This window comes from Lithobates pipiens, unplaced genomic scaffold (genome assembly GCF_037356315.1).
Source record: "Lithobates pipiens isolate NorthernLeopardFrog02 unplaced genomic scaffold, aLitPip1_a1.2 Scaffold_16, whole genome shotgun sequence".
NCBI lineage: Eukaryota > Metazoa > Chordata > Amphibia > Anura > Ranidae > Lithobates > Lithobates pipiens.
Window position 1 is genome coordinate 629891732 of NW_027507748.1, and position 144179 is coordinate 630035910.

Sequence of the window (144179 nt, forward strand, 5' to 3'; positions counted from 1 at the left end):
AAAAATAAATTTAGTTGCACATATTTAGAAAGTATTCTAATGCCGCGTACACACGGTCGACTCTTTCTGACGGCACATGTCGGAGCATGTTGTCGGAAATTCCGACCGTGTGTAGGCTTCATCAGACAGTTTCCATTGGAATTTCCGTCGCACAAAATTTGAGATCTGGTTCTCAAATTTTCCCTCAACAAAATCTGTTTGCGTAAATTCAGATCATCTGTACACAATTCTGATGCACAAAGTGCCATGCATGCTCAGAATAAATCACGAGACGGAAGCGCTCAGTTTGGTAACACTAGCATTCGTAATGGACATAGCACATTTGTCACGCTGTAAATTTTGAAATCTTTTAATACAGCGCATTCTCTTCTTCTTTATAATGCTAGAAGAATTAAGTTGTTTTGCTGCTCATATTCACACAGAGTTCTCATAAGCTTTTTTCTTTGTAATTTCTCGTGATCTCATGAATAATATTAATTTTTTTTTATTTCAAATAATTTTTATTGGAATTTTATAGAAAAAAATATACAGATTACAGTCAGTACAAGCTTTGACATATTGTTACACATGGAGATATATATCTGTAACCATCAAATAACGATTTATTATCAAAATAGTGTCGTCTCCCATGTACTGAACAGATACACGTAGAGGGCTTGGATGATATGGGGGGCCCACCCCCCGGGTGGACTCAGGCGAACTCCCTAGGAGATCACATCCCCCCGAGTGGGTACTCCCCCGCTTTGATTCATTCTGCTAGGTATAAAGTGAAACAGAAGAGCTTACTTTAGCAAAGTGTACTTTGAAAATTGCTGATGTCTCACTAACCGACTGCAATTTATCATTAAACAATTTGACTGTATAATAAAGTACCAAATTTAATAACAACTCAAAACTTGTAACATGGAAGTCAGTCTTAGCACAAGTAAGCGTTACATATTCCCTCATTCGCTCCCAGTTAAGGCGGGCTGTCCCCTTTTGCTGTATACCGAGTACCACTGATGCCATGGGGCCCATAACTCGTTTGTTTCTTCATACTTCCCCTGTATGGAAGAATGCAGAATTTCGTACTTGCTATGCGTGTGGACAGTAGTCATAACTTCTAAAAAGGATGGGGCTGCGGTATCTCGCCAGTGCCTAAGGATTATTAATCTGGTAGCTAACAGCACATGTGAAACTACTGTTCTATGTGTAGTATGAAATTTGTCCAGGTCTAGCGAGAGTATCGTCGTCTCTGGATCCAATTTCCCTTGCGTTCCTGTAATGTTGTAGATAGCACGCTCCACTTGTTTCCACAGTAGGCCTATTTTAGGACAGTGCCAGAGGACATGGCTCAGAGATCCATATCCCCCGCAACTTCTCCAGCACTCAGACGATGTTGTGTGATAAATTTTCGAGAGATGGCTCGGGGTTAAGTACCATCTAAGTGTAATTTTCTGTTGCATTTCTCGCAGATTGGTGCTTTTAGTGGACATGTGCGTCATTTTAAAAGCCCTCTCCCATTGCTCTATCAGGAAAACCTTTCCCAGTTAATTTTCCCATGCCTCCATATTTTGCGATTTCTCGCACAGGTCCCCCTTGAGTTATTTTGCTTATCTGTAAAAAAGCGATGCAGTTTAGGGGGAAGTAAAAACATTAAGTTAGTGTCTTTCTTGAGGAGCTGTGAGAGCTGTAAGTATCTGTAGTACTCCTGTTCCGGCAGTTTGTATTCCTGGCAAAGCTAGGAAAATGGCTTAATACTTGCGTCTACTATTATGTCATCTAAGTGTTGGATACCTCGGTTTGCCCATGTTTTCATGTTTATGTCTGGTATCAGGTATCTGATTGCCGATATGGGTAATTTTAGGGGTGAAAGAATGCCCGACCCTCTACAATGTTTTTTAAAGTATAGCCAATCCCTCAGGGCGGCCAAGATAGTAGGTGACATTTTGACATCCAGAAAAGAATGTGAGTGTGCTGTAAGTAAAAAATCTCTCAACGTGCCCGATGATAGTTGTGTCTCTTCAATATCCGACCATAGTTTCCTCTGGTCGGGATTAGGGATAATCCAATGTCTAAGTTGGGCCAAGATTGCTGCAAAATAGTAGTCTTGGATATGGACGTGGCCTACCCCTCCCGCTCTCTTATGCTTGATCATCCTACCAAAGGCGCACCTAACCTTTTTCCCCTGCCATACAAACCTGTTCAATACAGATTGTATTGCGTGGAAATACGAGTTGGGTAATGGTATAGGTAGCGTTTGAAAGACATACAATATTTGAGGTAAAATATGCATTTTAAAAGCCGCTAGTTTTCCCAACCACGATAGTTCTGTCGTGGATATGGCTTTCAGTTTCCCCTCCAGTTTATTTAGCATTGGAATGTAGTTGGCTGCTACCAGATCCTCCGTTTTGGAAGTGAGAGTTATACCTAAATACTTAATCCCTTCCTGGCACCATATATACGGGAACCTCTGTTCCAATTTGCTCTTGGAGTGGTTCGGGACTCCTAAATTAAGTATGTAAGATTTGCTTGCATTGATTTTGTAGTATGATATGTCATTAAAGTCTTGTAGGGCTTGTTGAACCAATTCTAAAGAGACTTCAACATCAGTGAGCATCAGAATAATATCGTCTGCAAACAAACTGATGGTGTGTTCCCTCCCCCCAATGCGTACGCCATGACTATGTGGATGCGATCTCAAATAGATAGCGAGAGGTTCCATCAATAGGTTAAAGATCAGGGGTGATAAAGGGCACCCCTGCCTTGTCCCATTAGTAATCTGAAACGGCTTAGAGAGAGCTCCTGCCACAAGTACCCGAGCTGACGGTTTGGAGTATAGGGCCATTATGGCGGAGTAGATTGTACCGCTAAAACCAAACCCCTGCAGCACCTGAGACAAAAATTGCCAATGTATTCTATCGAACGCCTTCTCTGCATCCAAAGCTAGGAGCAGAGAAGGCGTTCCACTCTTATTGACTGCATGAATCACATTGATTAGGCGCCTAGTAGCATCGGAGGACTGCCTCCCTTTAGTAAATCCCGATTGATCCACGTCGATCAATTCAGGCAGGATATGCATTAATCTTGTAGCCATAAGCTTAGCATAGATTTTAACATCATTATTCAACAACGATATTGGACGAAAATTCTGCGGTGAGTCCGGGCTTTTACCCGGTTTTGGCAATGCAACTATAGTGGCTGTCAACATTTCCTGAAGGAACGAAGAGGAGGCAGCAGCAGAACCAAACACTTCCACCATATGTGGGATCAATATATCTTGAAAGGATTTATAGTATTCCCCAGGGAAGCCACCCGGGCCCGGGGACTTGTTTAAAGGCAGCTCCCTTATTAACTGGCCAATTTCCCCGCCTGTGATGGGGCTATTCAGCATGTGTAGGTGGTCCTCTGTAAGCTTGGGGAGGCTGAGTGTTCATAGGAAGTCGGATATAGTGGCAGTAGACGGTTGCGTAATATTAGAATCGTCTTTGAGGTTATATAAGGAGCCATAGTAGCTACTGAACGCATCTGCTATGTCTTGTGGGTGTTGTAGTTTAGCCTGTGTCTCATGATGTATTACATGTTGAATGTGGGTCTTGTGTCTGTATCCCTTAATTTTATTAGCTAGCAGTTTCCCCGCTCTGTTTCCACTAGTGTAGTAAGTCAATTTCATTTTTCTGGAGGCTTTCTCAAAGTCCTCCAGGAGGCATATTCTCAATTCTGTTCTGAGCAGTGTGAGTTGATCTGTCAAGGCTTGGGTCGTGTGCCGCATGTTTTGGGTCTCTAGAGATTTTATTGTTTCTATAATAGTCGAGGTCCGCTGCTGCCTCTCCCTCTTAGCCCTGGCCCCTTGCTGGATCAGTACTCCCCTGGCGAACGCCTTGTGGGCATTCCAGAGAATAAAAGGATCTGATACTGAGCCTAGATTAGTATTAAAGAATTCAGATAATCTTCCCTGAACATATTCTTTGGTCGGACCATGGCGGAGGAGTCAGGGATTTGCTCGCCAAATAAAAGCGTTTTTCCTGTTCATAGGGTTCCCCACTTGCAATTCCACCGGAGCATGGTCCGACCAAGTTATGTCATGGATCTGCGCTGATTTACATTGAAACAATAATTGCTTGTCAATCAAAAACAAATCGATCCTACTATATGTTTTGTGACTATGGGAAAAGAATGAGAAGTCCCTTGCGTTGGCATTCAAGCATCTCCATGCATCAGAGAGGGAATGCTTGCGCAAAAACGGGAGGAGAGAAGGCTGAGGCCTTTTGGGGTGTGAAGAAGAGTCTAGCTTGTGGTCTGGAGCCATATTAAAGTCCCCGCACATCAGCAAGGAGCCTTGAAGTACTTGATGAATTTTCTTCATCATTTTGTTCAGGAACTTGGATTGACCTGCATTAGGGGCGTAGATATTCGCCAGCGTGAAGAGGGAAGAGTTAATTTCACAGACCATAATTAAAAATCTGCCCTGAGGATCCTCTTCAATTTTGTGTAGTTTAAATGCAACAGTGTCTCTGACCGCCACCATCACCCCTCTCTTCTTTTGGTCCGCACTGGCGAAGAAGGTATGGGGAAACTTGGGATGAGTGCATTTTGGAGGTGCAGTGCTCTGAAAATGAGTCTTTTGCATGCACAAGATGTCACAGTTCCTTTGGAGGGCCTCTTTCCAAACCGACTTGCGTTTGGCGGGGTGATTAAAGCCTTTGGCGTTTATTGATAGAAAATTAACCGCCATGGAAGGTGTAGATGGAGAGAGTGCTTACCAAGTGGGAGTGTTGCTCACTTACGATTGTAGCGGTCCACCAACCTGGGCTTCGCAGGGGTTTCTTAGGTCGATGCACGAAGGGTTCCGGTTTGCTTAGTAAGGAAGCTTGCCTCGCATCTGGGAGGGAAGAGACGACTGACCATCCAAATAGAAAAAGACAAGTGCCACCAACCGTGTAAACAAAAAACTTGGAGTAATAAAAAGGTCATACACAACAAAAGTGTGAAAAAGTGTGACATGATGCCACTCAAGTAGTAACTTGGGGGGAAAGTTATATCCAACTTAACGGAGTGGTACAATGCCTCCTGAGCGGGTGAGGTTTGGAAAATCCCTATTCCCAATCAAGTATGCTTGCGGGCGTTTTTATGGTTGACAGTGCACCATTCTGCATCCTGCTCATCGCAGGGACTGCCATGTCGGAGAGGTTTCTGGGTTTCTGCAATGATCCCCCATGAGCTCAACAGGGCCATGCCCTTGGGGATGGAGTCCATCACATATTCCTTGCCCTCTTTGGAAACTATCAATTTTGTGGGGAAACCCCACCTGTAGCTTATCTTCTGATTCCTGAGTGCTTTCGTTAAAGTTGCCATGTTTCTGCGTTTTTGCAGCATGTAGTCAGATAGATCCGCATAAAATTGCAGATGAGAGTATTCGGGAGGAATCTTGTCCTTCTGCCTAGTGGCGGACATGAGTCTTTCCTTCGTGTGGAAAAAATGTAGGCGGAGGATGACATCTCTGGGAATGTTCTCAGAGAGATAGCTGGGTTTCGGGAGTCTATGGATTCTATCCACTGTGAAGTCAAGCTCCTGCAGGTCTGGCAGAATGGCCGTGAAAAGCTGTACTGCATATTCCCTTAGCTCCTGTTGTTGGACCGACTCAGGGACCCCTCTGATCTTCACGTTATTCCTCCTAGACCTATCTTCAATGTCCGCCATTTTAGCTCTGATATCTTCTATCTCATCATCTTTTGCTTCATTAGCGTCAACCAGCTCATTAATAGTGGTAGCATATTCCCCCATTCTGTGTTCAATATGGGTCACCTTGGCAGTTACAGACTGAAGATCTTTTTGTGCATGCATGCCACCATATCTGAGTGCAGTGAGCCCCTTAATGATACTAGCATCTCCTTCAGCATAGTGTCCATGACTGGCTGGCCGTTAGTGGGAAATGTGTCTATGGAGTCTGGCAACTCCCTAGTGTCATCCCCTGAGTCTAAGAGGGAGCTCACCTCATGGTTGCCATCCGCGTCATCCGGCTTGAATCGCGCCTTCTCCGGGCTCCCTGAGGACGGTGTGGCAGGTGGGGACCTTGGATCGCCCAGAGGGCTGCTCCTTTTTTGCTTCCCATGCTGCGTGCCGCGGCTGGAGGCTGCCGTGGACGGCGTGGATGTATGGCCGGCGCCATCTTGCTTCCCTTCATAGGAGAAGTACTCCGCGAGCCTCGCTGGCCCTCCCGGCCTTCGTTTCTTCCCCGGCATGTCAGCGGAGTGATCACTGACTGTCAGGGGTCTGGATCGCTGCTGTGGTCGCCCTATAGAGCGATTGGGATGGGTGCTTTTAGCTGCTTCTTCCCCACTGGGTGAGGAGCTCCTTTACTGCACGTCCATCTTGGACTCCGGCTAGCTCCGCCCCCCCCAATATTAAATTTTTTTTTCCATCAGAGCTCCATAATACTTTTTTTTTTTAATCAAGATCTGCATTTTTTTTCTAGTGCTCTCTATATTATTTCTTGTTCTGTGTGTCAAGTTACCACAACACCATTATTATCTTGTATTTTTTAACCTCAAGGAGGTTGGTTGGTGTCCCTTGTTAATTTGACATTGTATTTTAGAAATGTATCTGCCTACTCACAAACAAACTGTCCTTTTTGAAGTAAAACACATAGGCAAGTATTTGTGAAAATTAATATCCAATATTATGGGTCATAACAAAATAAAGAGCAAGGCAACGGTGCTGAAACTGGTGAAGCCTTTTACCACAGGGCACACATAAATTATTTTACAGTCAAAATTGGTGGCCTGAGGAGTCCATATAATAGTGAGCACAATCCGGTCCAGGACTACAAGAGATCAGGAACAGCAGCAGATGACATCTATGTAAGCAGGCTGTGGTCATACCACAGCCTGCATCTTTTGCCAGACCAGACTGAACCCAGGTCATCACTCTCTTGTCTTCCTTACATGCTTCCTTCCAGGCTGTGGCTCTGGTGTTGGAGTTGTGGCAGGAGGTGGAGGAGGAGGACCTGGAGGAGGAGGAGGAGGACCATAGTTCAACTCACAAATGTGACTTTGGTTTGTGAGTTCACCCCTCAACCCCTTATAGTTAGTGGGAGGGTTTCTGAGGGCCACAGTAGCCTTCAGATATAGGCCAATTGCTGCCTCCCTCAGGTTATTCCTCTTCCTGACACTTTTTTGTGGAAGGCCGAGGGGAGTGGCCTGGAATTCGGGCAGGCTACGGGGCCCGGCCACCTCCTGGCTGCCACTTTCCATGGCCTCCTCCTGGCTGAGGCTTTTCTGTCTATGAAAATGGTACATAGTTTTAGTTTTGGTTCATCAACCACACACAATTTTCAGCTCATGACTGTTGCAAATTGAATGTTAATAAATAGAAAGACTATCATTCTGACCCCAGCATTTTTAATTCTTGCCACAATCATTTGTGGCCACTACTGTCTACTGATATGTAAAACACTTTGGGAAATCAGAAATTAGTTATCAAAACTAACATATATTTAACATCATTCATTTGACAACCAGAAATATTTTGAAGAATGCCATACCTGACTCAAGCTGCCATACCACATGTGGCTGCCTGGAAGGCCCAGGTTGGTCATCGGAGGCCTCATCTGGGGGGAAGGAAACCTTGAAGGAAGACTGGAGAGTGCTGGCCTGGGTTCAGTCTGGCCTTACAGAAAATTTGTGGGCACTGATTGGCATATTTTGGGCATATTTTTTCACATGTAGATGGCCACGGGGGATGTACCTGGTGGGTCTAGTGTAGTGTGGGTCAAAGCAGACCCCCCCCTGTTAGTAGAGCAGCCGACTGGCTTTTCCTCACTCGCGTCAGATGCTAGTGGAGGAGAGCCGATCGGCTCTTCCTGTTTACATTGTGATCAGCCGTGATTGGACACGCCTGATTACATGGTAAAGAGCCTCCACCAGAGGCTCTTTACAGAGATCGGTGTAGCGGTGTGTCAGACTGACACACCGCTCCACCTATCGCCGTGATGCGCGCCCCCACAGGAACGTGGCAGCTGTTATCCTGAAGGACGTCATATGACGCCCAGTTAGGATAACTGAACCACCGCTCGGCCATCATTCTGCTATAGGCAGGGCGGCAAGTAGTTAAACAAAAAATGCTATTTCTAATTAATCTGACCAAAAAATTGTGTTATATATCAAAGATGTTGGTTTGTTCAAAGACCCTTTTTCTAAACGCACATGTCAATGTGCTTTGAGTAAAACGTTTTCTACTCAACAATGTGTGGCTGCTGCTTTCAATGATCAAAAGCAGTTTTTGGAGTAAAAGATGGTGTTTACAGTGACAATGGGGGCTATTTACTAAAGGCAAATCCACTTTGCACTACAAGTGCAGTTTCATGTGCACTTTTAAGTGCACTTGGAGTGTAAAGTGGATTTTCCTTTAGTAAATAATACCCATAGTGCTTTCTAATTTGCCACAATCATGCCATTTTGATGACTCCACAAAATGAATTCAGGGTGCTTAAAATTATGAATATTTTTTGAGAAATGCATTAGTGTACATGCATTAACAACAAAAACAAGATGTGTGTAGCAGACCCACAACATAATAATAGTTCACTGAAGAAGAGATTGTCACCTCACGTATCAAATAAATTACATTTGCACTATTGAAGAAAATGTCCAAAAAGAAAAGCCCATTGGAGAACCTAGGAGACAGCTAAAAGAAACCCAGGCAGTAAATCAAAGGAAATCTTCTTTCAGTTTAAGTACAAAAATTTAGGATAAAATGTTTCTTAAACAGTTTCTGGCATATCAATGGCCCCCCCACCCGCAAAGTACTCTACATACTTCTGTCTTACTTCATGGGCGCTTTGGGGGGCAAGCCAGGATGGTCAGCTTCAAGCGCCATTCTTGTTGGCCGAACTTAATAGTTGTGTAGAATGCAGCATGCAAGGATTATATGGTTAGGTTTATATTCCACCATGATGATTGGCATAAGGAATAGGCGTAACCGGCTGGCATTATCCCAAAAGCGATCTTTTTGCTCTGGCCAGATGGTAATTATAAACCCTCTGGTCCTGGGTGAGGATCCTCATGGCTTCAAAATGGTCGGCTGGTCAGAATGAACTAACAGAAAGCAGTGAAAAACAGAAAGTTCGGAGCTGAAAATCAGATACGAGCGGACAAGAGTGCACTGAAAATCAAATACGTAATAGAAATATGAACCCACAAGCACAAACTGAAGAGCAGTAACGATCGTAAAAGCAGGAGGCTGAAAAGAGCAAATTGTCTGTCACAAAACTTCTACTAACACGAGATTAGCAGAAGAAGCCGTCATACGTGTTGTGCGTCCCCGTGTTCTTGACGTTCGGAAATTCTGACATCTTTGTGTGACCGTGTGTATGCAAGACAGGTTTGAGCCAATATCCGTCCGAAAAAAAAACATGGGATTTTGTTGTTGGAATGTCCGATCGTGTGTACGTGCAATAACACTAACTGACAGATTATTATTTCTTTATTAGCCACAATTACTCAACATATAAGAATATTTCAGGGGCTGAGGCTTTTGAAGACGTATGGAAAACAGTTTCCTTGCCTGTGTGACCTATTTCTAGTAAATTCCTCTACCACAAACCAATTTCTTAATTTTAACATTCAAAATCGCCACATCAAATGTTTATGGGAAAAAATGTTTTAGAGAATCCATTTCACATTTTTTCTAATAAAACAGCAGGGTGGCTTTCAGTTTTTTTTTTTTTAAGAAATACCAACATTACAGTGGAGACTATGTGCTGATGTCTAGTCTACAGATAATTTATCATAAATTGTCTTTCATTATATTATGTGGATTTATAGGAAGGAAGGAGAAGAAAGAAAGGATGGGGAGTAGATCAGGAAGGAAGGAAAGAAAATAGACTTTCTCGAAAAGTTTCACAAACAAGAACTATTTGAATCTGTTGCATGCAAACTATCTCCAAAAGTGCCACAAGGGTTACATGAATTTGACACTAGAATCCCTAACACAACAATACCACCTGAAATGTGTTGTAAAAGCTACATCAAATCTTTTTATTTTCTTAGGAGGGTCTAATGGTAAATGTGTTGCAGATATTGCTGATATTTGCTTGACACCTAATAAACCATCTATTACATGGTTACAATGGAAATCGCCCTGAAGCTATCCAGCTTGGGAGTTATAGGTCTAGTCCTCATAAACTCATCAGTGCTAAAATGTATTTCTGAACCTGTGGATTGTATTTTTAGAACCACCACCCACGAGAGTCGATTATTTATAAAAACTTTTTTTGAGGGCAGAATGTTTAAAGCAAAACTAGAGCTAGTGTTTAATTAAACAGATGGAACACAAAGAAAAAGCACATGTAAATAATTTGTTGTAGGTTTTAAAATGTATTTTTATGACTAGCAGACTTTCTTCACTCAACAAGAAGACTGCTCTACAGAATTGTTTGCCTTTAATTAACCACTTTTAATTGTACCACTTAAATATGGCACTCATTATGAATTATTTACAAATATTTCTATTTGAAGCGACTGTAAAGACTGAAGTCTTTTAAAACCCTGAGAGTATGGGAAAATGAAAATGAACAAAGGAATGACATAAACTTTCCGAGCTATTCTTTGACTTCCTTCCTGAGGAGAACATCACTTTTAACCGATTCTTGACCGGTTCACGCCGATATATGTCGGCAGAATGGCATGGGTGTGCAAAACCACATACCTGTACGTCGCTCGTGCCTGCGGCAATCAGATTTGTTGCAGAAACGATCAGTCTTCAGGTCCAGGGTGATGATTTCTGGCCAATGAAATGCCTCCTCTGCCTGTGTAATGTAAACACAGGCAGAGGAAGTGATGTCGCCTCCCATCCTGCAATTCTTTTTGGTTCCAGAGCGTGGAGAGAGGATGTCAAAAAGTGAGTTGCACCAACACTACACTAACACAGTGTACGTAAGCACACATTTTGACCCCCGATCGCCCCCCCCCCCCCAGTTAACCCCTTTACTCCCTGTCACTATGTCACCAAGTGCAGTTTTCAGATTTTTCACTGATCACTGCATTGGAGTCACTTGTGACACTAACCAGCTTTATGGCAGTTAGTAGTAGGCCCAGGTAGGTCTAGGTACCCCCTAAAACCCCTGATAAAAATGTAACCCCTTGATCACCCCCTGTCACCAGTGATCACCGTGTTAGTGTCACAGGTAACGCTGGCTAGTTAGTTCATTTTTTATAGCGTCAGGGTAGCCGCCGTATATTACCTAATAAACGTTTAACCCCCTGATCAACCGGCAGGGGACATCAGTTAGGTTTTATCTTCAGTTAGGATCAGCGTCAGCCCCTGGCAGCATCAGATTACTGCCAGTAGCGCTAACATCCACACACCCACCATACACCTCCCTTATAAGTATAGTGTCTGAATGGATCAATATCTTTGATCTGATCAGATCTATACTAGCATCCCTAGTAGTTTAGGGTTTCCAAAAATGCAGCGTTAGTGGGGTCAGCCCAGATACCTGCTAGCACCTGTGTTTAGCCCCTCCACCAAGCCCAGTCCACCCAAGTGCAGTATCAATCGATCACTGTCACTTACAAAACACAACACACAGGCCTGATCCCTGCGAATGCTACGTTTTTTTGGTAGCGATTGAAGCAGGCTCTGACAATCAGGTGCTCTTTTGCCTGTGAGTCGCACTAGTTGTTCCAGTAAATTTAGAGGCCACAGCATTGCATGATCGCACAATTACCAGTTAAAGCCAACGCAGTGCCAAATTGTAAAAAGTGCTCTGTTCAGGAAGGGGGTAAAATCTTAAAGGGCTGAAGTGGTTAAAGGATAAGTTCGCCTTTGTTCACCTTTTCTTTATTTTTCTAAATTCCAGCTCCCCTATGTACCAATATATCATTAAAGTGCTTATTTTACAACAATAAAACAGCTTTCCATTTAATCTACAAATGCTTACCTCACTCTCTTTATAGATGTTTAAACACACTGCTCGATTACTTCTGCCTTACTTCCTGGACAAACTTTAGGTCATGACACAGGAAAGAGTTGATCAGCTCAGTGTGGATGATGCAGGGTGTGTGCTAATGAGGTCAGCTGGTCAACTCCTTCCTGTCTCATGACCTAAAGTCTGTCCAGGAAGTAAGGTAGAAGTAATCGAGCAGTGTGTTTAACCACTTAAGAACCGGAAGGATATACCCCCTTAATGACCAGGCCATTTTTTGCGATAGGGCACTGAGTCACTGACAATTGCACGGTCATGCGATGTTCTACCAAAACAAAATGTATGTCCTTTTTTCTCCACAAATAGAGCTTTCTTTTGGTGATATTTGATCACATATGTGTTTTTTTTTGCGCTATAAACAAAAAAAGGCAATTTTGAAAAACATTTTCTTTTTTTACGTTTTGCTATAATAAATATGCCCTAAACATTTTTTTTTTATCATTTCTTCATCAGTTTAGGTTGATATGTATTCTTCTACATATTTTTGGTAATAAAAAAAAAATCGCAATAGGCATATATTGATTGGTTTGCGCAAAAGTTATAGTGTCTATAAAATAGGGGAATAGATTTATGGCATTTCTATTATTATTATTTTTTTTACTATTAATTGCGGTGATCAGCGATTTTTAGTGGGACTGCCCACTAGAGGTCTTAAATCGGCTGACGTACCATGACGGTGATTTGCCCAGGAGAGCCAACCAGTCGCAGTATAACTGCGACGGCTGGTCTTTAAGTGTTTAAACATCCATAAAGACAGTGAGGTAAGCATGTGAAGATTAAATGCAAAGCTGTTTTATTATGCAAAAGAAGTACATTAATGCTATATTGGTACAGGAAGGAAGCTGGAATTTAGAAAAGAAAAAAGGAGTACAAAGGTGAACCAAACCTTTAACTTAAAGCGGGAGTCCACCGGGACTCCGCGTTTTTTTTTTTTTTTTTAAAAGCCAGCAGCTACAAATACTGCAGCTGCTGACTTTTAAATAGTGACACTTACCTGTCCAGCGCGCCCGCGATGTCGGCACCCGAAGCTGATCGCTCGCTCGTCTGTCGGGTCCTGCCGCCGCCATCTTGGGTATGGGAATCAGGAAATGGAGCCTTTCGGCTTCATTTCCCGGTTCCCTACTGCGCATGCGCGAGCCGCGCGGCGCAATCCAGACGGTCCCCGCTGCCTCTGGGAGCTGTGTGTTTCCCAGCAGGCAGCGGGGCACTTGCTGAAGGGGGCGGGCGCTTGCGGAAAGGGGCGTAACGTACGCCCCTTTCCGCAGAGAGCTAGCCAGGAAGTGGGTGCAGTTAACTGGATTATCCAGGTAACTGCACCCCCCTCCCCCCTGAAAGGTGCCGATTGTGGCGCCGGAGGGGGGGGGGATTCCGATGAGCGGAGGTCCATTTTAGGGTGGACCTCCGCTTTAACCTCTCTGTACTGCACACTGGCAGCAACTACAGGCATAGCGATATACTTGTATATTGCTGGCTTCCTCCAGGGTCACCCCCCCCCCCCCCAACCAATTCATGGCTGAGACATGCTGGTTGGCTGTGTTCAATCACAACTCACAGCTCTGTGTTGACAAATAACACAGGATTCTAGCACATAATAAACACATTACACTTGTTAGGTACACACTTAACCACCTTGATTACCCTGAGGTATTAACCCCTTCCCAGCCAGTGTTATTAATACAGTGACAGTGTATAGTATTAGCACTGGCGATGTCAGTATCAATTAGTCAGTTTCCACCCAGTGTCAGTTTGTGTCAGATTGTCCACTGCACTATCACAGTTCCACTGTAAGTCACTGATCACCGCCATTACTAGTAGGAATGAGTTTGGTGTTTGAGTCAAACACCGGCTGTTCGCCTGTTCGATGAATCCAGAACTTTGTGGGCCATTTGCGCCATATTCGTGTGGCGCCCATGGTCCACAATGCACTGCGCCAGCCAGCATTGCTGGCTCATGATTGGTCAAGCATGCACTGTGACCCTACATGCTTGGCCAATCACAGCACCAGCAGAGAGGAGAGCCATAATTGGCCACAGGCAGGATGCCTGTGGCCAATTGTAGCTCTGAGGGGTTTAGTACATGCCCCACACTATGTTGCAGGGGAAGAGTACGATAGGCAGGGACAGTTTTTTTGTTGCTTGGGAACCTAGCGCTTGTTCAGTGGGTGTTGTGTGCCTCCTGCACATTATACACCTGAAGCTACCCTTTTTTACTGGTGTTCTGTTTCTGTAATACAGGCATCCGCAGAAGTTAGAGTGGGTGTTGTGTGCCTCCTGCACAGTATACACCTGAAGATACCCCTTATTGCTGGTGTTCTCTTTCTGTAATATAGGCATCTGCAGCAGTTAAAGTGGGTGTTGTGTATCTCCTGCAGAGTATACACCTGAAGCTACCCCTTACTGCTGGTGTTGTTCTGTTTCTGTAATACAGGCATCTGCCTCAGTTAAAGTGGGTGTTGTGTGCCTCCTGCACAGTATACACCTGAAGCAACCCCTTATTGCTGGTGTTGTTCTGTTTCTGTAATACAGGCATCTGCAGCATTTACAGTGGGTATAGTGTGCCTCCTGCACAGTATACACCTGAAGCTTCACCTTATTGCTGATGTTGTTCTGTTTCTGTAACACAGGCAGGCAGCTGCAATAATTAAAGTCAGTGTACTGTGTCATCTGCTCAGTGTGCATCTAAAGCTACCCCAATTGCTGGTTTTCCCATCTCCCTGCATGCTATTACTATGCCTGGAAGGCCAACAAGGAGAGGCAGACAGTCATGAGCCAATAAAAGAGGGCAAGCAAGCTCTATGTCTAAAGACAACAGTGCTGGTCGTGGACGCGATGCATCTTCATCAGCACGTGGCCATGTGACACACTTGTCCTTATTTTCAGCAGCTGGACGTGTTGAGCCGCATCATGCCAAAGACTTGGTAGAGTGGATGACCAAGCCCTCCTCATCCTGCTCATCCTCTCACCCAGGCTCAGGGTACTAGCAAAGCAGCTGGCAATGCTTCCTCTTACCTCATCTCAATGTCATCAGTCACTCCTTCCCTAGATCCACCATGTCCTCCTGAGGAGTCCCCCGAACTGTTTGAGCACAGTGTTGGGTACATGCTCCAGGTGGATGCCCAGCATTTTGAAGGCTCTGATGATGATACCCAGCTAGAGGAAGGCAGTAGCGTGCACACAGAGAGAGGGGATGCTCAAGAAGGACAGCAATCTGGCAGTCATGTTCCATCAGCTGCAGCATAATGCCAGGTTTGCTCCAGTGATGAAGAGGGAGGAGATGATGAGATCACTGACTCCATGTGGGTGCCTGATAGGAGAGAGGAGGAGGAGGAGGAGGGGGCACATCTCCAATGAGGCAGGATGCCCTCCGGGGGCCAGCTTAAGGGCAGCACACCAACTGAATCACACCGCAGAGCTCCACCTGTGCCTCTGCGCGTTATTCCAAAAGTTCTTTGGTGATGGCCTTTTTTGAGACTAGTACATCAGATCGCACCATTGCTATTTCAAACATATGTCTCAAACGTATCTCGCGTGGCCAAAACATCAGCTGCTGGGGCACCACATGCCAGACATATGTTGACCAGACATATGTTGACCTGCCATGCAGCTCGTTGGCAAGCGTACCTTAAAGACCCACACCAAAGAACAAAGCGGACCTCTCCTTGCTCCTCATCAGCTGGGATCTCCAACCCCGCTAGACCTTCAGTCCTCTCTGAAACCTGCACTGAGAGGAATGAAGGTGTAGAATTGGGTGTGTCACAGCCAAGTACTTGCAGGCACTTTGCTAGCAGTACACCGACGTCCGATAGTAGCAGGCAAATTTCCCTGCCCAGCTGCTGGACCGTCAAAAGAAGTTAACTCCCAGCCATCCACATGCCCAGCGATTGAATGCTAGCTTGGCTAAATTGCTAGCACTTCAACTGCTGCCTTTTCAGTTGGTAGATTCAGCCCCTTTCCGTGAGTTTGTGCAATGTGCGGTTCCTCAGTGGCAGGTTCCCAAATGCCACTTTGTCTCATGGAAGGCGATTCTGGCTCTCTACTGGCATGTGGAAGGCAATGTCCATGCCTTGCTGGACAGGCGATCAGCGGTAAGGTGCATATTACCGTTGACTCCAGCAGGCATGGACAGGGACATTACCTATCTTTCACCGCCCATTGAGTCACTCTTCTGACAGCTGGGAAGGATGCAGGACAAGGTGCAATAGTGTTGGAAGTTGTTCCACCACCACGCCTCCAAAATGCTACTACTGGTTGTGACACACCTCTCTCCTCCACCCCTCCTCTTCTTCTTCCTCCATGGCCTCTTCCAGTGCTTTGTCCTCCAGCGGTGCTCCATAGGCGTTAAAGGGGCTACACAAGTACGCAGGCAAAAGATGCCATGTCGTGCTTGCGCTGGTTTGTTTGGGGGGCAGGAGCCAAACTGGGGCAGATATTTTGTCAGCTCTGCAGGGGCAGGTTGAGAGGTGGTTGACGCCATGCCAGCTTAAGCCAGGAATGGTGGTTTGCGACAATGGCACCAACCTCCTCTCTGCCCTCCGACAGGGACAACTGACCCATGTGCCCTGTGTGGCTCACGTCCTTAACCTGGTGGTGCAGTGGCTCTTGGGCAGGCACCTGGGCTTACAGGATGTTCTGAGGCAGGCCAGGAAAGTCTGTGTGCATTTCTGCTGATCATATAATGCCAGTGCTCAGCTGGCTGAGCTCCAAAAGGAGTTGAACCTGCCCAAGAACCGCCTTATATGTGATATGGCCACAGGTGGAACTCACGTTGGCCATGCTGCAGCAGCTGCACATGCAGCAGAGGGCCATCAATGAGTACCTGTGCAACTATGGCACCAGAATAGGGTCAAGGGAGCTTGTTTTTTTTTACCACGCCAGTGGGGCATGAACAGGGATGCATGCACTGTCCTGTCACCATTTGAGGAGGCCACGAGGATGGTGAACAGTGACAGTGCATGCATCAGTGGCTACCGCTTCTGGTTTTGTTTATGCTGGTTCAAGTGGAACATCGGGACATATTGTGCATAACCCTGTACAGAAACCCAGGTTGGGGGATAAACCACGTGCATGTTAGATCTCCTTAAAAAGAGATCTAGCCAGCTGGTAAGCGTCAGTGAAATGCCTGGTGAACAGCTTTACAAATAGAAAGGAAAGCTTTTATAAACTCTTTTGTGTTTTCTACAATTACTGAAATTGCTAAACCACTTTCTGTTGTCTTAAAGATGTGCACAGTTGAGGGGGCGTGGCTTGGCCGCTGACTGGAATGGCCGCATAGTCTCAGAGCTCCTCACATCCACCGAGCAACAAGTAGCATCCAGCGCCATCAGCCTCACCGATTGGTCCTGCGGAGAGACAGAGCTCACCCCGCATCACCGGGAACATGACCCGTGGCAGATCCGCCGCCCACGGAGCACGAAAACTCACGGAGTTTTACATGAAGCCCGCCAGCGTGCAGGCCCAAGATGGCGCCGAACGAGACGGACTCCCAGCTCTTCAGGTGACTCCCGCGGCCTTGGCGGCCCTCGCACTCACGGAGGACCCCCCTCTCTGATATGGAGGAATCTGGGGTACAGCAGCGCCCGCCAAACATGTCACCGGCTGATAGAGGTAAGAAATTAGCGATGTCTCCAGCACATTCCACCCTCTAAGCCTCCCCTAGTGAAGAGACAACATGGCGCTGACACTTGTAGTTCCACAGCAGCACCAGGAGACCCTTGCTCCTCTCTAGCAGCTTACAACACACTGACAGCCCTGCTTCTGAGCAAACCCTGAAGGCCATGCTACTTTCTTTGCAAGCAGATATGCAGAAGGAACTTAGATCATCTATTAACCATTTATTAGACAGAGTTGATGACATGGAAGATCGCATTGATCACATTGAACACCACCTCTCTGCAGCTACCAGTTCCCATAATACTATGGTTGACATTCAGGATGAACACTCTGCTGCCATTCACCAGCTGCTTCTTAAAGTCGCAGACCTTGAAGACCGCTCAAGGCGGAATAATATTAAAATCCGAGGAGTGCCAGAAAATGTGTCACCTCCTGACATAATCCCATACCTGCATCAACTATTTCGTAAGATTGTGCCTACCTTAACACCGCAGGATCTCCTCATCGATAGAGCGCATAGGATCCACAAACCGCAGCACCTGCCCGACTCCATACCCAGAGATATTCTGGCTAGGATACACTTCTTTAATTCTAAGGAACTGATCATGAGAGCCGCAAGAACCATGCGCAACCTCCCTGATCCCTTTACTAAAATTCAGCTGTATAGCGATATCTCGGCCGCCACCTCACAGGCGCGCAGACCTTTTTTACAGATTACTGCGATACTCATTGAGCACAAAATCGCATACAAATGAGGATTCCCCACTAAGTTTTTGGTAAGCTACCAGCAACAACAGGTCGCCTTCCTGACTCCCAAAGACGGGTTCAAACAGTTGCATAACTGGGGCATCTTGCCCAACATACCCCCGGCGCCACCACTAAATGCTAGATCCACCAGGATCCCTACTAAATGGGCTACTAAAGTTAAATCATAACTCTCAGAGGACATTGGGGTAACCCCTCTGGTCGCCCTCTTTATTAGCTGGTTTTCTGTAAACGAGTGAAGTGTGGATGACAGCCTCATTTCCCTCGAACCCTCCACGCCAACCTGCCATTGTGTGCTAGGCACACGGCATCCTTTTTGTTTTTCTTTTTTTTTATGGATGTTATTTTTTGACTGTCTGTAGTTCCTACAGGTACCGTTAATTGAGTTACTTACGCCTCTATATCACCCGGTTAGCGATATAGAGGCGTGAGCACAGTCTTGTTGTTGTATTGACTTCTTGTTATTTTTTGTGACAACTGCTAGTGTCTGTTAAAGTTTACGACTGCGTTTATGCATACAGTCTAACTAACTACCACTCGCCTCGTCATAAGGTTCGCTCATCCTCAGTACCATATTGACAACTGCACTTAGTATAGCATGTCCCTTACTATCACTTCCCTTAACGTTAAAGGATTGAACAGTCCTTTTAAGCGATCCCTCTTATGGAGGGATACATACTTCCCGATCAGACATTTTATGTATCCAGGAGACCCACCTGTCCTCCCAGAACCCCCCCCCCCCCAATGTACCAATAAACGGTACCTACATATCTTTCACTCCCGCACAAACAAAAAAGTCAGAGGTGTATTGATAGCAGTGCGATCTACTGTCGCACTCACAGTATCCAACGTAGAACAAGACCCTGATGGTAGATTCCTGATACTAGCTGCAAGTTTCAATAATAAGCCCTTGGTAATTGTCAACATATACGCTCCTAATTCGCATCAAAAGCCCTTTCTTAAATCCATTCTGGCCAAAGATGTGCACAGTTTTATGATTATGTTCTAACCATACGACTTCTAGGCCTTCCAGGACACTGAGGTCCTACTTAATGTCTTCTGCAGTAAAACAAGGAGAAGGGAGGAGTTCCTTGATTTTTATAAATTATTTTGGATACAAGTAGGAAGGCCTAAGCTGGCTATAGTTGGGTATCTTTTATTTCGTTCAGCCTGCAGCCTGAAAAAAAAAAACTGATTACTTAATCCACACAAGCGAACAAGGAATCCTCCCTTCAGGACATTGTATGCTAAAGGTGGGACATGCCGCTGTCAGGATACACTGATTAACAGTTGCAACAAATTTGCTGCAGTCACTGATTTTTTCAACAGAAGTCGATCAAACGTTCAGCTTCTGTCAAGCAGAGATGGCCAGCCACACACTGATTATCCATCTATGGCATGCTTCAGAATCTCTGTCAAGCTTTATAGCTATCTGTGTCCCTGCTGGGAGAATTGCCCTCTTTATTTTTCCTGGTGATCAAAGTAATATGAAATCTTAAATTTTAGAGTTGTCACCAAAACAAGAAGTGAGGGAAAATCTCCAAATAGAAACATATGTTCTGATGACAACTGTCTATGAAGGGAATTCCGCTCATTTTATATTTCCTGTTGAATACCAACACTGGCCTAGCCTGCTCATAGAAAAATTTTGTTAATGTTTGCTTTATACAAAGGCACTTATTTGAAAACATGTTTAATTCATTTTTTCGTTTTACTATAGTCTTTTTTTACACTTTTTTTCAGTTTAACCTCTCTGGCAGTTTTCCAGAGTGTGGTTCGGGGTTAAATTTCAGTACCATTAGTGGTAACACCGAGCCATACTTGGGATTGTATCTAAGGATCCTGGTGCAGTGTACTTACCTTGTCCCCAGGATCCTGTTATGTCCCCCCGTTGTGTCTGTCCTCCAGCCCGATGCCTCTGTATGCCATCGCGACGCATGGGGCAGAGCCCAACGGCAAATAAAAAAAAATTTGAAAATTCATAAGACATACAGTACACTGTAATCTTACAGATTAAATTACTGTATGAAATCATTTCACTTCCCTTTTGTCCCTAGTGGTTTGTCCAGTGCCCTGCATGCAGTTTTATATTACATACACTGTACTCTTCTTTCTGCCTGGAAACTGAAGATTGTCCATAGCAACTGAAAAGTGTCCCTTTATGTCAAAAGGAGTTTTAGACCAGCTAGAAAACAGTGATAGTAAATAAGAACAATTGCAGAATTGAGCAAGAGTGAATCGTGGGGAAATTAATTTGATTATTAATATATTATTATTTTTTAAAATTTATGATTTTTTTTGTTCATAACTTTATCATACTGGGGATATCTACTAGACTCTTATTTGGACAGATTTAAGTGTGTTATTGCTAAGAATTACAGGCCTACAATATAAAACGCCAAATTTCTACGCAAAACAATTGTACCGTTTTGAGACGCAAAAATCTGACATAATCATACCGCCAGGGTGGTTACCGATAGAATGACAACACACAACATTAATATCAAAGTGCAGCATATGAGGAAAAGGTTTAGCAAAAAAAAAAAAACTCAAATTGGTAAACTTGTTTATGAGGAATTATGGTTAATGAGGAATTATGGTTATGATGAATTATGGTTAATTTAGCAACATATATTTATTCCATTTTTACATTTTTAAGTATACACACAAGGCCAAAATTAACAAAAGTTCAAGGAGAGAGCAGAAGATGGAGTAGTATTCCAAGCTTACAAAACTCAAACAGTGAATTAACACACCTGACCATATAACATCCCAGTATGCCTTTTAAGGTTTTTATTCATCCAGATCATGGTATAGCTAATAGCAGTTAATAATATTCAATTAAACTTGTTCTGTAATGTTGAAGGCATTTCACTGCTCATCCAAATTGCTAATTTCAGTGTTGGGAACATATACCCAGTATCTATACCAATGTAATTGTTCAAGAAATGACTGGAGGTATGAAAATTGTGAAACATCATGTTCTAACTAACATAACCCTGTCACCATGTTGTGATGAAGTTTGTGACAGGTCTTATGCCCCAAACACATGATCAGATTTTCCGACAACAAATGTTGGATGTGAGCGTGTTGGCTGAAAGTCCAACCGTGTGTATGCTCCATCGAACATTTGTTGTCAGACTTTCCGCCAACAAATGTTGGCTAGCAGGTTCTCAAATTTTCTGCCAACAAAACTTTGTTGTGGGAATTTCCAATCGTGTGTACACAAGTCCAACGAACAAAAGTTCACACATGCTCGGAATCAAGCAGAAAGAGCCACACTGGCTATTGAACTTCCTTTTTCTCGGCTTGTCGTACGTCTTGTACGTCACTACGTTCCCACATTTGTAATTGTTGGTCAACACTTGAGTGACCGTGTGTATGCAAGACAAGTTGGAGCCAACAACCTTTGAACAAAATTCCACGGTTGTGTTGTCGGAAAGTCTGATCGTGTGTACAGGGTATGAGTCCACCTCCTGGCAAAATCCCCTGCCCCACCCCCCTCCGTTCCTATAGTTACAATCTTGTTTTAAACATAGGCTTAAATATAAATAAATATCCTTGTCATATCTATTAGATATATATTCTAATAGACATGGAATATCTATTACTTGACACATTACTTGTCCTTATGCCTAACCTTGTAGCTAGGGATGAACTAAACTTCCGGGCTTATTGATTGGCAGATTAGCATATTGATTGGCAAGTAACCCACAATGTAACCCACAATGTGACAATGTGATCTTGATATTCTCATTGTTCATTTTGTTGGACTAATAAGTAAAATATTGTTAAAAAAGAGGGATTGAAAGTTGGAAATTGTCATAGGGGTCATGTACCAAAGCAAAATAAAAACAAAAAAAAAACATACAATGGGGAAAGGGCCTTTTCATGTGATAGTGTTTTAAAGCCACATGGCCAGCCTCTGAGTTAACATACTCTGACAATGCATATTTGGCTGAATCTATCCGTTCCTAGGTACTAAAAGATTAATCCAGTGCACAGTGAATGATATAAAGCATTGCTACCCAAAACTTACTGGATCAGGTTTATGTGGTCATGCGTACCCTGCCACTGACAGAGTGAGAAACATAGATATGTTTTCCTATATGTAGAGAGAAGGGATAGCCTTCTTGGAAAAGTAAAAGTGGCTGGGTACCTGACTGGGGCAGTGCAGACCATGAAACAGCAGAATGGACTGTCTCCAGCACTCTATGGGAGAAGTTGCAGCATCAGCAGCACTGCTAAGCTAACCTCTGCTAAGCTGGCATTAAGATTTTAGGTGTGCTTCAATGACATTTGTTTACTACAATAGGAACTAGGGAAGGGAAATCTAACATGTCTAATGCCGCGTACACACGATCAAACAAGCGGGTGGAAAAGTCCGGCAAACTCAAGTCCGCCAAACAATCCCTCCGTGTGTAGCCTCCGTCATACTTTTTTGACCCGAAAGTACAGCGGACTTAGAATGTAATTTTACACTCCAATCTTCCCGCCGGACTCGCATTTCGGTGGACAATCCGGCCGTGTGTATGCCAGTCCGCCATACTTTTGAAATGAGCTGACTTTTCCCGCCCAGAGAAAAGTCCGCTCATTTCGAGCGGGTCTCCAGGTAGGCGGGGCCCGCTAAGGACATGTCGCTGGCCCCGTCGCCTGGTATGGACTTAAAGGGGAACCCCAACGCCGAAAAAAATCAGCGTGGGGCCCCCCCCCAAAGTCCACAACAGACCCTTGTCCGAGCACGCTACCCGGCCGGCCAGGAAAGGAGGGGCGAGCGAGCGCCCCCCCTCCTGAGCCGTACCAGGCCGCATGCCCTCAACATGGGGGGGTGCCTTGGGGAAGGGGGGGCCGCGCGCCCCCCCACCCCAAAGCACCTTGTCCCCATGTTGATGAGGACAAGGGCCTCTTCCCGACAACCCTGGCCGTTGGTTGTCGGGGTCTGCGGGCGGGGGGCCCCCGGATACCGGCCCCCCACCCTATGTGAATGAGTATGGGGTACAATGTACCCCTACCCATTCACCTGTAAAATAAAGTACAAAAAAAACACAACACACAAGATAAAATAATTTATTGCACAGCTCCGGGGGTCTTCCGTCTTCGGGGGTCTTCTCGCCGGACTCCTCCGCTATCTTCTTGTAGCTCTTTTACTAGCGGAGGAGACGGCATTCTTCTTCCGACTTCGGGGGTCTTGTCCCCGTCTTCGGTTCTTCTGCCGGGCCACCGCGCCTTCTTATAGCTCTTTTACAGGCGGTGGCCCGGTCTTCTGATGCAGCCGCCGCCGCCGCCTTCCGTTCTTCTTCTTCTTCTTCTCCTGGAGATGTTGACTCGACGTTCTCTCCGGCCGCAATGCCAGGGACGCGCTGCGCTGCCACTTATATAGGGACAAGGGGCAGTGTCACATGGGTTGATGTCACATGGGTTGGTGTCACATGGTGACCCCGCCCCCTTACGATGTCACAGTCCCGGAGGATGCTGGGACTCTCGCCATGTGACATCAACCCATGTGACCAACCCATGCGACACCGCCCCTTGTCCCTATATAAGTCGCCGCGCAGCGCGCCCCTGGCATTGCGGCCGGAGAGAGCGTCGAGTCAACATCTCCAGGAGAAGAAGAAGAAGAAGAACGGAAGGCGGTGGCGGCAGCGACAGAAGACCGGGCCACCGCCTGTAAAAGAGCTATAAGAAGGCGCGGTGGCCCGGCAGAAGAACCGAAGAGGGGGACAAGACCCCCGAAGTCGGAAGAAGAGGCCGCGGCGACGAAGAAGAATGCTGGGCTCCTCCGCTAGTAAAAGAGCTACAAGAAGATAGCGGAGGAGTCCGGCGAGAAGACCCCCGAAGACGGAAGACCCCCGGAGCTGTGCAATAAATTATTTTATCTTGTGTGTTGTGATTTTTTTGTACTTTATTTTACAGGTGAATGGGTAGGGGTACATTGTACCCCATACTCATTCACATAGGGTGGGGGGCCGGTATCCGGGGGCCCCCTTATTAAAGGGGGCTCCCGGATTCCGATAAGCCCCCCGCCCGCAGACTCCGACAACCAACGGCCAGGGTCGTTGGGAAGAGGTCCTTGTCCTCATCAACATGGGGACAAGGTGCTTTGGGGTGGGGGGCCGCGCGGCCCCCCCTTCCCCAAGGCACCCCCCCATGTTGAGGGCACGTGGCCTGGTATGGCTCAGGAGGGGGGGGCGCTCGCTCGCCCCTCCTTTCCTGGCCGGCCGGGTAGCGTGCTCGGACAAGGGTCTGTTGTGGACTTTGGGGGGACCCCCACGCCGATTTTTTTCAGCGTTGCGTTCCCCTTTAAGTCCATACCAGGCTGCAGGACCAGAGACGTCTCCTTCGCGGGCCCCGCCTACCTGGAGACGTGCTCGAAATGAGCGGACTTTCCTCCGCGTGTGTGGGTGAGTCCGTTCATTTCAAAAGTAGGGTGGATAGTACAGCGGACTTAGTACGCCGTATTAGTCCGTTGAAAAAGTGCCGTGTGTGGGCAAGACCGCCAGACTAAGTACATCGGACAGATGGCTACGTGTGTACGCGGCTTTAGTTAGGTGATGCTCAACGTCCCTGTATTTATGAACCATGTGCTGCATCATGTTAGTAGCAAAGTACCGGTAGGTGTTAGACTTTCCACAATACATGTGATTCTGGAAGAGGCTGCAGATCACAATGCTATTGTCAACAACAGACCTAATAAAAAAGGGCCACACTTCTGAGGTGGGTGGACTGGCACAGGGGATATCAGCAGCCTTTGTTTTTGGGGCAGTGCTGCCAGAAGAATTTGGATGGCTATCACTAAAATGCAAAAATTGGAGATCTGCGCCAATCCCAAGGTTGCAGTGAATTCAATTATCAATGCTACCTGCATATACCACATATTCACAATATCAACTGTAAAACATGTTTTATGTTAATATTTCTTTATTAATTTATTGTTTTGTTTTTTTTTGATGATCGTATGCACCCCAAAACAGGTCGACAAATCTGAGCACATTGATAATAATAAATACTGTTGATCCTCAATTTTGGATAAAGTGAAATTTGGATTGAAATTCACAAATCTGGATGGCAAACTTCAAATTCAAATTTCAATGTTATCATTGGTGGTTCAAATTTGCTAAAGGCTTCTACCAGAAAGGGGTCAAAGGCTGCTGCAAAGCCTGTTTCTGCTCTTTATTATTTCCTGAACACCCGTAGCTTGACTGCCAGTGCCACCAAGTCTCACTTTTTTATCTTAATATTCCATGTAAAATTTTAAAGGAAGTGATTCAGGTTGTTTTTTTGGCCCCATAAAATTATCAGGCAGGGCTGCCAGGAGCTTATCAAACCATTCTGCACAAATCTGAATCATCTGTTACTCTATAATGCACACTTTTTTAGGATTAGTAGTAATGCTAGATTGATATCTGATCTTGATATCAAAGTTTTTAGTTGAACCATAGAGCACACAGGGATAAAATTCACAGAGAAACTGCCTAACAGAGAAACTAAATTAGAAGCCAACTGATCATATCTCAGTGTTATACTAAACTTCTGGAGGAGCTGGGGCCTCGTCTAAAATTTAGAACTACAGCACAGAGTGGCTGCTGAGCTTTTGATGAGTTCACCTCCTTCCTATTAGGGACTCTTTGTTGAAATGTCATCATGACAATCCGAACACAGAGGCATGTAGTGTCAGATGACTGCAAGCCAGACCCTTCTGAAATGGATGCATTCAAAGAGTAAGACCTGCAACTTCTATTTCTTTACTGTATCATCTGTTATTAGTTACCGTAAGTAAAAATGTATTTTGCATTCTTTATGTGTGTGTATGATCATTCACTGGTACTATGTTGAGAAACGTAAAGGCTATCTGCACCTTTAACTACACGTTGCACCCATATACAGGGTGTAACATGTTGCTAAGTACACTAACCCTCACCCTCTGAGCCCCCCTCTCCCCCTCAGTGCAGCTGTGTGGGACTCTGTGAATAAATAAACTACAAGTCCTGTCTCCACTGCAGCAGACAAAATTGTAGTCCTCAATGGGCTATGAGTGCATACTCATAGTCCATTGACTTCCTGCAGCTCAGTAACTGGAAGCCTATACAGAGTTATGGGCAGAGAGCTGTAGGAAGTGTCTGCAGGAGCCTGCACCCACAATCCACTGACTGCAGATGCAATATCAGGCTGCAGTTTAAAAAAATGCACATTTTTTTGCTTGTAAAGACATGTGCATTTAATATTTCTTTCTTAAAGGTGAACCTACCTTTTGAATCACACACTGTATATATAGAGCCTCTGCCATCATCTGTCCAGCTACCTCCTATTCTGGCCAGCTTTAGGCAAACCCTGAAAACTATTTTTTTCAGGGAAGCCTATCCTGGCTCCAACTAATAACTGAACTTTCACTCTTCCATCAGCTCATCCCCCACAGTTATTTATTTTTGTACCACTATTAGATTGTAAGCTGTTATAAGGAGGGCCCTCTTAACCCTCTGTTATTTAATTATATTGTAAGTGTATGCCCTTATATTGTAAAGTGCTGAGCAGAGTGTAAAGAGCTGTACAAGAGCAGAAATAAGTTGCCACACCCAGAAGAGGATATAATTATGGCGTGCATGGAGAGAGAAAGCAGTGTTTGCCAAATGACAAAAAAGGCCTGGCTATGCATTGCCTCTGTTATATGTTATATTGGGAGTAAACCATTCTTTTTCCATTTATTAACCGCTTGCCATCATGTGACAGCCAGGCAGCGCTGCTCTTGTTCAGGCGTCATATGACGTCCGTCCATTTAAACAGGGCACGCGTGCAATCGTGTGCGCGCAGACCTGTACCTTTGGTGGCGGTGTGTCATGGAGGCACTGCTCACCACTGAGGGGGGTGAACAGCAATAGGGAGAAAAGAAGAACCATCGCTTCAAAGTAGTCCTCCAGGGCTGAAGCTCTGTCTCCTGTTGATGAGCCCCAGGTGCTGGCCGTTACACACACTGTGAGCAAGCAAGCAGAACAAAACTCAGGATAGCTGGAAAAAAACTTGAAATTGAACAGCAATTGGGTATGGCGGGTTTACCATGTGATTGGCTGGCCACAGATGGTACTGCCCCACTTTGCACGGCATATGTGTGTGATCACGAGCTTGCTGTGTGTGCACGTCAGTGGCGGCGTGTTCCCGTGAACACTACTCGTCACCGACGCTGGTAAAGCAGCCATTGGCTGGCAGCTCTTTACCATGTGATCAACTGTGATCCTTTCACAGCTGATCACTAAATGTAAACATAGAGTGGTAACAAGATGTTACCGGGTTCTCCTCATCACACACCGATCGTGTGTGAGAAGGAGATTGCGGTAACATCTCGTTACCGCTTGCAGTGTACAAAAACAAACACTGATTGCCTCCCCAATAAAGCGGACCTGTCATCACCCATCAAAGTACCTGTCACCAGCCATCAAAGTACCTGTCACAGTTCATCTGAGTACCTGTCACAGTCCATCTGAGCACCCGTCACATCCATCTGAGTACCAGAGTACCTGTCACAGTCCATCTGAGTACCTGAGTACCTGTCATAGTTCATCTGAGTACCCGAGTACCTGAGTACCTCTCACAGTCCATCTGAGTAACTGAGTGCCTGTCGCAGTCCTTATGAGTATCGAGTACCTGTCACAGTTCATATGAGTATCGAGTACCTGATTACCTGTCACCACCCTTCAGATTACCCGAATACCAGTCACCATCCCATCAGAGTACCCAAATACCTATCTGCAGCCCATCAGAGTACCCGAGTACCTGTCACCAGCCCATCAGAGTACCTGAGAATCTGTCACCAGCCCATCAGAGTAACCAAGTACCTGTCACCAGCCCATCAGAGAACCTGAGTACTTGTCTGAAGCTCATCAAGTTATCCTAGTACAGGGATATGCAATTAGCGGCCCTCCAGCTGTTGCAGAACTACAAGTCCCATGAGGCATAGAAAGACTCTGATAGCCACAAGCATGACACCCAGAGGCCAAGGTATGATGGGACTTGTAGTTTTTCAACAGCTGGAGGTCCTCTAATTGCATATCCCTGCCCTAGTACCTGTCTTCAGCCCATCAGAGTACCCGAATACCTATCTGCAGCCCATCAGAGTACCCGAGTACCTGTCTGCAGCCCATGCCTCATAGAATATACATTGGGTTTTTTGCTTTCCAAAATGGGGTCATTTTGTGAGTAATTCCACTGTCCTGGTGCTCCATGGCCTTCGCAAAAGTAGGAATGAAATGAGATGTGTAATTTATGCTCCTAGAATGCCTGAAGATACTACTTCAATGTTTGGCCTCTGTATGTGGCCAGGCTGTGTAAAAGTCTCACACATGTGGTATCGCCATACTCGGGAAGAGTAGCAGAATTTATTTTGGGGTGTAATTTGTTGTATGCATATGCTGTGTGTGAGAAATAACCTGATAATATCACAATTTTGTAAAATAAAATTAAAAAAATCTTAATTTTGCAAAGAATTGTGGGACAAAAATTACAACAAAAAAAAAACTCACCGTGCTACTTACTTAATACCTTGGAATGTCTACTTTCTAAAAAGGGGTAATTTAGGGGTATTTGTCTTGATGACTTGCTAGTGTCTCTAGAAATGACATACACCTGATGTACTGAAGGCCTGATCAGATGTGATCAATTTTCAGTGATAGGCTCCATAGATTGTAGACTCTATAACGTTCACAAAGACCAAATAATATACACTAATTTGGGTTATTTTTACCAAAGCTATGTAGCAGTATAAATTTTGGCCAAAATTTCTGAAGAAAAATTACTAATTCGCTAAATTTTATGACAGAAACAAAGAACAGGGCATTTTTTTCACAACATTTACAGTCTTTTTTTATTTATAGCACAAAAAATAAAAAACCCACTTGTGATTAAATACCACCAAAAGAAAGCTCTATTTGTGTAAAATAAAGGACGCAAATTTCATATGGGTAAAGTGTTGCATGACTGAGTAATTGTCATTCAAAATGTGAGAGCGCTGAAAGCTGAACATTGGTCTGGGCAGGAAGGGGGTGTAAGTATTGAGGTCGTTAAATAGAAAGAAAAACACTCACACTTTGGTGTAATTCAACCACATTTTATTGAGTATTTGTTTAAGAAACAGAGGTATACAGGCACACCCAATAGCTTTTTAAAATTTCTTTAAATAGAAACTAATATTCTAAAACAAATCTTTAGAAATGTGAAAGAAAACATTTTCTGTAAACTTTTCTTAAAGGAATGTAGTAGGAAAAAGTTAACAACCACAGGCTCTGGTGTTCACCAACATTTAAAAAAAAAAAAAAAATAGCTAGTGGTGCTTATATTACAAATCCTACAAAACTTATCCAGAAAGGCAGCTTTAAAAATTCTGCCAAAAAGCATATGCTTTGTTTTTCACACTCTAAACCCAAATTTAATTTAAATTAGTTTCAGTTTAAAGAAAAAAGACACAAGAATGTAAAGTAATCACTTCTTCCCTAGCATCCTTAGTTGCATTGCAACAACTGAGATAACATTTAAAAAACAAAAAATAAAAATAAGCAAATGACTCTATCATTTTCTGAGTTACAAAAATTGGCATAATTTACAAATAAACCCATTGAGTTAGTACCAGAAATAAGCACTGAAGGTCTTGGTAAAAAAAAAAAAAAATGAAAGCACCACATTATGTAAAGTGTTTTAAACACAGAATCCCTGAAGAAAATGGTTTGTTTGAACTCTAAGAAAACAGAGATTCAAGATTTGTGTAAGAAATGGTGGCTGTTCATGAAGTGGTATAGCTTTGTCTAGATTTTATTTTCAAAAATTTGTATATAGCACAAGTTCACAACTGATTGTAGGTAATTGTAGAGGGTGGTATATTAGGAACTATTCATTATCTTTATACATTCAGGTTTTTTTTTGGTTCATGCTCAAAAAATACTCAACCCTTGAAAAATAATGTTATACAAATATATTTGTGCAAGATGACAGACAATCCAAATGATCATTATTCCAATGTAGTATACTCCTTGACTTGTTCACACGCTGATCTTCTATAATTCTGATATCATGAATCGGTTCTCATGAATTTATGACTTGTGACTTCTTCTCTGCTTTCTTCTCACTACTGGACCTGTTAAAGATTAACAAATAAAATAATTTCACAGTCAAATCTGCGACCACAGTCATACACATTACCAGTGTTAAAACCTATTGAAATAGTTATTAGTACACAAGAATTGGATCTGATTTACTAATGTGGGAACCAAGTATAGTGGGCCTGTTTTCATTACATCACTGATAAACACATCGCATTTGTACATCAGACTACCATTTCTAAGAATTTATGAACATTTTTGAAGGTTTCTTATCAACCAGTCAGTTTGCTGCTTTCGTGATGTAAATGGTATTTTATGTCTGTTTCTGCATTTCATCCGCTGGTGGACCATTGGAATAGTTCAGTATTTTTTGGAAGCTTGGTTAAAATTTTGTAAGCAATATAAATTTAGCAGAGGTGCATATTGTAATTCACACAATCAGTTCAATAGCCATTTGCTTTAAAGTAAACATGTGGCCAGGCTATTTTCACATACTTATCAGACAGTAAATCTTATAAACCAGTTCTCACTGATCTCTATAGTTACAGTCACTGTGGAGTAAGCAATCCTTAAAAATTACAAAAGGGACTCATCATGTTGCAGCAGATTTCTGAGCAGCCTACATCACCTTCTTTTTATTTACCTTGGAAGGTTGGTAGACTGGCCCCTGCTGCCAGATAAATCAAAGGAAGGTGAGTTGAGATTTCATTGTCTCCAATGTAAAATTTGAGGATTCATTTATCCCAGCTACAGAGATCAGTGAGGACTTGATTTAAAGAGGTAGTAAAGCCTCTTAAAAAAAATACACCCTGCAAAGCAAAGGCATAATGAGCTAGTATGCATAGCATACTAGCTCATTATGAATTACTTACCTGAGATTGAAGCCCCGGCATCGGCCCTCATTCGCCTCCTCTGACACCGACATTTATCCCGGAGTGACTTCCGGGTATCTGTGGCTGGCTGGAGCCGCGATGACATCACTCCCGCACATGCATGCTGGGGCTGCCACTAACAGCATGCTTGCCATTAGAAACAGCACGCTCAGTGCGGCTGCGCCCGCTGTCTACGGAGAATGCGCCGTAGACATCGGTGCTGCTATTCCTGCAAATATCTCCTAAACCTTTTAGGTTTGGGAGATATTTCTTGCACCTACAGGTAAGCCTTAATCTAGGCTTACCTGTAGGTTAAAGTAGTTGTAATGAGATTACAACCACTTTAAAGTTCCCTAACTGCAATGAAGTATAGATCAATATTTGAATGCCCATAACCTGGCCACATGTTCAGTTTTCAGTCTTTAAGTCTAGGTTCACACCTGTGTGAGTGGTTTCTGCTGCAGGTTTGCACTTGTTCCTGCAGCCGCAACCACCCACTCAAACAAATGCGCTGAATGCATGTGGGTGCCATTAATCCAAATGACACGTTGCACGCTATGGAAATCACACCCACACTGGCAACTGCACTGCACTTCTGGTTCCCATGTGGACTGTGATTTCTAAAATGGTGCAGGGACCTTTTCTCTGCATTTGAATATGTGTAAACCTAGCCTTTAACTCTCCTTAGAGGGGTGTGCAGACTTTGACAAATGTCAATGGCTGTCATCAATTCCCTTTTCATCTTTATAATGAACAAAGCTACCTGTAAGATCCAGTGTATACAGAGGAGGGTCTGACAATCAGTAAACACAAAATTCAACTGTATGCAACTTGACCACACATCTTAGCGATACTTTTCCTTTGAAAAAGCTTTGTCTGCTTTTAATTGGTTTCTGTAATTTTGAAAATGTTGGCTATTCATAACTGGATCAGATAAAACAATATTTAAATAAATATTAGCAAGAAAATACTGGCATGCTGTTAGGGCAAAAGCAAAAGCATAGCATTAGTGAAGCTCTACCTTATGCTGCAAGGCCATGTGAGTGCAAATTAGCCTAAAACACAAAAGCAAAAGAGTTCAGTGGTTTAATTTTCCAGTATCAGTGTAAGATCACCTTTTGGTTTTGAGTCATAAACAATTATTCTTACATGTTAATTCTTAGTTAAATTAATTTAAGCACAACCATTGTTATGAAAGAGGCCAGCAATATATTTCATTTTAATACAGTTAATATTTAGCTCTTATCTTCACCCCCAGTAGGACCTACGCATGTTCCACATTCTTTAATATGCATTTCTTCTTCTGTATCATGTGTTAATTATTAAAGTGAATGTATTATATATCACTTATTAAAGTTACATTCAAATATCTGCTTTTGTCAAGAGGGTAAAACAGATTTTTACACTAAATGTTTCTAATTGGTTTAACATTTTTCCATGCATGCGATACACATGGAGTAAATAAGCTTTCATAAAGGTGGACAAATTAAATGTTTCCTATTATCCAACTACTGCATTTACAGTATCTTCCAATGTGCAAAGTTCCCATCTAACTTGAACCTTAAACATATGGTTGATATTTTGGTAAGTAGCATGTGAACCCCCTGGCGGGTCATCTATAGGATAATTGTTGTTTATCCCAAAACTTGTACGGTAGGTGTTATTATGCTCCCTGTGCGCAAACATGTACTTATGCAAAGGAATACAATCATGTGCTTGAATTCAACCTACAATGCATTTTTACATAATGCCACTTTAAATAATAAATTAATTTTAAGTGTGGCTAAACTCTTATTCTCACTATAGTTTGTGATGGTTGGTGTAATGTTAAATAACATGTTGCATTTATCAATGATATGCAGCATCCCAAACTGAGAAACTGGAAATAAGCTTTTGGTAGTTTGACTACAGTAAATTGATGGACATTAACATCTCACTGGTTGCTTCATATTACAGGATATCAGGATATTGTAGCTTTTAAAACATTATTATTGAACAAAGCCTACATTGGTTTTCAAGTAATATTAAAATTCAGTGCACACTTAGTATTTTTTTCTGTTAATTTGTCATAAATACTGAGCCGTTTAGCCACCCAAGTCACAGTCCAAGGACGTGAAATATTACAGGACCCAAGAACATACAATTATACGGATTAAACAACTCTCAAGGTTTCAGGAACTGATGACTAATAGGAATGACTTTATTGACCAAGTCATTTAAATATTCCAGTGTATCTTTCCAAGTGGGCAGCACTTCAGAATGAATGTTATTTTCCTTTTCAAAAGTGAGTCTCACATCATTATTCTTAATAGCTGCCTTCTGTTATCTCACTTTGCTGCATCCTGAATTATTAAATTGTATATTCATTCTTTTTCTTTGCACATTTTTTTAAAGACACATGATCAATAACAAAATGTGCCCAGTTGCTGTTGAGTATTTCATGTCAAGATACTTTTTTACTTTGCAAGAATTTACTAATATATAAGAGGAATACTGCACATTACTTTTTTTTCTGTAAGGATCTTGGCATTGAGGCAGATTTTCTAAAACGGATGCACTCAGAATCTGGTGCAGCTGTGCATGGTAACCAATAGGCTTCAAATTTCAGCCCTCTACAGGTTTAGTAAATAACCTCCATTGAGTCCTCCAATATCTGTTTAACTGAATACACAGAAAGTAAGAGTAATGCCACTATTTCACCATTAGTGTATGTTGTTACCCCATGCTAAAAATGAATGTCCAAGGCAGTTATCCACTGTGATGAGCCTGGGAGCAGTCACAATTTATTAGCATTATCTATGCCACATAATATCAGTAAGGTAAGGATAAGGTAACCATTTAAGAGATCTCCCTGCCTGTTGGTGCACATTGTTGCTTATTACTAGCAGTCAGAAAACTTTAGCAGCTACTAGTAATATCACATGTTTGCCATTAGTAGATCAAATGTCAATTTCAGTCAAGTTCGGTCAAGACTGTTTTATCCTGGTGCAACAAACCAGGTTGGTAGAGAAGCTCAACAGACTTCCATGATCCAATCATGTGCAAAGCAAAAATACTATTTTTTTTCCTTGCATGTAATTGGGTATTCTTTGCAATGTCAAGCTCTACTGCATTTACCAAGCTCTGGGGCAAGTGCCCTTGTAGAGTATAATTGCACTTGGGAAGTGCACAGTCTATTTGCCTTTTGTAAATCAACGCCTCAGCCCACACTAGTGGTCTCCAAACTGCGGCCCTTTGCTTGCATTTATCCAACCCTTGGGGCATTCTTTACCTTGCCACCCATTGATGGAACTTTATTTTTCCCACTGATCTAAGTGATGGAATGCTATTCCTCATACTAATACCAAGGATAGGACACAATTCCATCCACTGACATTAGTTACAGGGAACGATTCCTTCCACAATAATGATGGGATACAATTAATAATTTTTTTTTCCCCCTGACCATCAACCCAGAGACATTTTTCACTCCCACTGACACTGAAGCATTTTCTAATCCCACTGGTGTCAGCCTGGCAACCCCCCCCCCCCCCCCCCCCATATTCTGAAGGACAGTAAACTGGTCCTTTGTTTAGAAATCTTAGAGACCTGGTCGACACCATCAGTTCTAGATCTGGTTTAAGCAGCCTGCCCATATATTTAGGAATAATAGCAGTTCTTAACAGCTTTGGAAGGTATCTCTTCTGAATCACTGGGGTTTATTTGCTAAAGACAAACTGTTCACTCTTCAAGGGAAAAACAGACAACTCTCTGCTGACTTCCATCTCTCAGTCATGTGCAAGAAAAAATCTTTATTTTACTTTTCTGTTGATACTTTTCATGATTGGGTATTTTTTGCAAAGTGTATTTCTATTTATTCGTTAACCTCAGATAGAATTCCTCTGCAAAGTGTGCAGCCAGATTACCATTTAGTAAATCAACTCCAATGCTACCAGTGTACTTCATGACACATAAAATCCCACCTTGCATTGGCCGTTCAGTGAGGTGTGGAACTATTGTTTATGTAGAAAATATAGTCAGCTTGCATTTCTAAAGCTCAGCCATCCCTTCATGATTTTGTTATATATATATAATATTTAAGCAGGTATTACCCCCAAGCAAATCTTTACTTATTTAAGCTATATCAGATCTCTTGTGAAACATTTTAAACATGTTTTGGCTTGATTTCTGCTGGCAATGATATACTGTTCATGCTGTCAGTGTTATTAATATGACTGATTAGAGCTTTGCAGATTATAATGACAACAATCATGTTAAAATGCTCAGATTTAGAAAAGCAGTAGTGTCAAGTTTCAGACAGCTCTTTACTACAAATAAGCTTCCTAAAACATTTACTGGCCTAAACATAATTAAAACGCTGTATTCTACATGCACATATGTTATGTATTTTGCATTAGCCATATACTTATACTTTAAAAACCCTTAGGCTTCATGTACATGGGACGTTTTTACAACTCCTGAATGATTTAACTTGACCGATAGTAACCCACATTTAAAACGTCCGTTTTGCCGTGTTTATATACCGCGTTTTGCCACGTTTGCATTTAGAAGCGTTTACAATAGCCAAAAATGAAAAACACCTGTAAACAAAACACGGCTAAAAGTGAGTTACCACGTTTAGCCATGCTTGGAAGCATTTAGCACTTGAAATGCTTCTAAACTCAGCTTCTGAACCCATTTTTTTGCATCCCAAAAAATGCTTCTAAACCCAACTGCTTAGAAATGAATGTAAACGACCCTGTGTACATATACTGATAAGATAACATAGAAGAGAGTTTAGGAGCAGTTGAAAATGCCCAACTGCTCGTAAACGTCCGTTTAGCAGCAGCAGTGTACATGAGGCCTTACATTAACAACAGAGTGACAGTTAAAATTAGAAAATGTTTAAATTACATAAATAGAAAGGATGGTACTGAACTGAGGAGGAGAGAGTTGGTTCTCACAGTTCATGGTATAATATGTATTTGTGTAGCTCTTTGTATCAGAAAGCATTGTGCACGCTGAAATATTTTGTTTCTGAATTTCGATTTTGTCCGAAAAATACATTTATTAAGTTACTCCAAAAATTCATTTTTATTTCTTTTGTTTTCGTAAAAAAATGCATTTGTAGGATATTCTGAATAAAATAAGGTTGAATCTGTCAATTGAAGGCTTATGGTGTCTGTCCGATGTTCTAAGAAAGTTAGACTAAGCAGCTAAACTGTATGATGCCGCAATAGTACATTTCCATTCGAATGGGATTTAACACAGTAAAGACAATAAACTGTAACAAATCAAAATGTAAAATACCTTGTATCCTTCTGACAGTCTGTACTTTTCTAACCTGAGGTTCTGGGTAAAAGAAGAAGAAAATAAATAATAAGATAACTGCACTTAGTGGAATTGCTGATTAATTTCCCACTTTAAATATTACAACCTTTTTATAAACTCACATTTCTTTACAATTCTTGACATAAAATATTTTCCAATGCCAGAAGTTTGCATATAACAATTTTCTTCATGTATGTGCACTTACACAAACTGTTTCTGCACTATAATCCTGGTCATTTAAAGATATATACAATTAACCACTACTAAAGAAAAACTATTATAATACATATATTCATGGTCAAGGTTAAAATTATATATAAAAGATGACGTAAGGATCTGAATTACATTTTCTATCCTGGGTATGTAGGAAAAGCCACCAAATTAACACAGACAATATAGGAGAGATTTACTAAAACTGGTGCACACAGAAACTGGTGCAGCTCTGCATAGCAGCCAATCAGCTTCCAGGTTTTATTGTCAGAGCTTAATTGAGCAAGCTGCAGTTAGAAGCTGATTGGTTATTATAAACAGCTGCACCCAATTCTGTGTGCACCCATTTTAGTTAATCTCCCTATATGTCACATACGAGAAGCTCATTAGCTGCAGCAATAATGAAGAGCAGTTGTAGCTTAAGGTTGTGATACCTGCTGCTAACTGCATGAAGTACAAAAAGTAGGAGAAGCCCAATCCGAGCTTAAATTATTCTGATTATTTCCATAGAAATGATAAATATAGTCAAAGTACACATTTTTAATGGGTGCTAAATTATATTAATCTAACATATTTAGATGCTAACTTCATATTAGCATTTAGTTTATGTATTGTTGTCAAGGGTTTTTAAAAAAACATTCAGTTGTATATATCAAGCTTTATGCTTTTAAAGTTTACATCTGATATGCTTAATTCAAGCACGTCCAATCACCCAATACATACAATGTATCCAAAGGCATGTTTAAAAATCTATCTTACTAGAAGGGCAATCTATCACACTAGAAGGGTAATGTACGCTCAGTGCTTCATTCCTACCTAGTCAATCATAAAAATGTTTTATGAGTCAACCACAGCAGCACTATACATACACTATATGTTCATCAAATGATTGCTGTGATTAAAGCAAGATTTTACCTTACCTTTCAACCTCTGTATATGTTCAATTGGTGGCAGGCGTTAGGGCACACTATGCTGTTCTCATTACTCATAATGCCACTTTTAAACTATATTTACCACGAGTGGATTGTAAGAAAATTATATACAGGATTGTGTGGCTTTAAATAGACATTTCAAGACAGTCTGCATTGGTGTGATGAAATCATGGAAATTAAAACTGTATATAGAACTCAGGAGAAGACTATGAGAAAATCAATCTCCTATAAAAAAAATAAACAAATAGCCCTAAGGAAACCCTGAGGAGACGGAAAGGGTGAGGCTGGAGTTCTAATTCCAATATTCTATGTTTTTTGTGCATAATAGAAACCTGTTGTGGAGTATTTGCCCCTTGTAGCTTACACCTTACACATTTATAGTTCAGCTTTAAAGGGCCCATAGACTTTAGACTGTGGCTGAGTATGAGCAAACAATGGAAGAAATATCCCCTCCCCCCCCCCCCCACAATGAATATATATGCATACATATTATATTAGTATGCATGTCACAGCTAGACAAATAGCAAGTTTTGGGCCATAAAATACAATGCAAGCATTTTTATCCCAATAGAAAATTGAGAGTGTCTACCATGGATTGCCATACCCTACAGTTAACCTAACTGTGAGCCGTTTATGCCATTGATGACTGTATTACATCTATGAGCACCTTTACAAACAAGATCATGTTTATTAAGTACAGTTGGATATTACAATTATATAACATTATGTTAGCACATAAATATGCACCAATTTTCAACTGTTAAGAATCATCTTGTGTTAGATACCAAACGAGCTAAGTTAAAAAGGATTATGCACCAATTTTCAACTGTTATGAATTATCTTGTGTTAGATACCAAAACGAGCTAAGTTAAAAAGGATTATGTTGAATCAACATTGGCTAAGGTCTACCAAACGCATGCCATAAAGAGGGCTAGGGGAGGAATGAATCTTTGTTTTTTTAATTCTTTTAAATTTTTTGTATTTCTTCCAAATATCTCATAATTATGTTTTTCACTTATGAAACAAAAAGATGACACAAACAAATGTTCATTGTCCCCTTGTGTTAGTTGTTTTTTAAAGACTAAATTGTATCACAAATGAGCTTCCAAGTAAATTTGATTTTTTCACTCCTAAAATTGTTCCAATTGTTGTGATTATCTGTGTAGAACCTATAAATAAAATATACAACTTTAGTCTTCAAAAAGAAGTGATTGCACCAGATAGCTTACCATCACCAGCATAACCTGTGTTATGTGTTTTTAGTTTCCCAGTTTCACTTACTAACCTCCCTGGAGAAGCTTTTTCAGTTCTTCATCATCAAGTAATTGTGTATCACCTTCAATGAACTTGGATACCTTGGTGACTTCTGATAGGATACATGTTTATGTCATCAATGTTCAGGAATGTATGTATGAATCAGAGGGTTGCCATAACCCATACAGCAGTATTAAATGCATACAGGGCTCAGAGAAAATGAATTAAATATCCTATTATTCTTGACTTCAAATATTCCTAATTTGTTTATTAATAGATAAATGGAGAATGTAAACTCAGACATATAGGAATGGTATTCCTGGAGAAATAGGCATGGAAGAATTCTACACATGGAAGGGAATATCTGAACAAAAAAATAGATTTAAACATAACACCAATTGTACTATGGTAAACCCCTTATGTTCTGTACTTACTGAATGAGTTACTAAATATTTACCAGAACAGCAACCTTAGGGTCAAACAACCAAATTATTACTCTGATGGGATAATGTAGCAGATCTTTTGTTATTTACTCACAGAGATTCTGAAAAAGGTGAATTAACTTTTTTTTTAAAGTCTCTGTGTAGCCTATTGTACCAATCACTGCAAACAACAAATCATTGGCCATATAAGGTGTCTCTTTTAAACACCATATCTCTTTTGAAACATCTGTTTTGAATTATTTGAGCCTATAAAGTCCCACTTTTATACAAGTTTGCTAATATTTCAATAAAAAAAAATGTTAATTAAAATTTTTCTTAAGATATAGCTGATTCCATCACAGCACATCTTACTGGATCTGTCTGTTTCTGGTGGCTAAACTTTTGATTGAAATAAGCAGACAAATGCATTCACTTTTAACCCTAACAGCAAATTGGTGGTACTATTCTAGTTTACTTACTGTAATACTACTATTAAAGCACAATTTAAACCCAAACCTCTTTTTAAAAACTAGATAGTGTGAGGCAGGATTAGAACTTCATGTTGGGCTAATCTTCTCTTACTTTCTGTCTTGATGATACCATGTTACACATCACATAAAGAGAGACACTGGAATGCATGGGGGTCTCTTCCCTAATGGAGACACAGTCAGTAATAAAAACCTGATGAGATTTCAAAGTAAGCAATAAAATAGTATTTTATTGCTGGTCGCATCTCTTTTGGGGAGATTTCAGGTGACAAGGGGGAGAAGTAATGGGATATCAATCCTTGGATGACACTCAGAAATATTACCTATATAGGATCTGTATACTTTTCCCACTCTATTTAAGACCAGAAAATGTTTTGGCTGGACTTTAAAGCGCTCCTCTAATAACACTATAGCCATTGAATTATTTGCACATTCCTAACAAACAACAAAACAGTTTTAAACAAGCCATCCCTGGCCTTTCTAGTTGCCCATAATGTTAGGTTAATCCTTCTCAAATATCCTCAAAGATCACAACAAGGTCTTTGAAGCTGGGTTAAAGTCACTTTCTAACAACTTAAAAACATTGTTCAGTGCCTGTGTGGTGATATTTGAAAATGTATTTCTTCATAATACCTATAAACACAAAGGCAAATCAGAGTTTGTTTTGATCTGCATTTACTGCTTTTCAGAATATGTAAATACTTTAGTATGTGTAGTCTGAGCACAGGTTCAATTTAATGATCAATCAACCTCTTAGTTTGTAAAATATCCAGAATGTTTACTAAATGCATATTTTTCTAAATAGCTAAATTGCATTTTTTTTATTTATAAGATCATAAAAATATATACAAACCTTCCTCTAGCCTCCTTTTAAGTTCATCATCACTAATATCACCTCCAATACCAGTGGAGACACGAGTGTATTTTATTTCAGGACCTGTAAACAAATGAACCAGCAAACTCTTAATATAGTCCTGTGTAACCATACTTTTACCAAAAGTAGATGATAAAATAGGTAGAAATGTCATTTTGGGGAATGTTTTCCTTTCTTTAAGGCAGAAGGAAGTATATCGCTCACCATTTATCTTGATGGTATACGCTTTCTTAGCCTGAAAATGTGAATTTTGTATATACTAGAATGCTTTTTATACTGAGCTTGAAGAGATCATCAGAAGAGATGATTGGAGAACAGAATTATGAAAGACCCATTGTTTTTACTTTACCTCCTCCGATCACTTTAGTTATTTGAGTTTCGCCTTCCTTTACCAGTTTAAAACTTGGCTCACCTTCAATCACTCTAGTGATCTTAGAAATTGTGGGTTCTAACAAAGTTGATTGTAAAAAGGAAAAACAAGAGAACTGAAATGTTTAACATATTAATTTGGTTAAATATATTTGTTCATTTAAAACAGAAAAAGACTGGAAATAATAATTTTTTCAATTTATTCATTTTCTGTTGGCATATATTTTAGTCGCTTAGGCAGCTGTGACATTAAAGTAGTTGTAAACCCTTACATATAGATACAGTATAGCCAGCAAAGCGATAAATAAAGCAATACATAAGTTGTACCTGTATATCTGCAACCCTCTTTTCTCTAAATGTATTTAAAGTCCACAATTTACATAGCTTTTGTGAGCTTCCAGAGGCAGGGGATGGGGATCTCCTGTCACACACATGCACTGCATAGAGAGGAAAGCTGAGTGTAATCAGAGACCTGAGTGGAGGGAATGGACATACCCCCTTCTACACAAGCTCATAGGGAAACATGCATAGCTGAGGCTAATAATCATAAGCTGCGTGCTGGTGCTCATCTTCTTGCCCCCTCAATCTCCTGGAGTCAGCACAGCCTGTCATAAGCATAAGCAGATAGCAGAAGAGCGAGACTGCAGAAATCACAATCCATGCTTTGGATTAAGGCAAGTAGACAGTATAGAAGCAAAAGCTTTTTTTTCATTTTTCATGTTAGAGGTTTACAACCAGTTTAGGAATACACAACTGCAATTTTTTTTAACTATTTCAATAATTTACTCTTGTTTGTACAAATAAGGAGAAGCAAAGATCCTGCAGATTTCCACTTTACCTTCAACAAACACTTTAGTCAGTTCTATTTTTTCCTTTCATTACCACCTTCAATCACCCTAGTGGTGTTAGTAATGGTGCAAACTGATATGTAAAATGATATTATTCCTTAGATTGCACATATTAAAATGTGCCTTCTAGCTATTACTAAAGATTATTATTTAAGATTGAAATATTTTTGTGTGAGAAAAAAAATGTACACACTAGCTTAGTATGTAGAAGTAAAGGAAGGCAGAATAGATTTTCTCTCTTTTTACTTTACCTCCTTAAATCAATTTTGTCAAATAAGTCTTACCCTCCTTAACCAGTTTAAATTCTATCTCACCTTCAATCACTCTAGTGATCTTAGTCATGATGGGTTCTCATTTAATTTTGAAACAAAAAGTTAAATAATCAAACATTTAAGTAACTTCCTTACTGCTTGACCGAATGACATGTATTAGCATTTAGATTGAGATAAATGTCAATGTTAGTCAATTGCAAAATCAGTTTAATATATAAAAAATAACAATGCTAGCATTGCTTTAGGGTTGCAAATTTGACTTGCCTCAATTCCTTCAGCCACCATTGACCATTGCATGCAAATGAAGCAGATCATTTATTTTCTATTAATCAAATGTATAAGCAACCACACACTAACACACATCTTGAACACAATTTTTTTTCAACAAAAACAAAGTCTAATTATTTCAAGAATTATCAAAAATATTAAGTAAAGTATCTATTGCCTAAGATGATTTGTATCTTGTATCATGCAACTGTAGAAGGCAGGTGAGAAAAAAAAAAAATAAGTTCTATAAACAGTTACAGTGCTGATTTTGTATGTTTGCCCACTGACAAAGAAATGATCAGTCTATAACTTTAAAGGCAGGTTTATTTTACTAGTGAGAGACAGAATAACAACAAAAAATACAGAAAAATGCATTTCAAAAAAGTTATATGTTTATTTGCATTTTAAGGAGTGAAATAAGTATTTGACCCTGAGCAAAACATTACTTAGTTCTTGGTGGAAAAACCCTTGTTGACTATCACAGAGGTCAGACGTTTCTTTTAGTTGGCCTCCAGGTTTTCACGCATCTCAGGAGGGATTTTGTCCCACTCATCTTTGCAGATTCTCTCTAAGGTTTTGAGTCTGATGTTTGGTAACTCTAACCTTCAGCTCCCTCCACATATTTTCTATGGGTTTAAGGTCTGGAGACTGGCTAGGCCACTCCATGACCTTAATGTGCTTCTTCTTGAGCCACTCCTCTGTTGCCTTGGTCATGTCTTTTGGGTCATTGTAATACCCATCCATGACCCATTTTCAATGCCCTGGCTGAGGAAAGGAGCTTCTCACCCAAGATTTAAAGGTACATGGCCACGTCCACTGACCTCTTAGCAGTAAAACACCCCCAAAGGCATAATGTTTCCACCAACATGTTTGGCGGTGGGGATGGTGTTCTTTGGGTCATGAGCAGCATTCCTCCTCCTCCAAACAATGCCGAGTTGAGTTGATGCCAAACAGCTCAATTTTGGTCTCATCCGACCACAACATTTTCACCCAGTTCTCATTTGAATCATTCATTACCAAACTTCAGATGGGCCTTAATGGGCTTTCTTGAGCAGGGGGACCTTGCGGGCACTGCAGGATTTCAGTCCTTCATGGTGTAGTGTGCTGCCAATTCTTTTCTTGGTGACTATGGTCCCAGCTACCTTGAGGTCATTGATAAGATTCTCCTGTGTAGTTCTGGGCTCGTTCCTCACCATTCTCATGATCAGTGAAACTCCACAAGGTGAGATTTTGCTTTGAGCCCCAGACCAAGGGAGATTGATAGTTATTTTGTGTTTCTTCCAATTGCAAATAATTGCACCAACTGTTATCACCCTCTCACCAAGCTGCTTGGCGATGATCTTGTAGCCTATTCCAGCCTTGTGTAGGTCTACAATCTTGTCCCTTACACCCTTGGACAGCTCTTTGGTCTTGGCCATGGTGGAGAGATTGGGATCTGATTGATTGCTTCTGTGGACAGGTGTCTTTTATAAAAGGTAACAAGCGGAAATTAGGAGAACTCCCTTTAAGAGAGTGCTCCTAATCTCAGCTTGTTACCTGTATAGAAGACACTTGGGACCCAGAAATCTTACTGAATGATAGGGGATCAAATATGTATATATATTTATTTATATTATATATATTACATTATATATTTATGTATAACTTTATTTTTAAATGTGTTTTACGAGATATTTTTGTTGTTATTCTGTCTCTCACTGTTAAAATAAACCTACTATTAAAATTATAGACTGATCATTTCTTTCTCAGTGGGCAAACATACAACATCAGCAGAGGATCAAATACTTTTTTCTCTCACTGTATATCATGCCAGCCTCTCCATTTGTCATCTATATATTCAGTGAGTAAATAATATTACTAGATTTGTTTGAGAAGTGCTTAAGAATGGAGCTTAATGATCATGTATGCTGGTGGCAGAGCCTCTGCAGGGTTATGCTACAAATGTATTAAAGCATTTCAAGAACAGACCTTCATTGCAATACAGATTCTAACTTTTAATGTTTATATTGTGCATAAGAAAGTTAAAGGGAAAAATGGATGAAATAGGAAGAACATGTGTGTTATATGCAGCAATGGGAAAATGTATTATTACCACCTTGAATGACTTTGGTTATTTTAGTCTCTCCTTCCTTTATCAAGCTGAATTCTGGTTCACCTTCTACAACGTGGGTGACTCTGGTGATAGAGGGTTCTGGAAAGATGGTTATAAAAAATAAGAAAATGCAATTGGATAGCTGGATGAAGGAGTAAATGAGTCCTTGACGAGATGAAGATTTTAATGATGGTGTGATGATAATGAAGGGATGACGATTTCAATGACTAAACAACTTGATGAATGGATGAAGATGATTGAATTCACAATTTTTTTCTCTACTTTAAAGGTAAGCTTATGGAAGAAGTTACCTTTAAATCACTTCCTTACTGGCACACCACTATGAAATGCTATTATATATCTCCTTAGTGGTGAAGGTAACTTACCTCCCTGGATAACTTTAGTAATTCTGGTTTCTCCTCCTGGGATTACTCTGACTTCAGGCTTTCCTTCAATAACCTTTGTAATTCTAGTAATGGTTGACTCTAAAATAACAAACATTAAAATAAGAAGCATTATTACATATACTTTTTCATGCAGTTTTGGTGAAAATACCCTCCGAGTAAAATTAGTGGAAATATGTGTTTACCTATAATAAATGCAGGAATAATCATGAAGCAAAGCTATTCAAAAGTTGACCATACGTTTATCAAATTTTGTATGGTTCCTGATGAGCTGGGCAAAGTTTGCTTTGCAGATGGTCCTATTAACACCCTACTTACTGACATCCTTTGATTTCAAAATGGAAGTGGCTGCATCCAATCAGATGTAACCACTGTTTGGGTGCTCTGACAACCACCAGTCCTGGCTGTCAAAATATACAGTAATAGACACAATGGGTCCATCTGAACTACATAGCATGGATGGAGGAATCTGTTAGTGGTTCTATGTGTATATGGCCAACCTTGTTGCCTCAGAGGACTCTATACTAGAAGATTCTAACCTCATTTATTGTCCTCAATCTCCATGTTTTGGTATGTATAGAAATAAGATAGCAGTGATGCAAATCCAAAACCTTAACCTAATTACTAAACATGGAAGAAGGATCATCTGCAATCTTTTATTTTATTTTATTTTTTTAGAAAAACGAATTCTTCCATAGCCTGTGTCTCCTACTGTACGTTCCTTCCTTCATTTTTGTGCTGCAGCTTCTGTAAAACAGGTATGAAATACTTCCAGGAGTGTTTGATACCTTTGTTCCTTGCCCCATTCTATGATTCCATCTTCCAACTCCTACATCATTGAAGAATATTTTAGCGACATAGAAAAAGTCAGAGAAAAGATCTACAAAAAACAATGGCCTACACAGGGGTTTGACACTTCCAAAAGTTTTGAATGCTATAGTCTTGCAGAAGTGGAGGAAATGTAGGAGACAGGGGCCATTGATAAGGAGAGTAAAAATATTCTTCTATTGTAGTTTTTGTTTTAATCTACAAGGTTTACTTTAATGATGATGTAATTTCTATTCTTTGAATAGGATGCAGAAATATGCTGGATAAATCTGCGATAGTATCTTGAATATTGGACTTAAAACTGCAATGGTAGATGTTCTAGATGTAATTTTTAACACCTTTGGCACGAGATCATTAAAGTCAATATCTGAAATATTTTCTTGGCTTACAGCTAGTTGGACTGTAATCCATTCAGTATGTCACCCCTTTTGACCAATGAATCAATTTTGAAAGAAAAAAAAATTAGTCTGATTGACGGAACAATGAAAGCTAGCAAAAATAAGGTCTACAACAGATTAAATTTCACCTAGCTTTTTTTTTTGTTCCATCTTTAATATCTCAGCCTTGTTGGCAGAAAATTGAGAAGTTGATAAAAGGTTAAAAATAGTTATAGTTAATCAGGGATAAGGGTAAATCGTAATATTTTTGTTAAAAAATAGCCATAGATGCTTATACAAAAACATACAGTACTGTATGTCTGCATTTTATGTTGTTCTTTTAGAAAATAAATTTTGTAGTTCAAGGATTATGGATTGAAGTACATGAATGCATTACCTTTATTCCACTTATTCCACATTTGTGTCAATAGAACATTTATTTTAATTAACGTACAAAGTAAAATGTTATTAGTACCATTTAACATGTGGTCATTCTGTGACTTTAAGAGCAAAAACATCCCACGTGAAGCATGTGAAAGCAGAAAGAACAGAGCAGTGAATATTGGTGGATGCTCCAGCAGCAGCTTTTGAAAACAGACAGATGCAAAGAGAAGACCTAGAGGTTCAATTCAATAAAGAAACTTCCATACATAGAAGTGCCTATTATCGGTGAAACATGCATTGTAATAGGTAGTGAACAGGTTAGATTTAAAAACATTTGGGCTCTTTGCACTATATCACATGCAAAAATACTTGTGAATAATTCTTCACAGTAAACAGCAAATTATAGTTCACATTTGGGAAACCAGCAGGCAAAAGAATGATAGTGGTGATAGCAAACAGGACATTTTGAATGTGGTTGTGAGACTGCCTGGCCAACAAGCATTGTGTTTCAAAAACCAAGTGGAAAAACATTTTCACAGAATACCTGAGCCTCCATCCACAAAGAATTCTTGATCCACATCCCCATCTGATGATTTTGTAAAGTAATATATTAAGCCTTATGTTATAACTGATTGCTGGGTTTAGCATAGATTTCGACAACCCCTTTTCACCAGACACAGAAGACCAGTTAAAGAACCTCCACTGGATTGCCCATAGTCATGAATGTAGTCTAACATGTGCTATGAACTTCGAGGCTGTTAAGTGTAAGGACTTACAATGGCATCACTTTATTTCGTATTAGATTAACACATTATTTTTATATTGAGGCTGGTATTATATGGGTTATGGAGGTTTCAATTGTGCAAATATGCAAAATTCTGAGAGTCAGAGTTTACCAATGATGTTCAGAGGTTTTGTTGACCCTTCCTATTCTTAGATGGATTTCTTGGAGTTGGAGAAGCAGAAGGTCACAGCAACCAACCAATACATCAACCCAATCTCAACTTATAATACTAACAGTGTTAACTACATTACAAATAGAAAAAAACAACTGAACTATATTAATGCCTAACATCAGCAATTTTTTTTTAGTTTTAGGGTGGGGAAGAGTTAGAAAATTCTGACAAATGTTTTCAGATTTCTGAATTCATTTAGGAATTTTTCACTCCCATCCTGTGATGCCCATAACAAAATGGTGGGTGCAGGTGTGGTTATCATCAATACAGGATGCCAGGGAATCAACGCCTTCAGATATTATAATGCCTTTCCACTGCACTAAGAATGTTTTTTTGTGTGACTCCATTGGATAGGATTTCAATCAATAACTTTTCTGTCAGGAAATGAGCAGAGTGAAAATGATGTCTATAAAAACCTGACAGAAGCTCTAACCTTTACCTGCTAATTTCAAAACTAAAAAAAAAACATTATTGGATAGAGTGGGTACATATTTCTATAGATAACATGATGTAGATTCCTCTTACTCAAAATATGTTGTAGACATTATTACCTACAGCTCTTCTAGTTAGTTCTTCTACATCATACAGAAACAAAGCTTTTGCATAATTTTGTAGATACTGATATTCTTCCAGATAGCTAATTTAATCTGTTTCTTTCTTGGAATGGGGGAGAGACTATGCTACCTAGGAGTATTTACTACTGAATACAATATTCTTTTTATTAAAGTGTATGTATAAATGCATAGCATGTATAAATATTTAAAATGCTGTATACGTATTGTATTATCTTCTATCTCTTTTCCATAAAATATGAGGCAGAAAAGGATATTAACAAATTTTTCCATGCTGATATGGTCTGAGGTTACTTATAGTCTTACAGCAAATATAAAACTTAGATGAAGTACAAACCACATTGAGCTCGATTTACTAAAAGTGGAAAGTGCAAAATCTGGTGCAGCTATATATGGTAGCTAATCAGCATCCAACATAAAACTTGTTCAATTAAGCTTTGACCAAAAAATAAACTAGAAGTTTACTGATTTCTATGCAGAGCTGCACCATATTTTGCACTCTCCAGTTTTAGTAAATAAACCCCTGTAACCTGTGCTGTTACCAATAGGATTTCAATATACTACAGATTATACTTTGCACTTTGTTAGGTGAATAGATTTTCATTGCATTTTTTTTTAATATAATAGATAGATTGCTTTATAGACATTGTATAAAAAATATTGTTAAATAGCATGAACACTATTAAAAGGACAGAATTCAGTATACTAGTCTGTGATTTTATTACATACCTCCTGGGATAACTCTGCGAATTGTCTCTGTCCGTCCTCCACTGACCTGGGGCTCTGTTACAAAGAAACAATAGAAACAGTTAAAAAGAAAAAACTTTGGTCAGATTGCTCAGTTCCATTTCTCTGATTGATATAGTTCATGCATACACAATATACATCATGAATGAATTGAAAAAAATTATAAAATGTTGCAGGTCTACAGTTTGGATCATGCTATATATAGAACACTAATTAAATGATATATCCCATTTGACATTCTCTTTTTTTTTTAGAGAGGAATACCAAGCAATCATATAAAATTACAGGCATACCCCACTTTTAAGTACAAAATGAGGTTTATTTACTAAAGCTGGAAAGTGCAAAATCAGGCTCAGCCCGGAGAGAAAACAACAAGCTTCTAATCTCAGCTTGTTCAATTAAGCTTTGGTAATAAAACCTGAAAGCTCATTAGTTTCTATGCAGAAGTGAGCCTGATTTTGCACTTTCCAGCTTTAGTAAATAAACCCCATTGCGTACTTAAAAGCGGGGTATGCCTGTACTAATTTAGTTCACGTATGTAGTATTTTTTAAAGCTACCTTCAAACCTGTGCATACCAAGCAATACACTATGCATTAACATGTGTTGCGTTATAAACAGGCCATTCATTTTAAAAAGGGTGCCAAAGAAACACATAAGAAAGAGGACGTGACTCTTCTTCAAAAGTGCAATGTATGCTAGTCTATTAACATGCTTTGCAGCAGGCTGCAATTGCATTCGTACTTTGGAGTTTAATTTGAAAATGATTGTTTAGTGCTTCTATGTATTTTTAGTGTTCATCTTCAAGTCTGTTCTGTCTGAATAGCATGAATGGTGCTGAAACGCACCAATGCATAAATGATGTGGCTTCAGACATTTCCAAAAGGCAAGATGGTATTCTAGCCTGTAAACCACAAAACCATTTTTAATTTTAAAACCAGTTGCTGTATTTTTCAGATATCTGTATTTATAATAAGTTATTCTTAAAAATAAAGCTTGCAGTTGAACGGCCTGTTCTGTAAGAGGATGGTAGGAGAGGAACAGACTTAATGGTCCGCATTCACCATTGTAGTGATGTTCACCAGTACTTCTAACAACAGACAAGGGGAGGGGAAGTGTCTATAAAATCTCAGATTCAGGAAAGTATTTTCATCTTGTAATGCAGCCTTGTATTCCTGCAGGGTTGCCTGGATCTCTTCTGTGCATTAATCTTTTACATTTTCTGGCAAATGAACCAGTTCCTTATATATGTGTAGTTAAACTATGTTTTTATTGGTTTGCTTGGAATGGTCCTTTAATGGGATAATTGGATTTTTACAACATACCACGAGTAGAGAGACATCCTCAAAAACACAAATGGATGCATGCAGGAACAATCTCTGATACTGTAAACTATGATGAATCTGAGAAACTTTAAATTTGACTTATGCCCTATACACATTGTCTGACATTCCGACCACAAAATCCGTCAGATTTTTTACGACAGATTTTGGCTGAAACTTGTCTTGCATACACATGGTCGCACAAAGTTGCAAAAAATCCAATCGTTCGGAACGAGGTGACATACAAAACGTACAACAGGACTACGTAGAGGCCAGTAGCCAATAGCTTTCGTCTCCAATTTTTTTCTGAGCACACGTGCCACTTTGTGCATCGGAATTCTCTACACACGATCGGAAAAAGTCCGATTGGATTTTGTTGTCGGAAAATTTTAGATCCAGCTCTCAAACTTTTTCCGTCGGAAATTCTGACAGAAAAAGTCCAATAGAGCTCACACACGACCAGATTTTCCAACAACATAATCCGATCTGACTTTTTCCATCAGAATTTCCAACCGTGTGTATGGGGCGGTCTCTTGCAATCTCTTGTATAACACCACTCAGACTGGAAATGGAAAGTGTAAGACTGGGACATTATCAGGTGCACTGCATGCAAATGGGCTGGCAGAGGAAATGTTGATAAAAGAGGAGAGCAGAGGGATGACTTCATGAGTCTGCTGCTGCTCATTCAGTTTTTAATCAGCACTCTGGTGTAGAAAAGTATACCACTGTATAACTTAACTGTAAGTGGTGTCTTTAACCTGGATGTGCTGTGTGCCATAGCTATGTAAATCACAGGACTGGATTGGACAGAAATGCTTTCACAAACAAAACAGATCCTATATATGTATTTTATATGTGTATTTATCAGTTTGCCTGGAGTTCAGCCCTAACCACAAATAGTTATTGACTTCAGTAAACACCATGGCTGCTAGCAAAATTTCTACAATTCCCACTCGTCACAATGGATGCTCAACCAACCTGTATAGACATGACAGAAGAAGACAAGTAAGGAATATTAAAACCATTGTTGTCCCATCTGGCTGAAAAGTCATGTATATCCAATATGTGGTGAAATATACAGTGGTAAGCATTTTTTAGAAATGGCTTGATACATACCTGTGATGATCTTTGTAGTAATAGTTTTTGTGACTGGAAGGAAAAGAAAATACTACATTTTAAAAAGAAGTTCCTTTACATTAATTGATATATGTACATTACTATATGTAATAAATGTACATGGAAAAGTCAATGCAAACGTTTAGCTTTAATGAACACACCACTACACATAATTAAAGCCCAAATGAACCTTCATTTTAAGTGAGCTACATAAATTTCAGGTGCATTAAAACAAAAGCGTGTAAAGTCTTGTTTTATTTAAAAAGCAGCCACAGCTTCCTTAGAAATGCCTATTTTCTTCCATCATATTATGGAGAATAACTCTTTGTGTGTGTGTGTGTGTGTGTGTGTGTGTGTGTGTGTGTGTGTGTGTGTGTGTGTGTGTGTAAGTATTGTTCTCTCTGCAGAGGATAAGCTCCATGCTCTCTGTGTATTGGAAAACAACAGGTTTGATTCAGACCTCTACAGAGAGACCACTACTTCCACACTGAGAGTAAGGCTCTTTCTCTACTGCTTGCTGGCAGGGGACAGGCTTTTCTACCCTGGCTGTAATTGTTTTCCAAAAAAACAAGACGTTGCAAGATTTGCATTTGAAATGTATTTAACTAATTTAAAGCGGGGTTCCACCTTAAAGTGGAACTTCTGCTCATCGGAACCCTCCCCCCCTCTGTCACAATTCACACCTTTCAGGGGGGTGCAGATACCTGTCTAAGACAGATATTTGCACCCACTTCCGGGCATAGACTCCCACGGGAGTCTATGCCTCTTCCTGTCCCTGCGCGGACCCCAGACACACACTGGACCCAGAGACAGCGCGGACAATTTCTATTGCGCTGCGCAATAGGGAAACGGGAAGTGGAGCCGCAATGCTTCACTTTCTGATTCCCTCACCTAGAATGGCGGCGGCAGCATCCGAGAGCCAAGCGATCGATCGGCCTTGACTGCCGACATCGCTGGATCCTGGGACAGGTGAGTGTCCATTTATTAAAAGTCAGCAGCTGCAGTATTTGTAGCTGCTAGCTTTTAATATTTTTTTCACAGTGAAATCCCTCTTTAAGTTGGGCTGGGTGTAAACTTAAAGTGGTTTTAAAGGTAGAAGATTTTTTATCTTAATGCATTCTATGCATTAAGATAAAATAGCCTTCTGTGTGCCACAGCCCCCCTCAGCTCCCCTAATACTTACCTGAGCCCCATCTTGATCCAGTGATGTTGCACGAGAGACTCAGCTGTCTGGGACTCTTCCTTCTCATTGACTGAGACTGCAGTGATGCGCCATTAGCTGTCAATCAAAGTCAGTGAGCCAATGAGGAGAGAGAGGGGGTGGGGCCAGGCCACGGCTCTGTGTCTGAATGGACATAGGGAGCTGCGGCTCAACTTGGGTGCCCCCATAGCTGCTTGCTGTGGGGGCTCTCAACAGGAGGGAGGTGCCAGGGGTGCTGAAGAGGGACCCAAGAAGAGGAGGATATGGGCTGCTCTGTGCAAAACAAGTATAACATGTTTTTTTATTTTTAACAACATCAAAAAGGAGACTTCAGTATCACGTTAAGAGAAATTTGACAATGCTATTCCAGCATTACTACATATACTACAGAGAATGGCAGCAGGGATTCTTTTTTCATGTAAAATGGAAAACACATTTAGAACGCACAGGTCATGTAAGCGCTATCAATGTGTGCTTCTGGGGTTATAGACACCAATCAGACTCCAAAGCCTTGCTGATGCCTAAAACCTACTTATTTTTAACTATGAATAGCATACAGGCATACCCCACTATTAAGTACATAATATGGTTTATTTACTAAAGCTGGAAAGTGCAAAATCAGGCTCAGCCCGGAGAGAAAACAATGAGCTTTTAATCTCAGCTTGTTCAATTAAGCTTTGATAATAAAACCTGGAAGCTCATTGGTTTCTGTGCAGAAGTGAGCCTGATTTTGCACTTTACAGCTTTAGTAAATAAACCCAATAACATTGGGGATATTAATAAAATAGTTCATTACAATTATTCTTAAAAATGTAAAACAATGCAAAAAACATCAGTGCCATAAATGTTCTATTACTCTGCCTTTCTTTAATATGAAACTGCTTTTGCATCTTTTTATCAATGTTAAATGGCAGAAAAAAATAATAATGATATGTTACGAGCTGCATGGTTTTGGAGCTTGGTCAAAAAGCAAATATCAGCAATTTCTTTGTTTGTGGTATCATTTTCCAAGCTGCAATTAAGGGCAGTTATCAAACATTCAAGCTGCCAAACTAAAATCTTCTCAGTAAGTTTGGATAAGGTTTTTAAGAATAATCGTTGGGTTGAGGAATCGCGACCCTTATGAAAAGAAGATATTACTTACAGTATTTGGTCAGGGGGATTTCCTGGAATTTGAAGCCACGATCAAACTAACAAAAATAAATAAATAAAAGGATAACATTGACTACAAAGCTAAGTTAAAATAAAGCAGTGATCAGTCAAATTCTCTTTTTAACCCTCTTGAAAAAGACTGCTTTCTAAAGTTAACCATACCATTGTTGAATTTTGTTTGAAAATGTTCCTTTTTAAAACATTTGTTCTATATTCTTATCATTAGTGGGGCCAAATTCATCTGTTTCAACCATAGTGATGAGAAAATTCAAAGGATCAGAATGGAATTTATTTTCTCGAATTAATACATTTCTAACAGTGAATGACGTGTTTTTTCGTTCTGGAATTTCCTTTCATTCCAAAATCCAATGTTGAAAGCAAACAATGGCATTATTGAATGCACTGACAAGATTTTTTGTACAAATGAATTTATGAAAATCTATCAGTGTGGCCAGCATTAGCCATGCAAAGACAGCGATACAGAAATGTCTGCAATGTGAAGTACTGTATGCACAATTACATGATTTGGTTATACATCATGTACATGTCAATGCTGCCTTATATTATAGGATGATCATTCAGAGTTGCAATTGTAAATTAAAATTTGGCTGCATAACCCGCTTGTGGGTACTCAAATTAACAGGTATTGGCTATTTCAATGATTTATTTGGATGACAAATACAGTCCATATGGGAAATTACTTTGCTGGTACACAACATCCACTTGTGCAAAGGACCTCTGGGGAGGTGTGAAGACACATTGTTCATGTACTTTAACATCACAGCAGAGATATACAAGAAGAAAATTACAGATGAAAATTATTAGGTCCAAAATGGGAGACTAAGGTCACTTAAATATAATTTACCCTGATTGTAATGTACTTGATGATCTTATTTAGAATTCCGAGCAGTTTTTCATCACCAATGGCTCCATCTAAAAGATATCAGACTCTTAATATTGTAATAATATCTTGGCAAACAAAACACTTAATGCACTCTATTATTGGAGGAGAGGTTGGTCCTTTGACTTTGATATGTCATGTGACAGGACTCTTCTTTGCCCTTGTACACACGGTCGGACATTCCGAGGGAAAATGTCAGATCGGACCATGTTGTCGGACTGTGCGTGGGCTCCATCGGACTGTTTCAGTCGGAATATCTGACGGACAAAGTTTTAGAGCTGGGCTATAAAACTTTCCGACAACATGATCCGATCGGATTGTGTGTAGAGAATTACGATCGGACAAAGTGCCACGCATGCTCAGATCAAATTCCTAGATCAAAGCTATTGGCTACTAGCCTGAACGTAGTCCCGTCGTAATGAAATAACGTCATCACGTTACGTACGGTCGGATTTTCCAACAACTTTGTCCGACTGTGTGTATGCAACACAAGTTTCAGAAAAAAATCAGTCGGACAAAATCCAAAGGATTTTGTTGTCGGAATGTCTGACCGTGTGTACAAGGGCTTTGGGCATTCTGTTTCTCATTCATTGTAATAGCCCTCTACACTAAATATATATTTTAAAGAATAGCGCTGTTCTTCAGTGGCAGATAATGTCAGCAAAGGGCCCCTGTGCAGAAATTATATTTGGGACTTAATTATTGCTTTTATAATGTCAAGTAACACATGCATTATAGTTAACTGAATTGTGAGATAAAATGATGAACATCTGTGGTGTTCAGGGGCAGAAGGGCCTTGTTACATTGGTGTTAAGTTGGTGTTCTTCCCTTAATCACCTAATCATGCCAGTGTAACAAGGGCTTTTTAGTTCCATTGGTGTCATTGGGTGAAGGGTTTCTATTCATTGGTGGTCAGTGGTTATTTTTCCTGAAACAGGAACTCCTCTAGACAGGCTCATTCCTGAGTGCTGGGATTTGGAAGGTACCATCAAGTTCCACCCAATGACAAAGAACCTGGCCAGAGTACGTTTATTCACTTATCCGCTTAAAGACTGTCCGCCGTCATTTAAGGGCGGCACAGTGGCTCTCCTGCGTGAGTCACCGTAGGTGTACGGCAGCTCGCGCAGGCTCAGTTACGGGCGGAGTGCACTTGATCCCACTGTATGCTGCAGGAGCATGCCCATGGATTGAGAGGACTCGATGTCCTCCAGCGGCCCACAACTGCCTTGTACACAGACAGAACAGGGAAATTCCTATGTAACAAGGCATTTCCTCATTCTGACAGGTGACCTGACAGGGATCCCAGTGGTCAGGAACAGTGATCTATGTCATGTCCCAGTAAGCCCACCCCCCCCCCCACAATTAGAACACTCATAGTTAACCCTTTGATCACCCCCTAGTGTTAACCCATTCCCTGACAGTGACATTTATAGAGTAATCAGTGACTATTTTTAGCTCTGATCCCTGTATAAGTGTCAATTGTCCAAAGTAAGTGTCAAAATTGTTCAATCTGTCTGCCGCAATGTCGCAATCCCAATAAAAATTGCAGATCACCGCCATCACTAGAAAAAAATAATAATAATAAAAATGCCATAAATCTATTCCCTATTTTGTAGATGCTATAATTTTTGCGCAAACCAATCAATATAAGCGCATTGCGTTTTTTTTTAACCAAAAATATTTGGGTTTCAGAGGCGAAAATTATAACATTAAATTTCCATCTATAGAGGCCTAGGTAAAAAATAAATCAGACTTAGAACCCCTATAAAGTTTTTATTTATTTTCTTCATCATCACTGGGGAGATTTCACTTTGCTCCCTGTCCTAGTGATTAGGAAACAAAGGAAGAAGTTCCCCAGTGAGGGTACAGACAACAATAACACTTGACAGAAGTTCTTGTCCCCAGTTGGAGAGATGTTGCTTGCATCCTACTTAACAGACCACACAGCAATTTAGAAAAAATGTCCCCAACGGCAACAGTTATAAAGACCAACAGCAGTTATAATCCTTCCCTGCTCTCGCTAAATCTAAAAGTAAAGGATATGGCTGAAGCTCCTCTTTACAAACAATAAGTGTCAGTCTAATATGCCACACTTTATAGAATGCATTGAACCATTTTCTGGCCAGAGGAACCAATAGCCCTACCATGATAAATGCAGCTTTAGTACATTCTCTTGCTGGACAATTTTTGTCTACAAACCAACAATGAAGAATATCAGGGATGATAATGTATAATATTTTTTAATATCACTAACCTGCAGGGAACATAAGTTTATCTACTACATGAATCACACCATTGGTAGCCATTAGATCTTTCTCCTTAGAGGGAACACCATTGATGCTAATGGAGTCATTTATCTATGAAGAAAAAAAAAAAATATATATATATATATATAAATATGCATTAGGGCACTTGATTTCTCATTGATTTAACAGCAATAAATGTAACAGTATGTATTAAAATTATGACTTGAAGTGGTTTTACAGGTTGAAGTTTTTTTTTTTACTTTCATGCATTCTATGCAAGCACGAACAAGTGCCCCCATAGCAATCAGGTTGCTATGGAGGCACTTGGCAAGGGGGAGGGGCCCAGAGTGCTGGCAGAGGACCAGAGAAGAGGTGGCTTGGGCTGCTCTTTGCAAAAAGCAGGTAAGTATGACATGTTTGTTATTAACAAACAAAAAAATAGCCTTTACAAACACTTTAAGGTATCCACAGAAATCAGGCAGTAGTAGTTAGCTAGATAAATGAAAACCACTAAAAACATATTTTATTCACATTGTTAACATACGCATACAGACTAGAATCCAGTGCAGATGGAGCTTCTGTTGCATGGATAATCTCATACATACATATGCAACTATATTAACCAAAGTACAAACTTAAGTGTACTCAAATGAACAAAAATCATTAGTAGTAGTCATGGAAGCAACTATGTGTGATGAAACCCCATAGCAATACTGCAGGCCCTACAGTGTTTTTTAATGTCCATCTCAAAGACAACATCTCTAATTATACAGAATTCATATTAATTATGAATATTTTATCAATTACAATTCATTTGCCAATTGCACTTGGTATCTACATCATTCAATGTATAACCAAACAGTATTTGCCCCCTTGTATGCTATAGTTATATATTCATATGGGTATATACATCACATTTTGTCTATCTATCTATCTATCTATCTATCTATCTATCTATCTATCTATCTATCTATCTATCTATCAACATTGTACATGCACCAATAAATACACTTTACTGTACACTGTACTGTAGGATATGCAATATGCTTTAGGGGCACATTCATTTTTAATGCATTTATACAAAAAATAATGTAACTTACAAGTTTAAACATAAGGTTCTTTCCTTGGAGAGATTTCACAATGTTTGTTACACCAGGCTCAAATCCACCACTAATGAATACTCCTGGGGCCAGATGGTAGAGAAGGAGGTTCTGAAGAGCAAGTTTGTTACCTAATAACACAATGAATAGAATGTATAAAGCAAACAAGTTATTTAACCGTTAAACTGTTAAAAAGGCAAAATAACCAAGTCGGTGTATATACTGTGCATATATATATATATATATATATATATATATATATATATATATATATATATATATATATATATATATATATATATATATATATATACTGTATTGGTAAATATATATAATTTTTTGTAACTTTCCTCATTAATCAGTTTGGTATTAAGACTTACTATTTTTCTAAACAGTATTGATTTAAAGAGTAACTCCACTTTTGTTGAGAAAAAAGAAATCCCCTCTGGGTGATCTATGCATATTGCTCAGATTTTAATAAACTCTGTTTCAGAGTTTCAGAGTTCACCTGCCTCTTCTCTGTTAAAAAAAAGCTGTTTGTTGTCTGGAGAATGAATCTGAATGGGAGTGCCTTTTTAAATATTAGTCAGCTGATGCACTTGCAGTTTTCTAATGAGGAAATTGCAGTGTCAGCACCCCTTTGAGATGAACCCTTTGGGAGCATCTCAACAAAAATGATTGATGCAGAAGATGCCTGAAATCTGACTTCTGTCTTTGCGCAGACTTCTGGAAAAATCAGTGAAACAATCATAAAAGCAGGAAATTACATTTCAGGTTTTTCTTTTTTCACACACCAATGGTATATAGAATGCCTCCAGTTTGCCAAACTGTATTGAATTTTACAGAAAATTACAATGCTGCAGATTGAAAGGAAAGGTAATTTTAGTAATACTTAATTACAATATAGCTTGTGTAGCAATTGTACTGTTTATGCTATATATTTTTTTTTCAAATTGTTTTCCCCACAAAAGTGGAGTTACCCTTTAATACATAGTTTCATATTGTTTTGTCTAGCTGTTGAGTGAAAAATGTTTAACAGCATTGCTAATTACTTAGATAAACTTTTTCTGAAAGCTATTTTTTTTATTTTGCGCACACTGAAGGCAGTCTCTGGTTAATAAAAAAATAAATAAGTAACTATAAAGCTTCAAGTGACTAATGGGTAACACAAAATAATAGGCTGCCCTTATCCCCATTGAAAAGTTAAATATAATTTATATTCACAGTATACACATTTTTGTTATGGGAAATAAATGAAAATTTGTTAATCCTTTAAAAGTGTAGATGTTTCTCAATACAGCACATTTGAAAAGTGTTAAAAGCTTGAGTTTCCTTACAGAGACGAGTGAACGTCTTAAAAATACCCTGTCATCAGCTCATTCATTACAACAACAATCTCTCCTTAAGATGTTATGTTCATTTGAAATATTGTAGGCATGTTATTTACCTGCAATTACTTCCCTAAAAGCACTGAGACTTCTGCTGGGGGCCACAATCTGGGTGTAATACTATCAGTCCCAGTAGCTGTCATTCCCATTCACACTACTCCCAGTATCTACATATAAAAGGCTACATAGTGAAGTGATGGGAAGAGTAAAGGAGCTGAAGGAGCTGTAACAGCCCAGAGAGACATTAGATACTCCCAGACCAGAAGAGGGCTATGATATCCAATGAAGGTGAGGGATGTGCTAGGAAATGTACTTTATTTAAAGAAAGCAAATTGCAAAAAGTACAGTGGAAGTCAATAAAATAAATGTTTTTGGAAAGGAAGAAGTACTTGAAGATTTTTCTGTGCTGTTGCCTGCATTTTTTTAAGTTAGTGATAGTTTATTTTCAAAAATCTACTGTCAATTTCACCAATCCACTGTGTGTAGTTTTAATATAATACGTCCCCCCCCCCCCCAAATTATGCTAGTTTTTGTTGTAAAAATGTTAACAAAATGTTATGCAAATGTAAAGGTACTCTCCGTTACATCATGGAAATACAAAAAAGAGGGGGATCCTCCACCACAAGTGCTGTGCTGCTGGTCAATAGGTTCTGACTCACTTATATATAGGTTCTGACTCACTTATATTCCCAAAAAGGCGAATTGAGAATGTGGGATAGTTATATGAGTTCATTGTCATGCTCAAGTGAATAGAGTAATCAAGTATTGATCGGGTTAGGTGCAAAGGTTGGCTAAACCCTCTTCTCAACTGTTTTCAAAAACAGCCAAGTAAAGTATTCAACGTAATTTAAATGGTAATTAAATTACATACGCTAAATCAAGCTTTCTTAGACCAGTCATCAAAGTACCATTATTAGGTCATGTTTCCTTATGCTTTCAAAGAATTACAGGTGGAATGATTATAATTACATATTTTGAACTGTTTCTAATTAGCACAGCAATGAAAGTGCCTGTAACTCTGAAAATTAAGACCCCTCAGTGGCCCTTTAGGACAGGTTTAGGAAACTCAACCAAACCAAACCTACTTTTCAGAAATTCAATATCGCTGCTGCTAAGATCTTTGAAGGCATCATTAGTAGGGATGAGGAGGGTCCAGGCCCCAGATCCTGATAATAGTTCTTTTAGATCTGCATGTTGGATCAGGTCTAGGAAAATGCTATCAGCAGAAACATAAAGAGAAGGTTACATGTGAAAACTGTTCAAATGAATAATAATATAATAAACATCATCATAAGGCAGACACTAAATTCTGGAAAGACCTTAAAGAGCACGAGTACTGACAAAAAGCAAGAATTGTTGGATGGTTCACAGTCAAGTGGCCATATGCCATATTAGTTCTTTGTCAATAATATAAAAAATAATAAATTATTGTCAATAATATCCGTGTATTGCAATGTCAAAACTGTATTATCACTGCATTGTCAGCTGCAATTAAAAAAATATATATATATACAGTACATTCATCTAATAAGGAAATAATTAGCAACCAATGAGAGTTAAATATCAAGTAGTCAGCAGGAATCTAACACTATACTTTGCCTTTCTCATTGCTGTTTGCCTAGCTTCATTGCCCATTGTAGTTTTTTTTTAAATATGTCTTTTCTGTTTGGTTTTTCTATTAGTTAAGAATATTTCACAGAACTTTATAAACAATATATTGTGTCCCCTGTTTCCTGAGTTATGACAAAGAGGTTGAGTGGAATAGAAAAAAGCTGCCTAAGAATCAATTTTAGTTCATTTTTATAGATATGCATTGCAAAATAAAACATTTAATCTTAAAATGAATTTAGGATATTTTCCCTAATAATAAAAGCCTTGCTTAAAATAGAGTTTCTCTGCAGGTATTTTCATCTCCAGCAACATAACATTATTTTTTTTACGCATGATCAATCCAAGTAACACTGTGTAGAATAAATGGGATCATTGTGGTATACTGTAATCTAAAAGAAATGTTAAAATTACTGTACAAACCACAAACCAAAGTCTTCTAATAAAGGTCTGCCAAACCAAAATGAAGTCAGCTTTCATAAATGGCTTACTAGCTACATGTCAAATGGTTCATAGCGGTTTATGAAAAGTTTCATAAACCTGTGCTGCAGAAATAATTGATGAAAACTGCTCAATCAGCAAATCTAAATTAGATGTTTGAATTTCCAGCACATGAGCTCATACAGACATAATGAATATATTTTGAGTATAAAGTAATTTCTTCCATATCTGTCTTATAACAACCAGCTCCTATTGTATTTGTTTGATACATGTATGCAGTGATGTGGCTGCAAAATACCTACATTAGCTACAAATAGCTACATTTGCTGTTTGGTGAAGTCTTATTATGAACTGTGGATAGTCAAGAATCCATTGCTGTTCATGGTGGCTATAAGCATGATTGTTAGTCAATGCCTATAAATGCATAGCTTGTATGAACACTGCTTCTGCAGCACTTTAAAACTCATAGAATTGTGTAAAAAAGAGATGTGTTATTTTCCGTTGTCATCAGGTAATGGATATCCAGTGCATGGAATACTTTTTAAGCATCAATAAAAAGTAAGCACTAAAGCTGGGTATATACAGTTAATTTTTTTTTTCTGTCAACCAGCGAAACAAAAAAAATCTAACCAATTCCGGAATCCACACAAGAGATGTGGATACAGGAATCTACCCCTCTGTGCTATTGTATTCAGACAGTGGGGACTCCTCTACTGTCTGAATACGCTGATCAAATTGGCTGCAAGCCACTGATCGAAGGAAGGTTTTCCAGCATGACTGTTCAACGGAAGCTAATCTAATGGTTGGCTTCTGTTAAACCAGAAGGGCTAAACACAGATCAGAATTAGTTTATTTATTGGAATACAACTGATCTCCACTTAAAATCTAGTGACCTTATAGTTACACTATGAACTTAATGGAGTCTATGCACCTAATTCCACTGATCAATACTGGGTCTACAAGAAAGTATCTTTCATTCGATGGTTACTAAATTTATTGGGGTACAGCTGTTCTCCAGAGTACCCCAAATCTAGTGACCTTCTAGCCACCCCATGGTTCTTTGTTATGCTATGAACATAATGGAGGCTGAAAATTAGATAATATGCAAATACTATCCTTGGACAGGCCACATGGGTCTTAATTTAATGAATAACTTGTTCTCCCTCTGGAACAGACCAATTTGAGGGTATATATAAATCAAAAATACATCACCTTAGGACATTAGGAAGGATGTTTTCCCCTATTGTAGCAAATTAAACCATGCTTTCTAAGGTTTTTTTTGCCTTTCTCTCAATAAACTACAGGTTTAGGTTTCTAAAGATACATGTTTTTAGTTTAAGTGTATTTATTTTTTGGCTTTTGGTTGAACTCAGTGGGGAGTCTTTTTTACAACCTGACTAACTATGTAAATATGTAAGCAGAGCTAACCACAAATTTAGTCATTAATCAGGAAGTTACAATCATAACCACCCCAATAGCAAGTAGTCTGACCACTACTACTGCAGGAAAAATACCACATGCTCTTTTCCTACAGCTAGTGGTTTCAAAGCATAAAGTACAATTAGAGTCTTTTTTTTTTTCATAAATCAGATACATAACATAATCTACATGCATTTTTTTTCCTCCTTTGACCTTTGAAACTGTCCCCTGGCCACGTTGCCACATTCTTTTTCTAATAATGCCCCCTGTGCTGCCAGGAGTCCTGTAGAAGTCTTCTCAACATGTGAGATCCTGCTTAAAATTTTACCTGTATGTGCAGCCATTTAGAGAGCTGCACACAAAAGAGTGTCACAGCAGCTGTCATACTCCAATGTGGAGAAGGAAAAGAGGCTAGGCGTTTGCTCTGTTGCCCTTTCATGCTGTCTATGTGTGCTGCATTCTGAATAGCTGCATATGCAGTTGTAGATTCAAGCTGGAGTGCACACACTGCTGAGATTAATGCAGCACAGCTTGAGGAAATATTCAAAAGTAAACTCAGAGGAGAAAATTTATGAAAAAAAAAATACAAAAGAATGCAAAATTTATTAGTATCTGGTTTATGAAAAAAACTACTTTAATATCACTTCAAACTTAAAATAACTTCAAACTATGTTTTTTACGCTACAGTAGCAATGGTCAGGTTTACTCTAAGCCCTGGTTCACACTGGTGTGGCTTTGAAATCACAATACTTCAGCGTGATTTCAAAGCATTACTGCATTTTGCAACATTAGTGCAATTTGCACTGTTGATTTCACTGCAGCTTGCAACTTAGTTTAACAGAAGTCTATGTAAGTCACAATGAAATTGGTGAAAAGTAGTGCATGAACCTTTTTTTATAATTGCTGCGATATGAGTGGCAGGGATATGAATGGTTACACTGCTGGCAATGGGGTGTGACTTGTCATGTGATTTGGAACTGTCAAATTGCATGACAAATTGCACTGATGTCAGCGGGGCCTAAGACTGGATAGCCCTATTATTATTTGATATTAGTAGTCATTGTAAGAAGTCTGCACATCTGTAATATCCTGGTGGCAGCAAGAGCAGTAGAAGAAAATACTACATAACCCACAGCAAATAAAAGTACACCAAGACATCAAAGTCTATGATAAGATGAAAATATTTGGACTGATTTACTAAAAGCAAATTCCGGCTGTTAAATAAATGTTCCTTTAGATTAATGAATTATTGTATGTACTTTACAAAGAACAAATTCACATGCAAGGAAAACATATATTTTTTTTTTTATATTGCTTGGATTGGATGATGGAAGTCAGCAGAGCTTCACCATATTCACCATATTCACTAAACTAAGAGAAAATTCCACATAAAACCCCCATTCAAAATGAATAGCCCATTTGCCTTTAGTAAATTAACTCTTAAAGTTATAAAGAGCATCATTAATTACATTTAAAACCACATTGGCAATCTAACATGTTTTCTCTGCAAGTTAGAACTCTACCTGAAACGCCTGTCAAGGCTCAAGATGTCAAAAAACGATTTCTCAGCAGGCTTTATGATTTCTTTGAAGTTGTGAATGGCACCATTTCTTCCTTCTTTGCTTCCACGAAGCATGCAGGAGTTTTCAATGCATACAGCCTAATGTTTGAAACAACAGTGTTTAAGAAACTTTGATGTGCACTTCACAAATACTAATGGGGAATGTTAGCACAACTGAAAGTGGAGTATAAAGTTGATAGGTGCAGATCCCATGTTTACCTATTGGATATCAGTATGGGGAACAGTAATCAATTCTGTTTGCATAGCAGGGCAGCAATAAACAGTATCAGCAATAAAAATGATATGACAGATTTACAATAGAGTTCAACTTCATTTATAAATTCCTCTCTCTACTGATCCACAGTAGCACTGGCACTAAATAAAATCTGCTCCTGACCACTTCTTATTTTTGTATCTGTTTGGAGTGAAAGTCTGTCTTATCTTCAGTGATAAATTTGTTACTGACCTGTGCAAATCTGTCTTAATTACCAGATTTATCGGCGTATAACACTTTAAAATCAGGGGAAAATCGTGGGTGCATGTTATATGCCGAACCTCTGCTTCGGAGGGTAAGGAGGGCGCCGTCTAAATATACAGAGCCATGTGTACTGTGTACTCGGCTAGGCTTGGTTCAGCATGGATCCACTCGCAGTCAAGCCCAGTCCTGCCTCCTAGCTTTTACGTCCCGCCATTGGACCGGTGTTTTGTCTCCATCATAGGAGCCGGGCCAAGGGCGGGACTGGGCAGGACTGCGAGACGAGCCAAGAGGAGCTGAATACAAAAGACACCTGGCTCTGTCTATCTCAGCGGCACAATAATTTAAAAGATCATGCTGCAATTTTGGACAAGGCTGCAGATGGACACTTAGGAATGGCTGCAGATGGGCACATGGGCAAGGCTGCAGATGGACACTGGGCAAGGCTGCAGATGGACACAGATAAGGCTGCATTGATGGGCATTTAAAATTTAAGTTTTTTCCTTAAACTTCCCTCCTTTTGGGGTGCGTGAAATACGTTGGCGTGTGTTATGCGTTGATAAATACGTTAGCTATCCTGGGTGGCAGGTACAGGGGATAGCAAATACATAGCAAAATTGTCTCATACACTTTGGTAAATATCAGGCATCGTAACTACTGCCTGTTACTAAGAAGCCAAAATCATGTCAAGAATTGATATATTTAGCAAAGCTGATGATGTGCATAGAAAGTTTATTAAAAACATATTTTAATACACAGTCGCAAACATTTTTTAAATAGGTCATTAAACTTACCGTGCGGTACACAAACACTCTCAGAGTCTTTCCACCAAGGGTTTCCAAGACCTGACCATTGTAAAGGTTATTAAGAACAAACTTTTGCTTGATGACGTGATTTTGCAGAATTAGTTTAAGGAGACGTTGATCCATTCTCATTGTTTCCTCTATAAATTAGACAAATAAAGTTTTAATTTTACAAAACTATTCATACTTCCACTAAATATAATCTTTTAGTGACTGTATGTATGATTCAGTATTTTTTTTCTAATTTTGGCATCAGCACATGTTCCCCATAACTTGTCTATTAGCCATACAAATGGCTAGAATTGAATAACAAGATATAGACCGCAGTTCAAAATATGGCAACACTGAATTTAGAGTATGATTCACAAATTGTCCACAAATCAAACCATTGCCTATTCACTTATCATTATTTATTTTAAAGAACATTGGGTTTAGTATATGTAAATACTTGAATTTCTATAGCCTGGTTACACGTACACCTAAAGTCACCAGTTGGTTGGCATGCTCCTCAACATTATATATCTATAAGGAACTCTGGTGGTAAGAAACAGTATATTTGCTGCAGTTCTGCTTTCCCGATTTAGTTAATATTGTCTCCTACAAGGTTTTTTTGTTTTTTTTAAGTTTCTCTGCTTGGTTCTCAATATGAATAAATACATACAACAGTAAAAAAGAAATATGCATGAAATCCTACAAATTCTATTAAACATATACATATTGCTTACCAGAGAAAGCATCATTTAATGGTGCCAGAAGAGTAAATTCTGAATCGGGTTTTAGAGAGGCTGCCAGTCCCATTTGGGCCATGAGGTCAGTGAAAGTGGTCTGTTGGCTTCCTGCCAATTCTAAGACTTGCTTAGCTGAGTATGTGAAGAAAGAAAAATTAGATGTAAAAGAAATAAATTTGATGATTTCATGCAATAATATTAAATACATTTTGTATTAACGAATGCAATAGAAAACGCTTCATGTAGTAAATATGGGAAAAAGAAAACATGAAATTGAAACATTATTTAGAGATATATTTTACGGTTATTTGCTGGCATGTAAAAACACAAGATCTTCTTCAGTGTCACTGGCACTGATGGACCCATTACAATGCTAAGTCTTTGATGATAATCTAAGAAACGTTGGGAAGTCTGAAACAGGAGTGAAATACACTTATAAAGTGTCTGAACATGAATAAGTGGTGCAAAAGAATTTGCTTAATAGTATTGGTTAATGTCAAACACACAGACTTTTTTATGTTATGTGGTATGTTTATTGTTGAGATGCACATATACAACTAGCATGTGCTACAGATCAATTAAACTCTTCATACTGCCATCAAAGTGAGAAAAACAAACAGCACCAATTGTGTAGAAAGGAGGTGGGGGCTTCCCAGGTATTTGCTTCAGGCATTGACTTAAAGTTGTTGTAAAGCCTCACATACAGTATACCCACTTACGTGACTAGCCTCAGGTGATACACAGAGATTAAACAAATCCTCTTACATAAGTTATTCCTATTTATCTGCAAAACCTCTCTTCCGAAACCACACATTTCACATAGCATTTCTGAGCTCCAGAAGGAGCATAGAGCAGGACGTTGAGTGTAATATGAGACTGGGGTGGAGGAAATGGACGCACCTCCCTCTACAGAGTCCCATAGGGAAACATGCACATCTCAAGTCATCAAGTTATCAATCAACCTGCTTCTGCTTGTGTTTTGGAGGGGGTGCTGTCTCCTGGGATTATCTGCTGATGGCATAGACTGTCAGAAATTACTCATGCAGATAGCAGAGGTAAGACAGAGCCCATAGAAGTCATAAATGGCAATTTGGATCAAGGCAAGTACATCTATAGAAGGATATGCTTTGTACACTTTTCATTTCAGAGGCTTAAAACCACTTTATTCCTTTATCCAACCATGAGTTCAAGAGGTAATCATAAGTATCTCAGGTTGAGATTTTCCAGTTAAACCCACAACACTACACAAAATGTATTGCCTTTTTAAAACTTTTATATTCATTTACTTATTATGTTTAATAATAAAAATGTTACTTCTTATATTTGGGCGTATGCCTTGTACATAGTCGGACATTCCGACCACAAAATCCGTCGGATTTTTTCTGATGGATTTTGTCCGAAACTGGTGTTGCATACACGTGGTCGGACAAAGTTGACGGAAAATCCGATCGTTCGGAACGTGATGTCGTTTGTTCGTTACAATGAGACTACGTTCAGGCTAGTAGCCAATAGCTTTGGTCTCGTAATTTGATCTGAGCATGTGTGGCACTTTGTTCAATCGAAATTCTCTACAAACGATCGGAAAAAGTCCAATCTGATTTTTTTGTCGGGAAATTTGAGATACTGCTCTCAAATTTTTTTCCGTCTGAATTTACGATGTAAAAAGTCTGATAGAGCCCACACACGATCGGATTTTCCAACAATAGAATCTGATCGGACCTTTTCCATAGGAATTTCCGACCGTGTGTACAGGGCATTAGTCAGGTGAATATGAATAATTCTTTTGAATATCAACTATTTATAAATTGCAGCAAGCATTAGAAGCTCAATACATCTTCTAGGGAGATTTTACCTTACAGCCACTGTGCTAAAATAGGTCCAAATGACTCAAAAGGATGACACACTCTTCACCCTCTGCTAGTAAGATGTCATTCCTTTACCCAGTGGATTAAAGTATATCTAAAACATGTTAAATAAGGTTTGGAAGTGTTTAAACCCTTGTTAGGTTTGTATTGTCATTGATGTGTGCTTCTTTCTCTATCCCTCTCCCTCCCTCTCTGTCTCTATCTGTATGCTTTAACAATTCCATACACTGTCCAGAGTTAAAGCTGAATTCCAAGCAGATAAAATAAGACAAACATTAATGCTGTGCTGTAATCATTATTGAAGTACTTGAAGTTCACCTTGTATAGGAGAGAAAGAAGCATCACTAGAAGCCAATGAGTGCAAGAAGCATGCTAATGGGAGGAAAGACTAGAGTAACACAGAGATTAGCAGAACAGTGTACTGTTTCCCTTTTCACTGTTCAGTCACAAGGTCGGGAGGCGACCTGTAATTGTACAAGTACAATTACACTGGCAGGTAAAATAGCTATCATGTAGTATTTCATCTGTGTTTATAAGTTCGGCCGGGTTTCATTTAAAAAAATAAGTTTGTCTTTAGATACACTTTAACAGTGTCTGTTTGAAAGCAGCAGTGCTGAACTTACTATTAAAGTGCTATGTGTTCAGCATGCTATACATTATTAAATAAAGGTTGTGTGCAAAAGTGTGCAAAAGATAAAATAATACTTATAAACTTAAAAAATATAAGGAAATTGATCATAACTATTCATGAAAAATTGGGATTGTCCTGATCTCATGTCCCTAACTAAGTCTAAAGCCTGCAGACAGCTCATTAAGTCAGTATTAAACACAATTTTGTAAATTCAGGGTATATTTAGACCATCACCATTCTAAATCTTTTCAGGTTTCATAATATGTGTAGCACCCCCTGGCTAGAGTGCTAGTGATAGACTTTCTGTTGTGTTTGTGTAGGTACATTTTCAGGCTTGGCTGGCAGCCAAGCCTGTGTGTTTTTCTGGGTCAGGTTAGTGACTTAGGTAGCCTGGATGACTCAGCAGCAGCTTCTCTGGTAACTCCCCTCTGCATGCAGGAAACATGGAGAAGGTTCAAGAAGCAGTTAGGAGTCTAGAAGGAGCTTGGTGGAGTATTCTGTGGGCCTTGACCAATCCCCAGCAGAAGGGATGGTAGGGGGTAGGTCACCTTGAATAGTCAGCCCAATAGTGGCAGTGTGGAGTTCAGTTGAAAGATGGAGATGGAATGTTGGGCTGTCAAGGCCTTTGAGAGTAGCTCATCAGTCTGGGGGTGGGGGGTGAACTCAGGCCTGGGCTAAGGTGGGGAAAGGACTCCTTCTCATGACCCATGGATGGATCCTGACCAGAAGGCACAGGAGCAAGGCAAATCTCCAGGGAGGGAAACAGCCACGTGTACTGGTGAGTGTTGCAGTCATAAGACTGAGTGGCATGCCTGAAAGGGCTGGGTGCACGGAGTCTGGGAGGACTGTGGAGCAGTAGCCAGAGGGGATAGTGAAAGGGGCAGCTGCAGCCAGGTGGGCTGGCAGTGTCTGAAGCGGTGGTACTGGGAGCAGTAGGCACAGAGAAGGACAGCTAGCACCAAAAAACTCTCTTTTTGCTACACAAAAAGGGATCCGCGGTCCCTGCCTGCAAAGGGCATGTACAATGATCTGACTGAGTCAGTGTTGGATAAAAACCAAAGTGCTAGCTGATTCTGGGAATTGTAGTTCTACAAGCAATTGTGTGCTGGAGGTAGAAGAAAGGAGTGTGTATATACTGGATATATATAGGTTGAGTTCCTGAAGTGTTCTGTTGATCAAATGGGCATCCCATATTAACCCTTCCCCATCCAAGTTGAAATCCCCTAAATAAAAAACAAAACAAAAATACAGTAGCTGCAATGACTGCTTCTTGTCTTTGAAATGAATGGAAGATTCATGAGCCTGGCTGTGCAGGGTGGGAGGTAAACAACATACACCAGTGGCTCTTACGGGTTAGCACTGCCAATGTTTAACTATTCTATCTTAAACACGTTGATATCCAGCAAAAGTCAACTACTCACCGGAGTCAGGAATGAGAACCTCATCAATCAAGTGAATGACGCCATTGCTTGTAACTATATCCTTCCTGTTGACCAGTTTCTTGCCATTTACAGTCAAACTGTCTCCATCACATCCAATCTGCAGTGGACTTCCTTCCAAGGTATCATGAACTGCTCCTCCCATGATGGCCTCAGAACACTGGGCGGTGTCCAGAATGTGATACTTCACCAAGGCTAAAAGGAGTACAGAAGACCTTCATAAACTTCAGGGATCATATTTGTAATGTAAGAGATGTAGCAATGTCCATCCATACTATAGTAGAAATATCTATACCTGCAGTAATATAATGATAACACTGTACACTCCTAAAGGGCCTATAAATGTATTAAATGGCAATTCGTTTTCTAATAAATGCACAGATTATTTTGATCATCACTTTAAAAATATCCTCTGTTTGTGTTTATCAACTGCTTGGGTGAATTAACTTTTCTTTTCCTGGGGCCTGTTTCATATGACATATTCCATTCCTTGCGTTTACTAAATTTTTCCTGCTTGTGGAAATTTGGATGGGTAATTTCTTTTAATGGTTGCAATGTGTTTTTATTATATTCTGTGAAATGCCCTTATAAAGTAAGGTTATGATATTTATTTATGTATGTAGATAGTCTGTCCACAGATAAGAAGGCTAAACATGTGTCATCGTGAATGACATAAACACAGCTGGAATATACAACATACCTTCAGCTGCCTTTTTGTCAGACATAATCCTTTCCAGAACATCTCGTGGAAGCTTCTCGAAAGCTTCATCGGTAGGAGCGAACAAAGTGTATTGACCAGGTTTTCCAAGCTTCTCCATAAGATCTGAAGCAATAGTAGCAGCCTAAAATTCAAATAGAACATTATAGTTTCTTCTTCTCATTTATTTTTCTAGATGCATTTTTTTGCCAGTTTAGCTGCTTCTTAAAAAATATGCAACTGTTCCCCTGCAGGCAATCTCTATGGTACAGCTAGCATGGATCCTCTCCCCCTGAATATCTTCTGAACCCTATCTAACAAGGCAAATGAGACAAGTCATCATGGTTCTGTTGGCTGTTTCTTGGAAACAGTTGTCAGTGAAGTACATAGACCTGAATCTAGTAAGATATATTTTCAAGTTGAAACCCTATAAAAATAATTATTTGGCATTATTGTTTTAAAAATTTTTTTATTTTGGTGCATTAATATTGTAATACATTACATTATATCAGTACAACACTACTACAACTGCAAATACAACTAGTATGGATATCCAAATTCAAATTGGGTTTTAGCCTCTTGCAATCTACGGCATAGGGTTAAAACTGCAAGATAGGGGTTGCACTAGGGGCTAATTACTTTGTTGTAGTGAATTTAAGCTGGTAAGGAACCTTCAGATAGAAATAGAGGGTAGAGTGGACAGAAAGACAACCCATTACTGTCGCTTTAACTGTCCCTTTGCTATCCAATCACAGGCAAGAAGGTGAGCCAATCTGACTCTGCTGTCTGACAAGTCTTTGTAAATCTCAGGACTGGATGGCAGAAATACAAATCCTTTTGCAAGTAAAACAACCCTGTGTATATTTTACTGGAATATTTAGCTGTTAACTAGTGCTCAGCTTTAACCACTTGCTTACTGGGCACTTAAACCCCCCTCAGTCCCAGACCAATTTTCAGCTTTCAGCGCTGATGCACTTTGAATGACAATTGCGCGGTCATACAACACTGTACCCAAATGAAATTTTTATCATTTTTTTCCCACAAATAGAGCTTTCTTTTGGTGGTATTTAGTTACAGCTCGGAGTTTTATTTTTTGCTAAACAAACAAAAAAAGATGCAAAAAAAAAAAAATCATGTTTTAATAGTTTGTTATAAAACTTTGCAAACGGGTCATTGAAGTGCGCTGATTAGGCGGCACTGATAGGCTGCATTGGTGGGCACTGATGGGCTGCATTGGTGGGCACTGATAGGCTGCATTGGTGGGCACTGATAGGCTGCACTGGTGGGCACTGATAGGCATAGTTAAGGCGGCACTAATAGGCACAGATAAGGCGACACCGATGGGCACAGATAAGGCGGCACTGATGGGCAAAGATGGGCACAGATAAGATGGCACGGATGGGTGGCACGGATGGGTGGCACGGATGGGCACTGATAGGTACCACTGATAGATGGGACTGATGGGCACTGATAGGTGGCACTGATAGGTGGCTCTGATAGGTGGCACTGCTGGGCACTGATGGGCGGCACTGCTGGGCATTGATGGGCGGCACTGCTGGGCACTGATGGGCGGCACTGGGGTGCAGCACCTTTGAGGCAGATTGTGGGCACTGTGGGTTGCACTGTGGGTGGCACTGTGGGTGGCACTGCTGGGTGGCACTGTGGGCACTGCTGGGTGGCACTGTGGGCACTGCTGGGTGGCACCATGGGCACTGCTGGGTGGCACTGATGGGGGCACTTACTTTTTATTAGGGTGGCACTGCAGGGGGCAGGTGGGCACTGGCAGGGGGCAGGTGGGTGCTTGCATTGCTGGCCGTGATCGGGACTAATGTCCCGATCACGGCCGCCGGTGATCAGCTTTTTTTTTTCTCCTCGCGCTTTTAGCGCGAGGAGGAATACTAGCCGATTACCGGCTCCGTTATGTCACCTGATCAGCTGTCATTGGCTGACAGCTGATCACGTGATAAGGGGTCGGGATCGACCCCTTGCTCGGATCGGTGATCAGGCGAGTCTCATGGACTCGCCGATCACAGAGCGCGCCGCGCGCGCCCCTCAGGGCGCGCGCAGGCCGCTCGTACACGGGACGACGTCAATAGACGTAGTCCCGGAAAAGGAGATCCGCGCTGTAGCCGTCAATTGACTATAGCGCGGATCTCAAGTGGTTAAATAATGTTTGCTATTAAACTACAGCCTAGAAGTTGAATTGTTATTAAAGCAACACTTCATATTCCTGATATGTGCATGCTGTACCATAAACTTATATGAGAAAGTATCATGTTCTTATTGTATTGCTTCCTTTGTGTGAAGCCTCTGCTTTCCCATTGAAAACTGACCACAATAAGCAGGAGAGCACACCATGTCCAGTTCTGTAGCTATGCTGTGGACTAAGTATGCTCTCCTTCAATGATCAGAATTGTCCTGCCATGCCCCAATTGCAAAGCCATTCACTGGGAAGCTCAGTGTGTTGCTGCTTCTCCTCCCCCAGCTTTTATGCAGCTGAAAACAGAGGGAATGCGATCACTTATAAAAAAGGGATTTTTTAAAAATATCTATACACTAATATAATGTTTTATGTTTTGTTTCTATTTTTAACTGAATGGGTTGTTTTACAAGATGATCATTTACAATCACTTTTTATGTTGGGTAGTATGGCACCTAAATCCTTCCTTATATCCTCTACATGAAATACCACCAATACAATAGCTAAAACATTGCATTGAATACCTGAATGTGTTGTTTTACAAGGTGATCATTTACAATCACTTTTTATGTTGGGTAGTATGGCACCTAAATCCTTCCTTATATCCTCTGCATGAAATACCACCAATACAATAGCTAAAACATTGCATTGTTATGGGGACAGACATTGGGATTGCATGTTACAAATATATTGCTAAAGCATGATAACTGGAGACACACATTATTAATGAGCTGATGAATATTGAGCTTTCTAGACGTTGTCGATTTCATGATCACATAAAAGGTGAATAAAAATATTTGTGTTGTAACAACGAGCATAATATATATAGTTATGCAGTAAATTATACATGTCCAAAAAGATACTTACTCTAAGAGATGACAGATCATCCTCAGCATCAATATAGTCCTCAATGGTGTTTCCAACAGCTGTGACAACACGGTCAATTACATGAACAACACCGTTTGTAGCTATCTGGTTACCATGAATAATTCTTGCACAGTTCACAGTGACAATCTGCAGAATGTCCAAAAAACATACAGGATACATTATATTGATTGATAAAATATGTAAGGATTCAGGTAAAAGAGTTTAATTTTCAATAAATATATTCCATATCAAAATGTGTAGCCATGCCTTAGTTCACAGATTAGTCATCCACATTTTCTTCAAAAAATTTAAAATTTCAAGCTGAGGTGGTAGAACTAAACATTTAGTATGGTGTATAGGGATGTCTGGAGTCATAAGCACATGTTGTATATATGCTAACATAAATATAACTTTTAATATAATATTAATAAACAATTGTAGCCTTTATGTGCAAGAAGCCTACTTTTTTTGCCTGTAGAAACCTTATTATTTGTATTGCTGACTTTGTACCCACTGGGGATATTAAGTCTTACTTTCTGTCCTGTCTTCTGTTGTCACCAGCACATTAAGTGATGGGAAACCTGAAATTGAATTGTTATCACTAGAACAGGAGTGGAGAGGAAATATCCAAATGAGGACACCTGTACAATGGTCAAAGGTGTTAATGATATTTAGACTAATGAGCAGGGTCCTCCTATCCTTCTTGTCTTGAATTGTATTATAATTATTCTGTCTCCATTTATCTTGTAAAATGCTGCGTAAACTATTGGTGCAATATAAATTCTGTAAAATAATATTAATGATAATTTATTAAGTAATGGCAATGTAGATTGTTGATTCAGGGAATAGACAGAAATCAGAACGGATTTTTTCCCTGTTAGACTGCATTTTTTGAGTGTTTTGTCTTTGGATGAACAGTGGGCTGAGGGCTCTGTAGATGTACTTTTTTTTCTATTTATTTAAATGTCTTCCTCTGGTTTAACTTAATGGACTGTGTCTTTTTTCAACCTAACAATGTAACTAACATAACTATATGTAATTTACCCTCATTTATGGAAGACTTCCTCTTTTACTCTTGGTGACCTAAAGCGGGGAATCTCTCTAATGATAGATTTCTAACTCTTTCTGCTCTGTCTAGAGCTAGAAAAAAAAAATAATCTTGTGGTTATACAAAATATGTTACGCACAAAGGGAACACTGTATACTGTATGCAGGAAGAATAAATACACTGGTAAAGGGATCAGTTGCTGTAAATAAAGCACACTAAGTAGTAGTTTGCAAAATGTAGAACCTTTATGTTTAATTGATCAATAATTTAAGATGGTGACATCACCAGGCCTCCTCAGATTTTGAGTTGGATGCTCAAAATCCCGTGAGAATATATTCACCAATAGGTTGCAGCACATTGGGATTTCAAGCGCTTGAAAAGGAGTCAGCAGTTGGGCACGATGATGTCACCAGCACTTCCCAAGAGACTTAGAAGCTGGGCCATAAGTATTTTTTTTAAATTATGTTTTGGTAAAATTTTATTTTTGTATTTACAATGGACATTCCATTTTGATGGGAAGCCACATTAACCATTTTGCAAAGAAACAAATAAATGCCTTTTAATTTCAAGCACAACTAAAGGCAAAACTTGTTTTTATTTGTTTTGGATACAGTGGAGAGGGATTAGAACACCTGCCAGCTTTTATTGCTGTCTGTGACCCCCCATTTCTCTACTTGCTCTGTTTACTGTTATCAATGAAAGTGAAAGTAAAATCCCAAATTTTGTGTTGTCCTCAGACAATTAATAAAGTGGAAATCTTCCAATGCAGACACTACAGTAGTTATAGCAACCTGGGGGTCCCCAAGGGATTATCTTACTTTGCAGGAATTTCCTCTCACTTACTGTTTTGGCTTTGGGACAGTAAGTAAAGGGAAATCTCCCCAATGGGGCACAGATGTCAGTTTATTTCAATGGCTTCTCATTTTAACCATTTCAGCCCCAGAAGATTTTACCCCCTTCCTGACCAGAGCACTTTTTACAGTTTGGCACTGTGTCGCTTTAACTGACAATTGTGTGCTTATGTAATGCTGCACCTAAAATAAATTTGCGTCCTTTGTTTCCCACAAATATAGCTTTCTTTTGGTGGTATTTGATAACCTATGTGGTTTTTATTTTTTGAGCTATAAATAAAAAAAAGACCGACAAGTTTGAAGAAAAAAACAATATCTTTTTACTTTTTGCTATAATAAATATCCCCCAAATAAAAAAAAAAAATCTATTCATCAAATATATCAAATATATCCTTCTACATATTTTTGGTAAAAAAAAAAAAAAAATCGCAATGAGCGTATATTGATTGGTTTGCACAAAAGTTATAGGGAAAGATAAAGATAAAACCATGAGAAAGATAAAACTATGGGAAAGATTTATGGCATTTTTATTATTTTAATTGTTTATACTAGTAATGGGGGCAATCTCCCGATTTTTAGCGGTACTGCAACAATGCGACAGACAGATCGGATAGTTTTGACACATTTTTGGGACCATTGACTTTTATACAGCGATAAAAAGAAATTATCGCTGGTGTTAACATTAGGGGTGATCAAGGGGTTAAACATGTGTTCCCTCAGTGTGTTCTAACTGTACGGGGATAGGACTGAGTAGGAGAGGAGACATATTGCTGTTCATACTTAGTAGGGACTTATTAGGAACAAACAACATGTCTCCTCTCCTCTGACAGCACAGGGATTGTGGCCGAAAAAAAGGTCCGCTGATGGCCGAAAAAGGGAAGGACATACCCATACAGGATTTCACCTAGGAGAGCCATTGTTTTGCAGTATATCTGCGTGAGCCGGTCGGGAACCCGGTTAAAAAATACCTGCACTTTAAAGTAGATTAAAGTTCTTTCAACATCACCTGAGTGTGGTAAGTGAAGAGGGAGGGGGTAGCAAAAGTAGGTCATGTGTTCAGATACACTGGACTCAACAGTAGTTTATTTACTGCCTTAAAATGGAATGTGTTGAAGTGAAAGTCTTACCCCATTAGTGTAATGGTTTATCTGGAGAGGTTGCTTATTGAACATAGATATCACAGACATTCCATTTTTAAGATCCTTGGTAAGCATTCTTCTATCCAGCATATGATAATGCAGAGCATTCAGCAGCTCAATATTCACATTGCTCAGAAGTGATGCACGGATTTCCTATAATATTATATCATAAGATAATGTTAGGTTACACTACATTTACAACGGCATGCAAGTATTTACATTATTTGAATTAAATGAACTATTGTGCAATGATTCACTGAGCTTATCCTTTTATATATTGATTAACTGAATAAAACATATAAAAAATAATCAAATCTACTTACAGGATCCAGCAGGTCCCATGCATCGTTACTAGGTGCAAAGAAAGTAAAGGAGCCAACTCCTTCAATTTCCTTCTTCAATTCAGAGGTTTCAGAGTACTCTTGTGTTGTCTTAGCTCCCACAATTCCAAGAGTTCCATACACGTTGTCAATAGGTGCAACTGGCAATTTAAAAAAAGGAAATACAGTGTATGTTCAATTTTATAATGTGGTCACCTAAAAATACATGTGCATCTTCATTCACTTGCAACTAGTCTTACTGTCATAGAAAGAGATCAGTAATTTGAAAATGATTGTCAACTGACCGAAAAGGTTTCTGTGTCTGTGATGTTACCCCTCCTCCTAGCTCAATGTAAAAGTTCTCTGACTTTCTGTTTGCTTGCTTTTTCAGTCCTGAAACTATATCTCCCATGATCCTTCAAGCCTCTGTAGTTTCAGGGCGGGCTATGGGAGTCACTTGTGGGGATGAGCGTGATGTTCGAGTCAAACGTAAGTTCGACTTGAACATTGGGTGTTTGCCAAATAGCATACAATGTGGGGTGTTTGAGGCAAATTAGAAGGCCGCAGAACACCCTTTAAAAAGTCTATGGGAGAAATCAAACATGCTAATTTTAAAGGCTTATATGCATGGTATTGTCCTTCAGGTCTGTAGACATAAAACGAGTGGCCCCGTCCCCTCTGACGCCACAGGGAAGCCATTGGGAAATCCCCTTGTCTCAGAGAGGGCGCAGTAACCCGGGTACGTCACTGCCTGGCCCCTCAGTTATATAACAACTGTCACCTGTGAGGACGCGTCAGACCCCGGGAGCCTCCCTTGGAGGCGGATCGGTGGCGTTTTTTTTTTTTTTTCAGTCCGTTGGCAAAACCATTGAAGAAGATAAATGGACTTCGGAGGACTTTTTTATTTTTTTATTTTCTAATAAAGTACTTTCCCAAGGTGTGTCTTGTGGTTTTTTAACATTTTGACACTTTCTTTGTGAAATGGTAGGGGTACAATGTACCCCTACCATTTCAAACAGGGGGGCGGGATCTGGGGGTCCCCTTGTTAAAGGGAGCTTCCAGATTCTGATAAGCCCCCCCACCCGCAGACCTAAACAACAACCGGGCAAGGGTTGTGGGGATGAGGCCCTTGTCCTCATCAACATGGAGACAAGGTGCTTTGGGGGGGCTACCCCAAAGCACCCTCCCCATGTTGAGGGTATGTGGCCTGTTATGGTTCAGAAGTGGGGGAGCTCTCTTGTTCCCCCCTCTTTTCCTGTGGCCTGCCAGGTTGCGTGCTTGAATAAGGGTCTGGTATGGATTTTTGGGGGGACCCCCGCGCCATTTTTTCATCATTTTGGCACATTGTTCCCCTTAAAATCTATACCTGACCTGAAGGGTCTGGTATGAATTTTGAGGGGGACCCTTATGCCATTTAAAAAAAAATTGCCACAAGGATCCCCTTAATATCCATACCAGACCTGAAGTGCCTGGTATGGAATTTGGGGAACCCCCAAGCAATTTTTTTTTAAATTTTGGTTTGTGGTTCCCCTTAATATTCATAGCAGACCCAAAGGGCCTGGTAATGGGCTGGGGGGGTCCCATGCCATTTTTTTCAATGACTTTTATCTGTATTGCCAGTGTCCTGTCAAATACTGTCCCCCATTGGATAGTGTCCTCTGTGTACTGTGCATGCACAGTACACATGACAAGCAGATTCCGAAAGTATCCGAAGATGAATGGCACCTGCGCCGTGAGCCCAGGTTCAAGCCCCACCATCCAAGTGGACATAGAGTTAGAATGAAAAAGAGCCAACCCCGAAGCATATTCTACTGTGAACTGAACCCGGGAGTATTTGGCTCATCCCTAGTCACTTGTACCAGTTCTGGGAGTCTATGTGGGTGGGTTCTAGGGTTACTGTGGGTGTTTATGGGCCTTCATGTGGGTGGTGAAAGGTGTAAACGTGTCATACCTCCTCCTGTGTCATTCCTGTTTTGCAGCATTCCAAAGAATAACAGCTTACTGCAAGACTACAGAGGAAGGGCCATGGGAGGTTATTATGAAGGGGTTTCCTTCATATGTAAATGAATCACTTCAGAGAGAGCAGGGCTCTGGGAGGGCGGAATCTGAGGGGTGGGATTCTCATGGTTCTCACTGGTCGGCATATTTAACTGGGTAGGATTGACTTCTAATTTTGATCCAATTATGCCTGCCTAGCGACACATATAGCTTTCAGGACAGGCTGTGTATGAATGTGTTCCCTTCTTGAATAATGCTGTGATCTTGGAGGCGGGACTTGGCAGGTTTCAGAGGCGGGACTTGGGAGGTTTCGGCTCTTCCTGTAAGTTCTTTACCTGACTGGGCAGAATTGAATGCTAATTAGGATGTATTCCATCCCACCCACCATCAGAGCAGTGAAGTAAGTGAAATCATTTGCAGATTCTGAAAGACTAAAGATGAGAGTGTTACAGACTCTAGTTGCTGCAGGAAGAGGCCGTGGAAAGGAGTCTATCAGCATGATAGAGTGTCACATTATATAAAGCCACAACTAAACCCAGAATATCAGGGGATCTGCAGACAATACCGCAACATAGTACAGAGGTATGATCTATGCTGGGATTTATCATTTTTATTCAGTTCTAGTGAATAGAAAGCTGGAATTTAATTTTAACATTTCAGATACTTGCTCTTCATTTAATGGGTTTGTTAGTGACATGAGAATATATATGTCAAAGAAATGGCTTGGTCTTGATTTGGCTCAAAAAGAAAGAGACCTACAGCATAGCTTGTGTCTAGATACAGTCAAATGATTGTCAATAACCTTACAAAATTTGATTCTGCTATTTTAAATTATGCCTTTAGGTGTTTTAAAGTGAACCTTTCACTAACCTTGGTAAACTAAACTGAGCTTGTGATTAAAAAAAAAAAAAAAAATTATAAGCAGAGCAGATGTGTACAACCAAATAATCAGTAAATTTAGCTGCAGTTATTTGAAACGTGGTCACGCTTGGTCTCCTCCAGTTCCACTTCTAAGGTCTCTCTTTTGGTCATGTAGGCCAATCATCACATTAAAGGTACCAATAGAGAATCTCAGCTCAGCAGCAATGGGGGGAGCCAAAACTTCCTTATAGGAATAGTTAAAATGTGCATATCATTTCAGATGCCTATTTTTCAGATCCACCGAACCCTGAATAACGGATGAATGATTTTCCCAGAAAGCAACCTTTGATTATGTATTTATGACAGGTTTACTTTATGAAGATTCATACTAAATGCACAAAATATGCTGTGTAGTTTACATATCTATACACTAATACATGCCCAGGAACATTATCGGAATCTGGATTTTTTCATACCTGCAGGACATCCTGGTTGACCGTTCATTGTCATGTATCCAGGGCAGCATTCATATAAGACAGTCCTGTTTTGAAGAGAATTTCAAAATTAGATGAAGTAAGCTGACAAAGTGCATTTTTTTAAGCAGCGCAGAAGCAATGTGATAATTCAATGCTAGTATGAAACAGACTTTTTAACCAAAAAATCTACATGTTTCATTTTCTAAACTTATTTTTTTTAAATGATAGTGAACGGTAAAGGATGATGCCTGAACACTTTATAAAATAGTGCAGTACTTTGATGCACACTAAGGTAGGAAAACACAGTTGTCCATTTTTTTTCACAACTTTCTAACTTTCAGAGTTTTACTTGGAGAAATACAGGGTTTGCTCTCTCCTGAAAAATGTGAACTCATCCTTTGATGGGGGAGTAATTCCCTACAATGCTGGTGTTTTCTTTTCAGTATTCCCACTGGTAAGCTCATTAGAACCTGTTCTGGAAGTTCTGGACTGTGTAGTACTTAGCAAACAAAAACCTGATACAAAGCAGACATTGTCTCTACGTAATACATAATGACACATAAAACACTTTAAGCAGTGCTCTTTATAAAAAGAAGATAATGGTAAATTTTACAGACAGAAAAGCCAGAGTAAAGCTGTTCCAGTGCTTTATAACTAGTGTGGGAACTGTCACAACTGGATACTGGTACACTAACATTAGGTACAACAAAGTAGTACAATAAAACTCATCTGACAACTACAAGTTTTATTTTGGGCAGATGGCACGGCTTAGGCCAACATTTCTGCACCATGATTCCTCTAAAGGTTGCTGGGGGTTTCTTTAACAATGAGCAATTTCTGCCTCCCAAGTAAGCAACCACTGACACCAGAGGTCTTTTTTTGCTATTTGGGGGGCTGCATTCCCACTGACCTTCAATGTCAGGAGCTTTCTCCCTTCTTACCAACAATATGAAAGTGGCCTTTTTCCCAATGATCATTAGTGTTCTGTACATGAATACCAATATGAGGTGGTTCCCCTCCCACTAGCCACCAATCTAAGGTAGCCCATCTCCACTAATCATCAATGTAAGGGCACACTTCACTGACCACCAGTGTATGGAGACACTTTTCCATGGATCACTAAACACGATTTTTAATGTCTGATTTTTCAGGCCATTTTTGATTGTTTAACTTCATTATCACTACTGAAAAAACTCATAAATAACAAAAAAATCTTGCGAGATACGAGAACCAACAGAAAAAAATTAACTAAAATGATGGTATATATGTATATACATACACACATTATATATATATATATATATATATATATATATATATATATATATATATATATATATATTAATCAGCTGCTGACAGTGTTCACAGTCCCATAATGTGCTACATAATCAGATAAATCAAAAAGTGTCACTCTAAATGGTAGATCAATACACATATACTGTATAGGTGAATATATAATCTAAATATCCTTAGTGTCCACAAAAAATATTCAAAATACGTGTGACATATATGCAAAAGTGCTTGATTGCTAATGAAACAATATAAACAACTAATTAAGTAATCAAAAGTACACCAAAATTATTTCAAATCGCATGTAACATACATGCTATAAAGTGCTAATGTGCTAATAATATATTTCATTGTGTCCCATGTGAACACTGTGTGCTCAATAGTGAAGGTTCATTAATAATAGTCTTTAAGGTATTCCAAAATAGAAATGGATTGGATTGGATCCTTGTGTTGCGTGCTCCAAACTTTATATTAGTTGCCAACACTCTCATGCTCCCCCCCTACGTGATTATCCTCACCTTAGAGCGTGTGACCGCACAATTAAGTTTGGTCTATACACTCGGTTGAACCACCCCATGGCTCTGTGTTAAGTGAACTTTGCAGATTCCTGGATCGTTTTTAACATGTATCCTCAATGCATATAGGAAAAACAAACTGGATAGTGTTTTATCGTTTAAAACATCTATTTATAAAAAAAATCCCATTACAGGGTACTCACACATTGAAGGTGCTAAAGCGCACCAATCTATATCCAACAGATCTGACTGTAACCCAGTAGGAGCCGTAGGTCTGCTTGTATTGCCATAGCAGGTGATGCTAATGTTGCTGCTTCCCCGGGGGGACAGGATGGTGTAGGTGGAAGCAGGAGGCCCCATTGTTAATATCAGTGAGAGGAATAAACCAATTATTGGTGTCAGTGGGAGCAGAATTGTGTTATATCAATGAAAGCAATAGTGTTCCAAGAGACGAAAAAAGGCTACCAAAGAGAAGCCGTTTTGAGGCCGCTGTCCTAATTGAAACTTAGAATGTATTTGCGTGAAGATACCTAGCAAAAGTACCTTTTCACTACAAAACAAAACAAAGCAGTGACAAGATTCTGGTGCCATTTTGGCTCACAAATGTAAAAACATTTACTAAGCATTAGGAATTTCGTAATTTAAAGCAGAGGTCCACCCTAAAGTGGACCTCCGCTCATCGGAACCCTCCCCCCCTCCGGCGCCACAATTGGCACCTTTCAGGGGGGAGGGGGGTGCAGATACCTGTACAGTACAGGTATTCTGCACCCACTTCCGGGATAGCTCTCTGCGGAAAGGGGCGTATATTACGCCCCTTTCCGCAAGTCCCGCCCCTTTCCGCAAGTGCCCCGCTGCCTGCTGGGAAAACACACAGATCCCAGAGGCAGCGGGGACCGTCCTTATTGCACAGCGCGGCTCGCGCATGCGCAGTAGGGAACCGGGAAATTAAGCCGAAAGGCTCCATTTCCTGATTCCCATACCCAAGATGGCGGCGGCAGCACCTGAGAAACGATCTACAGATCGGCTTCGGGTGCCGACATCGCGGGCTGGCTGGACAGGTAAGTGTCACTATTTTAAAAGTCAGCAGCTGCAGTATTTGTAGCTGCTGGCTTTTAAAAAAAAAAAAAAACGCAGAGTCCCGGCGGACTCCCGCTTTAAAATACTTGTTGCTATTTACAAATGCAATTTATTTCACAGTTCAACATTATGTTATTGCTGGCAAATACAGGGTACAATCTTCCTGAACAAATATTTTACCTCCATTTTTTTTTTTTTTTGGAATGTAACACTCATACTTTCTAAAAGAAAGGTGTGCATCTGTATTTTCCACAGGGACTGGGTTGTTCTAATAGGAGAACATGCCAGAACAAAAAAGATTGTACTACTCTACTTGTGTTTTTTATCTCTGTTAGCAATACAAAATGTACTAAACGCCCATTTAAAAAGACCTTAGATGACTGTCTGGAATGAATAATATCTTTCATCGTTGCTGAATTTACAGTAAAACAATTAGATAATATGGAAACAGGCCAGCTATGCAAAAATGGTTCAAAGCTAAAATTTATTTTAAATAAATAAGATTATGTTATAATACTTATGAATCCCTTTTATCCAAGATACTAACATAGATACAAGATGGGAATTCTTACTTGGGGATGTGAGGTTCTTAGGGATTTTACTTGTATTATGCATTTCTGAATTGCATTTCTATGTAACGATAGTTAAAGGGTAACTCCACTTTCATGGTGAAAAAACTAGAAAATAAAGAAAAAATAATATAGCATTTATAATTGCGACACTAACCCTATTGTGATTGAATGTTATTAAAAATTACCTTTCAATTTCAATCTGCAGCCACTGTAATTTTCTGAGAATGCATTGTGATATGGCTACTTGGAGTTGTTCTGTACACAGAATGTGTACTGACCACCCCCCAGAAAAATTATTTCATGCTTGTGTGATCGGCTCACCAATTTTCCCAGAAGTCTGCCTAAGATACAAGTCAGATTTCAGGCATCCTCTGCAACAAAAATTTCATTGGAGAGATACTTTCAATGGGAACATGTCTAAAGGGATGCACGCCCAGCGGATTTCCTCATTAATGCTCTGCAGCTGCACATCTGTCAGTTAATTATGAAACCACTCCCATTAGACCCACTCAGAACATAGGCACATAGAAACATAGAGGGATTTCTTTAGAATAACAAAAGGTAGGAAACTGCAACAAAGTTTGTTATAATCCTTGCAATGTACATAGATCACACAGAGGAGAGTGTTTTTTTCTCCACAAAAGTGGAGTCACGCTTTAACATTTTAAAATACCTTGCAGATGCTATCTGAACATAATGCTTCATTCATACATCAAACTAAAGGTAAAATTACCTTGGTTACTAATTGCAACAACTACATTTTTGTTCTCAAATTGATTTCCAATTCTTTAAAGAACAGACAGAATAGAGTAGAAAGTGAAAGAAAGGAGAGCAGGTTGTTCATATACTTTAGGTGCACAGCAAGTGAACGGGCTCAGGTAAGTAAATGGGGGGCTGGGTGGGCCTTCATTGCCAGGTGTTTTTTCACCTTAATGCAGAGGATGCATTAAGTTGAAAAAACAGGAATCTTTACAACTCCTTTAAGGCAAAAACCTTCTGGGTGCAGTCCCCAGCCTCCCTTGAACCCCATCTGAATCCAGCCATGTGCATGAGAGTAACAACTTTCTGGGGTATCTCTCTCCCCATTGGCTCACACAGAAGTGAGAGCCATTGGCTCCTGCTGCTGTCAATCACAGCCAGTAAGCTAATGAGGAGAGACGGGGGCCAAGCTGCATTCTGTGTGTAAATAGTCACACAGAGCATGGTTCGGAAGCAAGCCTGCTTGTGTGCCCCCGCAGCAAGAGGCTTGCTATTGGGGGTGCTCAGCAGGGGGGAGGAGTCAGGACTGCCAGCAGAGTACCCAAAAAACAGTGGATATGGGCTGCTCTGTGAAAAACTATTTCACCGAGCAGGTAAGTATAACTTTTTTTAATCTTTCCTTTAGAATCACTTTAACACATTTAGTGATTAATGCATACTCCCCTTAATGCTTAATCACATTTAATGCAAGCAATGCTATTCCCTGAATCTGACTTGCCTCTTCAGCCTCTTCTAGTTCCTTGTCTACCTTTTTCAGAAAGGGAAAAGGGGGAAGGGGAAGCACAACTAGGAAGTCAGTTGTACTGCAGTGCTAACAAGGAACATGATGTTAGGTAGAAAAAGCAGAGAGACAGAGAGATGAGCTACTCATTCTACTGCTTCTCATTACCATTCAGTCATAGGGAAGTGGTAGTGGGGTGCAAGGGCTCTTCACGCCATGAGGTGCAACCCCATTTCAATGGGTTGCCCTATGAACGTAGAATGCAAACAAAGCACAGGTACAATTGTTAAAATTGTGCCACACCAAACTGCATGGTACACATCTGCATTTGCTAGATGTGTGGGGGTGCCAAAATAATTAATAGCACAAGCACATCCCCAGAAGGCAGCACGATTCCTTGTAGTACAGGGAAGTGCACAATTTCACACATGGTTATACACCACACTTGGTGTGAACAAGACGTTATTGTTACTTAACAGAGAAAGACCAGGTGTATTACCCTGCCAGCCAGGGGATGTGCTGTGTGGTAGATGTGTAATTGTCAGGACTGGATATAGAGAAAAACAAACTCATGTGACAGATATCACAACTCCCAATGTATATATTCCATCTATGTTTTGTTTGACTAGAGTTTAGCTTTGATATAAAAAATTGCATTAATTTAATTAGATAATATAGATTTATTACATTAAGTTGTGTTTTACCCAAAAAAGATCAATGTTTTGTAAAATGAAATAGAAACATGTTATCCTGACAAATGACTTTATCTTGGATTAATGTAATCCACTTCAGAAAGGAATTAATTACACCAAACCTCGGCTAAGATCCAACCCAAGTTGCGGTGTAGACAGAAGGAAGAGGATCTAAAGCTGTACAGAACAGGAAAGGAACGCATTGCCTGCAGACACATATCTTGTGTGGTTAAATTCACATGGGAACATGCTTGGTACTAATTTGATGAAATGCTCGGGACTCATGGCATGTTCATAAAATTGTGTTGCAATATACACATCACCCAAGCACTGGGAAACCATTCCTTCCTGACCCAACGATAAATAAGTTTGTCTGATCCTTGCATAACACTGATAGTTAGTATATAAAATAACAGCAATTATTTTTATTTGATACCACATTTACAATAGGTTTTCTAAAAATATCTAATATCGTAGAAATCTCCCTCCCATTGCAATTTTATATATATATATATATATATATATATATATATATATATATATATATATATATATATATATATACATATATATATATATATATATATATATATATACATACATATATATATATATATATATATATATATATATATATATATATATATATATATATATATATATATATATATATATACATATATATATGTATATATATATATATATATATATATATATAATAATTAATTTCATCAATGCTTAACAGCCTACATGCCTCTACAAGCAGTGGGTTTCTCAGGATGGAGCTTTATCACAATGAACAGGTTACAACAGCTTCTACTATTATGCTCCGTTCACACTGATGCAACATAGGATCCAACTTGTTAGACCTCAAGTTGCATGACATGTGAAATTCAATGTTTCTCTATGAAAGCTGTCTTAACTGATACTACACAAGTCTGTCCGACTTTAAATAAGGTTCCTGCTTTATTTTGGTCCGACTTTGATATGACTTCAATGTCACAGAGTGTAAAAAGTCACATCAAAGTGGTATCAAAGCGGTATCAAAGTTAGATTCCAAAGTTGCACTGAAATTTGCGTGAATTTGGATTCGGGCTAGTGTTAACTGAGCCTTAATATAGCCTCAGAACTACTGTTTAAGGGAAAAGGAACAATTATCCATGGGTGTCCTGGTAGTGCTACACTGTATTAAGACATCATTCTGTTCTAGGCACACATAAATCATGATACCCTTGTGTATAAACTGTGTCCTTTTTGTTACATTGTTGATTATATAAACTCTAAAATAAGATTGTATATTTGGACACAAAATGTTGTAATATTAGCTTTACAGTTCATCAAACAAAAGAAAAGAAGGCTGTTGCTTAACTTACAGAATTATGTGACCCCTTCAATAAATCATGCATCCCCAAACTCAGAATTACTTTCCAATTTTTAATTTTAAATGTCCAATTGTAGCCAGAAAAGTGGAAAAGAATACAATAATTTGTAGTATGCCACCCCCTATAACCTTGCTGGCTCTGACCCACAAAAAGACTTGTGGAAAATACATCCTTGGCTACCCCTGCCAATCCTTATCAAGCTACATATCAAAGGGATGTTCAACCATAGGTTAGTGAAAATGGAAAACTCCTACCTGAAAGAAGTGTGCAAAGACCATATCTACTAATCATAAATATGCATCATTGAGCTTTGCAGAATGCTAACAATATTATGTAATACGCTCCAGGCTCTTGATTGTGTCATATTTATATATTCTTCATATGATATATAACAAAGATTCTTTATCTATAAAGTAGTGCTGGTAGTGGTCTAATGTATTAATGTTACAGATATTATAAATCACTTTATTTAAATAAAAGCATGGTTTGTACAGCATAACAAAATGAAGGTGAAAAAGCTAAAGGAAAAATCTACACTCCCACTAAAGAAATCCAGTCAACTTTAGCACTTTGGGAAACAGTCTTGGCAACAATTCAAGACTCATGTCTGGAAAAGCTCACATTTTCAGGGGATTCACAATGAGATCATGTTCGCATGCTTTAGCTTTCCATGAAATAAGTGGCAACATTATAGTTAATTTTTTTCTTCCTTCTCCCATTTTGCTTTTCATAAAGTGGACCCATAAAACAAGAACACTGCAACAGTCCAACCAAACATTCACCAGGGAAGATCTATCACATCTGTCTGAGTACAGATACAAGCTCACTCTCACCAAGACGCAGAAAGATGTGTCCTATGAAGCAAAACCATTTCATGAAACTAGAAGCACTGGGCTCCTAACTAAAGATCTAATTTAACAAACTAGCTTAGAAATCTTCCTGACTCAACTCTGGAACATAAAGAATGCAGGTACCTTATTTCTAGGTGAAAACACAGACAGTTTCTTTTTTCAGACACTTTAAAGAGGATCTAAACCTTCTATCCTTTACAGTCAAGGAAACTGCAATCTTAACCTGTGTTTGATCTGCAGTTGCCATAGGGCTGCACATGTGATCTGGTAAGACACCAGACATTTGCTTGCTTGACAGTTTGGTTGAGAACAAAGCAACCATAACAGCTGCCATTGATGATGTGCCCTGAATGTAATAGTTTTGATAACAATGTGCTTTGTTCCATTTTAATAAACAAGTTAGGAAAGTAGAATATTCATATTCCATATGCTTCTGGAGATGGCTTGTAGCAACTGCCTAGTTGGGAACTGGTATCAACATGAAGGTAAAGCATATATCCAGAGCACATATCCATTTGGGTCTTCAAAATAGCATCCAAGAATGTATTAAAGCGATCACATTACAGGAAAGAATTGTGACAATTCAAGGGCAATTAATGATGATGAATGATGCCTGGTAAAGGGTTCCTGCATGGCCCTGAAACATTGCAATTCTTTGCTACAATGTTAACCCTTTAATACATTTTTGGACACTATTTTGAACATACAAAGTTGGTGATTATATGCTTTACTTCTTGTTGCCTGCACTATAGCCAAAAGATGGCTACAGTGCGGGCCTAAATTGCCAGGATGGCATCCATGTACGTCCTCCATGCATGTGATGCCTGCGTGCCCCCTGTGGGACGTGTGTGGCATGCTCTGTGATCAGCGAGTCGATGAGAGTAAGTTGATCACAGATCGGAGTAAGGGATCCCGATGTAAACAGAAGCGGGTAATCTGCCTTTTTCCCTCATGCTGACAGCGTGAGAAGAAAAAAAAACAGATTACCATCTTGTGTAAATGGGACATCAGTCCCACACACACCAGACCCACTGCTGCTAAGCAGTGCCCACCAGTGCCAACTTCCAGTACCTATTAGTGCCACCTATTAGTGCATATCAGCACTGCTAAGCAGTGGCCACCAGTGCCACCTACCAATGCCCACCAGTGCCACCTATCAATACTCACCAGTGTCACCTATCATTGCCCATCAATGCTGCCAATCAGTCCCTATCAGTTCCTCATCACCTGTGCCACCTATCAGTACTGCCTATAAGTGTTACTTACCAGTGCCTATCAGTGCTCATCAGTGCCCATCAGTCCCATCTATCAGTACCACCTAGGAGTGCCACCTATCAGTGCCCTTCAGTGCCAACTATCAGTGCCCATCGGTGCCACCTATTAGTGCAGCCTCATCAGTGCCACCTCATCAGTACCACCTATCAGTGCCCATCAGTGCCGCCTTTTCAGTGCCTATCAGTTCAGCCTATTAGTGCAGTCTTTCAGTGCAGCCTATCAGTGCCCATCAGTGCAGCCTCCTCAGCGCACATCAACGAAGGAGAAAAATTACCTGTTTGCAAAATAAACGATGAAAACTGTTATTTTTTTCCAAAATGTTTTTTTTTTTGTTTGTTTACCAAAAAAAAAAAAAAAAAAACAGTAATGATTAAATACCACCAAAAGAAAGCTCTATTTGTGGGAAAAAAAGAGATTAAAATGTCATATGGGTACAGTGTAGCATGACCGTGCAATTGTTATTCAAAATACAACAGCTCTGAAAGTTGAAAATTTGCCCGGGCAGGAAGGGGGTTTAACCCCCCTGACGGTATTCCCGAGTCTGACTCGGGGTGGATTTTTTATACCAAAAGCGGTATCCCCGAGTCAGACTCGGGACAGCGTCGCTGGATCCAGGAGGAGGTTTCCTTACCTTCTCCTTCGAATCCAGCGATGTCTCCCCGCTGTACGAGCGAGCCGTGTCTCGCTCGATCTATCACATCGGCGATCTCCGTGCCCTGCGAGCGTTGCGACGCACGGGCACGGAGATCGGCGCCAAATTCAAAAAGTGAAATAAACAGTATACATACAGTATAATGTAATCTTACAGATTACATTGCTGTATGTAAATATTTCACATCCCCTTTGTCCCTAGTGCTCTGCCCAGTGTCCTGCATGCAGTTTTATATTGTAAAAACTGTTCTTTATGCCTGGAAACTGGAGATTGTCCATAGCAACCAAAACTGTCACTGTACATCAAAAATGATTTTAGACCAGCTAGAAAACAGCGATAATAAATTAGAATGACTCGCAGAATTGAGCGATAGCGATTTGTGGGGAGATCCGTCATCAAATACTGAAAAGTAATGACAGTGACAATTCTGCAACTCGGCAAATTTCAGTGTTTTTGATTAGATTACATTATTGAATAATTTTTATTATTGTTATATTATTATTTGGTACAATTATTTATAATTATTTATTATATTATAATTTATGATTTAATTTTTCAAACTTTATCATACCCGGGATGTCTGCTAGACTCTGGTTTGGACAGATTTAAGAGAGTTATTCCTAAGAATTGCAGGACTACAATATAAAACGCCAAATTTTCATGCAAAATAATGGTACCGCTTTTAGCACCTAAAATCCGAAATAATGGTACCGCCAGGGAGGTTAAAATTGTTTTCACTTTTTTGAAAGAGTTGAGTTAAAACCTCCCATTACAATAGTATTTGCTGCAAAACACTGCTTATATATCTTATTCTCCAAAAAATAAGTTTTAAATTATTTCAGATTTGCAGCTCTGAATACAGCCATACATTTGTTAAAGCATGCTTTTCTTATATCCCTGGGGTAAAATTGGGTATTTGAATCTCCATCTCAGTGTTAAGTTGATCCAGCAACATGCCTTTCGAGCCTGTGCAGGTATGTGGATGTTCTAGAGGCAAAGGTCAAAGTTCACCAATTCCCCAATAGGTGATTTGGCCCATAAAGCATATGAGGCTTTAGTCTGCATATAATTGATTGATTGAGTATGTATGTGCAAAGGTCAGAGCAGAGAATGTTAATTGGATGAATGGTCCTCAGAGCACATAAGGACATTTGCTGCTTCATATAGGTCATCTGCTGTTAGGTGAGTCAGTGTAAGAAGATGTCAACACATAGGCAATTGTTCACCTGCATGCCCCAGGATAGAAACAAAAGCATTTAACATCTTCATAATCATGTGTATGGCTGAATAAAAATAGCCAACTTAGGATATATCATGCAAAGTAATGTTTATTCTAGCATTTGGCACTATGTTATATTTTTATAAATAACAATAATTCTCTATTGAATCAGAATCTTTACACTTGCATCAGGACTCACATAACAAAGCAAATGACTCTTGTGACAAAATGACAGATGATGCCAACAATTACCTGTGATTTCATTCAGTCAAAACTAACTTCAATCAATTAAGTCTAAATAAATCCTGGTAAATGTATTTAAAGTATATGGCATTTTTCTAACACTTAAAGTAAACAGAATGTTAAAAAAGTATGCTTTTTCGATTCTTCAATAAACTTAATTTAGAAAGTTAAATGTGCTAACAATATGTAGATTTGTAAGTACAATTTGTATGGTTATGTGATTATAATAGCAAACAGATGGAAACTTCACTGTGAAGCAGCTCCAATCCCAATTTCTTAGTACAGTTCTCCTTTACCCCTGGGATATTTTACAAGAGGAACTCAAGTAGAATTGCAGACTCACAAATCTTCACAAAAGATATCACGTTTCAACGCAGTCTGCAATTCAAGATGCCTTTATAAAAGATAAATTAAAATGAATCTAAGCTCAAAAAAGACAAGAACTCTAGAAAAGGTATCTAAAAACACAAAATATAACCTATATTTAAAATATGATTAAATGCAGAAGACTTTAGAACTATAAGAAACACGTTTTTCCCTATTGCAGGGAGTGTGATTAATTCTCATAAGGAAGTAGAAGCTGTTGACTTAGCAAAGCTAATTTTTATTTTGCAATGTTCATGTTAAATTTGCTTAGTAAACAAACTAGAGCTGCACTTACTTTGAATACACAATCATGTTCAAGAGAAATTTAAAATTACTTTTTTTGCTTGCACATGACTAGATGAATGAAGTGTCCACAGTCTGATGCCGCGTACACATGGTCGGAATTCCGGCCAGAAAAAGACAGATGAGAGCTTTTCATCGGAAAATGCGACTGTGTGTATGCTCCATCGGAATTTAGCTGCCCGAATTTCCGCCAGCAAAAAATTATAGCATGTTCTCAATTTTCCCGACGGAAAAACTTTCTATCGGTAATTCCGATCGTGTGTATGCAATTCCGACACTCCAAAAAATCACGCATGCTCAGATTCAACTACGAGACAGAAGCTATTGGCTACTGGCCATTAAATTTCCTTTGTCTAGTTCCGTCGTATGTGTCGTACGTTTTGTACGTCACTGCAGCTTGAGTGGAATTCCGTCGGGAAAACCATCAGAGCTTCTTCCGACGAGAATTCCGACCGTGTGTACGCGGCATTAACTTATTTACTAAAATGTTAAAATTCACTGCAGTGAATTGTGACATTTATTTAACTGAAACCAATTCATTTTGGAGGCACTTATGTAAAATAGCAGAGCTACCAAGTGGCAAGTCTAGGTGTGGTTATTTTCATGGGGCTATGCTTATTGTGCAATAACTAGTGCTATTTTCATTTCTATAGTGCATAGTTACATTGTTAATCAGGTTGAAAAAAGATACAAGTCCATCTAGTTCAGCCATAAAAATAAATAAATAAAAATTAATATCATACAATCCCATATACACAATCATATACCCACAGTTGATCCAGAGGAAGGCAAAAAACCCCAACAAAACATGATCCAATTTGCTACAGCAGGGGAAAAAATTCCTTCCCGATCCCAGAGAGGCAATCGGATTTTCCCTGGATCAACTTTACCTCTAAATGTTAGTACCCAGTTATATTAAGTACATTTAGAAAAGAATACAGGCCTTTCTTAACCTCCCTGGCGGTATTCCCGAGTGTGGCTCGGGGTGAGATTTCAGTACCATAAGCGGTATTCCTGAGCCAGACTCGGGATCCCATCACAGGATCCATGTAGGGGTTTACTTACCTTGTCCCCTGGATCCAGCAATGTCTTCCCGCTGTGCTCAGCAAGCCACTGTGTCTCGCTCGATTTGTCACAGTGCGGAGCTCCGTTCCCTGCAAGCGTTGCGGCACACGACAGAGTTCGGCGGCAAATTAAAAAAGTAAAAAACACAGTATAGATACAGTATACTATAATCTTACAGATTACAATTCTGTATCAAATAATTACACATCCCTTTTGTCCCTAGTGGTTTGTCCAGTGTCCTGCACGCAGTTTTACATTATAAATACTATTCTTTATACCAGGAATCTGGAGATTGTCCATAGCAACCAAAAAGTGTCCGTTTACATCAAAAGGGCTTTTAGACCAGCTAGAAAACAGCGATAATAAATTAGAATCACTTGCAGAATTGAGCGATAGTAATTCGTGGGGAAATTCATCATCAAACACTAAAAGTAATGACAGCGACAATCCTGCACATTTCAGTGTTTTTGATCTGATTACATTATTGAATAATTTTTATTATTATTATATTATTATTTGTTATAATTATTTATAGATATATATATATATATATATATATATATATATATATATATATATATATATATATATTATAATTTCTGATTTCGTATTTCAAATTTTATCACACCTGGGATGTCTATTAGACTCTTCTTTGGACAGATTTAAGTGAATTATTTTTAAGAATTACAGGCCTACAGTATAAAATGCCAAATTTCCATGCAAAATAATGGTATCGCTTTCAGCACCTAAAATCTGAATTAATCATACTGCCAGGGAGATTAAAGCAATCTACTGAGCTGGCCAGAACCACCTCTGGAGGGTGCCTTTTCCACATTTTCACAGCTCTTACTGTGAAGAAACCTTTCCCTCTTTGGCGTTTCAACTCAGAGACCCCGGTTCTTGCCATGTTATGAGCGATCATGGGAGCCCGGCGGTCATCAAGACTGCAGGGCACCCGCATTGGCTCTGGGGGAGACCTGCGGGAGCGCCTTAGCATAACAGTGATTCACACAGCAGGGCCATGTTGCTGCAGTACAACTGCGACAGCTGGTCGGCAAGCAGTTAATTCTGCATAAAACATTTAACAGTGTAATTTAAGAGATCATTTACGAGGGCGAGTTTAGGGGTGGAATTAGGTGCGGCAGGGTAGGGGTTGGTTGGGGCAACTGGTGGTGAGTAACTCCTAAGACCTGACTAGTCGCTTGAAATTTCAGGACCTGAAATTTTGAGCCCTGAACTAGATTATCATATCAAACTAATATTTTGCTAGAGGTACTGTAATAATTTGCTACTGTAATTTGCAAATGATTATTGCTCTTTGCACAGCTTTATTGATGACTTACAATACAAATATGATTTTTGCAAAGAACTCAGTGGGGTTGCGAACTCATCTATTTAAATATTGACAAATGAACCAAATACCAGCTGTGTAGTTACTTCATTATCCAGATCATGGTACAGCTAGTGGCAGTTAGTCGCATTTAGCTGGGTTTAATCTTTAATGCTGAAGATTTTTTGCAGGTGATGCAAGCAGCTTCTTTATTTCTAATTAAGAGCTGAAGAAGCTGTTCGGATTGGATGCAAAACATCTTCAACATTACAGAGCAAGTTCAGTTGAAAGTGACTATTACTAGCTGAACTATATTTATTGTTCTAGTAAGGTAAAGATTGAAACGTATTTTCTACAGAATCTGTATAACCTAGATATGTCAATAAAGTAACAATTCAGCAACTAAAGAATTGAGCTGTGTGTTAATCAAGATGTACTTCCATTGGCAGTCTTATAGTGTAAGTATTGTTTTCAGCCAAGGAAGCTGACATCTGGGCCTCTGTTTAATATACAACTGCCATGATGCTGCACATGTGATCAGTTATGACAGTAGCCATTGGATGGCTTGACAGTCTGATTAAGAGCACAACCTATGGGAGGGTTACATTCCCTGGACATGCTGGAAATGTAACTTATTTGAAATGGTAAAATGGATGGGTTTACTTCCGCTTTAAATGATATAACCCTATGCATACATCAATAGAATCACAAAGTACTGGTCACACTAAATCCTCCTGTGACTGAAGGTATCAACATTCCTAAATGGAAACAGATAAGGGGATCTGCTCAACTTCTGGATTGCCTGAACTTCAAAAGAAGCTTCAAGGATGCCACCCACTGCCAAAATATTAGCATGAAATAAAAGGAATTGGTTTAATCAGAAGAATTGATTCACTAAGGCCGCGTACACACGCGCGGACTGTTCGCCCAACTTTGTCCGCTGAACAGTGTTTGGGCGGACAGTCCGCTCGTGTGTGGGCTTTCAGCGGACAGTTTCAGCGGACAGTTTGACGAACAAGGTTTTTCGGAAATTCCGTAAAACTGTCCGCTGAAACCTTGTTTGAGCGAACAGTCCGCCCGTGTGTAGGCTTGTTCGTCAAACTAAGTTCCGCGCATGCTCAGAAAGGATTTACACGCCGAAAGTTATAATGCAGTGTATAGGACGTCGTATTTTTCGTCCCGTCGTACGTGCCGTTCACGTCATCGCGCACGGTTTCAGCAAACTGTTCGTTCGTCGTGTGTGGGCATGTCCGTCCATGCTAATTTTGAGCGGACTGTTTGCCGAAACTGTTTGACGGACAAAGTTGGGCGAACAGTCCCCGCGTGTGTACGCGGCCTTAGGGCATATAAACTGTTTACTTTGCAAGAGGATTTTCTCCAGAGTGGAGGTCTGCCCACCCTTGCAAAAATGAAAAGCCAGCAGCTACACATATTGCAGCTGCTGGTTTTTAATAATAGGACCCTTACCTGTCCTGGAGTCTAGTGATGTTGGCACCGCAGTTGATGTTTCCATTAGCTGTCGGGTGCTGCCACCGCCATTGTGGGTAAGGGAACCCGGCAGTGTAGCCTTACGGCTTCACACAGGGAACCCTACTGCGCATGCGCAATGTTCTACTCCTCTTTCCTACTGGCCCGGCAACAGGGGGAGGAGGAGGGAGCCGAGCTGTGATGTCAATAGCCGCAGCTCCCAGAAGTGGGAACAGGATAACTCCCCCCCCCGAAGGGAAAATTCCCTTGCAAAGCGAACAGCCTATTTGTCTTTAGTAAATCAATCCCAAAGACTTGGATTGTGAGAAGATTAAGTAACTCACTACCACGGTAAAACTGCAAAGCATTGAGCAAGCCTGCACATGTAATAGCTATCCCATGTACATAAAAATGTACAAATTATATATGGAAAGAAGGTTTTCAAAAAATTGCTACATAGGAATATTTAACAACTAAATATTGTACTTTGTCTATAAGATAATAAAATATTGTTACTCTGAACTGAGGAATAAACATAAAAAAAAAGATAGACTTTGTTAGCTTTGTGAACCTGTAAAATGTCAAGAGTATACTCTTGCAAACATTAAAATATATGTCACTGACTTTATTTGAACCTTTTGAAGGTTTGATGTCTCTGTAAACTTCTCTGTAGCTGTAAAAACAAGGCTAGAGAAAGCTGATGTATCCTAATCCCCATTCAACATAACTGACATGACCCCAAAGGTCAAAGGAAATCCAGCAAATCACTGATCCCCTGAGAGTCTCTATTACCATGGATGTCATATGTACCTTCATGACCTCTGTCAAGCTTGAAAGGAAGTTCCTAAAGATGTACAAGTGTATAAAACCAAAAACAGTCATTCTTTTGACATTCATAAGGCATGTTTTTGTATATTAGCCTAAAAACTGGAATACAATCTATTAATTAAACTTTGTTTTCTTCTGTTTATAATAAAGTAAAACATATAATCTCATTTATATCTGCAAGACGATGTAGAGAAGGTAACGATTGATTAGCAAAACAATTGATAGAAAAACAGTTTACACTCTTGCTCCCCAAAGATGAAAGACTAATTGTCAGATCAGGCCACTAGTGTATAATCTTAAAGAAGAACTAAAATCTACTATCCTTTTCAGCCAAGCGAGCTACCATCGTAGCCTCTGATCTGCAACTTCCATGGTGTTGCACATGTGATCAGCTATGACACCAGCTATTTGAGGGTTTGACAGTTTGGTTGGGAGCACGAGTACATTTGACAGTTAGATTTCCTAGCATACCTGGAAGGTAACTGTTTTTTTGAAACCATTAAATCAATGGGTTTCATTCCGCAAAATGCATCGTATTAGCAATTTCAAAAAACAGTTACCTTCCTGGCATGCTGGGAATGCAAACTGTCACATTTGCTTGTGCTCTCAAGCAAACTGTCAAACCATCAAATAGCTGATGTCATAACTGATCACATGTGCAGCAAAATGGCAGTTGGAGATCAAACAGATGCTAAGATGGCAGCTTCCTTGGCTGAAATTGATAGGAGGGTTTAGTTCCGCTCGAATACATTAAAAAAGGAACTTGGCTAAAGGGCTGGAATCTGATCCAGTTTGTAAGCCCAGACCACAAATATTTCTTCATTATTGATAAAACCCAATATATAGGCACAAATCTTGCATTGTATAACAAAGGTGCTGCTGGGACAAGGTCATCCAGTGCCCAGGGCAAAGATACCAAACTGCCCCCCCCCCCATTATCCTATTAAATGCAAGCTTAGGGGATCCTACCCACAGCAGTCACCTGCTTGCCAATAGGAGTCTTTTTTTAAGAGTGGAGTCATCCAGGAATTGAGGCTGTGCATGGTGGGAGATCCCTGTGGCAGAGAGGAGATAAAGAGCACAGCATGCTGGCTCCCCCATTCCTGCAGTATACAACTATGCCCAGGGCAGCCATCCCTCCTGCCCACCCCTTGTCACAGCTCTGAGAAAACTTATACTCATGAGAGCATTTTCTAACAAATAAAAAAATCATGGTAATTCCTCCTTTGCCATAGGAAAGGGTAAGGAGAAGAGCGGGGCTAAGTTCCTACAAGAGTGCAGCACTACTTGCTACCACCGCTTTTCGTTTTAAACTTCTCATAATAATGAAAAGGCCAACTTTCAGATTGGATCTTTTATTTCATCTTTAGGTCTATCTTATAAAATTATATAAAATGCTCCCCCATTTTAAATTATATAATTAATCTATGGGTGTCAGTCATATTTTACAGCTGCTGGACTATAAACATGTTGGGTAAGTGATTAGTAAACCTTCCTTGCAGCTCTGGGCCTCCTAAGTTCAAATCCCACCTGGGGCATATCAGTAATGAATTTGTTCTGGTAAGTATCCTCCCAAAATGTACCCACTGAGTGTAGTAGGGACATTTGACTGTGATTTCATTCAGGGGTCAGGGACAGGTATGATTGGATTTAGGTAATCTGTAAAATGCAATCAAATATTCCAATGGCATATGAAAACTAGAAATAAATAGTAGTTAGCTGATCGGCTTCTTAAAGTAAAACACAAAATATTGGGATCTCTCTGAAATTATATCACTTCAGCAGGAATTTAAAAAATCAATCGGAGGTAAACCACATAGAAGAACCACAGGGTTTATTGAATGGAACCATTGAATTAACATTAACCACAGTGATAACAATGGTGTTTGAAGTAATAAAATAAAACTGACAGTGAGCACAAGTGTTAGCCAATGTGCACCAGCTCATTTGATACATTTTTACCTTTATATAATTGAGAGGGAGAGCCGCAGCATTGATTGGTTTGCAACACAGGCTGGATTAAAGGACAAGCCGTGTCTGTGTATCTTAGTGCTTCAGATATGATGGCGTGCTGACACAGCAAGATGGCTACTCAAACATCCTCCCACAGACCAGCTCAAAGCTTGGGTGGTCGTTTGTTTTCTATGTTTATACTACAGTCCACATGATAGTACCATCAGATGAGAGATTACCCTAACTTTAAATGCAATGATGGACATTTAACAATCATCTGTAATTGTGTATTTGCTTTAACAACAGTCTGTTTTACTTTGAAAAGCTCTTTGAAAAATTGAATATTGACCCTTTTAAGCTGTAGCATAGAGCTCAAAATTAGTGTTGTAAATTAATAAATTGTAAGATTATTAAGATTATATATAGTTCCAAACTGCCCTGAATCACAGACAAGGAGGAATTTACTAAAACTGGATCACACAGAATCTGGTGCAGTTAAGCATAGTAACCAATCAGCTTCTACAGTAGGTGCCGCCAATATTGTGTTTCCAGCGAGATGAGATCACACTGGAAATCACTGCTGCGAGCTGTGCTTCTCGCGATCGCCAACCCCACGAGATTCCACGCATCCATGGGAATGTATTGGGGGCGGCTCGCGGGAGGAGCGGCGACGGGGCTCGCGGGTGTCAATTTTGCCGCTAACAGTGGCGAGAATGACACAATATTGGCGGCACCCACTGTAACTTCAGCATGTTTAATTAAGTTTTGCCAATAAAACCTGGAAGCCGATTGGTTACTATGCATAGCTGTACCAGATTCTCTGTGCACCAGTTTTAGTAACTCTCCCCCATAGTGTCTGGTTTTGGAGGTTTCTCTGTAGATTCTCTTTATGGTTTCTCTGTACAATGATTCTAAATATTCGTTATTTCCTTCTTTTTGTATATATATAGGTGAATGCAGAGGCTGCTCTTGTATTCCATAGCCAATAATAGCCTGTAATAGTGAGAAATATAACAATAAACAAAATAAAAAGATGACTCAGGTGTTGCAGTCTATCACTAATCATAGCAAAATAAGACATTTTTGAGGGGCGCAGGGGTTTCTATGCTTATTTAAAGCGTTAGTTCACCTTTTCAGAAAAAAAGAAAATGTGCACCAATGCCATACACCCTTCGCCAGTCCCCGCTGTACTTACCTCCAGGGATGCTGAATTGTCAGTGTCCACAAAGCTGGTCCAGTGGTCCATAATTTAAAACTCCCATTCTTCTCCCTCTTCTCTGTACACAGCTTCTGGGATAGACCAGAGCAACTTTGATTTGTCAGCACCTGCACAGTGAACAGTTCTTGTCTGTCCTGGAAGTGCTGCACAGAGAAGAGGAAGAAGAGTGGAGATTTCTAATCCCCAGATAATTGGACCAGCTGTGTGGGCACTGACAGCTCAACATCTCCAAAGGTAAGTAAAGAGTGGGCACTGGGGGATTGGAAGGATGTACAATGTTTGTTCACCTTTTATTTTTTTCTGCAAAGGTGAACAAACACTTTAAATGACCAGACAAAAATAATTTTCTTATTAGTTCATGGCCTTTACTAAGCTAACAACCCCCCCCCCCCTTAAAAAAAAAGTAAAAATAAAAACAAGTCCCTTCAAACTGGTACCAGAAAGTAAACATACAAAAATGGACACCAAGCTATGAGGTGATAGAGTCCATAAAAAATGTATAAGCTCGCATTTTGACCATAAAAAAAATCCAACACATTTCAGGCGCAACAACTCCCTTCATCAAGGCTACAAAGCTAAGATAAAACATGAATTTGTACATATGGACATAAAAAATATTTTTTGTAATTTTTTCTTGTTTTGTAGCCCCGATGAAGAGTGTTATGGCTTTGAAACATGTTGGCTGCTTTTTATGCTTGAATCGTGAGCTATTACCTATTCTGGACTCTTTCACCTCTTTGGTTCCCATGTGTGTTTGTTTACATCTGACTTTTGAATTAAAGTTGTTTGCATCCCTATCACTGTAAAATAGTTCCCCCAACCCCTGTAAATGAAACCTTTAATGGCCAATTGGTCTGTTAAAGGAAGTGGAAAATGAATGGGTCTACTGGCAGGATCAAAACAGGTGTTACAGGTGGAACCCAGAAAAACAAACAAAAAATGTGTTTATGAAATTGATAAACTGTATGACACTTTTACTTTGCCCATAGCATCAATTTAACTAAACAGCAGCTTGTTGTGGACATTCTGCAGCTTTCAGCTAAATTATACAGACTCAGCAGCAATGCGTCCCTCAAATTTCATTCAAATGTTAGCTGACTTGTAGTACAATTATAATAATTTAACAACCTTATGTGCAGTGCTGACATCTTATTGGAATTGCAATTTTAGCAGCAAAGTGGAATTTTATTAGTAAAATGTCTTTTAGGAAAGTGTCCCTGAACTTTTATTCAAAGTTGACTAGAATCAATTAATTTAACAGCATTATATATATTTTTATACTTTGGAGAGTTAAATGTAAACACGACAGCCTAAAAAATGTTTAGATTTTTTACTTGTTCAAGATTTTGGAAGAAAAAATAAATATTACTTGAAATGCTTATAAAAAGGCTTCCAAATAAGAAAGAAGACAACATGATCTCTATTTAAAGCAGTAACACATGCTAAAAGTAATTTAATAAATGTAATTGAATCTATCACTAAAAATATATAATATAAATCATACGTATCTTAGAAAGTAATTCAAAGAGTAACGTTATTAGTGAGCCTCAATGAGTATAGTATAAGATCTCCCCCTAGTGGTTTAAACTCATAAAAATAACATACAGCAGTCAATGTTCAACATTAAACAGTCACAAGAAAATGAGTGCAATAAAAAAATGCCATATACAGTATTAGCATAGCTCCCAGGTGTCCCTGATTTCGAGGGACTGTCCCTGATTTGGAACAAAGTCCCTCTTTCTTCTTAATTTGTCACTCATTTTGGTCTGATCTATATATAGTTGTGTATAAAATGCACTTTTTATCTTTCAAAAAGTATTTCCCAGTGCTAAACCTTTCATCCAATTTCTAAATTACGGCATTTGTAAATTTCAAAAGTCAATATAAAGGAAGAATAGTGGTAAAGAAAAAGCACTTGTGGATTTAACTTATCATTTTTTTTTGTATAACTCTCTTTTAAGTATTCGTGGCAGGGGGTGTGTCCTATGCCTACATACTTTTGCTAATAGGTGTCCCTCGTTCCCATCTCAAAAAGTTGGGAGGTATGTATTAGTGTGGATGTATACAGAGAATCAGAAATCACACAAGACCTGATTGCATCAGGCTGCATTCAGTCCAGCCCATTCTAGACACGCAGCAACTCCCATGCCTTGCCTTTGGATCTTATTGAACCCCACGAGCTGTGTTCACAGACTGCATACACTTGCCCTTGGCTGTTTTGCAGAGCACAGTGAAAAATATCTGTATAGGACATATTCTTACATAGATCCTTTCCACTGTGCTTTGCAAAACCATCAAGGGTAAGTGGATACCATAAAAGTGGTTCTCATACCTTCACTGAACCCTCAAAATAGCGGATACCTGCACACTTGATCTGATAGAGGCAGTATCCCATATATTCTTCAGCAATCTGCTTTCTGGGAAGCAGCTGATTTAACTCAATACAGCAGCTAAAGGTACAATGTCCACATGCAAAGTGTACTATTGGCATAGCATAAACTCACTACAGGAACACTGCAACATGTATGTAGACATAGCACTCAATACTGCCTTAATAAATAAACCCTTATGTGCTAAAACAGTCCTGCAACTTACAACCATTTTTACATTCAAGTAAAAGCAAAAAGGAACCAAAAATGTTCTTTGAACACAGAAATGTTTCTGTTGGATGCATTAAACACATGCAAATTGGTGTGAACAAATATGAATAGGTCCCAAATCACCTTTGTTTACAAACTGAGGAAAGTATGGAAATTTAACAATTCCTTGGAAGGGAACACGTAGATCAGAAGTGTTATCATTCCATGGACACGCCTTAATCTATAGTTCTTTTCAGTTCTACAGGACACTCAATCTATTTAATCCACATACTTTACTATATTGGGTTACTTACAAAAGGGAACAGTAAACTAACTTAACCTTAATGGTAGATTCTACATTTGCCTCCTTTAGTAAATTATACCTCAAACCCATGCACTTAAGATTCTTTATTAGTTTCAGTTGAAGACCTTCCAATCAGAGCCATTTGCCTTAAAGCAAATTTACAGTCACCTTTAAAGTACAGTAAGCCTAAACAACCAATTACTGTAGTCTGATCAGCTTAAAAAGTATTTCTTATTTCTTGGTTGGAATAAGTTTCTGCATTTTTTTGGATGATTGTTGCTTTTTGCATTACCTTAAAGAGAACCTGTCGCTGACTTCGCATATTGCAACAAAGTCCACCTTGTAAAACAAGAAAATACATACTTTCCAAAGGGTGGTATTCTAAAACTTTGCTGCATCACTACAGGTATCCAACATTTCTGGGAGTGTCAAATACCTGACCCCCCACCACGTGCTGTGGTTGCTTTTGATGATCCCTATGTCTCTACCATATGCAGCAGTGATATAGGGGCCATGAGGAGGAATAACATCACACAGTGGCAAAGACTTGCAATGCAGCAAAGTTTTAAGACACCTCCAGTATCCCAAGTATGTATCTTCTTTTACAGGGTGGTTTAAGTTGCAGTATGCGGGGTTAGAGATGAGGTCTCTTTAAGGAAGAATTCCATATTAGTCTAATTCTTGCCCAAGGCATAGAGTGGTTTCCAGAGGTATGTAGATAAAATGTATTAAGGTGTCAATTATATTTAATGAATTTACATCCATCACTTGCATGGTAAACTTCAGTGCAAGTCTCAGCTACATTTGTAAAGCTTTGCATAGGATTTCTTAAACCTAGAGTATCCCTATTGAGTATATTTGACTTTGTTATCATTTTTTTTAGATGCATAAACATCTAACTACAATAATTACGACTATTAGAATAATTAAAACTTAACAGCTTGACTAGTGATGAAGTCACAGATAAAATTGGGTTCAACTATGGACATTTGGAAAAGTATTCAGGCTCTTTTCAAAAATGCAAATAATAAAACTAAGATGAGAATAATATTTGGATATTATAGATTTTAAAGTCTGCCAGACATATTTTTCTTGGCTTTAAAGATGAAATTTAAGCATTAACATCAATCTTTGGATCACTAACTTTCTTGCCATTGCATGTTAGCAATATGCTAAAAACAGAGTATACTTATGAATTAAAATCATAAAAAATAAACAAAAGTATCTAAGGGGTATCCAGACATTCTTTGGGTATATGTAAAAATCCCATCTAGTTATTGGCCTGGCTGGAACTGAACTTAGAACCCCAGTGCTACAGCATTGCCAGCAACTGTATCCCTACTCTAGGCTACCCTAGACAAGTCTAAAGTGTTTCTCTATACTGCTTTGTGTGGGGTATCTGCATTACCTACATTAGAAGTAACAGCAAACACTTAGGGTGTGAATGCAGAATTCCACCTTACATTTGCAATGTTCTCTATGGGACGTGCATAAGCATAAATATCACTGCATACACGTATACTGCTCTGGAGTAGTCAGAATATTGTGCTATACTGAAGAGTCACCTGAATGAGTTCCTTGAATGTATGAGAAGAGAAAAGGGAACTGTTGTTCACTGTATCCTGGTACCAACTATCTTTTTGTGTTTTAGATGTAATGCTAGCCTTGACTTTCATAATTCATATGCCCAAAAAAAGAAGGTAGATTTAATGCCTGATAGCACAATTGAGGATTTTCACCTCCCACACAGATGACTGGAAGATGATGTGCACAGTATGAAAATGGCACTCACTTCTGTGTTCCCTATTCTTCAGACTACCAGCTCTAAGCCTTGGACTGATTTACTTTGTGGTTGACATATATTTTGCCCTTATTTCTAAGTACCTGACACATGCAAGTCTTTGCAGAAAAATCCTGAAACCAATCCATATACAGTAGTCCAATGCAGGTATTGGAAATGGATCAAACCAGGGATAACATCCATGTGATCTAGAACTATTCTTCAATGCAGTACTACTGTAATATTTCATGAATTCATAATGCACATATTCAGCATCCTCAATGTTCATCCTGTTGATTAAGTATTCTAGCCTGCCTAAGCAAACAATAACTAACTACAATATGAGCTGAAACCACAATGGTCATCGTTCCCACTAGCTATTCCACAGCTACCACTGCTGTTGTGTCAGGCTTCCAGCCAGGGACATGTTTTCCACAATCACTATTTTAAAAGTTTTCATGTCTGTTGGGCTGTTTAAAGAATCAAGAACAGTACAAGGCTTATACATCTAAATCCCATACAGAAAATAATTTGAAACACATTTCATTTTCCACAGGAAACCATTATTCAATGTGTCATTTATTCTAGGCTGCTTAGAAAGAACTTAAGTGACCCCAGACATTGTTATGTTTTAGTCTTGTAGGATCACTTCTGTATTGTACATTAAATACAATATTACCATGTCATGCTCTTGTTACTTTATGCCCCACAGTATAGAAGAGCCATTCTCAACCAAGTTTCCGTGGAACCCTAGGGTTCCTCCAGAGGTTACTAGGAGCTCCTTCAGCTGTGGCTAATTTTCCTCTCATTTATGGTGTCTGCATAGCTCTGAGCCAATGCCACTTGGAGGAGCCGGTGGCATAACACCAATTACATTTTTAGATGTCTGGAAAGGGTCATTCTTATCACCACTGTAAAAAAGGGCCTTCTTCTCACTGACACCAATGTAAGTGGCATTGTTCCCACTAACCGATAACAAATAGTTTTAATAGGGGTTCCCCAAGATCTTAAAATTGTTTTAAGGGTTCCCCTGGGATAAAAAGGTTGAGAAAGTCTGCTATAGAAAATGATCAGTAGGGATCGTGATTCTATAGAAACTGGGACTCCAGTTGTTGGTGTGTCATCATTCTAAAGCTTGCAATTCCCAAAGAAATACATTGCAAATCTGATGTGGTAAGTAGATTTGAAGCATATTCTGTGTCTTACTTGGATACCTTTAGACCCAACAGCAGACCTAGTACCTATAGTATCAAAAGTTCCCCAAAACTTACGCTTTTTTGCCACAGATTGCCCCTTGGTGCCAATTCTTGCAGGTACTGAAGTACTTTTTTTTGGTTCCCATAACTTGCTGTAGCGCACAGACATTTGGGCTAAACAAGGGACAAATTAGGAAAATGTAAAACATTATTTTTTTATTTTTTAAACTTTTCATTCATTTATTAACATTACAATTTTATGTTCTTGCTGTAATGGCATCTATATTACGTTTAAAAACAAATACTTTGTAAAAATCCCTATCCACTATTCAGTTACAGGGCTTCAATTAGCAAACAAAGGCAGCTTTATGACTGCTGAACTTTCCAGTGGTCACCAGGTGCCCTGGAACGTGTTAGTTGTGTTTTATAGCATTTTACAGGGGGCTCCCTTCCATCACCAGTGAGGCAGTAAACCACACCAAACTCATTTTCCTTGTAAAATTGCCATGTGCTCTGGAAAAGGGAAACTTGCTTCTTTGTTCACAGAGCAGCCAGTGTACTGAAAAGCAATCAGTGGCTGCAAAAACCCACCTTCAGCATCTTCAAAATCAAACACAGCTAAGCAAACAATGGATTAAGTATCCTAAATGATTGTAAACTTGCAAATCACTGTTAGTCGATAACATTTTATTGCATATATGAGTGATACTGACTTAACATTTTTGAAATAATTGTGTTTTACATTTTAAAGACTAATTTTTTACATGGGGAATGCATATGCATTATTTTGTTTTTACTATCTAATGAACAAAATCAATCTCGGAATAGTTAAAAAAAAAAAAAAAAAAAAAAAAAAAAAAATATATATATATATATATATATATATATATATATATATATATATATATATATATCAAATATATGTGCAATGTGTTGAGGCTGCTGTAGAAGTATGCAGCTGCTGGATCTTTTGTGATAACTAATCTGCCTAAATACTGCAGGAAAAACTTTTACAACTGAAGAAAACTACAACCTTGTTATATTGCTATATGCAGTAACTGTACAATGGAATGTCACAAGAATATGCATTGCACAAAACATGTTGGATTTTTATAAATAAAAAAATTAAAAATCACTCACAATAAAAAAAATACAATGATAATAGTAATAAAGGCTAAAGGAATACTGCTGAAAAAAAAAACATTTTAAGAAAGGATAATAATTATTAAAAATAAATAAGCAAAAAATCAATGACCCTCTGTATGCATGATATAATTGATAAATATAACAGAAAATCTACTTTTTACACTAAAACTAAAAAAAATTAAATGCTTACCCCTGTTTTTTAGCCCTTATGCGACTGTGTGACAAAATCTTATCATAATAACCATTACCCTCTGCATGGTCAAATGCAGAAAGTAGGAAGATGGCAAAGAGGGATAAGAATATAACCTTCATCGTATTAGTCCCCCCAAATGCTCCGTGTAAATGAAAAGGAGAACTGCCAAATGATATAGAGCTGAAGGCAGATTATATACAGCCTGGAATTCTGTGGGAGGAACCAATGTTTCAACCTGAGCCTAATGTACCACCCTTCACAAAGAGATCAGCAACTGCTGAAATCAGTTACGAAGTTGTGCTACTTCTAGCCAAGTGCAACTTTTTTTTTTTCCTTTCCAGGAAATAAATATTCCTCTGGTAAAAATGTGAGTAATACAGATCTGAATCATTTTCCTTGCAAATAACTGGTACATATTTGGTATGTTTTCAGGTTATTCACTTTTTAATTGTGTCCTGCAAGTAGGAATAATAAAATGGAAAGATTAAAAAAATTATATCTAATGAAAAAGAAAATGTAAATGTAAAAAAATAAATAAAAAATAAATACTCTATACAACCCAGTCTGATTATAGCTGTGATTTTCTTACCACAGGGTGCAAGATGCAAACATTTAATACCCCATATCACATCACTTTTCTTCTGCAACATTTATTATTAATGTTATTATTAATATTATTATTATTATTTTAAATGAGCTCTTACATTCTCTTGTCATCATCACCACCTGCATCATGTTGGACTTAACAAGCATCAAAGGAAGTACTACTGAAATAAGTACACAGAATACCTGCATGCAATACTACAAATTTAGAAGTGTTTGTTGTCATTTTACAATAGGTCTCTCATCTAGAAGCATAGCTGTGATATCTGTGACAACAACAACCATCCTTTGACCCTTGAGAATATACATAAACACCGATCAGCCATAATTTTAAAGCAGAGGGTCACCCTAAAAAATAACTAATAAATTAACATTCTATAAAAACAACATTTGAAAAAAAATTTTTTTTTACTCACCAGAAACCCCTGTTGCTAGGCAGTCTTCCTAATCTGCCACTTCCTATTCTGCGGCGCTGTTTCTTCAATTCCTCCTCCTTGGCGAGCAGCCCCGTTGTCTTCTGGGACATGTGTGTGTCCCAGGAAACAACACAAAGAGCCGCGCGGCTCGCGCATGCGCAGTAGGAAACGGGCAGTGAAGCCACAAGGCTCCACTGCCTGTTTCCCTTAGTTAGGATGGCGGCTCCGGCAGCCAATCAAATGCTGAACAGGTACATGTCCTTATTAAAAGTCAGCAGCTACAGTGTTTGTAGCTGCTGACTTAAAAAAAAAACGCCCGGAACACTCCTTTAAGATCACTGACAAGTTAAGTGAATGATTATCTCATTACAATGACATCTGAAAATTGGATATATTAGGCAGCAAATAAACACGTTGTCCCTGAAGTTGATGTACTGAAGGAAGAAAAAATGGGCATTACAGTTTATTGCGTATGGAGCTGCATAGCAACAGACTGGTCATGGTGCCAATGCTGACCCTTGTCTATAGCCACATGTACCTAAAATGGGCACATGAGCATCCAAACTAGACCACGGAGCAAAAAAAAGAAGGTGGCTTGTTCTGATGAATCATGTTTTCTTTTAAATTATGTGGATGGCTGGTTGCGTCACTTACCTGGGGAAGAGATGGTACCAGGATGCAGTATGGAAAGGAGGCAAGCTAGCAGAGGCCGTGGTATGCTTTGAACAATGTTCTGCTGGTAAACCTTGGGTCCTGCCACTCATATGGTTGTTTCTTTGACATGTACCAACTACCTAAACATTGTTACTGACATTGTTACTGACCAAATATACCCTGTTATGGAAATGTCGTTCCCTGATGGCAGTGACCTCTTTCAGCAGGATATGGGACCCTGCCATGCTGCAAAAATGGTTCACGAATGGTTTGAGGAATGCATGAATGAGTTTGAAGTGGTGACTTGCCCTCCAAACTCTCCAGATCTCAATCCAACTGAGTATCTGCTGGAAAAACAAGACTGATCTGTGGAGGCCCCACCTTGCAACTTACAACAATTAAAGAATCTGCTACTAACAGCTTGGTGCAACATAGAATATTATACCTTCAGAGGTCTAGTGATGTATATGCCTAGACAGATTAGAGCTGTTTTGGAGGCAAAAGCGGAACCTACTCAATATTAGGTGGGTGCTCATAAAGTTATGGGCTATGGACTTCTATAGCTATGATTTGGGATTCTCATCCAAAAAAATAGGAACTAAAGTGAGCCCCAATTTAAGACATTTTGAAGACAAGTCAGAATCTAGGTGACATAATCTCCTTAAGTGGGCCTTACCTCAAAAAGAACGTTCTGCTTATTGTTTAGGGTTTCGGGTCAATTCATAGCACTGTCTCTTTTGCAATAAATTGCCCCTACCTGCCTGCTCACTGAGATGAGTAGCTCCTGCGCATACACAGGAGTGGCGCCATTCCCCGCTAGCCAATGAGGAGGTGCAAAGATGAAGAAAGAGGATGCAGTCGAAGGAACATTGCGCAGGTAAGTATTCACCCTCTAGTTTACTTTAAGATAGCCCATTCGTTTGTATGGGCTGCCTAATGCACCATAAAAGGCACACATAACATTTTTAGCAGTGCATCATAATGCATGTGAGTGTATATTTACTCTTTAATGTGCCCTGATCCATTGGCAAGGTTTGCAGGGGTGCCATTCAGAATGCTTTGCACCAATGCATGGGAAGCATATCACCATGCTTTTCATTAACTGCAATTCAATTATATAACCTTATAGTCCTGCTTCCCCTTGTATAAACCCCATCACACTTAATAAATAAACCCACTCATTTTTTTAAGGTCAATGTAAATTAAAGTAGGCACTACCCCCTCAGGAGCCGCTAGATTTAGGTCCTCCTTTGTCTGCACAGCCAGGCAACACACATTTTCAGCAAGCACTCCACACTCAATAATCCAGTGTATATGCTTGATTTTGATGATTTATTAGGGGATGTATGTAACTTGGACAGGGTAAGGGTAGTAAGGTAGTAAGGGTGGCGGCAGCAGCAGCCGAGAGGCAACGGACAGATCGGCTTCGGCTGCCGACATCACGGGCTCCCTGGACATATATTAAAAGTCAGCAGCTGCGGTATTTGTAGCTGCTGGCTTTTAATATTTTTTTTTTTTGGCAGACCTCCATTAAATTAGCATCTGGCTCTAGATGTATTTAGTGCCCTGTGTGGCACTCATTCATGTGTTTTTTGTCTCTTTGTCTTGTCATTTTTACTTTAGCTGTATCTGCCAACCGGTTTGCAATGGTAGAACATGCAAGCAATGTTTGGACACGACCAGCTAATTTAAATCCATCCCAAATATAGCCCTTTGAACATAACTGTGGAATTTTCTCTAACTTACCCCAGGAAATATGAGATAAAAAACATTCCTGAAGCCACTGTAACCAAGAACTTGGAAGAAAAGTGAGGCTTAATAATATAAATGTCAGCATTTCCATCAACAAGATCCCAGTATGCTATAACACAGTAGGTCCCTTTAAGATTAATGAATAGGGGCAGCTCTATCCTAGCTGTAAACACATCGAAAGTGAACCCTCGGATAGCCACCTGATGTCCAGACGAAGCTACGTAACCGCACAGCGAAACACGTTGACATTATCACTGCTCTGATGCCACAGTACTATCCCCTGTAGTGTTGGCCAGCGCACGAGGGGTTTCCAGCTGTTTTCAAAGGGATCATAGATGTCTCCTTGATCACTAGCTTGACAAGTCTATATGTGAAGTGACTGGGATTGGTGAGAGGAAGTGACAGATATCGGCGATATTCATCAACCTCAACACTCGAGTGGGACGCACTGACTACCAGTCCCATGAGGAACGGACATGTGAGTGTGATACACATCCCCTGTGAAATGCCAGCTGATGGGTATGGACAGAGGATCGAAGACTGTCAGTTTAAGTGGAATGGTAAAGTACTGCACTAATACTGATGTCACTATCTGAAATTGCAATGATGAATAGAAGCCGCACGCCAATGTCTCTTACTTCCCAATACTTAATTATTCTTTATTATACCATCAATGGTACAGCTGCATCCACAATGTCCCTGCCCAAGGATTGCTCTTCCTTAACACGCTTCACCAACAAAGGCTTGCGATCAAGCCATCATTGGTGAAACGTGTTAAGGAAGGTTATGGATACAGCTGTACTATTGATGATTTCATAAAAATGATTTAGACATTGGCATGCAACTTCTTTTTCATCTATAGTTTGATGAGGCTGAAAAACAGAAATTGCGAGACATTTTAGTATATACAAAGTGCTATGTCAAACATAGTTCAGTACATATCACTGCTCGATATTTGCAGTGTAGCCATTAAAGAGGAAGTAAACCCTGATGAGTTTACTTCCTCTTTGATTCCCTGCAAAGGTAAAGCATAATGGACTACTATGCATCGCATAGTAGTCCATTATGTGTCACTTACCTGACATAGGAGCCAGCGAAGTCACCGCTGTCCCTTGTAGTCCGGAGCATCAATCTTCTCGGTGGGTCTCGCTGCTCCGCCTCTGTCATTCGGCGAAGCCGCGATGACATCACTCCCGCGCCTGCGTACGGGAGCCGCCACTCGTGGCATATCGCCGTTGACAGCGGCGCGCTCAGTGTGCCTGCGTGCCGCTTTCTAGGGCACATGCGCCGCAGACAGCGGTGCCTGTCTTTCGGCAAATATTTCTTGGACCTACAGGTAAGCCTTAATCTAGGCTTACCTGTAGGTCAAAGTTGGTTGTAAGGGTTTACAACCACTTTAACCACTTCAATACAGGACATTTCACCCCCTTCCTGCCCAGGCCAATGTTCAGCTTTCAGAGCTGTCACAATTTGAATGACAATTGTGCGGTCATGCGACCCAAATTAAATTTTGATAATTTTTGCCCCACAAATATAGCTTTCTTTTGATGGTATTTGATCACCTCTGCGTTTTTTATTTTTTTTTGCGTTATGAACAAAAAAAGCAAAAATTAAAAAAAAATACAATATTTATTACTTTTTGCTATAATAAATATCCCATTTAAAAAAAACAAACAATTTTTTTCCTTAGTTTAGGCTGATATGTATTTTTCTACATATTTTTGGTAAAAAAAAATCCCAATAAGTGTATATTAATTGGCAAAAGTTATAGCGTCTACAAAATAGGGGATAGATTTGTTATTTTTATTGTCTATTATTTTATTTTTTTTCCAACTTATGGCGTTGATCTACGATTTTTATCATGACTGTGACATTGCGGCAGACAGATCGGACACTTTTGACACTATTTTGGGACCATTCACATTTATAAAGTGATCGGTGCTATAAAAAATGCACCAATTTCTGTAGAAATGTGACTGTCAGGGAAGGGGTTAACACTAGGGGCCACTTCAGGGGTTAAATGTGTGTCCTAGGGAGTGATTCTAACTGTGAGGGGAGGGGACTGATGAGGGGAGGAGAACGATCGGTGTTCCTCTGTACAAGGAACATCCGATCAGTTCTCCTCTCCCCTGACAGGACGTGGATCTGTGTGTTTACACACACAGATCCATGTCCCGGCTCCTTTACCAGGAAATCGCGGGTACCCGGCGGACATCGCAGCCGCTGGGCACGCGCAAGCTCTCCAAAAAGTTGCTCCAGAGTTTAGTATTAATATTATTATTATTATTATATAGGATTTATATAGCACCAACAGTTTGCGCAGCACTTTACCACCTTAGGGCAAACAGTACAGTTGCAATACAATTCAATACAGGAGGAATTAGAGGGCCCTGCTCATTAGAGCTTACAATCTAGAAGGAAGGTTCAAGTGATACAAAAGGGTAATAACAGTGGGGATGAGCTGATGAAGAAAATACAATTGTTAGGTGACCTTGTCTGAAGAGAAAAGTTTTCAGGGTTCGCATAAAAGTGGATAGATTTGGAGATAATCTGACACATTGGGGTAGGGAATGCCAAAGGATGGGAGAGGCTCGGGAGAAGTCATGGGGGATGAGTATGGGAGGGGGTGATGAGGGAGCTAGTGAGCAGGAGGTCTTGGGTGGAACAAAGAGGACGATTAGGTTGGTATTTTGAGATTGGCTGGTTATGTAGCTCAGGACAGAGTTGTGGATGGCTTTGTAAGTTATTGATAGTATTTCTAATTTAATTTGTTGGGCAAGTGGCAGCCAATAGAGGGATTGGAAGAGAGGAGTAGCAGACGCTGAGCGGTTTGAAAGGTGGATGAGTCTGGCAGCAGCATTCATGATAGACTGAAATAGGGGGGTAGCCTATTTAAAGGTAAACCAATGAAGAGGGAGTTGCAGTAGTCAAGACGACAGATAACCAGGGAATCAGCAGCTTTGTGGTTTCTTTGGTTAGGAAAAAACATATTTTGGGAGGTTGCAGAGGTTGAGGTGGCAAGCTTTGGAAAGTAATTGAATGTGGGGCCAAAAGGAGAGTTCAGAGTCCAGGATAACACCTAGCACCCCGGCATGTAGAGATGGATGGATGGTAGTGCAATTGCTCTTGACAGAGAAGTCAGGGAAAGAGGCGGGGCGGGGGGGGGGATATTATGAGTTCGGTTTTGGACAAGTTGAGTTTGAGGAAGTGGTGTGACATCCATACAGATATGTCTGTTAGTAAGTTAGTGATGTGTGAGGAGACTGATGGAATGAGCTAAGGGGTGGAGAGATAGATTTGGGTGTCATCGGCATATAAATGGTATTGAAAGTCATGGGATGCTATCAGTACCAGGGAGGAGGTTTAGATTGAAGATAGGAGAGGTCCAAGAACAGAAACTTGGGGGACCCTGATGGAAAAAGGAAGAGGAGAGGAGGAAGCAGAATTGTAGGTGACACTGAGGGTGCGGTGGGATGGGTAGGATAAGAGCCAGCAAAGAGCACAGTCACGGAGACCGAGGGAGTATACTTTATTTTTTGAGGGTGAGGTAGTCAAACGTATCAAAGGCAGCCGAAAGGTCCAGAAGTAGGAGTACACAATAGTGTCCGTTGATTTTTGCTGTTAATAAGTAATTTGTGAGTTTTAGAAGAGCAGTTTCTGTGGCGTTTAGAGGAAAAGGGGAGCAAGGAGATGTTAGGGGGTGTAGAAGATTGATGGGTCCAGGGATGGCTTTTTAAGTAAGGGGGTGACCAGTGCATGTTTTAGAGCATTGGGGAAGATGCCAGAAGAGAGGGAGAGATTGAAAGATAGTGTAGGATAGAGTCGGAGGGTGACCATAGTATTTTAGAGGGAATAGTGTCCAGGGGACAGGTAGTTAGGTGGGTGTTAGCAGAAGCTCTGCTCCATTCAATCATCCAATCATGTGCAGGCAAAAATGCTGTTGTTTTAATTTTCCTTGCACGTGATTGGGTATTCTTTGCAAAGTGAAACTACTTAATTTACTAAGCTCTGAAGCAACTGCACTTTGCAAAGTGCACAGTCTATTTGCCTTTAGTAAATCAACTCCACTTTGAGCACTTTGAGCAACTTGCTTTGCCCCTATTGAGATCTCTCTGATTAACACAGAAGAAACAACTTCGAGTTCTAGTTCTAACTAGATTTACCCATTACCTATGGATACAGCCTTCTTCACTGTAGTGATAAGACCAAGATATACGATTACTATTTGGCTTCACTATACAGACATCATTATTAAATTTACAGCCGTAATAATATAAGGTTCTGTTTTTCCCCTCCTGGTTCCTGCACAGTAGTATGAGCTGTACAGACACCTCCGCCCAAACATTGCACAAAGCAAAGGGGAATATTTTTCTTTTTCTCATAGATGTTGTCTTGTTGAAAAAGATTTAGAATTACATTTAAAATTGGGTTTTGCCTTAACCGTGTCATACAAGCAGAATTTCTCTGTTGACAGCTATTACAGAGCTGTAGGCAACTTTTATAACCAGCTAAAAAGCAAACTCAGGTAAACGTAAACTTAAAAAAAAGAAAAACTGTTTGATACATGGTACATCATTTGTTTTGAACTTGTAACATGAGCATTTAAAATGTTTCTGAAAAACTGCCTGACAGGTGTGTTAATTTTTTTTAAATAGGTTTTTCCATGACAAGTTGAACATTCTACAATGGTGCTTCTGCAGAGCAGAAATCCTCTTGAGTGATACCATCCTTAAGTGTCAATTCACTAAATGATACGCGAAATTTTCATCCCTTTAATTGCTGTTTTTATAGAAAGGATGGTTTCAATTAATTAACGGTTTTATGGTCAAATTCAACAGGATCTGAATTACATGTCAATTACACTATATTATCAAAAGTATTGTGAAGCCTGCCTTTACACACACATGAACTTCATAATAATGAGAATACATTGTTAGTCCACCCGTGCTAATAACCAACAACATGGCCGCCTTCAAGGCAGTGACAACTTTATCCTACTTACCTGGTGTTCTGTCACCATACTGTACTGTAGTGTATACGCTGCCGGTGTTCTGTGAAAACAGGCAATGTGTCAAAATCTCCAATTAGAGATGCTAGAGAGTCAATGGAAGTGACGTGGTTGGAGATTAAACGAGTAAACAAACAACCAAAACTAGAAGTGATCAAATCCTCATTGCTTCTGGTTTTCTACATAACAGAAGTGATCGGGGAACTGAAGTTCCTCTCACTCTTCATGTCCTTCCAATGCGAAAGGTTGGCAGGAAGGGGGTCCCATTCTTAGCCCTATAAAAGTGTCTTAGTGAATTGATTGCTACTGTGTACTTGAATTGTGTTTCTATCAATTTTGCATCACATTTGTATTGTGTTTAACGTGTTTTAACTAGATGAATTAGTACGGCCTCACGGATACTGGGCATTTAAAGGCAGGCGTGCAGAAGACATAGGTGTACTGTCTATCACCTGGCAACTCTATGAGAGGATGAAAGCAGTATGTGCACAGGGATGAATGCCCAGAATGCTAAAGCCTTCACAATAATATTGAGATCTCATGCACAAAGACTAAACACCCATTGAACTGCTCTGTAATTGAAATGATTGTAAATCCTCTCATATACCCAGTGAAGTGAACAGCCTCAGATGATACACAGAGATGAAACAAATCCTCCTACATATGTTTTACTTGTTTATCTGCAGCCCTCTCTTCCCTACATCCCTTTAAAAAGGCAGAAAAGTGTTAGAATCATACTTCGTCTGTCAGGGGCACAGAGAAAGGGGCTGGGAGGCTGCAGTTCCTTTGAAAGCTAATTGGAGGACACCCCCCCAACCCCCCCTCCACACAGCAGAAGAACTGGGTTGTGAATACACAAACTGTGTGCTGAGCTCCCTCCCCGATACAAATTTATCTCATGTGTCGAGAAAACTTCTCAGAAGTCACAATGAAGATTTTTACCAGAACACCATGGATCATTAAGTTGATTTCAAACATTTTTTATTGAAGCATGATCACATCACAGTAAAGACAGTGTAACATTTTGGAGTCACGCAGGACCCTTTTGTCATCACATGCCTCACTTGGCACTGTTTTTATTGTGATGTGATCATGCATTAAAAAATAAAATAATGTATGGTCTCAACTTAATAATCCATGGTGTGCTGGCAAATATCTTCATTGTGGTTCTCTAATCCAGTTTCCAACTGGTGATTGCTACAGCACTCAAAACTCTAGAGCTTTTTCCAGGAACATGTACAATGAATGGGTCAATGGAGTATAACTTCTCACAAGTGACTCATGCTGATAACAGAGAAATGAAGCACCAGAGAGAAATGACACTTAGAGCTTTGGAGAGAGATAATTAAACACTACAGGTAAATGTGCTTTGCTCAGATTCCATGACTGAGGTTTACAACCACTTTAATGCAGATGCAAAGCAAACTGTCGCAATTGAAGGCTAACTCCACTGTTGTGGGAAAAAAATACCTAATAAAATAAAAATAATATAGCGTATACAATTGCTACATTGCAGCTATATTTCACTTGAAAGTTATTTAAAAAAGTACCTTTCCTTTACAATCTGCAGCTGCTCTAATTTTCTGTAAACTTGTATTATGGCAGTGTTTCTCAAATCCAGTCCTCAGGCCCCCCCAACAGGTCATGTTTTCAGAATTTCCCTCAGATGAAACGGCTGTGGTAATTACTAAGACAGTGAAACTGATCAAATCACCTGTGAAAAATAAAGGAAAACCTGAAAACATGACCTGTTGGGGGGGCCTGAGGACTGGATTTGAGAAACACTGTATTATGGCAACCTGGAGATGTACTGTACACAGTTGGTGTACAAGCACAGTGGCTAAATGGTTAGCACTTCAACCTAGGGTCACCTAGGTCACTTCCAGCCCTAGGGTAACTGCTTTGAACCCCAACCACAACTCTATTTGGCTGAAATGTGCATGTTCACCCTGTGCCAGCATGGGTTTCCTCACAAACCCCAAAGACATGCTGGTAGGTTATTTGGCTCCTGTCTAAATTGACCAGTATGTGTATATATATATATATATATATATATATATATATATATATATATATATATATATATATATATATATATATATATATACAGTATATATAAATGTGAGTTAGGGACCTTAGATTGTAAGCTCCTTGAGGGCAGGAACTGATTTGATTGCACAATATATATGTGAAGCTCTGCATAAATTGACAACATTATATGTTATATGATACCTGTAATAAATAATTCAAATTACCCCAGAATTGACATTTCCTGCTTGTGTGATATCTGCACCAAAAAAAAGGCATTTTTGGTTAGACACTCCCAGAGGATTAATCATTGCTCAAGGGATGCTAACACTGCAACTTTCCTCATTACAACACTGCAAATACATCAGCTGATTAACCACTTGCTTACTGGGCACTTAAACCCCCCTCAGTCCCAGACCAATTTTCAGCTTTCAGCGCTGATGCACTTTGAATGACAATTGCGCGGGCATACAACACTGTACCCAAATGAATTTTTTATCATTTTTTTCCCACAAATAGAGCTTTCTTTTGGTGGTATTTAGTTACAGCTCGGAGTTTTATTTTTTGCTAAACAAACAAAAAAAGATGCAAAAAAAAAAAAAAAAAAAATCATGTTTTAATAGTTTGTTATAAAATTTTGCAAACGGGTCATTTTTCTCCTTCATTGAAGTGCGCTGATTAGGCGGCACTGATAGGCTGCATTGGTGGGCACTGATGGGCTGCATTGGTGGGCACTGATGGGCTGCATTGGTGGGCACTGATAGGCTGCACTGGTGGGCACTGATAGGCATAGTTAAGGCGGCACTAATAGGCACAGATAAGGCGGCACCGATGGGCACAGATAAGGCGGCACTGATGGGCAAAGATGGGCACAGATAAGATGGCACGGATGGGTGGCACGGATAAGTGGCACGGATGGGTGGCACGGATGGGCACTGATAGGTACCACAGATAGATGGGACTGATGGGCACTGATAGGTGGCACTGATAGGTGGCTCTGATAGGTGGCACTGCTGGGCACTGATGGGCGGCACTGCTGGGCACTGATGGGCGGCACTGCTGGGCACTGATGGGCGGCACTGGGGTGCAGCACCTGAGGCAGATTTTGGGTGGCACTGTGGGTGGCACTGCTGGGTGGCACTGTGGGTGGCACTGTGGGCACTGCTGGGTGGCACTGTGGGCACTGCTGGGTGGCACTGTGGGCACTATGGGCACTGCTGGGTGGCACTGACAGGGGGGCACTTACTTTATTTCAGGATGGCACTGCGGGTGGCAGGTGGGCACTGGCAGGGGGCAGGTGTCCTTTTAAATTGCTGGCCGTGATCGGGACTGATGTCCCGAACACGGCCGCCGGCGATCGGCTTTTTTTTTTTCTCCTCGCGCTGTCAGCGCGAGGAGGAATACTAGCCGATTACCGGCTCCGTTTTATCACATGATCAGCTGTCATTGGCTGACAGCTGATCACGTGATAAGGGGTCGGGATCGACCCCTTACACGGATCGGTGATCAGGCGAGTCTCACGGACTCGCCGATCACAGAGCGCGCCGCGCGCGCCCCTCAGGGGGCGCGCAGGCCGCTCGTAACCGGGACTACGTCAATAGACGTAGTCCCGAAAATGTGGGTCCGCGCTATTGCCGTCATTTTGCAATAGCGCGGATCCCAAGTGGTTAATAATGAAAAAGTCTCTCCCATTCAGAAACAGGTAAGAAATTGCAACAAATTTTGTTAAAATCTTTGCAATGCACAGAAGGGAATGTTTTCAGCAGTATGCGTTATACCTGTGCTACAAAAAAAAATATTGGAGTTGCTTTATTATAGGAAACAGTCTGTTCAATATTGTAAAGGTACAAGGGAAATGTTAAAAAGGACTTTTGATAATTGACATGGACACAGCTTCCCCTTCCCCACAGCTTATTATTTTAAAAAGTGATTATGACATGTTCCTTTAGTAAGTCAACCCCAACATATCTAAAGTGACAAGCTAACCATATGCACACACTAACACAAAGCAATCAAAATGCAAACAAATTGCAATGCAAGCACAGCCCAAATTGAGAGTGTGCATGCTCCAAGACCTCCGGGCAGGTGTAGAACATCAATTTAGCCATGTGTAAATGCTAAACTTCCTTTGAGGCCGTGCTATGCTCTCTGTGCCCCTCTCTCATTTCAGCAGCCAGTGAACGCATTCCACTGCAATTTTAGGTGTATATCAGTTGGTAAGAGTCTCATAAACCCGAAACTGTGGTATTTAACCACTTCAGCCCCGGACCAATTGTCAGCCTAAGGACCAGAGGTCTTTTTACAATTTCACACTGCACTGCTTTAACTGGTAATTGCGCGGTCATGCAATGTTGTACCCAAACGAAATTTGCATCCTTTTCTCCCCACAAATAGAGCTTTCTTTTGTTGGTATTTGATTGCCTCTGCAAATTTTATTTTTTGCGATATAAATGGAAAAAGACCGAAAATTTCGAGAAAAAAATATATTTTCTACTTTTCGTTATAAGAAAAATCAAATAGAAAATCTCCCACTACGCAGTACCATGATCCCTACTCGGGATCGTCCCTCAAACTCAGGAAGGCTCCGTTCCTCGTTCCTAAGTATCTTCTTACCCATAACCTTCCTTACCATACATTTGTTGTGCATTTTTTTATAATACATTCTTCTGTGATCACTCTATTTTACTGTTCGGGTTTTGACGCCCATTATGAATGTAAAGTATTTGTTACATTATCACAAAACGATTTGTAATCCTGCACTTCAACAAGTGATCTGTACTGTGTAACTGTTGTATTGCATGTTAATAAAATATGTTACAAGAAAAATCAAATAAACTCAATTTTAGTCATATATTTAGGGAAAAATGTATTCAGCCACATGTCTTTAGTAAAAAAAATGTCAATAAGCATATATTTATTGGTTTGCGCAAAAGTTATAGCTTCTACAAACTAGAGTACATTTTCTGGAATTTACACAGCTTTTATGACTGCCTATCTCATTTCTTGAGGTGCTAAAATAGCAGGGCAGTACAAACCCCCCCAAATGACCCCATTTTGGAAAGTAGACACGCCAAGGAAATTACTGAGGGGCATGTTGAGCCCATTGAATATTTTTTTTTTGTCCCAAGTGATTGAATAATGACACAAAAAAAAAGTTCACAAAAAGTTGTCACTAAATGATATATTGCTCACACATGCCATAGTTATATGTGGAATTGCACCCCAAAATATATTCTGCTGCTTCTCCTGAGTACGGGGATACCACATATGTGGGACTTTTTGGGAGTCTAGCCGCGTATCACTGCCTTCAGGATTTCTAAGGGTGCAAATTTTTGATTTCACTTCTCACTACCTATCACAGTTTCGAAGGCCATAAAATGCCAAAATAGCACAAAACCCCCCCCAAATGACCCCATTTTGGAAAGTAGACACCCCAAGCTACTTACTGAGAGGCATGTTGAGTCCATGAAATATTTTAAATTTTACCACAAGTTGCAGAAATATTAAATTTTTTTTTTTTTTTTGCACAAAGTTGTCACTAAATGATATATTGCTCACACATGCTATGGGCATAAGTGAAATTACACCCCAAAATAAATTCTGCTGCTTCTCCCGAGTATGGGGATACCACATGTGGGGGACTTTTTGGGAGCCTAGCCATGTACGGGACCCCGAAAACCAAGCACTGCCTTCTGGATTTAAATATAAAACGCTACCAAAAAAAACTGTTAGCAATCGCAGGGATCAGGCCTGACTCTGCGAACGCTGCAGTTATGTGTTTAGTGTTTTGTAAGTGACAGTGATTGATCGATACTGCACTTGGGTGGGCTGGGCGGAGGGGCAAAACGCAGGTGCTAGCAGGTATCTGGGATGATCCCGCTAACAATGCGTTTTTTTGGAACCCTAAACTGCTGGGGACGCTAGTATAGATCTGATCAGATCAGATATTGATCTGTTCAGATACTATATCACTACGGGAGGTTTATGCTTTGCGCATGGGTGTTAGCGGTAGTTGGCACTAACCTATCGCTGCCTGGGGCAACGCAGACCCTGACCCTAAAACTTAATTGATATCACCCGCCGGGTGATCAGGGGGTTAAACCTTTATTGGGTAATAAATGGTGGGTGCCCTAATGCTATAAAAAGCAAACTAACTAACCAGAGTCACCCCTAACACTTATACGGTGATCATTGGTGAAAGGGTTAACTAGGGGCAATCAGGGGGTTAGATTTTTTATTAGGTAGTATATGGGGGTCCCTGGCGCTATATAAAAACCTGACAGGGAACCTAAATAACTAACTGGCTAACCAGCGTCATCAGTGGCACTTATATGGTGATCGCTGGTGAAAGGGTTAACTAGGGGCAATCAGGGGGTTAAAACCATTATTGGGTAGTATATGGGGGTACCTAGCACTATAAAAACCTGGCGGTGAACCTAAAAAAATAACTAGCTACCTAGCGGCACCAGTGACACTAATGCAGCGATCAGAAAAACGATCGCTTAGTGACACTGGCAAAAGGGGGTGAAAGGGTTAACTAGGGGCAATCAGGGGGTTAAAACCGTTATTGGGTAGTATATGGGGGTACCTAGCGCTATAAAAACCTGGCGGTGAACCTAAAAAAATAACTAGCTACCTAGCGGCACTAGTGACACTAATGCAGCAATCGTTTTTATGATCGCTGCATTAGTGTCACTAGTGCCGCTAGGTAGTGACACTGGGGCAATCAGGGGGTTAAACCTTTATTGGGGGGTAGGAGGCTGCCCTGGACCTAACACTAACTGCCCTGACAGTTTTTACTGTCACAACTGACACTAAATGCAGTGATCAGTAAATAAATGATCACTGCAATCAGTGACACTGTGACTGGGAGGGGGGATCGGGTGGCGATCGGGGGGGGGGGGTGATGGGGGGGATTTGTGTGCCTATGTGTACCTACATGTCAGTGTAGTGTTTGGTGCACTTGCTTTCTGTGTTCTCCTCGCAGTCCGGTCAAAAAGACCGCCCTGAGGAGAATGACATCACTTCCTCCCTGCCTGTGTTTACTATACACAGCGGGGGAAGCTTCTCATTCGCCAGGAGCGATCGAGAGGGGGTGGCCAGAAACCAACAGCCATCCCCTCATCCCGGGTCGCTCCTGAAGCGAAACGAACCACCGCATCCAGCGGGAGGGGGTCTGACCGGACCCCCCACCCGCTGGAAGGCAAGCACGTACATGTACGTGCTTGTGCCTGACGGTGCCATTCTGCCGACGTACATTGCTATGTGGCGGTCCTTAAGTGGTTAAACATGGCAAGGAGTAAAAGGTAAGTTTAGCATTTTCTAGTGATAACCCCAAATTCTTTGTCACATGAGGTTCTGAATATTTTTTACACAGCAGAAATTTTATAATAGCCTAACAGTAGAGTGCTTGCTCTGGCTGTTTAACCTCCCTGGTATGATTATGTCAGATTTTTGCGTCTCAAAGCGGTACAATTGTTTTGCATAGAAATTTGGCGTTTTATATTTTAGGCCTCCAAGTCTTAGTAATAACACACTTAAATCTGTCCAAACAAGCGCCTAGTAGACATCCCGGGTATGGTAAAGTTTGAAACACTAAATCATAAATTATAATATAATAAATAACTATAAATAATGATATAATAATAATAATACAATGTATTTCCCCATGATTCACTATCGCTCAATTCTGCAAGTGTTCTTATTTACTATTGCTGTTTTCTAGCTGGTCTCAAAACACTTTTGACGTAAAGGAACGCTTTTTGGCTGCCATGGACAACCTGAAGTTTCCAGGCAGAAAGGGCAGAAAGAACAGTATATATAATATAAAACTGCATGCAGGGCACTGGACAAAGCATTAGGAAAAAAAGGGATGTGAAATGATTACATACAGTAATGTAATCTGTAAGATTGCAGTGTACTGTATGTGTTATGAATGACCCTGGCAGGGAACAGAGGCCAGCACACAGAGCATTGGGTGGAGGACACAGCCAGCAGACACAGAGGGGGAACATTGCAGGAGCCTGGGGACAAGGTAAGTAACCTGCACCAGGATCTTGAGATGTAATCCTGAGTGTGGCTCGGGGGTTACCACTAATGGTACGAAATTTAACCCTGAGCCCCACTGGATAACCGCCAGGTTAAATAAGAGAAGAGGTGGAAAGTATGAATGACTGACACGGGTTTGGATCTGTGCTCTCTGTAGGTCCTGCTAAAGGCCAAACTTATCAATGGATTTTAAAAAAAGTCCTCCAGACACTAAATTATTTTATTTATTACATGTATTTATAAAGCACCAATTGTTTACACAGAGATTTACATATTGTACATTCACAACAGTCTCTGCACTCAAGGAGCTTACAATCTAATGCATGCATACTGTATACTAGGGCCAAATTAGACAGGCATATATTACCCTATCATGACTTTGAAGTATGGGAAACTAGAGAAAGCCCATGTAAGCTTTGGGTGACTCCATGCCGAGAGTCTCCTGAACAGGATTTGAACCAGTGCTGCAAGGCAGAAGTTCCTACCTCTAAATCCGTATGAATTAGACTCAGTCCTACATTAAGCAAAGGTAGCTGGATAATAAATGTTTATGTTTGATTGGCTGCTTAATTCACCCACATTTGACATTAAAATGTATTCTATTTCATCTATAAACAGGTGCATCTTATAAAATTAGAATATCATCAGTAATTCAATTCAAAAATTCAAAAAGTGATGCGTTACACGCAGAGTGATATATTTCAAGCATTTCTTTCTTTTAATTTTGATGATTATGGCTTACAGTGTAAAACCCAAAATTCAGTATCTCAGAAAATTTGAATATTACATTAGACCAATAAAAAAGGGATTTTTAATATAGAAATGTTGGCTTACTGTATGCACTCAATACTTGATCAGGTTTCCTTTTGCATGAATTATTTCATCAACGTAGTGTGGCATGGAGGCTTATGTAATATTCACATTTTCTGAGATACTGAATTATTATTTTTTACACACTTTACACACTTTAAAAACATTGCCTGTTTTTGTTTATCAAATTTGTATTGGAGCTGGGAGACTCTAATGAATGCACCACCTAGTTTAAATATGACAAAACAATGTATACCCAGAGAGCAAAGAATTGAATTTTAAGGTGCAGAAAAATCACTCAAAATGAATATTTACAAAAAACCTAGGAATTGTATTACCATAAATGTGCAACTTCCAGGGGTCACCCCTGCTTTCTTGAACATGCCTCCTGTATTAGACTGCCCACACTCTGGACGAAGGAGCACAGGGGGCACAATCGACAGCATCATTGTCAGTCTTAGGGGGGTGGAGTGTTAAACTTACTAGCAGATATAATACACTAACAAATTGAAGCCAAGCTCCAGCTAATACTTTATAATCAATTTCATCAAACTTTTTGTTGGGGGGGGGGGAGGTTTTACATAAATAAATAATTAAAGCTGATCAAGCACCCCTGCCCCTGTTGAATGGTTAGTCCCATCCTAAACTGATCTAGAAGAGAGAATGTTCTTTTGAAAAGCATCAGCCTTAGGCCGCGTACACACGGGCGGACTGTCCGCCCAACTAGGTTCGTCAAACAGTTTGACAAACAGTCCGTTCAAAATTAGCATGAACGGACTTGACCACACACGACGAACGAACAGTCCGCTGAAAACTTGCGCGATGACGTGAACGGCACGTACGACGGGACGAGAAATTCGAAGTCCAATACACTGCAATGCAACCTTCGGCGTGTAAATTCTTTCTGAGCATGCGCGAGACTTAGTTTCTCGAACAAGCCTACACACGAGCGGACTGTCCGCTCAAACCAAGTTTCAGCGGACAGTCTTACGGAAATTCCGAAAAACTTTGTTCGTCAGACTGTCCGCTGAAACTGTCCGCTGAAGCCCACACACGAGCGGACTGTCCGCTGAAACACTGTTCAGCGGACAAAGTTGGGCGAACAGTCCGCCCGTGTGTACGCGGCCTTACTGTCCAGATCACTAGGTGAAAATAGAAGAAAGAAAGCCTAAAGAGAAATCGAATGCAGCCATCAAATCTAAGAACTGGTGAGTTGCAATATAATAAATGTTTACTTTTGGGTTTAATACTGCTTTAATACTGTTAGAAAGGCTCCACGTCAGCTTACACTTTGATAGATTCCCAACAAGTGTTATATAATCATCATACTGCACTTCAATTACATTTTTGCAGCATGTTGGTTTGTGAGAGTAAAGGTAGCCCTCTGATTTCACAAATGAGTATAATGAGAACATACACAGACTGATTTTATATGCTGAACAGCAGGCATGTATAGTTTAAACAATTTATGTCTCATGCAAATAACGGGATGAAGTCACTAAGTCTTCATTCATCTACAGGCTCGAGCTTTCTGCTTTGTCTCCCAAGTAGACATCCCTAGAAATACTTTCCAAACTGAGTAAACCTGATTTATGTCACATGTGTGAAACATTAACGCCGGTAATTATTTGTGGTTTAAAGATGAGCACTTGGACACCTGGAGCCTAGAGCTGGTCTGACCGACATCTGTGCTGGAGATAGGTCTTTTGTCATATTTCCTTTCTTGATGACAGTAGTGGCTATTGGCTAACCATAAAGAATTCAGGAACTCTTGTACACATTCCACAATAAAGGGCATTGAGCTAGTGGGCATAACTCACTATAAAGAAATAACATTAATTTATTAAACACTGAGAGACCTGCACCATGCATATTCACCTTAAGGGTATTCCCCACATAGGCAATTAAAATATGATTTCATTAATTCATCTAAAGAGGTTAGGAATAATTAGGAGAATTAAAGCGGAGTTCCACCCATTCCGTTCTATTAAACTATTTAAAGACGAATAATCACTTTTATTACTGAAATCGCCACTTAATACAGTCATACCCCGCTTTTAAGTACACAATGGGTTTTTATTTACTAAAGCTGAAAAATCAGGCTCACTTCTGCATAGAAACCAATGAGCTTCTAACCCCAGCTTGTTCAATTAAGCTTTGGTAATTAAACCTGGAAACTCATTGTTTTCTATGCAGAAATTAGTCTGATTTTGCACTTTCCAGCTTTAGTAAATAAACCCCATTTTGTACTTAAAAGTGGGGCATGCCTGTACCCTTTTTTTCTATAGTATTGACTTTTTTATTGTGCTCTGCAAAGCACTTCCATCACTAGTGTGTGCATGTGAGGCCCACTGGCATTCTCTTCCTGGATATGGTGATGCAATGCTGGGCACCCAGCATGCACCTCCCGTTCTCCCGCGTGCGCCGTTTACGTAGCCTTGCAGGAGTTAAATTACATTTTTGTATGTGTGTGCTGTAATATTTTGTTCTGTTTGTGTGGTCTTATGGCTGCACCATCTTTGATGCATTTTTCAGGGTGTGCCCCCCAAGTATTTGTCTACTGTACGGATTCCAACCAGATCCCCTGGAATGGAGAGCACCCCCCCACCACCACCACCATTACCTCTTATTAGTGCCCACCAGTGATATAGGAGAAGTCCTTTATTTCTCCCATATAGAAGAGTGTATTTCCTAGCTTCGGACCCACTGATAATGGGATACTTGAACACAGTAAGTGGGCTTAAAGACCATATAGCCATATGGTGTAACCAAATCCCCATATTTTTGAAGATGTTCAGGTGTTTTAAATGCCTTGCAGGAGTTAAATGTCATATTTGTATGTGTGTGCTGTAATCTTTTGTTATTTATGCCATTTACACAGGGAGCAGGGAAAGGATTATTATCTTGTTGCCATAACAACGGTCGGCGAAGGAGTAAGCGACCGCCCCGTTGTTATGGTTTCATGGCGTGATTTCCGGTTTCTAAAGAATGCAATGCTAGCCCTCGGCGCGACCCTCTGACTTCTGGGAAACGATGATACATATCTCCCAGGAGCACTGGCATGCACAGGCGCCAAGGGAAATTACATCAATAGTCGCAGAGAGAAAGTGGCAGAATAGAAGGGACCCCATAGCAACAGTGCTGAAGGAGTGAATAAAAAAAAAGTTTCCAAATGTTGTTGCTGAAGGAGAATGCTGTGGATTTATGTAATTTATGTAGTGGAAGTATGCTTTAATGAAGATTGTCACATGGAGGACAATACACCTATTTCTATATGCACATTTATTTATCACTTACAGTATTTCACAAAAGTGAGTATACCCCTCATATTTTTGTAAATATTTTATTATATCTTTTCATGTGACAACACTGAAGAAATGTCACTTTGCTACGATGTAAAGTAGTGAGTGTATAGCTTGTATAACAGTGTAAATTTGCTGTCCCCTCAAAATAACTCAATACAGACATTAAAGCGGTTCTTCACCCTAAAGGGGAAGTTCCGCTAGTATTATCCCTCCCCCCCTCCGGTGCCACAATCGGCACCTTTCGGGGGGGAGGGGGGTGCAGTTACCTGGATAATCCAGGTAACTGCACCCACTTCCGGCCAGACCGCCGCATGGCTCCGCCCACCGCCGCATGGCTCCGCCCCCCCGTTGTGTTCTGGGAAACACACAGTTCCCAGAGACACAGCGGGGAACCAGCGCAGCGCGACTCGCGCATGCGCAGTAGGGAACCGGGCAGTGAAGCCCTCTTGCTTCACTTCCCGATTCCCTGACAGAGGATGGCGGCGGTGGCTGCAGCGAGACGAGCGATCGCTCGTCATCTGCCGCCGACATCGCTGGAACCTGGGACAGGTAAGTGTGATATTATTAAAAGTCAGCAGCTGCAATATTAGTAGCTGCTGGCTTTTAATATTTTTTTTTTTTGTGCAGCTCCTCTTTAATGTCTAAACTGCTGGCAACAAAAGTGAGTACACTCCTAAGTGAAAATGTACAAATTGGGCCCAATTAGCCATTTTCCCTCCCCGGTGTCATGTAACTCTTTAGTGTTACAAGGTCTCAGGTGTGAATGGGGAGCAGGTGTGTTAAATTTGGTGTTATCGTTCTCACTCTCTCATACTGGTCACTGGAAGTTAAACATGGCACCTCATGGCAAAGAACTCTCTGAGGACCTGAAAAAAGAACTGTTGCTTTACATAAAGATGGCCTAGGCTATAAGAAGATTGCCAAAATCCTGAAACTGAGCTGCAGCATGGTGGCCAAGACCATACAGCGGTTTAACAGGACAGGTTCCACTCAGAACAGGCCTTGCCATGGTCAACCAAAGAAGTTGAGTGCACGTGCTCAGCATTATATCCAGAGGTTGTCCTTTGGAAATAGACGTATGAGTGCTGCCATCATTGCTGCTTTCATTTTTAAAACTTTTTTTGCATTGATAAATGTCCCCTGGGGAAGGACCCGGGTCCCCAAACACTTTTTATGGCAATAACTTGCATATAAGCCTTTAAAATTAGCACTTTTGTTTTTTCCCGTCCGAGTCCCATAGACGGTGTTCGCACTTCGAACAAATTTTTTGCCTGCTCGCATGTTCTGCTGCGAACCGAACCAGGGGGTATTCGGCTCATCCCTATTGAGCATTGTTTAAATGCCATGGCCTTCCCGAGTATTGTTGATGACCATGTCCATCCCTTTATGACTATTATTATTATTATTATTATAATACAGGATTTATATAGCAACAACAGTTTACGCAAAGCTTTACAACATTACAGTGTACCCATCTTCCGATGACTACTTCGAGCAGGATAATTCACCATGTCACAAAGCTCAAATAATCTCACCACTGGCTTCTTGAACATGACAATGATGTCACTGTACTCTAATGGCCTCCACAATCACCAGATCTCAGTCCAATAGGATGTGCAGCTGGCAAATCTGCAGCAACCGCATGATGCTATCATGTCAATATGGACCAAAATCTCTGAGAAATGTTTCCAACACTTTGTTGAATCTATGCCATGAAGAATGAATGCAGTTATGAAGCCAAAAAGGGGTCCAACCCGGTACTAGCAAGGTGTACCTAATAAAGTGGTCTGTAAGTGTATGGTATATCTTCAATAATTATCCTGCAAATGTAAAGACTATTATAAAGGTTATACAATTAATATTCTTGTATGGAATAATAATATATAATAATTCTTGTCTTGGAACATTTGGGTAGGCCCCCCTCCCTACATAGCTGTGAGCAAACCTTTAGGGGATTAGTCAGAGGTTACACATTCAGATCAACAGTCTCAGATAACACAATTGTCTGGTATATGACATGTGGGGGATGTTCAGTAGATTTAGTATAGCCCCATATTTGACCAGGAGACACCACCGAGAACTTCTGACACCTCTATGTTATCAGATTAGGTCCCTCTCCCCCTGAACATTACAAATGTCATGTTGACAGGTCTAATTTACAGACCACTGACTATCTGTCTACAGGTTCCTATTTTCCGCCACATTTCATTTTACTGTGATGTTTTCTATCAGTAAAACTTGTTTTGAATGTGTCCCATGCAAAGTCTTTAAAGAGAAGTGTTAACATATGATGAAGGCATGTGCCAGCTTAGTTCATGTTAACATGAAAGTTCAAGTGATATTACGCTGCCAGTTTTCCAAGCACTTTCAGCAGCTGATTTAATCACTTATTCAGTACATCTCTTCTTTATCTTTAAATCCTTGCCTTTTCGAGTTTAGGCTGGTGTCATGACTGCTGACCCAGGTTTCCAGTTTCAGGGTGGCTCCTCTCTCTTGCAGCATTTTATGAAGCTCCATTGCTTGCAGGGACTAGGGTTGTATCTCCCTACACTGTGTGAATCAATAGTAGTGCAGTTATCAACTATCAAGCAACTAGCAAATTTGAATAACAATATCATAATAATAGAACTTGAACTTCAAATTTATTGTGTATAAACTCAAACTCACTCAAAACAGTAACAATTTTCAAATAGCAGATATAAAGTGCAGAGTGCATGTGCAAATTAAACAAGTCCAAAAGGTATAAATTCAAAGATCCATAGTCAACAGAAAAAATATATACTTAAATAAAGTGCAAAAAAAATTGCAAAAAAGAGTAATGAGCAAAAAACCTTCAATGTCCCAATGGGGTCTTTCTTTGAGGTGAGAGGCTGGGGCACACCCATGATGGATCACGGATGTTGATGGAGGAGATGTTAACTACATATTATTAATTGAAGTTCACCTTTATTGCCTTTGAAATACTGCATTTTTTTTTTTTAAAGTCCGTCATTGGACATTGAAGTTATTTGCACAACCTGCACATTGCTCTTTTTTGCACATTTTTTGCACTTTATTTACTTATATTTACTTATATTTTTTTCTGTTGACTATGGACCTTTGAATTTATACCTTTTGGACTTGTTTATATTGCACATGCACTCTGCACTTTATTATCTGCTATTTGAAGATTTTTATTGTTTTGAGTGAGTGCCGCATATACATTTATTCACTGTAGGTCTGTCACATTCACATTTAATACTGTGGGGACACACATATTTTTAAGCTGGCTGCCGCTCTTAATCTATTTAATTGATTGATTTGCGCATCAGGCTACTTATAATCAACTTTGAAATTTAAACTTTTAGGGAACTATGCTTATTTTAACAATAAACTTTACTAAAATAATAAATAATGAAATAACACAAAAATAAAAAGGAACAACTTAGTTTAGCATTTAGTTAACATCTCAACAAAATCAGAACTTTCCTGGCCTTCTCAGCTGCAAAATTGTAAATAACACCATCAAAAATCATTGCATTTCGCTAAATCACTTTAATGTCGCAAGATCAGAAAGCTTTGACTGTCCCAACGCAAATAGTTCTTTACAAGTTTCACTTACTGTGCACTTACTGTACTGTTCCCTGGAGGGCAATGAGTTAGCAGGACCATAGGACCACAGCGGGAAAACAGGGACCCCATGTTGATGGGGACAAGGTCCTCATCTTCACAACTGTGGCTGTTGGTTGTGGGGGTCTATGGGCAAGGGACTTATCAGAATCTAGGAGCCCCCTTTAACAAGGGGGCCCTAGATCCCAGCCATATAAATATGTACATAGTACCCCTACCCATTCACCAAAAAAGTGTAAAAAAGTAATAAAAACACACACAGTTTGCTCATTGCAGGGTGTTCGTCAGGCGATCACCTGGCGAACACCCTGCAAATTGGTGTGCTCAGCAAATGGCGGAACAGACAAATGTTCGACCCAAACACATGCTCGGACTGAACCATTTGCCTATCCCTACTTGTTACTAGGGTACTTTCAGATTGCAATAAGTCAACAGACCCCCACAACCACCAGCCACAGTTGTGTGGGTGAGGCCATTGTCCCCATCAAGATAGGGACAAGGTGCTTTGGGGTGGGAGGGTCGAACCCCCCTGCCCCAAAGCATCCACCCCCTCATGTTCAGGGCATGTGGCCCTGGTATGGTTCAGGAGGGGGGGCGCTTGCTTGTCCCACCCTTTCCTGACCTGCCAGGCCACATGCCCACATAATGGTCTGGTATAGATTTTGGGGGGCTCCACACCGCTTTTTATTAAAATTTTGGCATGGGGCTCACCTTCAAATCTATACCAGACCAAAGTGCTGAATTGCAAATACCCAAATTCCAAATGCAATATACTGTGATTAAAAACAGAACATATGATGAATAATTGGTATGACAATAGTTAAAATAAAAATAAATATAAATAAAAATAAAATTAAAAATATAAAAAACATAAAATAAAAAACAGTCTTCTTATGCAAAGAACGTGTAGTTCAAGCTTCACTGTGAAGAAATGTGCTCCATAAATCAAACGATACTCCGTGACAAATGCTTCCTTCACCAGGTGCAATGTACGCTCACCTTCTCACCCTGATAGGGTCAAAACACGCTCAAATCTCAAAATGAAGCAGATGGTTCCACATTGATCTTCAATGGCTCCTATAAAGACCCTGCAGGGGTCAAACACACTCTGCACTCTGTATACTATGTGTACTTCTCCTTTAAAAATGCATCTGTGCAGTTCACCATCACCTCCAAACTGACATTGACCGAAAATATAAAGTGCTTCTAATAGCGCAGTACCAAGTGTTAAGTGGAATGAACCTAACCACCCCAACTTCATACATTAAACTCACATTTTTTAAAATATAACAGCATCCAGAGCCCTTTCACATTACTAGCGTGGCCGTGTTAGCGGTAAAGCGCCGCTAGTTTTAGCAGCGCCTTACTGTCCTTTTAGAGGTGCTTTTTTCGCCCGCTAGTGGAGCACTTTTAACCCCTGCTAGCGGCCAAAATTTTTTTTAATAGCGCCTATGTAGCACCACTGCCAAAGTGCTTTGGCAGTGGTGCCCATTCATTTCAATGGGCAGGGGCGGTGGAGGAGTGGTGTATAGACAGCTCATCCACCGCCCCAAAGATGACTCTTACAGGACTTTTTTTTATGTCCTGCCAGCGCAGCGCCCCAGTGTGAAAGCACTCGGGCTTTCACATTGGGGTGGCAGGGGAGCTTTTCAGGTGCTATTTTTAGCCCTTTAACCACTTGCCTACTGGGCACTTAAACACCCTTCCTGCCCAGACCAATTTTCAGCTTTCGGTGCTCTCACACTTTGAATGACAATTACTCAGTCATGTAACACTGTACCCAAATTAATATTTTTTGTCCTTTTTTCCCCACAAATAGAGCTTTCTTTTGGTGGTATTTGATCACCTCTGGGGTTTTTATTTTTTGTGCTATAAATGAAAAAAGACCGAAAATATTTCTTTGTTTCTGTGACAAAATTATGCAAATTATTAATTTTTCGTCATAAATGTTGACCACTATTTATACTGCTACATGTCTTTGGTAAAAATAATCCAAATTAGTGGATATTATTTGGTCTTTGAGAAAGTTAGAGAGTCTACAAGCTGTGGTGCGAATTGCACAAAATTGATCACATCTGATGTACTGGTGGCCTATCTCATTTCTTGCGACCCGAACAAGTAAGGAAAGTACAAATACCCCCCAAATGACCTTTTTTGGAAAATAGACATTCCAAGGTATTTAGTAAGAGGCATGGTGAGCTTTTTGATGTTGTCATTTTTTCCCACAATTCTTTGCAAAATTAAGATTTTTTATTTATTTATTTATTTTTCCACAAAATTGTCATTGTAATAGGTTATTTCTCTCATGTGTATACCACAAATGACACCCCCAAAAAAATTCTGCTACTCCTCCTGAGTATTACAATACCACATGTGTGGGACTTTTTCACAGTCTGGCCACATAGAGAGGCCCACCATGCAGGGAGCACCATCACATGTTCTAGGAGCATAAATTACACATCTAACTTGTTGACTACCTATTACACTTTTGAAGGCCCTGGAGCACCAGGACAATGACACGTGGCACTGATGACAGATGGCACTGATACGTGGCACTGATGACACTTATACGTGGCACTGATGACATGTGGCACTGATGACAGATGGCACTTATACGTGGCACTGATGCCAGATGGCACTTATACGTGGCACTGATGACACGTGGCACTAATACATGGCACCGATGACAGATGGCACTAATACGTGGCACCGATGACGCATGACACTGATGACAGATTGCACTGATAAGTGGCATTGGTGACACGTGACACTGACAACAGATGGCACGTGACACTGACAGGTGGCACTGATGACAAATGGCACTGATACGTGGCACTGATGACAGATGGCACTAATATGTGGCACTGATGACAGATGGCACTATGTGGCACTGATGGCACATGGCACTGATGACAGATGGCACTTATACGTGGCACTGATGACAGATGGCACTGGGGATAAATGGCACTGACAACAGGTGGCACTGGGGACAGATAGCACTAACAGGTGGTACTGGGAACAGATAGCACTAACAGGTGGCACTGGGGGCAGGTGGCTCTGGGGAGGATGGCACTGGGCGAGGATGGCACGGGGTGAGGATGGCACTGGGCGAGGATGGCACTGGGGCAGATGGCACTGGGGGAGGAAGGCACTGGGGCGGATGGCACTGGGGGAGGAAGGCACTGGGGCGGATGACACTGGGGGAGGATGGCACTGGGGTGGATGGCACTTTTTTTTCCTTTTTTTTTCTAACTTGCGGCCGCTGCAGCCGTTGATCTCTCCCTTCTCACACGCTGTCTGTGTGAGGAGGGAGAGTGGCGCTGAGAGATGATCTCATATGTTTACATATGAGATCATTTCCCATTGGCAGCTACGATCGCGCTGTAAACGACCGCTTTGGTTGACCGTTTACAGCGATCTGTGTTTGCCTGTCTCCAGGGGACAAACACAAAACTTCCCCGATGCGCGGAAGTAAATACGAGGACGTCCAGGGACGGCCTCCCGGATGAGAGCGTACGCTCTGTAGCCGTCATTCGGCTATAGGGCGGGCGAGAAGCGGTTAACACTTGAAACACGCCTCTGTGTGAAAGGGGTCTCAAAACTCCAACAAGTCTCAAATTTCATGTATATATTACCACCAGGCTCTACCTCTACGAGTTACGCCACGATCCTCGTGGCTTCATCTGGAGGGGAAAAAAACACTTCTATAAATGACAATAGAAAAGGCTCCTATTTATTAAGAAAGTAAAATTCTGCCCGAAAAGGTGGATTTAGCCTTTAATGCAGGACATACATTAAGGTAAAAAAACACCAAGGGTTTAGATGTACTTTCATTTTCAATTTATATTAAGTGCCCTTTTTATATATCTTATAAAATGGTTGTCAATCTGATGGTTTTATATGTTTTTCCACAGCCGACATGAATAGGTCTATTACTTTGGGAGCTGACAGTGTACCAAAGTATAGCAAGTACCTGATCCTGACCCATAGTAAGTAATGATGTGCAGTGGAGTATCACTGTGGAATGTGGAGCCTTCAGGCTTTAACACATCGCTGATTACTGAACAACTCTTCTCAGCTGCTACGTCAAGCAACAAAAAACAAATCTAGAGAGACTTTTTTTACAACGATGTTGTGTTTGCCTTATGGAAGATTTTTTTTTCTCTGCATTTTATTTAATTTTTCCTGGGTACTATACTTTTTTTATTGATTTTAACCACCAGAATAAGTGATTATTGACCTTTTTTTTATTACATTAAACCGCCACAGACAGCCTTTCCCCACAGTAACCAATTAATTCTTTCCTGCCATTTTCTCCTAGAATGGGATCATTTCAATTCTATGTGGCAACAGATATTGACAATTCTACCCTCCTAAACTTCCATAAATAAGACAAAATAAACTTAAATACAGAATTAGGGAGCCTTCTAAAATAAGGTAATGGTAGAACCTTGCCTAGCATGATACTTTATTCAGTATTATTTTATTGAAGGGAATAGTATTTTCTAGTGGTCCGGCCCTAATTACAGATTTGTAGGCAGCAGGATAGGTTAGTGCTATATACAACCCACTGGTGAGTGTACACGGGTCATATAAATAATACACTATATGTTGTCAAAAGTATTGTGACACCTGCCTTTATAAGCACATGAACTTACATGGCATCCTGGTCTTAATCTGTAGGGTTCAATATTGAGTTGGCCCACCCTTTGCAGCTATAACAGCTTCAACTCTTTTGAGAAGGCTGTCCACAAGGTTTAGGAGTGTGTCTATGGGAATGTTTTACCATTCTTCCAAAAGCACATTTGAAGGTGAGGCACTGATGTTGGATGAGAAAGCCTCTGCTCCAATTCATCCTGAAGGTGTTCTATCGGGTTGAGGTCAGGACTCTGTGCAAGGCAGTCAAGTTCCTCTACCCCAAACTTGCTCATCCATTTCTTTATGAACCTTGCATTATGTACTGGTCCAAATCATTTGGTAAGGGGGGATTATGGTGTGGGGTTATTTTTTTTTTTTTTTCAGGGTTTGGGCATGGTCCCTTAGTTCCAGTGAAAAGAAGGCATCAGCAGACTAAGACGTCAATTTCATGCTCCCAAGTTTGTGGGAACAGTTTGGGGATGGTACCTTCCTGTTCCAACATGACTGCGCATCAGTGCACAAAGCAAAGTGCATAAAGACATGGATGAGCAAGTTTGGGGTGGAGGAATTTGACTGGCCTGCACAGAATCCTGACCTCAACACCTTTGAGATGAATTAGAGCGGAGACTGCGACCCAGGGCTTGACGTCCAACATCAGTGCCTGACCTCACAAATGTGCTTCTGGAAGAATGGTCAAACATTCCCATAGACACTCCTAAACCTTGTGGACAGCCTTCCCAGAAGAGTTGAAGCTGTTATAGCTGCAAAGGGTGGGCCAACTCAATATTGAACCCTACGGACTAAGACAGGGATTCCATTAAAGATCATGTGTGTGTAAAGGTAAGTGCCCAATACTTTTGACAAGATAGTGTATGTGTTACAATCACATCACACACAATTCTGTAACTTGATACCATCTACCTTAAACCCTAACTTGATTTTCTGAGAAAGTCTAGTAAATTGAAGACTATATTTATATATTTATTTTTAAAATAAAATATTAAAATATTGATGTTACATTTATGAACTATCAAGTCCTACATGTATATACAGGTTCTTAAAAAAAAGTTTTCATCCACTCAGAAGTGTGTCTATGTTGTTCCTCTGAGGTCTTCTATAGGTGTCTTAGTTGGTTTGTGCCATATTCACATAGTCAAGTAAAATTTGAACGTTCCAAGCATGCACAATGAATACTTTAAGAGTAAATAGGAACAAGAGAAGGAAGAAATTATATTTATAAAGTTGCCTACTCCCCCCCCCCCCCCCCCCAATGATTCAGAATTTGAAATTGTTTCAAATTTATCTTTATTTATATTATGAAACATACATTCAAAAATTTTTCATTCAATTTTCACATCATTATAAAACATTCCCCATACACAACAAAAACATAACAGCACAAAAAAAAAAAAAAAAAAAAAAATTGTCATTACTGATCCATTCAGTCCCCCACCCTTACATAAATTCCCACAATTTTCCTGAGGTACTCAATTCCTCCCATTTCTTCCAATAGTCCGACATCGGTTTTTCTACATATCCCTCTTGTCTGATCTGTTTCTCCATGAAACACACCTCGCTCATCTCATAGTTCCACTCTATTATTGTTGGGGCTACTTCCTTTTTCCATTTCTGTGCTATTACAGTTTTAGCTATTGTAGTTATTTGATAAAAAAATTCCATCTCTTTTCGTTTTAGTTTTTCAGGTGTATGGGAGAATAGTATTGTCTTTATATCAAGATTTATTCTTATACCTGTCAGTTCCTGATATATTTTTATTATCTTACCTTATCTTATCTTAGAATTTGAAATTGGCTATAAAGGTGAGACTCTAAGGCTGGTGCCCTTCATCCTGCATGGAACCCCAACACACACATACTGTAACAACAATAGCACCTGCCCTATAGTACACCATAACACACATACAGTATAAAAATGTGCTGAGCATTGGCATAAATAGTATAAGTTCAATATTTCATGCATAGAGGCATGTTAAAAGCCCATTCAAAGTTAGTTGGTTGAATTAATGGAATAATAAACCCTTCCCTGCCACTTCCCTGAACGTCCAGTCTTAAAATGAAAGCATTAAGGATGCTTTTACACTGAGGAGTTTTTGAAGCACTTTTGCATTAAAAAAAAAGCACCAGAAAAGCTCAATAAAAATGCTTCCCTGTAAATTTTATATATGTGTTCATACTGTGGTGTTGCACATCCGCTGTAGTGTAAAAATTCCTGCTAGCCCCATTTTTGGAGCATGCTTGGTCAGTTAAAAAAACCTCACCAAAAACACACCTTCCCATTGAAAGCAATGGAAACCGCAGCAAACACGCTGTAAAAAACATGGCAAAAACATGGTAAAAATAAAAACCCATGGCAAAATACATTAAAAACGTGGCAAAAACACATTAAAAACGTGGCAAAAACACATATGTGTCTTTTGCGTGATTTTGCAGCAGATCAGTGTGAAAGTGTCCTAATAGTGGACAGTGCAATCTCCAATCAGACTGTTAGTTTAGGGGAGAGAAGTGGGATGAATGAGTGCTTGAGTGCCTTGCCATCGTAGGCTAGGGGGCTGTGTGCTTCTATTGATGCACAAAATTTAAGGAGACCCAACTCTAGTCCCTGCATGCAAGGTTGGCTCCAATGGATGCTGAAGGAGAAAGTGGCCACACTCAAACAAGAAACCTGGGGCATCAGACATTGCACCAGCTACATTTGGATTGGAACATAGGCAAATATTAAAAGTTAAAGAAGGTGCATGCCAAGTAGGTAATTAAGTCAGCACTGAAAGTGCTTAAAATGCTAAGGGTTTAATATCACTTTAACATAGTGTGTGGTTAATGCATGGACGTGTTAAAAGGGTTGTAAACCCTCCTTTACAAAAAAAAGTCATACTTACCTTCACTGTGCAGTTCGTTTTGCACAGAGTGGCCCGATCCTCCTCTTCTGTTCCCAAGTCCCGCATCTGTGTCAATTCACACAGAATGCAGGACTCGCCCCCCCCCCCCCACCATGTCATTGGATTTGATTGACAGCTGCGGGAGCCAATGGCTGTGCTGCTATCAATCTATCCAATCAGGACATGAGACACCAGCTAGAGATGGTGTGCTCGTTCCCGGCCAGAGAAAGATCGTGTTCAGGTAAGTAAAACGAGGAAGGGGGGGGGGGCTGGGGGGCTGCGGCACAACCCCTTTAACACATGCAAAGATGGGACTGGGCCCTAAATCAAATATGTTTCCACTTTTGAAAAAAATGTGGGAGGATTTTATGCAATGTCAACCAGAACTAGACCATACAATACCAGCATCTCTCCATACAAATCTAGTGTTACCACCATGTTAAACTGGGACTTTCACTTTGTTAAATTTGGACATCAATGCTAAACCAGGATCCCCTGCATTCTGAACTGGGTTCCCTATGCTAAACCATCCTCACCATGTTGAAAATGTTGCCAAATTGGAATGTTCGCTGTTGCAGACATCTCAAGTCTCCCAGAAGGTGCGGGAGACGCCCTAATTTATGCCACGTTTCCCACATACCCGCAAGCGCCTCCCAATCTCCTGGGAATGATCGGTGCTGTGAGGATCAGCTGTGATCACCAATCTCCTTTGTATAGGTTTCTAGCTGACAGCCGCTTCTCCTTCTCTCCCTCCCGCGGGTGTCAGCTAAAAAGCTATACAGGTAGATCGGTGATCACAGCTGTCCCTCCAGCCGCACCGATCATCCCCACCTGCTCTGTGTGGTCCTCCTGGGCCACCTCCATGTCCTTCTCTACCCCCCGTTCTCCTCCGGCCCCCTCCATGTCCTTCTCTGCCCCCCGTTCTCCACTGGCCCCCTCCATGTCCGTCTCTGCCCCCATCTCCTCCTGTCCCCTCCATGTCCTTCAATGCCCCCATTCTCCTCCGGTCCCCTCCATGTCCTTCTCTGCCCCGTTCTCTTCTGGCCCCCTCCATGTCCTTCTCTGCCCCCATCTCCTCCGGTCCCCTCCATGTCCTTCTATGCCCCCGTTCTCCTCTGGTCCCCTCCATGTCCTTCTCTGCCCCTGTTCTCCTCCAGTCCCCTCCATGTCCTTCTCCACTCCCGTTCTCCTCCAGTCCCCTCCATGTCCTTCTCCAGCCCTGTTCTCCTCCTGCCCCCTCTATGTCCTTCTCTGCCCCCATTCTGTTCTGGCCCCCTCCATGTCCTTCTCTGCCCCCGTTCTCCTCCGGGCCCCTTTAATGTCCTTCTCTGCCCACATTCTCCTCCGGTCCCCTCCATGTCCTTCTCTGTCCCCAGTTTTCCTCCGGTCCCCTCCATGTCCTTCTCGACCCCCGTTCTCCTCCTGTCCCCTCCATGTCCTTCTCCACCCCTGTTCTCCTCCGGCCCCCTCATGTCCTTCTCTGCCCCTGTTCTCCTCCGGCCCCCTCTATGTCCTTCTCTGCCCCCCCCTGTTCTCCTCCAGCCTCCCTCATGCCCCCACATCCAGCTCCCCTCCTCTCCTCTCCTGCTGGATGCGGAGGGAACTAGTTAATAGACACAGTGAGTGAGATCACTCCTGTGTCCTGTGATAAATGAGCAGAGTAAACTGTGTTTATTCTGCTCAGTTTATGACTGGACAGGAGCCTCTCCCTCCTGTTCATTCATCTTTAGTGCTGAGAAAGGGACTGGGGAATGTGTGTCCTCAGTTCCTTTGTCTGTCTCAAAGGGGAGATGTCAGGGGTCTGTTTAGACCCCTGACATCTCACCAAAGCCCCCGAAAAAGTGATTTAAATAATATTTTGGCGTGTGGGGGGCGTTTGCGGGTGCGAAGCGCCACCTCCCTGAAGTGAATTTGCCACCTCCCTGAAATGAGTTTCTGCTGGTTGGGATGTCTGCTGTTACAAATTGAGGTCTCTGCCATTCTAAACTGAGACCTTTACCATTTTATACAGTGATCCTGTTAAACCATGCTAAATCCTTGACAACCAATGTTGTGCAGACTAAAAAAAAATGTATACAAAAAGGTGCAGGACCAGCTACACCAAAACTCGCTTGAATAACCTGACTTTAAAGGCTCAGCATGGGAGACACAACAAGGTTTAAAAAAATAATATTATTACTATTATTTTTATCATTATTATTTTTATAAACCTTGTTTTGTCTCCCATGCTGAGCATTTAAAGTCCGGTTATTTAGGTGGGTTCTGGTGTAGCTGGTCCCCCACCTTTTTGTATTCTTTGGTTCGGATGTGGCTTCTGGCCAAAATGTATTTTCTAAAAATAATAATACTAATAAAAAATATGTGGCTGCTGCAGTTCTTGATACTGTTTCTTTTTAATATCATGCCCCTCAATTATGCATAGCTTTATTTCGAACGTGGAAAACCCCTTCAAACTCATAAAATGCTTAGGATATTTCTGAAGAGCCTGAATATATGATACATTAGCTAAAATGTTATATTAACCCACATAAAAAAAAAAATATATATATATATATATATATATATATATATATATATATATATATATATATATATATATATATATATATGTATATATAAATCATATATACACACTCACAGTATATATACAGTATATATCTGCAGACATTTTTTTTTTTTGATCACCGATCTCCAGCAGTTTAGCAGCTTTTTTTCGTTTGTACATCTCTAGAGACCTCTAGTGGAATATTAAATTATTGTTTATTTTTCTAATGAAATGTTTGCAGCACCTAATCCTACAAAAATATATATTTTTTTGTCTATATTCCAGCTTAAATATTCACTTCAGCCCCGGAAGTATTTGCCCCCTTAATGACCATTTGATACGGCACTACATCACTTTAACTGACACTTGCGTGGTCGTGCGACGATGTACCCAAACAAAATTGACGTCCTTTTTTACCCACAAATAGAGCTTTCTTTTGGTGGTATTTGATCTCCTCTGTGGTTCTTATTTTTGTGTTATAAACAAAAAAAAAAATGTTTTAAAAATATATATATATTTTTAATTTTCTGCTATAATAAATATAAAAAAAAAAATATATATATATATATATATAAAAAAATAACTAATTTATTCATGAGTTTAGGCCAATATATATTGTTCTACAAATTTTTGGCACAAAATTCACAATAGTCAGTAGTATATTGATTGATTTGCACAAAAGTTATAGCATCTACAAACTACAGGATAGATTTAGGGACTTTTTTTATTGTTTTTGCAGGTTGGGATCTGTGATTTTTAGGTGGACTGCGACATTGCAGCGGACAAATCTGACCCCAAATGACACTTTTTGGGGACCAGTGACATTATTACAAATGCTATCAAAGTGCACTGATCAATATAAAAATGACACTGACAGGGAAGGGGTTAAAATTAGGGGGCGATCAATGGGTTAAGTATGTTCCCTGGGTGGGTTCTAACTGTATTGGCGATGAGCTGCCAGGGCCATGACAGAGATCATTGTTCCCTATCACTAGGAACAGTAGATCTCTGTCATGTCATTAGGCAGAGGGAATCACCTTTTTTACAGTTCCCTGTTCTGCCTTGATTACATACCTAGCTGTCTCCTGTGAGGAAATGCTGCTGATCGGCTTTCCTCGCCTCACATTCTGTCAGTGTAAGACGAGGAGAGCCGATTACCGGCATCTCTGTGTTTACAGCTGATTGGACATAACTGATCATATGGTTAAAGAGTGTGGCTCTTTACAAAGATCGGGGTTGCGCCATGTCCTAGCAACACGGTGCAGCTGCGATCACCACACTGCACTCCCCCGGGGGCGTGTGAGAGCGGTCGTTCTGGGAGGCCGTCATGTGACGGCCACCCAGAACCAGAGCCGCACCGCCCAGACGTCATTTGACGGTGGGAGGGCAGCGAGTGGTTAATCCCCACTGGGTTTTTTTTGCCTATATTATTGAAACATTACCAAAAAAACAAAAAACAAAAAACACACATTTTTCTTTTATAACATTTTAGAAATTAATAATCTTTCTTCTTTCCTTTAGGCCAAAATGTATTCTGCTGGCTTTCTTTAGTAAAAATGGCCCAATCAGTGAATATTATTTAGTCTGTATGAAAGTTATAGAATCTACAATCTAGTCTATATAATTTAAAAATTGATTAGTTCTGATGTAATGACGGCCTTTCTCATTTCTTGAGGCCTTAAAATGCCAGGACAGTACAGTTACCAACTAAATAACACTTTTTTGAAAAAGCAGATAGTCAAAAGTATTTAGTAAGAGGTAAGTCTCACACATGTGCTATTCCCATACTCGGGAGACATAGCAGAATGTGTAATCCTATGTATGTCTTTGGTGTGTGTGAGAAATAACTGTGATAAATAAATACAACTGGCAGCTTTGCTTACTACTGGGACTGTGATTGCTGTGACTGGTCACAGTGATCACATAGTACCAGGGCCGGTGGACACAGCAGGTCACAGACTGTGACACCGCACACTCTCAAGAGCAAGCACCAGCAGCCGATGCAGGAGGATGTGCGGGTACAACCACCTGCATCGGAGCTGCTCCTGCCAGGCTGTTTTTATACACTGGCCATACAGTAGATGGTTAAAGGAAAATCTGTTCTGATGTATCCTTTTTTCAGATGCATGAAAGCTGCACAAAGTT

The 144179-nt window shown here is 40.1% G+C and overlaps 1 protein-coding gene across 12 annotated transcripts; it reads right to left on the reverse strand.

The window, feature by feature from the left end:
* Positions 1-29410: 29410 nt before the first annotated feature.
* POSTN (periostin) lies at positions 29411-107898 on the reverse strand. 12 transcript variants are annotated; one of them, XM_077484168.1, is made up of 27 exons: positions 107720-107898; positions 106459-106557; positions 80746-80810; positions 77414-77571; positions 77079-77243; positions 74053-74199; positions 70989-71130; positions 70271-70483; positions 66351-66485; positions 65617-65765; positions 64310-64446; positions 60404-60534; positions 57931-58061; positions 56839-56941; positions 54549-54616; positions 53676-53721; positions 51331-51363; positions 48877-48930; positions 47164-47205; positions 45013-45111; positions 44630-44725; positions 41128-41226; positions 40758-40841; positions 39026-39106; positions 36578-36619; positions 32310-32343; positions 29411-30451 (listed from the first exon to the last, which is right to left on the reverse strand). In XM_077484168.1, the coding sequence occupies exons 1-26, from the start codon at positions 107839-107841 to the stop codon at positions 32339-32341; spliced, it is 2646 nt and encodes an 881-aa protein (XP_077340294.1). In that variant the 5' UTR covers positions 107842-107898; the 3' UTR covers positions 29411-30451; positions 32310-32338. The 12 variants fall into 12 exon arrangements, with proteins under 12 accessions (XP_077340294.1, XP_077340298.1, XP_077340293.1 ...); XM_077484172.1 differs by lacking the exon at positions 39026-39106; XM_077484167.1 differs by lacking the exon at positions 32310-32343 and having other exon boundaries at positions 107720-107897.
* Between the last annotated feature and the right edge of the window lie 36281 nt (positions 107899-144179).

Coding starts and splice junctions, on each gene's coding strand:
- POSTN (XM_077484167.1), bottom strand. CDS start 107,841: ATGAAGGTTATATTCTTATCCCTCTTTGCCATCTTCCTACTTTCTGCA. Junction 77,572..80,745: donor TCAACCAGGATGTCCTGCAG/GTATGAAAAAAT, acceptor TTAAATTGCCAG/TTGCACCTATTGACAACGTG. Junction 71,131..74,052: donor ATGATCTGTCATCTCTTAGA/GTAAGTATCTTT, acceptor TTTGAATTTTAG/GCTGCTACTATTGCTTCAGA.